The 126,909-nt window shown below is 39.3% G+C and overlaps 2 protein-coding genes and 2 long non-coding RNA genes across 8 annotated transcripts; 2 read left to right on the top strand and 2 right to left on the bottom strand.

Annotated features, from left to right (window-relative positions):
• Nucleotides 1-6,342: 6,342 nt before the first annotated feature.
• On the top strand, nucleotides 6,343-23,177 carry LOC122445081. Its single transcript, XR_006270441.1, has 3 exons — nucleotides 6,343-6,422; nucleotides 21,490-21,585; nucleotides 22,907-23,177. It is a non-coding gene; the product is annotated as an uncharacterized LOC122445081 (long non-coding RNA).
• On the top strand, nucleotides 6,933-9,876 carry LOC122445083. The gene is made up of 3 exons (XR_006270442.1): nucleotides 6,933-7,072; nucleotides 7,640-7,643; nucleotides 9,867-9,876. It is a non-coding gene; the product is annotated as an uncharacterized LOC122445083 (long non-coding RNA).
• A 1,495-nt stretch (nucleotides 23,178-24,672) lies between the features above and the next one.
• On the bottom strand, nucleotides 24,673-68,595 carry LOC122444786 (phospholipid scramblase 2-like). The gene is made up of 8 exons (XM_043473404.1): nucleotides 68,568-68,595; nucleotides 68,356-68,460; nucleotides 67,621-67,925; nucleotides 65,860-65,902; nucleotides 42,469-42,689; nucleotides 37,113-37,274; nucleotides 27,215-27,376; nucleotides 24,673-24,732 (listed from the first exon to the last, which is right to left on the bottom strand). Exons 1-8 carry the CDS (start codon nucleotides 68,593-68,595, stop codon nucleotides 24,673-24,675), a joined length of 1,086 nt encoding a protein of 361 aa, XP_043329339.1.
• Nucleotides 68,596-95,989: 27,394 nt separating this feature from the next.
• On the bottom strand, nucleotides 95,990-120,189 carry LOC122445080 (phospholipid scramblase 2). 5 transcript variants are annotated; one of them, XM_043474075.1, is made up of 9 exons: nucleotides 119,689-120,189; nucleotides 114,397-114,436; nucleotides 111,675-111,716; nucleotides 108,168-108,370; nucleotides 106,787-106,829; nucleotides 104,174-104,394; nucleotides 102,040-102,201; nucleotides 99,359-99,520; nucleotides 95,990-96,948 (listed from the first exon to the last, which is right to left on the bottom strand). In XM_043474075.1, the coding sequence occupies exons 2-9, from the start codon at nucleotides 114,407-114,409 to the stop codon at nucleotides 96,919-96,921; spliced, it is 876 nt and encodes a 291-aa protein (XP_043330010.1). In that variant the 5' UTR covers nucleotides 114,410-114,436; nucleotides 119,689-120,189; the 3' UTR covers nucleotides 95,990-96,918. The 5 variants fall into 5 exon arrangements, with proteins under 5 accessions (XP_043330010.1, XP_043330008.1, XP_043330009.1 ...); XM_043474073.1 differs by having other exon boundaries at nucleotides 114,397-114,422; XM_043474074.1 differs by having other exon boundaries at nucleotides 114,397-114,422; nucleotides 119,787-120,189.
• Between the last annotated feature and the right edge of the window lie 6,720 nt (nucleotides 120,190-126,909).

Genomic DNA, 126,909 nt, shown 5'->3' with positions numbered 1-126,909 from the left:
TATTGTTTACAATAAAATTTTAAACAAATCACTGAATTGGAAAAAAAAATCTACAATTTCTGGAGTGCAAATCTATATATTTGAGATTGGAAAAAAATTTTAATTTAAAATACACTTCTTAGTATTTAGTTATTTGAGCCCAGGAAATTTAGTGCCAGTCAGAAATAAAGAATATGCTAAAAAGAAGGAATTTATATACTACTGCTGTGCATCATGGGGCTTCCCAGGTGGTGCTAGTGGTAAAGAACACCTGCAGTGCAGGAGACTTCAGAGATGTAGTTTTGACCCCTGAGTCGGGAAGATCCCCTGGAGGAGGAAATGGCAACCCACTCCAGTATTCCTGCTGGAGAATCCCATGGGCAGAGAAGCCTGGTGGGCTATGGTTCAAAGGGTCACAAACAGTCGGATGTGACTGAAGCAACTTAGCGTGTGTTGCACTCTATGCATCATATCAGGTACAGGTGGAGGTTCTTAAGCAATGGAAAGTTCCCAAGTCCCTGCCAAATGAGTACCAACTATGAATATAGGAGTATTTATCTTTCACGAGATCAGAGACGATTCCTTTCTTTCATGGAAATTGAAGGAAGGGAAACTAAACAGACTCTAATAGAGCTCATCTGCTCAAATTTCTCTTTTCCTTTCTACTTGGTCTCATCAATATGTGAACCATGAACTTCCAGATGTTCAAGCTGGATTTAGAAAAGGCAGAGGAACCAGAGATCAAATTGCAAACATCTGCAAATTGCTGGATCATCGAAAAAGCAAGATAGTTTCAGAAAAACATCTATTTCTGCTTTATTGACTATGCCAAAGCCTTTGACTGTGTGGATCACAATAAACTGTGGAAAATTCTGAAAGAGATGGGAATACCAGACCACCTGACCTGTCTCTTGAGAAATCTGTGTGCAGGTCAGGAAGCAACAGTTAGAACTGGACATGGAACAAGAGGCTGGTTCCAAATAGGAAATGGAGTACATCAAGGCTGTATATTGTCACTCTACTTATTTAACTTATATGCAGAGTACATCATGAGAAACACTGGGCTGGAGGAAGCACAAGCTGGAATCAAGATTACTGGGAGAAAAATCAATAACCTCAGATATGCAGATGACACCACCCTTATGGCAGAAAGTGAAGAAGAACTAAAGAGCCTCTTGCTGAAAATGAAAGAAGAGAGTGAAATGTTGGCTTAAAGCTCAACATTCAGAAAACTAAGATCACAGCATCCGGCCCCATCACTTCATGGCAAATAGATGGGGAAACAGTGGAAACAGTGGCTGACTTTATTTTTCTGGGCTCCAAAATCACTGCAGATGGTGATTGCAGCCATGAAATTAAAAGACGGTTACTCCTTGGAAGGAAAGTTATGACCAACCTAGACAGCGTATTAAAAAGCAGAGACATTACTTTGCCAACAAAGGTCCATGTAGTCAAGGCTATGGTTTTTCCAGTGGTCATGTATGGATGTTAGAGTTGGACTATAAAGAAAGCTGAGCACTGAAGAATTGATGCTTTTGAACTGTCATGTTGGAGAAGACTCTTGAGAGTCCCTCGGACTGCAAGGAGATCCAATCAGTCCATCCTAAAGGAGATCATTCCTGGGTGTTCATTGGAAGGACTGATGTTGAAGCTGAAACTCCAATACTTTGGCCACCTGATGGGAAGAGCTGACTCATTTGAAAAGACCCTGATGCTGGGAAAGATTGAGGGCAGGAGGAGAAGGGGACAAGAGAGGATGAGATGGCTGGATGGTATCACCGACTCAATGGACATGGGTTTGGGTGGACTCCGGGAGCTGGTGATGGACAGGGAGGCCTGGCGTGCTGTGGTTCATGGGGTCACAAAGAGTCGGACATGACTGAGCAACTAAACTGAACTGTACTGGTCTCATTATTTTCATTCTTAAACTATGGATTTGTGAGAATAAGTACCTGTTTGCAAAACTACTGTGGAATAAAATCTGAGTCCTCACATTCTGTAGATTTTAGAATTTTCACAATTTCATAATATCCCAAGCATGAAAAATGTTATGTCAGAAGTTCGGGTGCAGAAGTGAAGTGACAGCTGAATCCATATGTGTACCAGGTAGAATAATGCACTTGTGGACTAAACATATCCCTCATGTTCATCCCTGTCCAGTCTCTTTTGCTGTTTTAAGGTTCTTAAGGTTCTCAAATCCAATGGGTATATCATAAGACATAATATCACTTAGTTTTGGAAATGACTGGGCTGTGTGTCCTGGATGAATTAATTATGTTAATTAATTTAATATGGTAACTTCTAAATAATGCCTTCCACTACTCCTAGTATGAAACAAATCATCGAAAAACTTCCAAGAAAATCATATTAATCCTGTACTAAAATAAAAACCTCCAAGAATCATATTATATACTGTGTCAGTGGAATCATAATTACTTCAGGACAAATACAGAACTTCAAATTATAATTGAATTATTATATGTAACAATGTTAATTTAGCAATTAACATTATTAAATGAGAACTGAGGAAATTAAGGCATATATACATATATATCTTATGAGACACCACTGCTGCTCTAACATTTGATAATCATAAACCTCAACCATCAGACAGAAGGAGAAATAGTGTAGAAGACATCCACACTTCATATCACAGTAAAACCTTTTAGACCCATCTTTTAGGGTCCTGAAATTTCTATCTTATTGCATCAAAAATATTGAAGTATAATCTGCAAACCAAAGGCAAAAATCCCTAACTTTAAAATTTTTAAAGTTTCTATAACTACTATGCCTATAAAAATAGACATAAACTACATTTGGATTACTTATCTAAATTTACTTAATTGACTAAAACCAAGTCAGTTAAAATTTTTCTGAGTACCAAGATGGGAATATGTCATTAATCATTTTAACAAAACATTACTGCTCTAAGCACAACCCAAGAATTCTATATCCTTAACTTCCTACTAATAAGTGAAAATGAGGTACTGGACTAGGGGGATTAGGAGGAGGGGAGGAATTAGACAGAGCTAGTGGAGAACCAAACACTTGCTGAGGTAAGTCACAAATCAAGCATTTTTCATGTTGCTCAGCTTATGTTTGTAGGCAAAATTTATGCAGCTAAACCTTAAATTTATGTAGGTAAAATTTAAGGTTAACATCCAGGACAAAAGCATTTCATTGACTGAACTGTGGCTCTGGTTAAGGACAAACAGGGAAAACGCAGATGGCTTCAAACCAAGATGCTGGTGAAGATATGAGTACACCAGCACGCATACCAAGACAGTGGATAGAAGTGGGTGGCTGAGGCCGTTATCAATGCAAGGAAACTGATAAGAGGCAGTTTATCGATAAAATACCACTGCCATATTTTGGATTCAAGAGAACAGAACAATTATGCTTAGAACCACATTAGCATAAGATTTCAGAGTCAACCTTGAGCAAACTATAGATGTTACATTAACTGGGAGTAAGTGAGCAATACAGTTGCTCTAGTATTGCAACTAGTATTCTACGAAACTAGCAAACCAGAGACCAAAGACACACACACTAATCTTTGTGTCAGTTAGCCTACTTTGGTTGCTTTATTTACGCCTAGAAAACCTTTTCTGACAACTCAGAGCTCCCTCACACATTTGTGTTTTTTCCTAAATTCAGAGAGATTAATAGTCAGTGTTATACAGCTCACTAACTGCATGATATGAATAGTTCATGATCCATGTCCTTTGCACTCATGTCCTTGATTCACTGAAAAATATTCTCCTAAACTGATAAATTCAATGAAATTTGTTAAAAGACCATTCTCCTCTCTTTTTAACTTTTTCTTTTGTATTGGGGTATAGCCGATTAACAATTTTAGGTCAGCCATACATATAATGTATCCATTACCCCCTTGTGGCTCAGCTAGTAAAGAATCTGCCTACAGTGCCAGAGGCCTGGATTTGATCCCTGGGCTGGGAAGATCCCCTGGAGAAGGGGAAGGCTACCTGCTCCAGTATTCTGGCCTGCAGAATTCCATGGACTCTATAGTCCATGGGGTCGCAAAGAGTCAGACACGACTGAGCGACTTTCACTCACTCACTCATTACCCCCAAAACTCTCCTCCCATCCAGTCTGCTACAGGGCACTGAGCAGAGTTCCAAACCAGTAGATCCTTGTTGGTTACCGACTTGAAATATAGGAGTGAGTTTGTGTTAAAAGACTATTCTAATGTATCTTTCGTATGTAACAATTAAAATATGGAATTTCAATTATTCTTGCAGCTTATGTTTTTACTAGGTCAGGAAAGACCTTTTTAAAGCAATTATTAAAAACAAAATTTTAAAAATTAAAGGCACATTTGTTAGTACTGATAACTAAAGTGCTTTGGCTTTAAATTTAGCACTATTCAAGTTAGTGCTACAGAGTATTTGTGTATATATAAACACACACACGTGTGTATATATACATACACACACATATGTATTACATTCCTATAAATATATATTTGTTTAATATAAAGCTTGTTGGGTTTTTTCCCCAAGAAATACTGAATCAAGACATACAGCATACAAGGCCCTATATGAGGCACTATACCAAAATAGAGGAGATAGATAATTAACAAAGTTAAATATAATATCACAAGTACTCTTAGTGCTATTAATAAAAATAGTGGTGCTATAAGAAAGAATTATAGAAGCATTAGTTTGGATGGTGGTGATGGTGGCACTGGGTTTGTTAAGACACACAGATCTGAGAGCCAAAGGCAGTTTAAAGTCAACCAGGCTAGGGAGGTGTGTGCTTGGGTGGAGAGAGGCATTGAGGCAGGGGGAACTGTATGGGTAGCAGTCCTGTGTCTGGAGGAGGGACCTTGGCTCACTCAAAGTTATGAAGACCTGTAGGTCACAGAGCAAAGAAGAGAGATTATTCAACAAAAGGATGGAGAAGTGGACAGGGACGTTTTTACAGGTTTCGTCTAAACTCTCAAAGGCCAAAGCATTGCCTGTCTTGTCAGATTATTGTTGTTGCTTAGTCACTGAGCTATGCCCTGCTCTTTTGGGACTCCATGGACTATATAGACTTCTAGGCTCCTCTGTCCATGGGATTTCCCAGGCAAGAATACTGCAGTGGGTTGCCATTTTCTTCTCTAGAGATCATCTCCTGCATTGGCAGACAGATTCTTTACCACTGAGCCACCAGGGAAGCCTCATGTCAGGACAGGACACTTAATTGGTGCTCCTTGATTCAACAATGTATATAGTATTATTTCCCTCCTTTCAATCAGAAAAAACAGCTCCTTTACCAATGTGAAGGCTACTAATCCATGACTCAGCTGTTTTATATGCCACTTCTATCCAGTTGCCGAAACTCACTCATTTCCCATTTCATTTATTTTTCATTTCCTTGTGTTTGTTCAATAGTCAAAGCCCTAGAATTATAATGCTCACCAGGCTGGTAGTAAGAGAAAATTCCAGAAAGATGAAGAGAACCCTGAATCACCTGACAATTCCCACTAAGCAAGTGACACTTGTGCTAACCAAGTATTTCAAATTGCTAAATTAGGAGAATCAGTTATTGCCTTTGGGAAAGTGGCCATGTCAGAATTTTCAGGAGTAACTACCTAAACAACTCCACGCGGAGTCAGTGACCTTAGAGAAGCAAGAACTTGGTCAAATGTCAAAAGTAATAAATCTAACGTTTACTGAGTGATTCTGCAGCGCCACACTCTAGCAATGTTCACACGGACACACGTCAGACCCTAACTCTTGAAACTTTTGATCATTACCCAATTTCAGAGAGGAGCCAAGGAAGGAACATACAGGGAGAAACTGCCTGGGAGTCCACAGATATTAAGTAGTAGAGGCAGGTTCAACTCAGGCAGGTGGACGCTTGAGCTAATGATTTTCGTTTCTATGTGATAAACCACCCATCTTCACAATTCTTCTGGTGTTCCAGGGTGCCTAACATAGTTTTGACTCTAGCCACACTCATTAATGCTTACCTTTGAACGACAGCTAGCAGGCTCTATTAATCGTCTCTTCTAAGACCCCCAAATACTGGCAGATACCCGAGCCCAGGTTCTGTCCGTGATCCAGCCCTGCTCCGTCTGCGAAGAGAGGTACTACGTGATGCCCAAGCCTCCAAGGCGGTTTCAGGCAGGAAAACCTTGGAAAGGTCCTGGGAATGGCCGGGATACCACTGGGCCAGGTGGCCCGCCTTCTTGAGCCCCTGCTGTGGTTCCGGGGTAGCGTTTGGAGGGCGCTGCGCCCCTGCCCCAGCCCGCGAGGCCAACACGAAGCCCCGCCTCTTGCCCCGCCCCCACCGGCCAGCCTGCTCTTGCGCATGCGTCCTGCCTGGGCCGTGGTTCCGGTTCCAGGGGGTCGGAGCACGGGGCCGAGGTCGCGGGTTTGGTGGTTCTCCTCGTCTGCGGACGGAGTCGCTGCAGGAGGGTGTGAGACGTGGAGGTGAGACCACTGTTCTGGTGAGGCTAGCGGCGCAGGGAGCGTGCCTGCTCCCTTTCTTGACCCCAGCGAGGCTCTAAAAACGTTGGTTCTGAGGCTCAGGGCCTCAAAGAACTGGAACATGAACTCCAGCTGAAACGTGGAAAATGAGTAACAGGAGAGTGGCCGCCTCCTGGGTGGGCTCCCGGTGCCTCCTGAGGGGGGGCTTCCTTAATTATGGCCTTGACTTCCACCCATTAGAATCCTGTTGCTTCAGAACGAGGAACGGGGGTGTTCAGAGTAAAACTAGGGACTGATTAAGCGCACTTTTCCTGGTGATCTCTTTCTTGGTCACGCTCTCTCCCTTCTCTTCTTTTATTGGTGAGGTGAAGCTATTTTTTCTAATTTATAATTTCTTTTTAAATTCAAGTACAGTTGATTTATATTATTGTTTTGATTTCAAGTGTACACCATAGTGATTCAGTTATTTTAGAGATTATACTTCATTAGAGATTATTATAGGATACTGAGTTAGTTTCCTTATGTGTGTATAAGTCGCTTCAGCCCTAGCGGACTCTTTGTGACCCTATGGGTTGTAGCCCACCAGGCTCCTTTGTCCATGGGATTCTCCAGATAAGGATACTGGAGTGGGTTGCCATTCCCTTCTCCAGGGGGTCTTTCTGACCCAGGGATCACACCCGCCTCTCTGAAGTCTCCCGTGTTGCCAGGCGGGCTCTTTGCCGCCAGAGCCACCTGGGAAGCCTGCTCTATAGTACATCCTGTTGCCTATCTATCTTACGTGTAATAAATTTGTATCTGTTAATTGCGTAGTCCTGATTTGTTACAGTCCTTCTCCCTCTGCCGTTTGGTAATGGCCAGTTTGTTTTCTATGCCAGTGAGTTTGTTTTTGTTTTGTATATATCGTACATTCATTTGTATTTTTTTTTTGAGTCCACTTGTGATATTGTATAGTACTTGTTTTCCTCTGTATGACATTTCAGTAAGCATAAAATATTCTCTAGGTAAATCCACATTGTTGCAAACGGCAGTATTTCATTCTTTTTATGGCTGAATAGTATTCTCTTGTATATACAGACCACTTTTTCTTACTCTAGTCATATGGATGGATGCTTGTGTTGTTTTTATTTCTTTGGCTACTGTAAATAGTGCTATTGTGAACATTGGGGCGCTTGTATCTCTTCAAATTAGTGTTTCCTTTTTCCCCTAAATATGCCCAGGAGTGGAGTTGCTGGATCAAATGGTAACTTTATTTTTACATTTTAAGTAAGCTCCATACTCTCTTCATAGTGGCGGTGCCACTTTAGGTGTTCACTAGTGGTGTGGCAGGGTTCCTTCTCAGCACCCTCACCAACATTTGTTCTGGGTATTCTGGCAGGTGTGAGCTGAAACCTCATTGTGGTTTCGCTGTGTATTTCTCTAACAATTGGTGATGTCAAGCATCTTCTCATGTGCCTGTTGGCCATATGTATGTTTTCTTTGGAAAAATGTTTCTTCAAGTCTTGCTCCCCTCTCCCCCCTTTTTTTGATATAATTTGTTTTTTGAATAGAGTTGTATGAGCAGTATATTTTAAATATTAACCACCTTGTCAATTATATCATTTGCAAATATTTTCTCCCATTCTGTAAGTTGGCTTTTTGTGGTGTTGATGGTTTCCTTTGCTGGGTCAAGCTTTTTCAACCTAAGCTTAATTTGCTTTTTTCTATTTGCTTTAGGAGACTAACAGAATGTCACTAGGGTTTATGTCAAAGAGTATTTTGCTTCTGTTCTCTTTTAGGAGTTTTATGGTGTCATGTCTTACATGTAGGTCTTTAAAATAGTTTATTTTTGTGTATGTTTTTGTATATGGTATGAGAGAACATTCGACTTTCATTGTTTTATATTTAGCTGTCATATTTTCCCAGCATTGTTGAAGAGACTGTGTTTTCTCCATTGTATACTTTTGCCTCCTTTGTCATAGATTAATTGACCATAGATGTGTGAGTTTATTTCTGGGAATCTCTATTTTGTTCCATTGATCTATGGGTTTTTGTGCCAAAACTATGCTGCTTTGATTACTGTAGCTTTCTAGTATAGTTTGAGGTCTGGGTGAGTGATACCTTCAGTTGTATTCTTTTTTTCTCAGGTTTGCTTTGGCAATTCAGGATCTTTTGTTGTTTCTGTGAATTTTAGTGTTGTTTGTTCTAGTTCTGTGTCCCTTTAGTGCCTGGAATGCTAATGATCTGTTTAATTATTTTTTTTCAATTTTTCTCTTGCCCTTTCAGTTGGGAGTAGTTCCTCTTTCTTTTCATTTTACTTATTATTATTATTATTTATTTATTTATTTTTTGCTATCTCTTGTCTTGAAGGGGTGATTTTATGTGGGAGCAATCCTGTGTAAACTGAGTGTGTCTTTCCTCAAGGTGTGTTGGCAAATATCACCTTGCTAGGAGGTATGGTCTAAAGCCATACCTTCTTTTCTTCTTTATGGCTGGCACTCACCAGTCAGGGATGAAGTCTGCTCCCCAATTGCTGGAGCAGGCACCCTGAGGCCTGCGTTCAAGATGGCTCTGTTCACTTTGAATATTGTTTTGCCCCAGAGGAGAGGAGTGCTAGAGAGATTCATGCACTTATGGAAGTCCAATAGGTTGCCTGTGTAGGTGTCAACAGCTCTGCTCAGACAAAGCCTAGTGATCATGTCCCTTCCCCTCTTGTTGCCTCAGATATGATGCAAGGTTGTGGCTGGAGTGGATATGGCTGGAGCATTCTCTGGGCTCAGGATAGGGGTTAGGACATTGTAGCTGTAGGAACTGAAGTGGCTGTGCTGACATCAGGGATCTGGGCTACTTTTGAGGTGCTGATCGAGCTAACACCAACACTGGTACTTCGCACCCCTAGATCACACCTCAGTCCATCTCTGTGTCCCTCAGTTCAGTTCAGTTCAGTCACTCAGTCATGTCTGACTCTTTGTGACCCCCTGGACTGCAGCTTGCCAGGCCTCCCTGTCCATCATCAATTCCCAGGGTGTACTCAAACTCATGACCATTGAGTCAGTGATGCCGTCCAACTGTCTCATCCTCTGTTGTCCCCTTCTCCTCCCGACTTCAATCTTTCCCAGCATCAGGGTCTTTTCCAATGAGTCAGCTCTTCACATCGGGTGGCCAGGTATTAGAGTTTCAGCTTTAGCATCGGTCCTTCGAATGAATATTCAGGACTGATTTCCTTTAGGATGGACTGGTTGGATCTCCTTGCAGTCCAAGGGACTCTCAAGAGAGTCTTCTCCAACACCACAGTTCAAAAGCATCAATTCTTCAGTGCTCAGCTTTCTTTATAGCCCAGCTCTCACATCCCATGATTACCAGAAAAACCATAGCTTTGACTATATGGACCTTTGTGGGCAAAATAATGTCTCCATTTTTCAATATGCTGTCTAGGCTTATCTGTGTCCCTAGATCAGGTTTTTTCCCAAGACTTGTCTCTGGAGGGCCAAGCTGTGGTATGGGATGAGTGGAACTGGGTGTACACCCTGTTTGGATTGGAAAGTGGGGAAAGGTGGCAGCTACCAGTACAGAGCTTTCTCTTCCCTGTTTGTTGGTAGGCCAGCACCCACACACTCTTTGTGAGTGGAGTCTGAAATTCGCCAACTTTTCTATCCCTCCCACCAGATTCTCTCATCAGCCAAAGGCACTGGTTTCCCCTGTGTATGGCCCCAGGATGGGATGCCCAGTCTGTGGCTCAAGCCATTCATTGCTTAGAGAAAGGGTCTGCCCATGTGGAGCTTTTCTCCTTTCATAGCTCCCCCAGGGGCAGAGGTCCTGACCCTGTGCCTTTTTTGTGTCCTGCCAGATGATGTTGAAATCTTTCTTGCAGCTTTGGTTGTATAGGAGTTCTTTTTCCTGTTTCCAGTTAGTTTTCCATGAGAATTTTTCCACATGTAGATTTATTTTTGATGTGTTTTGGGGAGGGAGGTGAGTTCCACATCCTTCTACTCTGCCATCTTTATCTGATCCCACTGCCTCCTCCTTTATGTCAAATGATATTTTTAATTAGTTGAAGTGTCAAAGTGACCAGGTGTGTAGAATGTTTAATTTTCTGCCCCAGAGCTGGCACATAACCATGGAATAAATATATTTTTCTTAACTTGAATGGAAATGCCTTCATTGATACTTAACTTTTTTTTTTTGTTTACAAAAGTAACACATGATCTTCTGAATAATAAAGCCAGACATGAAGAAAAAAGGGAAACCCTGTTCTCTCCACCTCCTGTTTTTGTTTTCATTACACTGTCAACAGTGGTTAACAGGCATTCTAAGATTTAACTAAGAGAGGTAGATGGGAGGAGAGAAGAAGGGCCTTGGAAGGGATGGGAATAGAGAGAAAAACTGAGAAAATGAGATGAAAAGGAGAAAAAGCAAGGCACTTTGGCCTGAATCCCACCTCATCCACTTACCATATCTATGACATTGTGAAAGTTACCTGCTCATCTCTGTGCCACATTTTTAATGTGTAAAATGAGGATGATAATAGCATCTACTCCATAACATTTTTATGAGAATTAAGAAAAATTAATATGTAAAGGATTTAAATGGATGCCTGTCATACAGTAAGAACTCAATAAATGTTGTCTGTGTAAGATGTATATTACAAAAATGAACATACACACAGGTTTGTTTGTTTTTTTTTAACGCAAATAGGATTATTTTATACAAACTGTTCTCTGGCAGTGCATCTTAGAAATCTCCAGGCCTTTGATGCAGAACTGTATCAGTACTCTAATTATGTAGGCATACTTCATTTTTAATTTTTCACAATTATCAATTATTTTTATAATTTTATTAAGTGATGACTATGCTGTAGTCATTATTCTTGCACCTGTCTTCTGGTGCAGACTACAGAAGACTGTATTATTCCACATACATACCTTGTTATATTGGGCTTTGCAGGTACTGTGCTTTTTACAAATTAAAACTTTGTGGCAACCCTGTGTTGTCAGATGATGGTTAACATTTTGGAGGGGATAAATTATTTTTAAATTAAGGTATATGTGTGTGTATATGGTTTTTAGACATAATGCTTTTGCACATTTAATAGACTACAGTATAGTGTAAGCATAACTTATATGAACTGAGAAACCAAAAAACTTCATGTTATTCACCTTCTTGTGACATTTGCTTTATTGCAGTGAACTGTAACCAAACTCACAGTATCTCTGAGGTCTACCTCTGAAGAAGTGTATAAGAATAAAAAGATCCAATTTATCTCCACAGAACCCCAGGGAGATGAGGACTTAGTGATAGCAAATAAAGAGGAGGACAAAATTGAAGATTAGAATATAAAATGAAGTATGCACAGTAGTCAGAAGGCTATCCACCCACCCTCATTCACCACCTCCATGGAAAGGATGTGGCAGTGTTGTGGACTACACTAAGCAAGAGATGGAAGATTTCTTCCATGTAAAACTGAACAGAGAAGTCTTGGGATTCATTGGGGAAGGAGAGGTTAAAAAGTGACATTTAAATTGGAAGCTCCTGGATCTCTACAGTTTTCCCCTCCCTTCTGCAGAGATGGACTGAGGTGTGGTCTAGGGGTGGGCAGTACCACTGTTGGTGCTAGCTCGGTCAGCACCTCAAAAGCAGCCCAAATCTCTGATGTCAGCACAGCCACTTCAACAGTCAGGAAACTAAACCCCAAGAGAAGCTTCTGCAAATACTGGAGACCTTGGCATCTACCTTGACTACTGCATAATAATCTTAAGAACTGAATGTGTGTCCCCCAAATTTCATATGTTGAAGCCCTGCTCCCCTAATGTGACAGTATTTAGAGATGGGCCTTTGAAAGACACTAAGGCTTAGATGAGATCATGAGGGTGGGGCCCCATAATGGGCTTAGGATCCTTTTAAGAAGAAGAGAGACAAGAGCTCATTCTCTGTCCTGTGAGGGAGAAAGCTGCTGTCTGCAAGCCAGGAAGAGGGCCCTTCCCAGGAATAAAATCTGTTGACACCCTGATCTTGGACTTCTCAGCTTCTAGAACTGTTGGAAAATTTTTTCTATTATTAAAGCCTCCCAATCTATGGAATTCTGTTACAGCAGACAAGCTGAGTAAAACTGATGTTAAGAACAAAGCTAAACTGCAGGATCCATCAAGAAGGTAAATATGAGATTGCTGCAGATGTAATTGCAGCTTTTGCATTGTTGAAATTTTCCATTTGATATTAGAATACATTCTTAAATGTAGTTATACCTCATTTTAATATGCATTTCTCACTTTATGGTTTTATTTGCTAATGATTTGTTACTTGCTGTGACTTTTATATTTATTTTATACTATAGAAATGATGTTAGACCAAAAGCAAATTCGAGCAGCAGAGACAACTGACAACATCAGCAACATATTAGGCCCAGGTACTGCTAATGAATGAACAGGGCAGCGGTTGCTCACGAGGTTTTGCAGCAGAGATGAGAGCCTTGAAGATGAGGAATGTAGTGCTGGCCATCAGAAGTCAACAGTGACCAGCTGGGAGCAGTCACTGAAGCTGATCCCCTTACAAGTATGCAAGAAGTTGCCAAATAACTCAGTGTCGACCATTCTACAGTCATTGGGCATTTGAAGCAAATTGAAAAGGTGAAAAAGCTCGATAAGTGGGTGCCTCATGAGCTGACTGCAAATCAAAAAAGTCTTCACTTTGATGTGTCATCTTTTCTTATTCTACGCGACAACAACAAACATTTGATTGGATTGCGACATTCGACAATAAGTGGATTTTCTACAACTGGTGACAACTATTTCAGTGGTTGTACCAAGAAGACGCTCCAAAGCATTTCCCAAAGCCAAACTTGCACTCAAAAAAGTTCATGGTCACTGTCTGATGGTCTGCTGCCCATCTTATCCACTTCAGCTTTCTGAATCCCAGTGAAACCATTACATCTGAGAAGTATGCTCAGCAAATTGATGAGATGCACAGAAAACTGCAGTGTCTGCAGCCAATATTGGTCAACAGAAAGGACCCAATTTTCTCCACAACAATGCCCAACTACACATCAGACAACCAATGCTTCAAAAATTGAATGAATTGGGCTACGAAGTTTTGCCTCATCTGCTATGAGATCTGATCTCTTGCCAGCAAACTACCAAGAGTTCATCAAATCCTGAAGCACAGATTTTTATGCTACAGGAATAAACCAACTTGTTTCTCATTGGCAAAAATGTGTTGATTGTAATGGTTCCTATTTTGATTAAGAAAGATGGGTTTGAGCCTTTGTTACAATAAGCCTAGTTAAAATGCATGGTCTGAAACTGTAATTATGTTTGCACCAACGTAATAATAACTTTTCTAGCAGTATCTAGACAAGTGTTTGATCAGCTAACTAGGGGATGGAAAACTGGGGGAGAAATCTTTGTAATTCTATTTAATCTAGCGTCTATTCTGATGGCATCGGTCTTATGCCATCCCAGTTATACGTTTGATTGTCACTCCTGAATATGATATTGACAGCAGTGAAATATGTCAGGTCTCTGGCGATCAGCCCTGTTGGTATATTCAGTACTTCTCATTGAGGTAGCACCAGTTATTCCCCTGGCATGAGTGATGGAGTCCAACCTTGCATTCACAGTCATTTTATCATGTTGACCAGTCCTGATTCCCTGTTGGTCCTCTACCAGAAGTTCTGCAAGGCTCAATCCCTGTCTTGGATGCTAGCCTCTCAAAGATCATTCAAGTTAAACTTTGCCACTTGTTGTGTCTCTAAAAAATGCTTACTTTAAGTTTTGAGATTTGGAGAAATGCCAGTGCTTTTTTCCAGGGCTTAACCTTGGCATCATAGATAATAAATAGATCCACATCTGCAGTAACTTCAAGTGACCCCAAAAGTTCTCAGTATGGTGTGTTATGGAGAGTCCTATTTTGAATTAGAGTCTGTGAAAATTTAGAATCCATTCTTTAGAGAAGAATTGAGGCCTTGAATAACCATAGTAGTTGGCTCAGTGAATTGGGATATGGAAAGATCTCTCAAAATGAGAATGCTGTCTATTAACATAATGTATTGAGCCATTCTTTGCAAAATATTTTGAGGACTCTCCTACAAATTGTCTGCAAGTCTTCAAAGAAGATATGGACCATTTTATTTAAAAAAGAATGAGCTGTGACACAGAGAATATATATTTAGGAGACAAGCTTCAGTCATTCCCTCCCATCCACCCTCCCCTGCTTCTAGGGAAAATAAGCAAAAACACCATCCGGGTTAGTTTTCTGTGGACCCCCGTATCTTGATGTCTCAGTGAGTCGGATGCTGGTGGTAAGCATTCCTTCTCTTTCACATGCCCAAGACAAACCTGAGTTCCTCTCCTAATAGGATGTTCAGATTTGCATTTCTTCTTAATTCCCATTTTCTCCATGCACCCCTCCCCCCTCATTCTCTTTCTTCTCTAGTTTCCACCTCTGAATTTTTTGTGTTTAAAATTCTGAGAGAATATCTCATTTGATATTTCATACCTTAGTTTATTTAAACTTTGACCAATCTATTTTTACCTTGTGTCATCCCCAAATGTCCTTTTTTACAAAACTTTCCATGTTTTATAGATGTGTTTTTAGTCTGAGGTTTTGTATGGGGTGGGAGCAATTCTTCAGTTTTCTCTTCTACCAATAATTTCTGTTTTTTGAATGTTTAGCTTGTCTTCTGTTGAATTTTGTCTGTTTGCCTGAGGCCTTGCTTAAGTGTTGGGTAATTCCTAGATAGCATATATATATATGGTCAGAAGCAGTAAGATAGCAGATTTTAGCAGCAAACTTTGTTGATGAGTTTGCTTCACTGTATGGTTAGTGAGTAGAAAGCTGCATTTTTTTTTTTTTTTTTCTTCCACATACTCCAAAATCTGGAGGTTTTTTGTTGTATTTTCTTTGACTATCCAGTTCCTCCAAAGAGCAATTTTCTGACCATCTCACTGTGGTCAGTGAGTGTCACTGTGAAAGTATTGTCATTTTGTATATCTCAGATGAAAGAACATAATTAGAAAGCTCAATGTATTTATAATATAGAGGAAGAATAAGAGAGAGGCTGAGAGAGAAAGACAGAAGAAAATGAAAAGTGGACTTGAACAACTGGTTAGGAGAGGGCCACAGATTTACCTTGTTCATTAAAAAAGGAGGTAACCATTGTGACCAAGGTTAGACTCAAGGACAGACAGGTCCACCTAGTCCAGACGGAATGTACTTATGCATCTCAGGGTACTAACCTCTTTCTTCAGGCAGGAGTTAAAAGTGCTAATAACTAACTTCCATGCAGTGTCTAATTGCTGAAATCACAGCCAAGAGAGCTTCCCAGAAACACATCCTCAGTCATGTAGTACTTTATCTTGTGTTAGCACAATTGACCAAAATCCTATCCTTCCCTAGGACAGACATCTACAGTACAAACCTTTGCCAGTCATTTACCAGATCCAGGGTTATTTACCAGGTTCCACATATTATTTACCAGTTATATACCAGGTCCAGGAGAGTTCTGACAAAATATGGTCCACTGGAGACGGGAATGGCAAACCACTTCAGTAGTCTTGGAATAAGAACCCCATGAACAGTATGAAAAGGCAAAAAGATAGGACAGTGAAAGATGAACCACCCAGGTTGATAGGTGCCTAATATGCTACTGGAGATCAGTGGAGAAATAACTCCAGAAAGAATGAAGAGACAGAGCCAAAGCAAAAACAACACCCAGTTGTCAATGTGACTGGTTATGAAAGTAAAGTCTGATGCTGTAAAGAGCAATATTGCATAGGAACCTGGAATGTTAAGTCCATGAATCAAGGCAAATTGGAAGTGGTCAAACAGAAGATGGCAAGAGTGAACATCAGCATTCTAGGAATCAGTGAACAAAAATGGACTAGAATGAGTGAATTTAACTGAGATGAACATTGTATCTACTACTGTGGCAAGAATCCCTTCAAAGAAATGGAGTAGCCATCATAGTCAACAAAGAGTTCGAAATGCAGTACTTGGATGCAATCTCAAAAATGACAGAATGATCTCTGTTCCTTTCCAAGGTAAACCATTCAATATCACAGTAATCCAACTCTATGCCTAGGCCAGTAACGCTGAAGAAGTTGAAGTTGTATGGTTCTATGAAGACCTACAAGACCATTTAGAACTAACACCCCAAAAAGATGGCCTTTTCATTATAGGTGATTGGAATGCAAAAGTATGAAGGGAAGAAACACCTGGAGTAACAGGCAGATTTGGCATTGGAGTACAAAATGAAGATGGTCAAAGGCTAACAGTTTTGCCAAGAGAGGGCGCTGATCAGAGCAAACACCCTGTTCCAACAACACGGGACTCTACACATGAACATCACCAGATGGCCAATACCAAGATCAGATTGATTATATTCTTTGCAGCCAAAGATGGAGAAGCTCTATACAGTCAGAAAAAACAAGACTTGGAGCAGACTCTGGCTCAGATCATGAACACCTTATTGCCAAATTCAGACTTAAATTGAAGAAAGAGAAAACAGCTAGACTACTGAGGTATGACCTAGATCAAATCCCTTATGATTATACAATGGAAGTTACAAATAGATTCAAGGGATTAGATTTGATAGAGTGCCTGCAGAACTATGAACAGAGATTCGGGATGTGGTACAGAAGGGAGGGATCAAGACCATTCCAAAGAAAAAGAAATGCAAAATGAAATGCAAAAAGAAACGCCAAAATGCAAAATGGTTGTCTGAGGAGGTCTTGCATATGGCTGAGAAAAGAAGAGAAGCTAATGCAAAGGAGAAAAGGAATGATATTCCCATTTGAATGCAAAGTTCCAAAGAATAGCAAGGAGAGATAAGAAAGCCTACCTCAGTGGTCAGTGCAAAGAAATAGAGGAAAACTATAGAATGGGAAAGACTAGAGATCTCTTCAAGAAAATTAGAGATACCAAGGGAACATTTCATGCAAAGATGGGCTCAATAAAGGACAGAAATTGTAGGGACCTAACAGAAGCAGAAGATATTAAGCAAAGGTGACAAGAATACACAGAACTATGCAAAAAAGATCTTAATGACCCAGATAACCATGGTGGGGTGATTACTCACCTAGAGCCAGATATCCTGGAATGTGAAGTCAAGTGGGCCTTAGGAAGCATCACTACAAACAAGGTAGTGGAGGTGATGGAATTCCAGTTGAGCTATTTCAAATCCTAAAAGATGATGCTGTCAAAGTGCCACACTCATTATGCCAGTAAATTTGGAAAACAGTGGCTACAGGACTGGAAAAGGTCAGTTTTCATTCCAATCCCAAAGAAGGGCAATGCCAAAGAATGCTCAAACTACCGCACAATTTTCTTCATCTCACATGCTAGTAAAGTAGTGCTCAAAATTCTCCAAGCCAGGCTTTAATAGTATGTGAACTGTGAACTTCCAGATGTTCAAGTTGGATTTAGAAAAGGCAGAGGAACCAGAGATCAAATTGCCAACATCTGCTGGATAATCAAAAAAGCAAGAGAATTCCAGAAAAATATCTACTTCTACTTTATTGACTATGCTAAAGCCTTTGACTGTGTGGATCACAAGACAATGTGGAAAATTCTTCAGAGATGGGAATACCAGACCACCTGACCTGTCTCCTTAGAAATCTATATGCAGGTCAAGAAGCACTAGTTAGAACTGGACATGAAACAACCAACTGGTTCTGCATTGGGAAAGGAGTACATCAAGGCTGTATATTGTCACCCTGCTTATTTAACTTATCTGCAGAGTACATCATGCAAAATGCCAGGCTGGATGAAGCACAACTGGAATCAAGATTGCCAGGAGAAATATCAATAACCTCACATATGCATATGACATCACCCTTATGGCAGAAAGTGAAGAAGAACTAAAGAGCCTCTTGATGAAAGTGAAAGAGGAGAGTGAAAAAGTTGGCTGAGAAGTCAACATTGAGAAAACTAAGACCATGGCATCTGGTCCCATCACTTCATGGCAAATAGATGGGGAAACAATGGAAACAGTGAGAGACTTTATTTTTTAGGGCTGCAAAATCACTACAGATGGTGACTGCAACCATGAAATTAAAAGATAGTTGCTCCTTGGAAAAAAAGCTATGGCCGACCTAGACAGCATATTAAAAAGCAGAGACATTACTTTGCGAACAAAGGTTCATCTAGTCAAGGTATGGTTTTTCCAGTAGTCATGAATGGATGTGAAAGTTGTACTATAAAGAAAGCTGAGCACCGAAGAATTGATGCTTGAACTGTGGTTTTGGAAAAGACTCTTTGAGAGTCCCTTGGACTGCAAGGAGATCCAACCAGTCCATCCTAAGGGAGATCAGTCCTGAGTGTTCATTGGAGGGACTGATGCTGAAGCTGAAACTCCAATATTTTGACCACCTGAGGGGAAGAGCTGACCTACTGGAAAACACCATGATGCTGGGAATATTGAAGGTGGGAGGAGAAGGGGACAACAGAGGATGAGATGGTTGGATGGCATCACCAACTCGATGGACAGTAATTTGAGTAAACTCCAGGAGTTGGTGATGGACAGGGAGGCCTGGCGTGCTGTGGTCCATGCGGTCGTGAAGAGTCAGACATGACTAAGTGGCTGAACTGACTGACAGACCCCATACATATATGCGTATACACTCATACACATAATGTTTTGATGTATGTATATTTATAAATATATTCAGTGAATGAATTGGTCAGTGGGTCATGACAACGTTTCTTAACATGACAAACTTCTTAAAATCCACTGATTATTCGTGTACAACTATTAGGAGGTGTAAGCATTAACTGATTCAGTGTTGGCTCAGTTGTAAACTCTGCAAACTGGCTGTGTGCTAGCTCTTCCATTCTGCACACTTTTCTCATCTGCTCTCTCATCTCTCAAGTGGAAAATATATTATAAAAATATTAGAGTTCAATTAGTTATATAGTCTTAGTACTTATCTAATATATACCTAATGTTCAGTATCTGTTAAGAATTGTCATTGTTTATCTACAAGACGTAGATAATATGCTTTGATTTATTGCTAATTTACTTTTTTTCTCTTTTTAATATTTTGATTAAGTCATACTTTTAGAATACATTCTGACAGATTCAATGAGATGTTTATATTAGTGGGAAGAATTACAGTTAAGCAGACAAACTTGGAGGTTAATTTATCACCTTGTAAAGATGAATACAATGCACTAACTAGCCCCATTTCTTATATATTATTTAAATTATACTATCTGCAATCTCTGCTTGTGGTTGAAAATATCATATTTACAATGGGAAAATGCTTTGTATTTCCACTAGTTAAAAATCCAAAAGATTTGGGAAACTTGTGGTGTCAGCTTGCTCTTTGATACTAATAATATATTTCTGTTCATTTACTGCCTGTACCCTCTGGCGTTTCTTAATTTATTTATTGATTTCATTAACCCTGGCCACTGTAAAAAAAAAAGAAAAACCATGAACACTGTTTATATTTTGCTGTTACTGTGGCTTTAAATTTAATTGCTAGGAAATAAACTAACTTTAATCAAGCAAGGCTAACAGGCTAAAAGTTTTCTAAATTGCCTCTCTGTATTAAAATAAGTCTTGAAGGATTAACTTGAGATAAAGCATACATAACTCCTAATGGGTACAACTCTGTTAAATCATAGCATCAGAGTTTATTCATAAGTACTCAGAATCAGATGAGGATTATAAGATGCATCCACTATTATATAGCCCCGATAAGCATATCTGTTAGATTTATTCCATTTATATTAATAGTAGATAAATATAATGAGAAGTTTGGCATATATATTCTGAATTAGAGTTTAAGATTGACTTTTCATTCAGCAAATATTTATCAGGCTTCTTCTATGATATCAGGTATTTTGCTTTGCACTAGGGAAGAAAAATTGAAAAAGACATGTCTCTCTGAAAGTAGTTCAGTCTAGTAGCAGGGACACCCAAGTTGTATGTATATAAGTATATAATGGATATGAAATGTACATTATTGTTATTTTAAACTGTATTTTAAACCAGTCGCTCAGTCGTGTACAACTCTTTGTGACCCATGGACTCCAGCACGCCACCCTTCCCTGTCCATCACCAGCTCCTGGAGCTTACTCAAACTCACGTCCATCGAGTCAGTGATGCCATCCAACCATCTCATCCTCTGTCGTCGCCTTTTCCTCCTGCCTTCAATCTTTCCCAGCATCAGGGTCTTTTCAATGGGTCAGTTCTTCTCAAAGTACAAAGTAAAAAGGCCAAAGTAAAAAGTTAATACAGGGGCTTCTCAGGTGGCGCTAGTGGTAAGGAACCCACCTGCAAATGCAGGAGACTTAAGAGACATGGGTTTGATCCTTGGATCAGGAAGATCCCTGGAGGAGAGCATGGCAACCCACTCCAGTATTCTTGCCTGGAGAATCCCACGGACAGAGGAGTCTGGTGGGCTACAGTCTGTGGGGTCTCAAAGAGTCAGACACGACTGAAGCAGCTTGGCACACAAAGCTAATAATACAATGTTATTTGTCAATTATATCTTAGTAAAACCTGGAAAATTATTACTTGACTATGTGCTAGTCTAGACAACATGTCAAGATCCCTGTGATGCTGCATCTTACTACATTCTATCCGGCAATGCTCAATTGCACTTTGTCCGATTACTGAGGATGATCACTTCCATCATTTGATTATGGTGGTAGCTGCTAGGGGCTGCTGTGAATGTTATTTATTCTTTCTCCCTCTAAAAGTAAATAGGTTTCGTGTGACAGTGTATTGAAACTGTGTATATCTTTTTCTTCCTCAAACTTTTCATGTTTATTTTATCTCTAGGGATACATAGTGTTCTATTTTATCTAATGGTAATAATCTCTTTTAAAATATTTTGATGTCCCTTAATTTTGCTGGTTTGAGCCCTTTCAGTTTTATTCTTTCGACACACCACCCTCCTTCTGAGCACCTCATTTCTATTCCATAAGTTGTTCAAGGCTTATCTTACACTTTTTCCTGCTTTAATTCTGGGATCAACCCTTTCTCAGAGACCCCAGTTTGGGTAGAGAGCAGTATTAAGAAGCCAACATCTAGAAATTGCTGAGTAGAATAATGACCTGAGATGTGATGCTTTTCCTTTGTTCTCTGCAGGGTGAGACCACTGGCAGTGGGAGCCCTTGTTCTGAGTGAGTCCATGACCTCCCATCTCTAAGTCACCTCCACCTGAGGGACAGAATCTCTGACAGGGTAAGGGCTCCATTCAAGAGCAGGCATGGGAAATAGGGCTTAAGAGCACAATACCTTTATAGGATTTCTTTTTGGTCCACACACTTTGATCATTTAAATGCTTATGATTAATAGTACTGAATTTATTGAACCTTTTTAATAAGAAAAAATGAACTAGACTGTGGAAATATCATGGAATCTAGGTCACTGAAATCATTTTATTAAACCTAAAAATGCCTGTAATATAGTTTTGTTAATAAATAATTATAATAGGAGGGCTTCCCACAAGGCACAGTGGTAAAGAATCTGCCTGCCAATTCAGGAGACGTAAGAGATGTGGGTTTGATCTCTGGGTCGGGAAGATCTTCTCGAGAAGGAAATGGCAACCCAATCCAGTATTCTTGACTGGAAAATCCCACAACAGAGGAGCCTGGTGGGCTACAATTCATGGGATCTCAAAGAATCAGACACAATGGAGCACATGCACACACATAGACACACAATTATAATTGTTATAAAAATTATTATAAAATTATAATTATTATTTAACAACATAAACAGGTATTTTCATGAATTTTTCTAGTATATGGTAAATTCACTCACCTGAAAGAATAATCTATCCTAATTGCAAATAAGATTTATTACTTTTTTTTTTATTACTCTCTTGGCTCCATCTGAATTTTCTCTCTGGATTTTCTGCTGTGCATAAATGTAAGTTGATAGATATGTTCCTCAGGAATCCCCCCTTTTCTCTGTACTTTGTGTTTTCTGACTTCTAGAAGAATTTCTAAAATATTTTACTTTATTATGTTATATCCTTCTACATTATGAAATCTACTCTTCTACTGTCTCCGTCATACTTTAAAATGTGGTCATTGTATTTTTACAAGTTGATTAACATTTTGCCACATTAATATATTTCTTTTTCTCTGCCTGTCCAGAAATGAATATGCAACAGTCCCTTAAATCTCATTGAGATTATAAATTAAAACATTTGTGGCAATTCCTGGTATTTTTCTTACTTAAGTTTCTAATTTTTTATGTTTGATCATTTTTCTTTTTGTAAATATTTAAAGAGAAAGTATTTGTCTAATATTTGAATGTTAAGTTCTGCAGATAGTGTATAAGTTTCTGCTCAAATCTTCCCTATACAATTGAAGAAGGAACTCTTCAGATTGATCAGATGCTGTTTTACTTTGCTTAATCAGATATCCTAGGTCTTATGCAAATAAGTGGGAGACGGGGAAGCTGAGAAGGAAAACAGAAGCAACATGTAGATGTACAGAGATCATGTCTGTGTGTAACTTTAACCTCTTTTTGGGTTGACTCTGGTACCTAACAGCTTGGAAAGCCCTCCTTCTCTGACGGGCATAGCTCATGTCCCCAGGATCCAGCTGTAAAGTGCCTCAGGGTGCCTGGCATGCTGTCTGTACCAACTGTAAACTGAACGTGAGTGCCTCAGTGACACCTCATCAACGGAATGTGGCATCCGGTAAATGACTTAGACTAATGAAAGGTGGTCTAGTCATGACTTTTCCCGCAGCTCCTCTGCCATCGCAAAGGTCTCAATATTAGGAGCTAGGGACTGATGCTGATGCTGAGACTCCAATAGTTTCGTCACCTGATGCAAAGAACTGACTCACTGGAAAAGACCCCGATGCTGGGAAAGATTGAAGGCAGGAGGGGAAGGGGACAGCGGAGGATGAGATGGTTGGATGGCATCACTGACTCGATAGACATGAATTTAAGCAAGCTGCAGGAGTTGGGGATGGAGAGGGAAGCTTGGCGTGCTGCAATCCATGGGGTCACAAAGAGTCAGACATGACTGAATGACTGAACTGAACTGAGGGATGTTGGAGGTCTCCTGAGGATGATCTCATTTCTTATCCTAATCTCTTATTTCTTAATCAGCACACTTTTCCTTTCTATTAGGTAAATTGTGGGTTGGACCTCTCCTCTCTCTGGATTCAATTTTCTCTACAAAACAGGATATAAAAATTCTTCTAACTTTCTGACATATAGAAATCCTAGTTTCCAGTACTGGTATCTGTTTTATTAATGGTATCATATGCTTTTGCTCCTTTTAAAGGAGCAAAAGGGAATGAGTGGTAAATGTACAGGGCTCAGAGTACCACCTGAATAAAGTGTTTACAATTTGTTTAAAAATATCAATATGAAAAAAAAATAAATAAAATTAAAAAATAAAAATATCAATATGCAAATAAATATATAAAGAATTTTCTATCAGTTATTTTGACTATTGGTATAAATAATAATATACCATTATAGAAGTTTATGTTCTGTGAAGGAATATGTATGTCATTTAACACCTAAAGTGATCTCAGAATTACTATGTTCAATGGATGATAGAATATATGAGGTAATAATTACATATTAATAATTATGCCAAAAATTGTAATAATACCCTAGTTCTAGTGAATGAGATTTTTTTTTTTAATGTATCTGTGTTTGGGAAAGAGTCATATCTTTCTTTGTACTGAAAACTGTTAAAAATTGGTAATTTATATTCCAGTTGATGTCTTATTTATAGTAGCAAGTTAGATTATAGGTGAAGTTTATATAAAGTGAATAAAACTGCTATAAAACAAATTTTACTTTTCCTTAATAATATGCATATTAAGTATTATTTAAACATAATTATAAAGGAAATTTAGTACATATTAATGTTAACTTTTGAATATACAGTATTTGCAGAGTAACATTAGTTGTTGCATATAAAAAACTAGATTTAATTACAAATATTTCATATTATAATTGTCTTTAATTTTTGCTATAAAATGGAAAAAACAGACTATAATTCAAAGCAGTTTTTCATAAAAAGATTCATGTCTAAAGGTAAAATGTCCAAAATAGTTTCTTTCAAATATATGATGAATGTTTAAAGAAAATGTGTAAAACCATAAGTCAGTGAACAGAAAATAAACTATATAGTTTTGACATAAAAGCACATACCTGGACCACAGGATTCACAGAGGATTTCAGACATGGTATAATACTTTAAAGGTAAAAAACACTGAGTTTTCATTTTCATGGTCCCACTGAGTATAGATACCAAATTTTCTTTTATGAGAGACTTTTGTGAGCTTGCTAAAAAGGTGTTAGTGCCAAAAACTTAGCGCATCCCTTTCTTTCATAAAACATGAAGTCCTAAATTTAAAAAATGCAGAGAAGAATATTCAGAAGCAAAACATGTATAATTCTCTGGTACAGAAATTCTATGGGATCTGATAAAACACTAATATAGCTGTTAAACAAGAAAAATTAACTATAAACAATAAATCAGGTGAAGTCTATGGCTGCATAAGTGTACCTCCAGCTTTCTATTTTAATATCAGTTACGCCCTATAATTCATTCATCTGTTGATACCTGCATGAATTTAATTACTCTTTGGTAATTTCTCTATGTGGCTTCCTGGGTGGCATGGTGGTAAGGAATCTGCCTACAAATGTAGGAGACTCAGGTTTGATCCCTAGGTTGGGAAGATCTCCCGGAGAAGGAGATCGCACCCCACCCCATTGTTCTTGCCTGGAAAATCCCATGGGCAGAGGAGCCTGGGAGGCTAGAGTCCACAGAATCACAAAAAGTTGAACATGACTGAGCATGCACATGCAATTTCTCTACATTTCACTTTTTATAGTCTCCGTTAAATCTTCTTTCAGTTTTTCTTCCCCAATTTTTTGTAGTTCTTCTCTTGCAGTATAACTTGTGATGAGCGTTGCATATATAATTTTTAGATTTTTTTTCCCATAAAAATGATGGCCATCTAAAGAGTCAGAATGCACCTTAGAAGTTTTTGTGTCAGTTTCATGATTTGTCTTCCAAATTTAATTACTATGTTTTCCAGGTTGTTCAAGTCCATCAGTGTCTATGTAGAACTCCCTTCCCTATAACTTTAGCCAAATCCTATGAAATTTATTTCTCTCACATCTATTATTTTTCTTTGTTCCTTTAACAGAAATAATTTAATACTTGTTGCAAGTCACTAGTAATTATACTATTGTAATTTTACCCCTCAAATTCATTGTTCACATAGACAACAGGATTTATATTTCTAAAATTTGGATTTATAGCTATTTTATTTATGCCTATTTCAGTTCAGTTTAGTTCAGTCGCTCAGTCGTGTCTGACTCTTTGCGACCCCATGAACCGCAACCCAGCACACTAGGTCTCCCTGTCCATCACCAACTCCCGGAGTCCACCCAAACCCATGTCCATCGAGTCGGTGATGCCATCCAACCATCTCATCCTCTGTTGTCCCCTTCTCCTCCTGCCTTCAATCTTTCCGAGCATCAGGGTCTTTTCCAGTGAGTCAGCTCTTTGCATCAGGTGGACAAAGTATTGGAGTTTCAGCTTCAACATCAGTCCTTCCAGTGAACACCCAGGACTGATCTCCTTTAAGATGGACTGGTTAGATCTCCTTGCAGTCCAAGGGACTCTCAAGAGTCTTCTCCAACACCATAGTTCAAAAGCATCAATTCTTCGGCACTCAGCTTTCTTTATAGTCCAACTCTCATATCCATACATGACCACTGAAAAAACCATAGCCTTGACTAGACGGACTTTTGTTGGCAAAGTAATGTCTCTGCTTTTTAATATGCTGTCTAGGTTGGTCATAACTTTCCTTCCAAGGAGTAAGCGACTTTTAATTTCATGGCTGCAGTCACCATCTGCAGTGATTTTGGAGCCCAGAAAAATAAAGTCAGCCTATTTAAATAATAGCCTATTATGCCTATTTAAAACCAGTCAATTAACAAAACCATTTTCAATGAATTACCAATCTGTAGAAAGTGTTGCTTAATCCTTAAAAGTCTTTTAGAGGCAGGTTAGCTCACATCTTAATCATACCACTGGATTTCCCTGGTGGTGGTGTTCAGTCGATTAGTCATGTCTGTCTCTTTGCAACCCCATGGACTGCAGCTTGCCATGTTTCCCTGTCCTTCACCATCTCCCGGAGCTTGTTCAAACTCATGTCCATTGAGTCATTAAGGGTAAAAATTATTACTCTGTCTCAGATATCTTTAATTTTGACTGGATATAGAATCATACAAAACTTCTGATTCTGAAATTCTGATTTAATTGAACTCAGGGTATGATTTGGTACTTGGAGTTTCGGAAATTTTTCTAGGTGATTTAATGTGAAGACAAGTTCAGAGTCATTGCTCTATCCCATGTATTTCCTCTCAATTTGCACTTTTATCTAATTGCTTAATTGACAATATACTCTTGTTGCAGATTACAATTTACACTAGATTATTTAATAGTGAGTCAAGAGGAATTTGCCCTATTTCACTGAATTTATGCCATTTTAAGCCCTTATTTAAAGTATTCCTCAAAGCATGAATTTTAATTTTTTTTTTTTAATACAAACCCCAAAGACCAGGGCCTCTCCTTAATACATAAAGCCCATATATTGACATATGAAATTGAGTTGACTTTCCAGAGAAAGCTAGTCACCTATGAATCCACAGTATCAGGATAAAATGAAATATCAGAGCAAGGATAAAATGTCACCCCTTTGAATAAAATCTGTGAGTTTAAGATCACTTTTAAAATGTGAAATTTAGTAAGTAATTTCAGAATGATACTAGAAAAATCACCTATACTGAAGTTCAGCAAGAATAAACTTACTATGAGGAAACATGCGCCAAGTATCACAGCTTTCATTTTCACATCAATGTCTGAAGAGAACTGAATGTCAAAGTTACTGTAGCTTGTGAATATTTCTCTCACAATTCCAGTAAACTGCTTAGAAATCTTGCCAACCACATTTTTTCCATCAAGAGCTTTAATCTAGATTGGAAGAAAAGAAGAAAGTCTTAAAGAATTCTAGAAAATAAAAATAAAACTACCTGTAAACTTGGAATATAACAAATACTGTATTAACCTTATGGGACATAACAAACTTTAAAAATTATATCACTTATTAGATGCATATAGATTCATATATATATATATATATACACACACACACAGATAATTGAGAAAACTGTTTCTTTGCTATAAAGAACTTATATGAAAGTAGCTTTGCTAAAATATTTTAATATTTTTTATTTTACATTAAGACAGACAGTAATAAATGAGTTGGAATTGATCCCAAATAAAAGTTAAACAAGAAAAGATACAGCCATAAAGTGAGTGAAATGTTTCTTTGATGAAATTTCTAGAAGCCATCAGGAAGGTCGTACATGAAATTCCATCTGAATTGAGTTTTAAGACAGAGACAAAGAGTTGACTTAGGCTAAGTCTTTAAACATGATGCGAGGCCCCATTATCGCCCACTGTCAGTAGGAAAATGTGAAATGCCAAGAGCCTGCAAAAGAGGACTGGGAATTTTGATTGAAGTAAAGTAACCAATAAGTAACTTGATGGGATCATGAATGCCTTATTGCAAAATTCAGAATCAAATGGAAGGAAATAGGGGAAACCACTAGACCATTCAGATATGACCTAAATCAAAACCCTTATGATAATACAGTGGAAGTGACAAATAGATTCAAGGGATTAGATATGACAGAGTGCCAAAAGATCTATGGACAGAGATTTGTGACATTGTAGGGAAGGTGGTTATTAAGACCATCCCCAAGAAAAAGAAATGCAAAAAGGCAAGATGATCTATGGACAGAGATTTGTGACGTTGTAAAGGAGGTGGTGATCAAGACCATCCCCAAGAAAAAGAAATGCAAAAAGGCAAGATGGTTGTCTGAGGAAGCCTTACAAATAGCTGAGAAAAGAAGAGAAATGAAAGGCAAAGAAGAAAAGGAAAGATATAGTCATCTGAAGGCAAAGTTCAAAGAATAGCAAGGAGAGATAAGAAAGCCTACCTCAGTGATCAGTGCAAAGAAAGAGAGGAAAACTATAGAATGGGAAAGACTAGAGATCTCTTCAAGAAAATTAGAGATACCAAGGGAACATTTCATGCAAAGAAAGGCTCAATAAAGGACAGAAATGGTAGGGACCTAACAGAAGCAGAAGATATTAAGAAAAGGTGACAAGAATACACAGAAGAACTATGCAAAAAAGATCTTAATGACCCAGATAACCATGATGGGGTGATTACTCACCTAGAGCCAGATATCCTGGAATGTGAAGTCAAGTGGGCCTTAGGAAGCATCACTACAAACAAAGGTAGTGGAGGTGATGGAATTCCAGTTGAGCTATTTCAAATCCTAAAAGATGATGCTGTGAAAGTGCTACACTCAATATGCCAGCAGATTTGGAAAACTCAGCAGTGGCCACAAGACTAGAAAAGGTCAGTTTTCATTCCAATCCCAAAGAAGGGCAATGCCAAAGAATGTTCAGGCTACGGCACTATTGCACTCCTCTCACACGCTAGCAAAAATAATACTCAAAATTCTCCAAGCCAGTACATGAACCCAGAACTTCCAGATGTTCAAGCTGGATATAGAAAGGCAGAGGATACAGAGATCAAATTGACAGCATTTGTCAGATCATAGAAAAATCAAGAGAATTCCAGAAAAACTTCTATTTTGCCTTATTGACAATGCCAAAGACTTTGAGTGTGTGGATCACAACAAACTGTGGGAAATTCTTCAAGAGATGGGAATACCAGACCATGTTTCCTGTCTCCGGCGAAATCTGTATATAGCTAAGAAGCAACAGTTAGAACCGGACATGGAACAATGGACTGGTTCCAAATTGGGAAAGGAGTACATCAAGGCTGTAAATTGTCACCCTGCTTATTTAATTTATATGCTGAGTACATTATGTGAAATGCTGGGCTGGATGAAGCACAAGCTGAAATCAAGATTGCCAGAAGAAATATCAATAACCTCAGATATGCTGATGACACCACCCTTATGGCAGAAAGCGAAGAGGAATTAAAGAGCCTCTTGATGAAAGTGAAAGAGGAGAGTGAAAAAACTGGCTTAAAACTCAGCATTCAGAAAACGAAGATCATGTCAGCTGGTCCCATCTCTTCATGGCAAATAGATGTGGAAACAGTGACAGATTTTATTTTGGGGGGCTCCAGAATCACTGCAGATGGTGACTGCAGCCATGAAATTAAAAGACAATTGCTCCTAGGAAGAAAAGCTTTGGCCAACCTAGACAGCATATTAAAAAGCAGAGACATTACTTTGACAACAAAGGTCCGTCTAGTCAAACATAGTTTTTCCAGTAGTCATGTATGGATGTGAGAGTTGGACCACAAAGAAAGCTGAGCACCAAAGAGTTGATGCTTTTGCACTGTAGTTTTGGAGAAGACTCCTGAGAGTCACTTGCACTACAAGGAAATCCCACCAGTCAATCCTAAAGGAAATCAGTCCTGAATATTCATTGGAAAGACTGATACTGAAGCTGAAGCTCCAGTACTTTAGCCACCTGATGTGAAGAACTGCTTCATTGGAAAAGACCCTGATGCTGGGAAAGATTAAAGGCAGGGGGAGAAAGGGAGGACAGAGGGTGAGATTGGTTGGATGGCTTCAATGACTCGATGGACATGAATTCTGAGCAAGCTGCTAGAGTTGGTGATGGACAAGGAGGCCTGAGGTGCTGCAGTCCATGGGGTCCCAAAAAGTAGGACTTGACTGAGCGACTGAACTGAACTGAACTGTGTTGCTCCCGCTCAAAGCTTGGAATAAGTCTGGACAACAGGAGGGGATGGGGGACAACAAAAGCGGAAGTGTATGAAACAAAGAAGCTCAATAAAAATTTTTTACTTTTACAGTTCGAGGAAAGCCAAGGGCCATGGTAGAGAATTGAACAGCTTGTTGCCACAGAAATGCACCTCACCAAGAGGGCATATAGTACACTTGCCAGGGTATATATAGGAAGAGCTGTGTCAAACCAGGAAGAGAAATGTCCTTTTCAAATATGCACAAGCTACCGTGTGTGCTGGCGTAACCTTTGAAGCTCTAACTCAGGCTGGGACCAGTTCCATAACATGGGACCACTGAAGTGTTTTATTTGGATATGGTTGGTTAAGTTCTCTAAAAATCTGTATTAAACTTCTAATATGAACACTGTGATAACATGAAGTTGTCGTTTAGTTGCTAAGTCGTGTCTGACTCCTTTGACCCCATGAACCCTGCCAGGCTCCTCTCTTCCGTGGGATTTCCCAGGCAAGGATATTGGAGTGGGTTGCCATGCCCTCCTCCAGGAGATCTTCTTGACACAGGGATCAAACCTGCATTTTCTGCTTTGCAGGCAGATTCTTTACTGCTGAGCAACTGAGGAATTCTGATAGCCTGAATTACTGTTCGTCAAATAGTCATTTCAGTGCCTTCCCTCTGTAAACCCAGTATGCTTCCGTGCACATTGAAATTAGGACTTGACCATGTTCCTTGTTTAACCAATGGAGGGTTAATGGATGTGACACCAGCGAAGACCTCAGACATGGCTGAATGGTTTGATCTTGGTCCTGCTCTCCAGTGATCAGCCACTAGAAAAGCATGATCCAGGCAGCTGGTATTGCAGCAGCTCTAGAATGAACATATTTGGAACAGACCTGAAGCCAACTTACAGCCAAAATTAGGGCCATCTGTCTGAGCCTAGGTATATACCCCAGACCCTTAGCCATGAGAATAAATGCCTATTTTTAAGTCAGTTAACTTTAAGGGTTATATGTTACATAACATTATTGTGACAAAACATTAACACAAATTTCTTGCACACCTTCATTTCTTAATCTGCTAGTAGCTGTCATTTAAGCATATGTATCTTGTAAAGAAATCTTTGTTTAAAATTTATTTTTGAAATATTTGAAAATTTTGAAAACACAGAAAATAACTTACCTGCCACCAAAATCTTACTATTAGATATTAACATTTCCCCTTCTTGATTCCTGTAGCAGGAAATTTTAAACTCTACCAAGATTCATGTAAAAAATAAAAATACAATATTTTTGAATGAAAAACATCAGAAATATGAATAATGACCTCCAGCTGGAAAGTTATTAGGACCAGACAACTTTTAGCTAAATTCTAGATAAACTTCTAAGAAGAGAAAATTTTTATCATAAAGTTATTTCAACCCTGAAGTTATTCTTTAGTATTTGTGACATAAGAAGAAATACATATTTAGTTGGTTTTTTTTTTTTTTTTGTCCCTGGTTCCTGACATGGAGCTCTAGAACCCTTGTAATTTTCTGATTGATAGGGATTATAGGAGAGTCTTTTGTCATAATATGTGTTCTTTGTCCCAAGTTCTTGGCATACATTTGCTAAAACTTTTGGAATCTTCTGAGGAATAAAAGTTTTCTAGGCTAACGAGATGATTGGTGGCTGTGGGCCCTGAAAAGTGAAAGTGCAAGTTGCTTAGTCATGTCCGACTCTTTGTGATCCCATGGACTATACAGTCCACGGAATTCTCCAGGCCAGAATACTGGAGTGGGTAGTCATTCCCTTCTCCAAAGGATCTTCCCAATCCAGGGTTTGAACCCATTCTTTACCAGCTGAGCCACCAGGGCAGTCCAAGAATACTGGAGTGAGTAGCCTATCCCTTCTGCAGCAGACCTTTCAGACCCAGGAATTGAACAAGGGTCACCTGCATTGCAGGCAGATTCTTTACCAGCTGAGCTGGGGTTTGGTCACCAGAAAGTCCAAGCAATAATTAGAAATTTGGCACCCTGAACTCCTGCCTTGACCTTTGGGGAGGAGACAGGAGCGAGAGATTGATTTATCCATCAGTGACCAGTGATCCTATAAATCATGCTTCTGTAGTGAAGCCTTCATAAATGCTCAGTAAACAGTTGAGTACTGGAGACCTTCCAGGCTGGGGAACACACCCCCGGGCTGGGAGGCTGGCACAGCGCAGCTCCATGGGGGTGAAAGCGCCTGTGCGGAGGACCCTCCAGACTGGAGACCTTCCAGGCTGGGGACGACACCCCTGTGCGGGGGACCCCTCCAGACCGTGCCCGTGTACTACTTCATCCTCCTGCTCATCTGTGTCTCACAATATCCTTTATAAAAACCGTTAAGCATGAGTAAAATATGTTCCTAGTGCTGTGATTATCCTACCAAAATATTGAACCTGAGGAGGGAATTGTGGGTATCCCTGATTGATGGCTAGTAGGTCAGAAGTACAGTAGGTTTGAGACTTGTAAATAGCATCTGAGGTCATTGTGGGATCTACATCAACTCCAGTTAGCTAGTGTCAGAATTGAATTAAGTTGCACACCTAACTGGGGTCCAGAGAATAGGATAACTATTTCATGTGAGAGAAAAAAGCACATACATTTGGTATCAGATATATGGATAAAAAATCGAATTATGGTATATTATATTTGAATTAAATTTATAAATCCATAAATTTAATACCAGTATTTGATAAATATATTCTAAAAAGAAAATTGTAAATCACTTATTAATATAATGTAAATATAAATAAAAATCCAAATAGAACATTAGCACATAAACCTAGCAAACAATGCACTGTAATAAAGTGTAAAATACTTTAAAAATTATAAATTATAAGCAAATGATCACATCAATGATTGTGAAAGATATTTTATTACTTACTAATACAATGTATAACATTTAGTACAGTCATGGCATACAAAGTCTTTACAATTTAATGCTCATAACAACCTTGCAAAGTATGTGCTATGTTAAGCAACATAGGGATAGTAAAATGGTATGAAAGATCATAGCAATATATTTCTAAAGTATAATATTTTTCACTGTTTCAACTGAAGTAATCAAATTGATAGTTATTGTTTTACTGTAATCATCATTGGAATTTTTGACCCGTAGGAAGGCTGGAAAAAAAATGAGCCAATTGCTATAGAAGCATTAGAAGAGCTACCATAATGTCATTTGAAATGTGATGTTATACCTAAGAAAGTTAAATAAATAAAGCAGAAACACCTATGTTTAATATTATAATATAGTCATACGACTGGATAAAAAATAAAAATAAATAGCTTTTCTCACAATTAATAATAGCACTTATTTTTAACAGTGATAATGGTATAAATTACAAATAAACTTAATAAAACACAAAGTTTCTATATGAAGAAACCTATATATTCTTATGAAAAATATAAAACAAGATATGAGTGAATACTTCTTGGATGGAGCAGGTTTAGCATCATAAATATGTTAATTTAAAAAATGATAAACAGATTTTAAAAAATCCTGATTAGATTCTAACTTATGAAAAATTAAATGACTTTAATATTCATGTGAAGGAAAATACTAGATATTAGCAAGAAAATACTATCAAAGAAGAATATTGAGTGATCATTTTGGTATGACTTGAAAGAGGACATATTATGTCACCATAATTATATCATAAGGCACTACTGTAAAATCAGATTGTCAGGTCAGTACAACAGAGGAGTGAATCTAGAAATAGATTTTATTATATGTAGGAATTTAATGTTTGGTAAATTAATGTTTAATGTTTGCATGATATTTTAATTCAGCAAGGAAATAATAGTTTCCTTAATAACGTCTGATGACATGCTGTCTGGCCATTGAAACAAAATAAAGCTTGGGATTCTCCTGGTGGTCCAGTGGCTAAGACCACACTCTCAATGCAGGGGCACAGGTTGATCCCTGGTCAGGAAATATGCCACAACTAAGAGTTCGCATGCCACAACTGAAGATTCTGCATGTTGTAGATAAAGCCCTGGCACAGCCAAATAAGTAAATAAGAATTAAAACTGCAGGAAAATAAAGTTTGCTCCTATATGGTACTAATAGATATAAAATTTCTATATGGGCTTCCCGGGTGGCGCTAGTGGTAAAGAATCCACCCGCCAATGCAGGAGAGGTAAGACACGCGGGGTTGATCCCTGGGTTGGGAAGATCTCCTGGACGAGAGCATGGCAATCCATCCAGTGCTCCTGCCCGGAGAATTCCATAGCGTCACAAAGAGCTGGACACAACCGAGTAACTAAGTACAACACACACACACACACACACACACACGGTACAACACTCCTTGAAAACTATTTATAATCAGCAGACAAATCGAGAAACCTGTATGCAGGTCAGGAAGCAACAGTTAGAACTGGACATGGAACAACAGACTGGTTCCAAATCAGGGAAGAAGTATGTCGAGGCTGTATATTGTCACCCTGCTTATTTAACTTATATGCAGAGTACATCATGAGAAATGTTGGGCTGGTGGAAGCACAAGCTGGAATCAAGATTGCCGGGAGAAATATCAATAACCTCAGATATGCAGATGACACGACGCTTAAGGCAGAAAGTGAAGGAGAACTAAAGAGCCTCTTGATGAAAGTGAAAGAGGAGAGTGAAAAAGTTGGCTTAAAGCTCAACATTCAGAAAACTAAGATCATGGCATCCGGTCCCATCACTTCATGGCAAACAGATGGGGAAACAGTGGAAACAGTGTCAGACTTTATTTTTCTGGGCTCCAAAATCACTGCAGATGGTGACTGCAGCCATGAAATTAAAAGACGCTTACTCCTTGGAAGGAAAGCTGTGACCAACCTAGACAGCATATTAAAAAGCAGAGACATCACTTTGTCAACAGAAGTCCGTCTAGTCAAGGCTATGGTTTTTCCAGTGGTCATGTATGGATGTGAGAGTTGGACTATAAAGAAAGCTGAGCACAGAAGAATTGATGCTTTTGAACTGTGGTATTGGATAAGACTCTTGAGAGTCCCTTGGACTGCAAGGAGATCCAACCAGTCCATCCTAAAGGAGATCAGTCCTGGGTGTTCATTGGAAGGACTGATGCTGAAGCTGAAACTCCCATACTTTGGCCACCTGATGGGAAGAGCTGACTCATTTGAAAAGACCCTGATGCTGGGAAAGATTGAGGGCAGGAGGAGAAGGGGACGACAGAGGATGAGATGGTTGGATGGCATCACCGACTCGATGGACGTGAGTTTGAGTAAACTCCAGGAGTTGGTGATGGACAGGGAGGCCTGGCATGCTGCAGTTCATGGGGTCGCAAAGAGTCGGACACGACTGAGCGACTGAACTGAACTGAGCTGATACAGAAATTATTTTTATAAACTGACAAAAAATAAACCATTCAATAGACAAACAGACATTAATAAACAAAGCAATAAGAGCAAATGCAAGTAGCCAGTAAACCTAGAGTAAAATGCTCAAAATCCCTAATGATCAGGGATTGTTGTTCAGTCACTAAGTCATGTCCAGCTCTTTGCAATCCCATAGACTACTGCACGCCAGGTTTCCCTATCCTTCACTGTCTCTCAGTTTCCTCAAATAAGGCCCTGAATAGGTGATGCCATCCTAATCCTCTGTCGTCCCCTTTTCCTCTTGCACTCAATCTTTCCCAGCATCAAGGTCTTTTCCAATGGGTCAGCTCTTTGCATTAGGTGGCCAAAGTATTCGAGCTTCAGCATCAGTTCTTCTAATGAATCTTCAGGGTTGATTTCCTTTAGGATTGACCAACTTAATGGACATGAGTTTGAGCAAACTCTGAGAGATAGTGAAGGACAGGGAAGCATCTTGGTGTGCTATAGTCCGTAGGGTCGCAAAAAGTCAGACACAACTTAGTGACTGAACAACAATGACCGATATGTGCACACACGCGAGTGTGTGTGTGTTTGCATGAACATAATGCCTTTAAAAGAGCTTTACAAAATCTCTTTATGTTATGTGTGTTTTCTTAGAATTATCCATCTGTTAGTAGACTCTGATGTCTCTTAGGGGAATGATTCATCTTCATATAGTCAGAGTCTAACAGACGAATTAAAAGCTATGTGACTAGGGAAGCCAGCCAGATAATGTAAAAGAAAGATACTGGATAGTGGGAAATCTTAGGAAGTCAGGGGACAGCGATGGAATTCCCATATCTTATCATAAGGAGGCAACCCTGCTTGGTGTTAGGAGAATTTTGCCCCTTCTATGGAAATGAGTGATTTCAGCTTATGATCAGTTTCAGATTTTACGATTTTCCAAGAAAATCATGACATTAGGTTATAAAATATCTCAACCTTCTGCAACTAAATACTTTGGACTATGGGACTAGGCCTCATCTGTTTGGAAAATTTGCTGTGATGAAATTCTTCTATGTGGTAAATACATGGGTATATTATGGTTTATAGAGATCAGTTTAATACAAAGAAAGATAAAGGAGAGACTATAAAAAGCATAATTGGGTAGTATAACTTACATTATCTTTGTTCTGATACTCTTTGCATAATTGGGCTTTTTACAGGAACCCAGAGATTTTAGAGCTTCTGAAGAGGACTTAGGGCATTGGCAGCCTGTGTTTCAGACTGAGAAAGGAACATTTTTTATTGAAATCAGATTTTGAAGACAACATTAGCATTTTCACTTGTATGGATAATACATAGTACCTCCATTAGAAAACACCCTGTTTAAGTGTTAGATATTTTGCTTATATTTATTTGACTATAAGTTTCTTCTCTTTTTTCACATTTAGAATCATGATGTTTAATAAGAGCAAAATCCCCCTTTCTAGCCCAAGTTAAATATATAAGCACATTACCTTCCTCTTGAGATCAGTATACAAATATTTATTAATATGTTTGTAATATCTTACAAAATTATGATATTCTTATGAGCCAATGTTACAAAATTTATCACATCTGTTACCTCAAAATCAGTATCTCCACAACAGCTGCACATACAACATGGACCAATAATTTTTAGTACATCCTTTCTATCCTCATTTTGAATTCTAAACTTTGGCAGAAATGGATGCCTTATCTGAGTAACATATCCTATTGGTACACCAGGAGGAGCATCGATTTCTATCTGAAAAAGTAAAAGAATAAATGTAATATGTCATTATCATCATCATCACTATCATCAGATGTCTAATAAGAGCTCTCTCATCAGTACAGTCTTTATTTCCAAGTCTACTGAGGTGTGATTAACCACTGAATTGTAATACATCTAAGGCACACTGTGTGATGATGATATACATGTAAACTGTGAACTGACCGCCACTCTCAGTTAACACCGCCGTCACCTCACACAGCCACTTGTTTTGGTGTCAGTAATGGGGTTTACTCCTTGCAGATTTCAAGTACACAGTATACAGTTGACCCTTGAACAAAGCAGGAGTTAGGGGCACTGACTCCCCTGACCCTCACCTCAACCTCCCCACCCCTATCCTGCACAGTCAAACATCTGCCTTTGCAGGCTGGCCGTCCATATCCAAGGTTCTTCATCTAAGGATTCAACCAGTCACAGGTTAGGTAGTGCTGCAGCATGTGCTTATTCAAAGAGATCCATCTGAGGAGCCTGGCGGGCTGCAGTCCATGGGGCCGCTGAGAGTCGGACCCGACTGAGCGACTTCACTTTCACTTTTCACTTCCATGCACTAGAGAAGGAAATGGCAACCCACTCCAGTGTTCTTGCCTGGAGAGTCCCGGGGACGGGGGAGCCTGGTGGGCTGCCGTCTGTGGGGTCGCACAGAGTCGGACACGACTGAAGCGACTCAGCAGCAGCGGCAGCATGTGTAAATGGCCCAGTGAAGTTCAAACCCTGGTTGTTCAAAGGTCAGCTCTAATACTGTTAACTATAGTCATCATGATACACATCAGAGGTCTACAGCTTATTTATCTTATAACTGGAAACTTGTACTGATGACCAAAATCTCCCCATTTCCCTCACCCCCGAGTTCCTTGCAACCACCATTTTAATCTATTTATAGGAGTTAATTTTTTTTTCACATTTAAGTGATAACCACACTGTATTTGTGTTTCTCTGTCTGATTTGTTTCATGTAGTATAACACCATCCAGATATATACATATTATCACAAAGGCAGGATTTTTTCCCCCATTTTTGGCTGAATAATATTCAATTGTGTGTATATGTACAGATGTGTATATAAATGTGACCTCTCTATATAGATATAGATCTATATATATGTGATCTAGATCTATATCACATATAGATCTATATGTGATCTGTTTACATACATACACACACACACACACACACATACTTAATCCATTCATCTGTCAATAAACACTTAGGTTGTCTCCATGTCTTTACTGTTATGAATAATGCTGTAATTAACATGGAATGCAGGTATCTTTGAAAACCTGATTTAATATCTGTTGGATATATACACAAAAGTAGTATTAGTAGATCTTAGAATTGTCCTTTTTTCAGTTATCTGAGGAAACTCCATACTGTTTTCTATAGAATTGTCCTTTTTTCAGTTATCTGAGGAAACTCCATACTGTTTTCTATAACGGCAATTTGCGTTGCTAACAAGAGCACACAAAGTTTCCCTTTTCTTCTCATCCTTACCAATTTGTATTTCTTGTCTTTTAAAAAAGAGCTGTTCAAACAAGTGTGATGTGGTTTTGATTTGCATTTCTGATGATTAATTATGTGAGCACCTTTTCATATATGGGTTGGCCATTTGTATGTCTTTGTTGACAAAATATCTAGGTCCTTTGCTCACTTTGTAAGGGCAAGATACTGTTTTATAAACACTTAATTCACACTATATTCTTAGAAGGTTGGTTCTATTATTCCTATTTATAGAGATAACTTAAGGAATAGGGAGGTTAATTAACTTATATCTGATTCCCCAGCTGCAAAGTGGAAGAGATAAGATACCAACTTGGGGAGGTTGCATACACAGTCTTCACTGTGAAGCACTGCTCTGCTGGTCTTACATATTTTAAAATATCTGTACCTACAAAAAATGTCTAAAGTATCCAGAACTCTTTCTTTAAACGCATTTAAAAACAGTAGTTTAGATATATGGACAGAGCCCTGATCACTGGGGCAGTTTTCAAAGATAAGGGGCAATAGTGCTAGGATGGAAAGAAAACGAGGCCTAGAGTCTTCATTGTGCTGTACAGTTGGGCCACTATGAGAGTATCCCAGTATGCTCATCGTAACTAAGGGCTTCCTAGGGATGTTTTAGATCAATAATATATTGTATGTTAATGAGCTCTATAGATTGTAGAGCATATTCCATCAAATTCTGGTTTCCTCAGATACTCTTATTATAGATATTATACTTAATAAATGTATGTGGAATGTCATTCCTAAATGACATGGAAAAAAAATAATACAGTATGGACTTCGGTTATCTTTTCAAAATAAGTACAATATTAGACATAAATCTCTGTGTGCCCGTGTCTCTGTCTGCTCTGCTCTCATGGATCACCGAGTGGCCCAGGCAGTGCTAACCTCAGACCAGTGGAGACATAAGCAAAGGGCGACTTCCTATAAGCACTCTGTGACCTGGCACCTCCCCGAGATCCTTGTTATCTGTCAGAGGGCTGTCAAATACTATGAAAACAAAAACAAAAACAAAAACACTTTGTCTTTGCGGATTGAAGGTGCTCAAACTTCCATAGCCCTATTACACGGACTCAAAGGTATAGTGTTGTTCAGTTGCTAAGTCCATATTCCATCAAATAAGTCCATCAAAGTCCAACTCTTTGCAACACCATAAACTGCAGCATGCCAGGCTTCCCTGCCTTTCACTGTCCCCCAGATTTGCTCAAACTCATGCCCACTGAGTTGCTGATGCCCTCCAACCTTCTGATTTTCTATCACCACCTTCTCCCCCTACCCTCAATGTTTCCCAACATCAGGGTCTTTTCTAATGAGTTGGCTCTTTGCATCAGATGGCCAAAGTATTGGAGCTTCAACTTCAGCATCTTTCCTTCCAATGAATAGTCAGGGTTGATTTCCTTTAGGATTAACTGGTTTGATCTTGCTGTTCAAGGAACTCTCAAGAGTCTGCACCAACACCACAGTTCAAAAGCATCAGTTCTTAGGCGCTCAGCTTTCTTTATGGTCCAACTCTGACATCTGTACATTACTACTGGAAAAACCATAGCTTTGTACAGATGTATGTCAGCAAAGTGATGTCTCTGCTTTTTAATACACTGTCTATGTTTGTAATAGCTTTTCTTCCAAGGAACAAGTGTCTTTTAATTTCATGGCTGCAGTCACCATCTGCAGTGATTTTGGAGCTCAAAAAATAAAGTCTGTCACTGTTTCCACATTTTCCCCATCTATTTGCCATGAAGTGATAGGACTAGATGCCATGGTCTTCATTTTTTGAATGTTGAGTTTTAAGCCAGCTTTTTCACTCTCCTCTTTCACTTTCATCAAGAGGCTCTTTAGTTCTTCTTCACTTTCTGCCATATGGGCGGTATTACCTACCTATCTAAGGTTGCTGATATTTCTCCCAGCACTATTGATTCCAGCCTGTGCTTCTTCCAGCCCAGCATTTCTCATGGTGTACTCTGCACGTAAGTTAAATAAGCAGGGTGACAATATACAGCCTTGGCGTACTCCTTTCCCAATTTGGAAGCAGTCTGTTGTTCCATGTGCAGTTCTAACTGTTGCTTCTTGTCTTGCATAGAGATGTCTCAGGAAATGGGTAAGGTAGTGTGGTATTCCCATCTCTTTAAGAGTTTTCCAGTTAGTTGTGATCAACACAGGGAAAGGCTTTAGCATAGTCAGTGAAGCAGAAATACATATTATTTTGGAATCCCTTTGCTTTTTCTATAATCCAGTGGATGTTAGCAATTTAATCTCTGGTTCTTCCGCCTTTTCTAAATCTAGCTTATACATCTGAAAGTTCTTGGTTCACAAAGTGCAGAAGACTCCCTTGAAGGAGTTTGAGCATTACCTTGCTAGCATGTGAAATGAGTGCAATTGTATGGTAGTTTGAACATTCTTTGGCATTGCCTTTTTTGAGACTGAAATGAAAACTGACCTTTTCCAGTCCTGTGGCCACTGCTGAGTTTTCCAAATTTGCTGGCATATTGAGTGCAGCACTTTAACAGCATCATCTTTTAGGATTTAAAATAACTCCACTGGAATTCCATCACCTCCTGGTGCTTTGTTCATAGTAATGCTTATTAAGAGCCACTTGACTTCATACTACAGGCTCCAGGTGAATGACCACACCACTGTGGTTATCTGGGTCATTAAGATTTTTTTTTTGTATAATTTTTCTGTATTCTTGCCAACTTTTCTTAATATCTTCTGCTTCTGTTAGGTCCTTGCTGTTTTTGTCTTTTATTGTGCCCGTCTTTGCATGAAATTTTCTCTTGGTAGTTCCAGTTTTCTTGAGGAAATCTCTCGTCTTTCCCATTCTATTGTTTTCCTCTATTTCTTTGCATTGTTCACTTAGGAAGTCTTTTTTGATCTCTCCTTGCTATTCTCTGGAACTCTGTATTTAGTTGGGCATATCTTTCCCTTTCTCTTTTGCCTTTCGCTTCTTTTCTTTTCTCAGCCATTTGTAAGGCCTCCTTGGACAACCACTTTGCCTCTTTGCGTTTCTCTTTCTTGGGGATGGTTTTGGTTATTTCCTCCTTTACAATGTTATGAACCTCTGTCAATAGTTCTTCATGCGCTCTGTCTGCCATATCTAATCCCTTGAATTTATTTATCATCTCCACTGTATAATCATAAGGAATTTGATTGCTGTCACACCCAAACGATATGGTGGTTTTCCCAAATGTATTACTTTTCCTCAAATGGAGAACTGAAAAACACAGGAATTGAAATATCTCAGAAGCTAGCTGTCTGTAGCGTGGGGAATTTTGAGATGAACACATCTGTTCTTTTCCTCACTCTTCTTTTCACTTGCCTCTGGAGTGGCATTTGAAGATACTCTCTGTGGAACCCTCTTCTGGGTTTGGTCAGGCCCTCATGGTCACTTCAGCTGAGGGACTTAAAGACGCCCTACCTTCTCAGCTCTCCCTGAAGATCAGAAAGTCTAGTCCCTGAGATCTCTGATCTCACCCCCAGGGGGCACACTGCTCTGGAATATGGGGCTAATTGCTCAGTCTTTTCCACCTGCCTTCTTTCCTACAATTCACTCTCAAGCATAAACCAGTAGCTGGTGGACCACTTTTCCTTTAAATCTCATTTGATTCTATAGGTTCACTGAAAGGGTGAAAATTTTTGCTGACCTATTTTACAAAGTACTCTGTTAATTGCTTACTGACCTCCTGAAGGCAGCAGGGGATACAACAGCAGTTAAGTCTTAGTGGTCTCTCCAGAGTTATGACTTCGCGGCCTAGAAGATCAAGAATCCTCATGGTAAAAGGCCTAGAGGCCCCACAGGAGTATCGGGTACAGCAATCCGTATCCTCTACTGCAAAGTAAATCTTCTGTCCGAGGCTGTTCTTGATTTCATATTTGTTATTTGTCTTAATATGTACAATGACTGAAAACATAGAGGAAAAAACCATAATCATCATCATGTTAAAAATACAGACTAGACTAAAATATTTTTAGATATTACATTAGATGATATTTCATATTACATAGGGCAAGGTGTTTAGAGATGAACTAGCTTTAGAAAAAAGGGAAAGAGAGAAGGAGCAGTTTTAAGGTACTGGTAAATTAAGCAATCCGTGTGAGACACAGAGGATAAAACAGTATCCTCTGCTGCAGATGTATTCTCTATCAAAGACTGTTCTTAGTTTTATGTTTGTTATTGGTTTCGTTACTTATTATGACTAAAACCATGGAACAGGAAACCATAATCACCACTGCTAAAAGAATTTTAAATCTAAATATTTTAGACTTACATTTTTTAGACACTACTTTAGATTATATTTCTTGAATAGTGAGAAGGAAAAGGAAAAGTGTTCGGAGACGATCTAGGCAGAGGGAAAAAAAAGACAAAGAAAACTAGAAGGAAATGGTATTAAGATACTGAGAAATTCAGTATCTATGTAAGAGTATCTATGAGTATCTATGTGAGACACGGAAGAGAAAACAGCTCACATCTTCCTAATCCCATGGACCACGTCAGAAAGGGAGACTTTGCTGTGAGGGATGGTCACAGTCATGCTGAGTGTATGCAGAAAATGTCTACTTGTCCATGTATTCAACTAGAGAGGGGAATATAGGATGGTTGTTACATTTATGTGCCTTACAATATTATATTAAGTAAATGGGCTTAAGATTTTGTTTTATGAACGAGGCATCACTTGTCTTTCTGCACTGTGTGAGGAATGTATGAGAGGGCTTCCTCTCAATGAGCACATGTGAAAAGGGAGAAAGTGAAAATGGAAGGGGAGGTCGAACCCGCCCTGGTACCCTTGTTTATTTCAGCAGTCGTTGTTCAGAAGGGGGAGGTGGGATTAAACAAGGGGAAGAAGTGCTTGGCAACCAAGACTACAAGTCACAGGACATCTAGACCACTGGCCTCCTAAGTGCACCGTGTACCTTAGTGGGGGCTAATGTCTCTATGGGGGAAACAGAGGTGTTCTGAATACTGACACCCATGTGGTGTCTTCCCAAAGGGCTTCCCCTTTGAACCACACTTTGGAAACTCCCCTTGCTTAAAGGCAGGAAGGAGCAATGAATGGTCCCACTTGCCCACAGCCCTCATTAAGCTGGCTCAGAGGACGGTGAAGCCACCAAGCAGTGGCTGAAAGTGGTTAAATGATATGGACGGGGACCAAAGCCACTCTCTTGTATTGTCGTGGGTAGACCATTAGTCAGAGATGTCCTTCACAAACTTTATCACTTTGCCTTCTCTTAGGTGTCTTTGCTTTAATTCAGACAGGATTTTACCTTTAAAAGAACCATCTTGACGCTGCTATCTCCCATTCAACGTCTGATGAGAAAAATTTTAATTAATTCAAGAGATGACATCTGTTACCTAAGTGTTTCATTAAGCAGCTTAATCTCAAAATTCTTCAAAAATCTCAAATATCATCTTTTTTATCTTTAAAATGAGTTCCAAGGGCTTATAGAAACCTTAAATTTTCTTCTGGTTACTTACAAAATGACAACAAGACAAAGAATCTATAGTTGTGTCTTTATTAAGTTTTGAAATATGGAAAGGAATAAGTGCTGGTCATAGCCTCGTATGCTAAAAATAAACTGAGTAATCATCATCACTTTATACTACTTTTAAGGTTATAATGTAAACTTCCATTTAGAGACAAAAAGAAAAGAAGAAAATTAAAGACATTCCTTTTAAAAAAACTGAAGAGTTATCAAGCAATAAATTTCTTAATTTATATTTAATGATAAAGACATACAAATATTTCACAAATATGTATAACTTTTTTATACATAAATTATAAATGGAGTCCTGTATAATATATGTATCTGTCTGAGGGTTTTATAATCTCAATAATGTATGCTTTAAAATATCGTATTTTTAAAAAATCAGAATACAAATGATTAAACATCAAAGCGTTCCTTTTGAGAGAAAACTTCATTTCAAGAATCTCAACAAAACCAAGAGCATTATAAATATCCAATACTATGCATTTTCAATAATGCTTATTGAAAATGATACTCTTAAATTTTTATTGAGATGCTATTAATGTATAACATTGTATTTATTAGTTTTCTATATACATCATGATTATTCATGCATCTACATATAGTGTGGATTCTCTGGTAGCTCAGATGGTAAAGAGTTTGCCGGCACTGCAGGAGACCTGGGATCAATCCCTGGGGTCGGGCAGATCCCCTGAAAATGGAAATGGCAGTATTCTTGCCTGGAAAATCCCATGGATGGAGGAGCATGGCGGGCTACAGTCCATAGGTGGCAGAGTCGGACACGACTGAGCGACTTCCCTTTTACTTTCTACATAAAGTGTAATGATTACTACAGTAAGTTAACATGATCATTTAAGATACTCTCTTAGCAACTTTCAAATATATAATACGTTGTTGCTAACTATAGTCACCATCCTGTAAATCGTATCCCCAGGACTTCTTTTACTTAAAACTGGAAGTTTGCCCTGTTCACCACCTTTACTCATTTCACCAAACCCACTGCACCCACTCTGGCAACCACCAATCTGCTCTTGGTATCTATAAGCTCATTTACTTTTTTTAAATTCCACATATATTGAGATAAGATATTATTTGTCTTCTTTTTCTAACATTTCATTTAGCATAATGTTCTTAAGATTCATCATGTTATAGATAGCAGGATTTCCTTCTTTTTCTGACTGAATAACATGCCATTGTGTGTGTGTGTGACTGTACCACATTTTCTTTATCTGTCAGTGGACACGTGTGTTAGGGAAATAAAATAGAAGTAGTCTTGTTCAGGGTTCAGAGGCAAAAGAGCACCGCAGGCCTCTGACCTTGCTTCTGACCTTCCTGGATACTGTCTTGACTACTGCCCTGGGTGTCAGCCACACCTGCTGTGAGTTCTCAGAAGAGAAACACTGTAATAGATAGATAGTGAGGGGATCTTGGAGTTTGTTAAATCCCTGGAGGAGGTCAGGCCAATCACTGCCTCAACTTAACAACATTCCAAGATTTGTAGAACAAAGCAAGCAGCGTTATAAAAATTAACATTATACCAGAGCAGCAGTTTTGCTCTTAGACTTACAATGATATCCATTTGTGGCCTGGGGATCATAGATGGGGGCCCAGAGACAGCAATCCAAAGTCTCATCCACAGAGCACCGCCTGGGACCTTTTCCCAACTGAAACTGCAGACTGCTGTCACACAGGACACCCAGCGGTGTTTGAGTCTGGATGTTGGCAAATTCAATTAGGTAATATAACCCAGCCAATGGGTTAATGTACAAAAACATACTTCTCATTCATGGTGGGACTTTTTCTTTACTACATCCCCTACTGCTTAGAAATGGTTTTCTGTACTGTTTAATCTCTTGTTCCTTTGATTATCTTGTTTATTTTAACCATTTGGAATTGTTATTTGATTTATAGAATTTAAAAGACTGTGTTATTTTGTCCTGTTCCTATGCTCTTCATTCTAAACAACCCTGAGGCCAACTGTTAGGAAAATAAAATAGAAGTAGTCTTGTTCAGACTTCAGAGGCAAAAGAGCACTGCAGGCCTCCGACCTTGCTTCTGACCTTCCTAGACTCTGTCCTGACTACTGCAGTGGGTGTCAGCCACACCTGCTGTGGTTTCTGGGAAGAAAACAGGATAGATAGATAGATAGGGAGGGGATCTTGGAATTTGATATGTCCCTGGCGGAGGTCTGGTCAACCACTCCCCGGACTTAGCAACACTCCAAGATTTGCCCAAGGGTTGTGAGTGGGGCCGTATTGACAGCAGTCCAGAGTCTCAGCCTCAGAGGGGACATGCTGCCTGCGGCCTTTTCCCAGTGGGGTTCTGGGCCGCTCTCACACAGGACTTGCCACTGCTGTTTAAGTCTGGATGTTGGCAAATCCAGTTTGATGACATATGTACTACTGCTCTCCTCGGGTGTTTCTTTTTCTTTTTTGCCTTTTAATGTTATTATATTAAAAGTAGACTGTATAGTTCTCTAATAAATATTTGTATTGTTTATTTGTATATAGAGAAGGTGTAAGTCACTCAATCGTGTCCGCCTCTTTGCACCTGCACGGACAGGACAGTCCATGGGATTCTGCAGGCCAGCGTACTGGCGTGGGTAGCACTTCCCTTCCTAGTGGATCTTCCCAACCCAGGGATCAAACCCAGCTCCCCTGCAATGCAGGCAGATTCTTTACCAGCCGAGCCACCAGGGAAGTTGTGTATAATGAGTGGCTTACTTTTTTTTAACAAATCCTTTGAACCTGAGACAAAAGTGGAAACTTTCAGCGAAACAACATAGTTACCAAGTCTTGGCTGTGGTAAATGTGCTGCAGTGAACACGGGGATGGAGATATCTTTTTGTTTCCTTTGGTTAAATACCAAGGAAAGGAAAATGGAACTGATCATGTGGTAGTTGTATTTAGTTTTTTGAGAAATCTCCATAGTGTATCCTATAGCAGCTGCCCCGGTTTATATTCCCATCAACAGAATGTAAGTGTTCCCTTTCATAAAAAGATAGTGAAGTCGCTCAGTTGTATCCGACTCTTTGCGACCCCATGGCCTGTAGCCTACCAGGCTTCTCTGTCCATGGGATTCTCCAGGCAAGAATACTGGAGTGGGTTGCCATTTCCTTCTTCAGGGGATCTTCCCAACCCAGGGATTGAACCTGGGTCTCCCACATTGCAGGCAGACGCTTTACCCTGTGAGCCAGCAGGGGTTCAATATCCTCAAAAAACACTTATCTCCTCTCTTTTTGATAGCAACCATTCTAACAGGTTTGTGGTGGTGTCTCACTGAAGTTTTGATTTGCATTTCCTCCATAATTAGTACTATTAGGTGCTTTTTCATGTCACTATTAGTCATTTGTGTGTCTTCTTTGAAAGATATCTATCAGATCCTCATTTAAATAATTTTAAAACAATTTCCCTTTCTACTAAGTTGTATGAGATCTTTATATATTTCAGTTTTTAGCCTCTTATCAGAAATGATTTACAATTTTTTCCCATGCCATATGTTGCCTTTTCATTTTGTTCATTGTTTCCTGTGCTGTAAGTAATCTTTTTAATTTAGCCTTTTCTTGTTTATCTTAGTTTTTGTTACCTGTGCATTTGTAATACATTACCCAAGAAAACATTACTGTGAAGCATATTCCCTATGTTTTCTTCCAGGACTTTTATGTCTTACTTGTAAGACCTATTTTGAGTTGATTTTTGTGGATGGTACAAGACAGTGGTCCAATTTCATTCTTTTGCATGTGGCAATCTAGTTTTCCCAGCACCTGTATTGAAGAGACTGTCTTTCCCCATCGTATGCTGCTTCTTTATCATAAATTGAAGGAGCTCTCGTGTGCAGGGTGTTTCCGGGCTCTCTATCCTGTTCTCTTGGTCTGTGTGTCTGTTTTTATACTAACACAACACTGTTGACTATTATAGCTTTGTAATGTGGTTTGAAATCCAAAACCATATTACATATGGTATAGTACTTGCAGTCCATTCTTCCTTCTCAACATTCCTTTGATTTTTTTTTTTTTTTTTTTGTCTTTTGTGGTTCTGTACAAATTTTAGGATTGTTTTTTCTCTTTTGATGAAAATTGCTATTGGAATATTGATTGGATTTTCATTGAATCTGTAGATTATTTTGGTTAGTAAGAGCATTTGAACAATATTAATTTCTTCAAATCTGTGAGAATATCTTTCCATTTATTTGTATATTCTGTTTCTTTCACCAATATTTTACAGTTTTCAGTGTACCGGTCTTTCACTTCCTTAGTTAAATTTATTCCTAGATATTTGATTCCTTTTGATACAATTGTAAATGGGATTGTTTTCTTAATTTATTTCTTAAGATATTTCATTATTTGATTTGTGTATAGAAATGCAACTGATTTTGTATATTGTTTACATACTGAATTTGTTTATTAGGTCCAGTGGTTTATTAGATCAGCCTTTCAGGTTTTCCATGATATCATGTCACCTGAAATAAGAGTTTTACTTCTTTGTGATTTGTATACATTTTATTTCCTTCTATCGCCTAATTGCTCTCTCTTGGACTTCAGTTGAATAGCAGTGGCTAGAGTGGGCATTATTTGATTTTTCTTGACCTTAGATGAAAAGTTTTTTAGATTTTCAGTGTTGAATGTTATGTTAACTGTGAGCTTGCTGTATGTAGTCTTTATTACGTTGAGGTACACTGCTTCTATAGCCAGTCTTCTCAGAGTTTTGTTTTTTTTTTTTATCATGAATGTATGTTAAATTTTGTCAAATGCTTTTTTTGACAAATGGGAATGATCTTCCTATTCAGAAGATCATGTGATTATAATCACTCATTTTATTAAGTAGTATATGACATGGCTTGATTTGTAAATGTTGAACATCCTTGTATATTGGAATGAATTCTACTAGAACACATGTTATTGTTGTTGTTGTCCAGTTGCTAAGTTGTGTCCAATTCTGTGACTCCGTGAATTCCAGCAAGCCAGGCTCCTCTGTCCTCCACTGTCTCCCAGAGTTTGCTTAAATTTATGTCCATTGAGTTGGTTTGATGCTATCTAACCATATCATCCTGTGCCACACCCTTCTCCTTTTGCCTTCCTCTTTCCCGGCACTGGGGTCTTTTCCAATGAGTTGGCTCTTAGCATCAGGTGACCAAAATATTGGAGCTTCAGCATCAATCCTTCCAATGAAAATTCAGGGTGTTTTTCTTTTAGGATTGACTGGTTTGATCTCCTTGCAGCTCAATGGACTCTCAAGAGTCTTCTCCAGCACAACAATTCAAAAGCATCCATTCTTCAGAGCTCAGCCTTCTTTATGGTCCAACTCTCTTATCCATACATGACTACTGGGAAAACCATAGCTTTGATTATATGGACTGTTAACAAAGTGGTGTCTCTGCTTTTTAATACACCTTCTAGGTTCACAGGTTTGATCCATGGGTCAGGAAGATACCCTGGAGTAGAAAATGGCAACCAACACCAGTATTCTTGCCTAGAAAAGTCCATGGACAGAGTAACCTAGCAGGCTAAAGTCCATGGGGTTGCAAAGAGTTTGACATGACTGGGTGACTAAGGGCTAGGTTTGTCATATATTTCCTTCCAAGGAGCAAGTCTTTAATTTCATGGCTACAGTCACCATCCATAGTGATTTTGGAGCCCATGAAAATAAAATCTGTCACTGCTTCCACTTTTTCCCCTTCTGCTTGCCAAAAAGTAATGGGACCAGATGCCATGATCTTAACTTTTTTTTTTTTAATTGGAGGATAATTGCTTTACAATATTGTGTTGGTCTCTGCCATACATCAACATGAATCAGCCACAGGTATCCACATGTCTCCGCCATCTATGAGGTCGGACAGAGTAGGACACGACTGAAGCGACTTAGCAGCAGCAGCAGCCTCCCTCTTGAATCTCCTTCCCACCTCCCACCCTATCCCATCCCTCTAGGTTATCACAGAGCACCTGATTTGAGCTCCCTGCTTCATACAACAAGTTTCCACCGGCTGTTTTACATACGGTGATACACATGTTTACATGCTGCTCTCTCAATCTGTCTCACATTCGCCTTCCCCTACTGTGGCCATGAGTCTGTTCTCTATGTCTGAGTCTCCATAGCTGCCCTACAGATAGGTTCATCAATACTATCTTTCTAGATTCCATATAAATTAGTTAATATATGATACTTGTTTTTCTCTTTCTGACTTCTCTCAGTATAACAGGCTCTAGGTTCATCCACTCATTATGACTGACTCAAATATGTCCTCTGTTATGGCTGAGTAATATTTCACTCTATATATGTACCACAATTTTATCCATTCATCTGTCAATGGACATCTAGTTTGCTTCCATGTCCTAGCTATTGTTAATAGTTCTGCAACAAACATTGATGTATATGCATCTCTTTCAATTATGGTTTTCCCATGGTATATTCCCAGTAATGGGATTGTTATGTTGTAAGGTAGTTCTATTCCTAGTTATTTTAAGGAATATCCATACTATTCCCATAGTGGTTGTGTCCATTTACATCCCCACAAACAATCTAGGAGGGCCCTCTTTACCCCATGCCCTCTGCAGCATTTATTATTTGTAGATTTTTGTTTGATGACGATCATTCTGAACAGTATGAGATGAAACATTATCATAGTTTTAATTTGCATTTCTCTAATAATTACTGATGTTGAGCATCTTTTCATGTGCTTTTTTGGCCCTCTGTATGTCTTCTTTGGGGAAATGTCTGTTTAACCTCCCATTTTTATTGGGTTGTTTTCTTGATATTGAGTTGCATGAGTTGTTTATATATTTGGAGATTAATCCTTTGTCAATTGCTTCATTTAAAATTATTTTCTCCCATTCTGAAGGTTGTCTTTTTGTTTTGGTTATGATTTCCTTTGCTGTGCAAAAGCTTTTAAGTTTATTTAGGTCCCATTTGTATATTTTTAATTTTTATTACTTTAGGAGGTGGATCAAAAAAGATCTTACTGTGATTTCTGTCAGAGTGTTCTGTCTATATTTTGCTCTAGGAGTTTTATAGTGTCCAGACTTACATTTAGATCTTTAATCTATCTTGAGTTTAATTTTGTGTATGGTATTATGGAGTGTTCTTCTCTCATTATTTTATATATAGCTGTCCAGTTTTCCCAGCACCACTTATTGAAGAGACGGTCTCTCCTGCGTCGTATACTCCTGCCTCCTTTCTCATAGACGAGGTGGATTAGGTGATCAAGGGCACGCGGTTCATCACTGGGCTTGTTGTGCTCCTCCTCTGACCAGCGTTGCTGTTTTGTGCCAGTACCATGCTGTGCTGGTTTCTATAGCGTTCTAGTACAGACCAAAGTTGGGAGCCCGAGTCCTCCAACTCTGTGTTTCTTCCTCAAGGCTGCTTTGGCTATTCTAGGTTTTTTTGTTTTCATACAAATTGTAATATTTTTCACTGGAATTTTTTTTAAGTGCTGTTGGTAACTTGACTTGGATTGCACTGAATCTATAGTCATTTTCACAACACTGAGTCTTCCAGTCTATGAACATGGTATATATTTCCATCTGTTTGTTTCATATTTAATTTCTTCATTAGTATCTTACAGTTTTCTGAAAAAGAGAGTGAAAGTGTTAGTTGCTCAGGGGTATCCAACTCTTTGTAACCCCATGGACTGTAGTCCATCAGACTCCTCTGTCCCTGGGATTCTCCAGGCAAGAATGTTGCAGTGGGTAATCGTTTCCTTCTCCAGATGGTTTTCTGAGTACAGGTGGTTTGCCTCATTGCCATCCTTGTTGTTCAGTCACTGATTCATGTCCAGCTCTTTCTGACCCTAGGGATTGCAGTATCCTAGAATTCCCTTTTCTTCAACATCTCCTGGAGCTTGTTCAAACTCATGTCTTTGAGGCAGTGATGCCATCCAATCCAACCATCTTGTTTTCTGTTGTCCCCTTCTCCTCCTGCCTTCGGTCTTTCCCAGCATCAGGGTCTTTTCCAATGAGTCAGTTCTTCTCATTGGGTGTCAAATTATTGGAGCTTCAGTTTAAGTATCAGTCCTTCCCAATGAATATTTAGGATTGATTTTGTTTAAGATTGACTGGTTTGATCTTGAAGTCCAAGGGGATCTCAAGAGTCTTCTCCAGCACTACAGTTTAAAATAGTCCTTTGGTGCTCGGCCTTCTTTATAGTCCAAATCTAACATCCATACATGACTATTGGAAAAACCATAACTATGACTATACAGGCTTTGTCAGCAAAGTAATGTCTCTGCTTTTTAATATGCTGTCTAGGTTTGCCATAGTTTTTCTTCCAAGGAGCTTTTCTTTTAATTTAATGGCTGCAGTCACCATCTGCAGTGATTTTGGAGCCAAAGAAAATAAAATCTATCACTGTTTCCATTGTTTCCCCATCTATTTTCCATAAAATGATGGGACTGGATGCCATGATTTTTGCTTTTTGAAGTTTGAGTTTATGCCAACTTTTTCACTCTCCTCTTGTAATTTCATCAAGAGGGCTCTTTAGTTCCTCTTCGCTTTCTGTCATAAGGATGGTGTCATCTGCATATCTGAGTTTCTTGATATTTCTCCCTGCAGTCTTGATTCCAGCTTGTGCTTCATCTAGCCTGACATTTTGCATGCTGCACTCTGCATATAATTTAAATAAGCAGGGTAACAATATACAGCCTTGACGTACTCCTTTCTCAATTTTGAACCAGTCCATTGTTCAATGTCCACTTTTATCTGTTGCTTCTTGACCTGATACAATTTCTCAGGAGGCAGGCAAAGTGGTCTGGTATTCCCGTCTCTTGAAGAATTTTCCAAAGTTTGTTGTGATCCACACAGTCAAAGGCTTTGGTGTAGTCAATAAAGCAGAAATAGATGTTTTCTGGAATTCTCTTGCTTTTTCTATCTGTGATCCAATGGATGTTGACAATTTGATCTCTGGTTCTTCTGCCTCTTCTAAATCCAGCTTGAATATCTGGAAGTTCTTGGTTCACATACTGTTGAAGCCTGGCTTGGAGACTTTTGAGCATTACTTTGCTAGTATGTGAGATGAGTGCAATTGTACAGTAGTTTGAACATTCTTTGGCATTGCCCTTCTTAGGGATTGGAATGAAAACTGACCTTTCCAGTCCTGTGGCCACTGCTGAATTCTCCAAATTTGCTGGCATATTGAGTGAAGCACTTTCACAGCATCATCTTTTAGCATTTGAAATAGCTCAACTGGAATTCCATCACCTCCACTAGCTTTGTTTGTAATGATGCTTCCTAAGACCCACTTGACTACACATTCCAGGATGTCTGGCTCTAGGTGAGTGATCACCCCATCGTGGTTATCTGGGTCATGAAGATCTTTTTTGTATAGTTCTGTGTATTCTTGCCACCTCTTCTTAATATCTTCTGCTTCTGTTAGGTCCATACCATTTCTGTCTTTTATTATGCCCATCTTTGCATGAAATGTTCCCTTGGTATCTCTAATTTTCTTGAAGAGATATCTAGTCTTTCCCATTCTATTGTTTTCCTCTTTATTTGCATTATTCACTTAGAAAGACTTTCTTGTCTCTCCTTGCTCTTTTTTGGAACTCTGCATTCAGACAGGTTTATCTTTCCTTTTCTCCTCTGTCTTTCACTTCCCTTCTTTTCTTAGCTATTTGTATGGCCTCCTCAGACAACCATTTTGCCTTTTTGCATTTTTTTTCCCCTTGAGGATGGTTTTGATCACTGCCTTTGGTACAAAGTCATGAACCTCTGTCCATAGTTCTTTAGGTACTCTATCAGATCTACTCCCTTGAATCTCTTCGTCACTTTCACTGTATAATCGTTAGGGATTTTATTTACATCAAACCTGAGGGTCTAGTGGTTTTCCCTACTTTCTTCAATTTAAGTCTGAATTTTGCAATAAAGAGTTCATGATCTGAGCCACAGTCAGTTACTGGTCTTGATTTTTCTGACTGTATAGAGCTTCTCCATCTTTGGCTATAAAGAATATAATCAGTCTGATTTTGATATTGTGCATCTGGTGATGTCCGAGTGTAGAGTTGTCTATTGTGTTGTTGGAAGAGAGGGTTTGCTATGACCAGTGCATTCTCTTGGCAAAATTCTGTTACTTTGCCCTGCTTCATTTTGTTCTCCAAGACAACACTTGCCTGTTTTTCCAAGTATCTCTTGACTTCCTTCTTTTTCATTCCAGTCCCCTATGATGAAAAGGTCATCTTTTTTGGTGTTAGTTCTAGAAGATCTTGTAGGTCTTCATAGAACCATTCAACTTCAGCTTCTCAGCATTAGTAGTTGGAGCATAGAGTTGGATTAGTATGATATCGAACTGTTTGCCTTGGAAACGAACAGAGATCTTTCTCTTGTTTTTGAGAATGCAGCCAAGTACTGCATTTCAGAGTCTTTTGTTGACTATATGGGCTACTCCATTTCTTCTAAGGGATTCTTGCCCACAGTCGTAGATATAATGGTTATCTGAACTTAATTCATCCATTCCCATCCATTTTAGCTCACTGATTCTGAAATATTGATGATCACTCTTGCCATCTCCTGTTTGACCACTTCCAATTTACCTTGATTCATGGACCATTAAGGTTCCTATGCAATATTGTTTCATTCCAGGTTCCTATGCAATATTATTCTTACAGCATTGGACTTTATTTTTACCACCAGACACATCCACAATTGGGCATTGTTTCCACTTTTGCTCAGTCTCTTCATTCTTTCTGGAGCTATTTCTCCACTCTTTTCCAGTAGCATATTCGGCACATACTAACCTGAGGAGTTCCTCTTTCAGCGTCATATCTTTTTGTCTTTTCATACTGTTCACGAAGTTCTCTAGGCAAGAATGCTGCAGTGGTTTGCCACTCCCTGTTCCAGTGGACCATGTTTTGTCAGAACTCTCCACCATGACACGTCCCTCTTGGGTTGCCCTATATGGCAAGGCTCGTAGTTTCATTGAGTTAAACAAGGCTGTGATCCATGCCCAGTTTGGTTAGTTTCCTGTGTTTGTGATTTTTATTCTGGCTGGCCTCTGATGGTTAAGGAGAAAGGCTTATGGAAGCTTCCTGAGGGGAGGCACAAGCTGTGAGGCTAACTGGGTCTTGCTCTGATGGGCAGGGCCATAGCCAGTGAAATTTTAATCCAGTTTCTGCTGATGTGTGGGGCTGTGTTCCCTCCTTGTAGTTTGGTCTGAGTCCAGACTATGGTAGGCATAATGGTGGCTATGTCCACTTACTGCAAAACGACTTATGCCAGCTATGGCTCCCAGGACTGTTTTATTCAGCGCCCCTGGCCCTGCAGCAACCCAGTGTCAACCCAGGCCTCCGCTGGAGGCTCCTGGACACTCACCGGCAAGTCTAGCTCAGATTCTCGTGGGGTCACTGCTCCTTCCTCCTGGGTCCTGATGCCACAAGCTTTTGTTTGTGCCCTCCAAGGGTCTGTTTCCCCAGTCCTATGGAAATTCTATAATCAAACCCCACTAGCCTTCAAAGTCAAATTGCCTGAGGGTTGTGTCAGTCCCTTTGCCAGATCCCCAGGTTGGGAAATCTATTGTAGGCCCTAGAAGTTTTGCAACAGAACAGTGCAAGAAGTTCTTCCGTGTAATTGTCCTGCAGTTTGTGGGTTGTTTGCTCAGAGGCTTTGTGGTGGGGCCAATGGTGACCTCCTCCCAGAGGACTTGTGCCCCATGCTGTGCCTCCCAGGTCTGCTGCAGCCGGGGTCACTGTCCCTGCTGCAGGCCGCTGCTGACCTATGATCCACAGGAGACATGCAAGCACTCAAAGGCACGTTGGGCTCAGTCTCCTATGGGGTCCCTGGGTCCTGGTGTGCACAGGGTTTTCTTGTGTGTCCTCCTAACATCGTTGCCTCCTTAGGTTTATTTCCAGGTATTTTAATATTTGTGATGTGATGATAAATGGGGTGGTTTCCTTAATTTCTCTTTCTGATCTTTCATTGATACTGTATAGGAATGAAAGAGATTTCTGTCTTAATTTTTTATGCTGGAACTTTACTAAATTCATTGATGAGCTCCAGTAGTTTCTGGTAGCATCATTAATATTTTCTATGTATCATGTCATGTTCTCTGCAAATAGTAAAAATTTTATTACTTCCCCCCCACCCAATTTGGATTTTTAAATTTCTTTTTCTTCTGTGATTCCTGTGACCAGACCTTCCAAATCTATTTTGAATTAAATTGGTGAGAGTGGACATTCTTGTCTTGTTCTTGATTTTAGAGGAAATGCTTTTAGTTTTTCGCTGTTGAGAATGATGATTGCTGTGGGTTTGTCATAAATTGCCTTTATTATTTTGCGATAAGTTCCCTTTATGCCCACTTTCTGGAGGGTTTCTATCATAGATTGGTGTTGATTTTTGTCAAGAGCTTTTTTGCAACTATTCAGATTATCAGATAGGCTTTTATTCTTCTATTTGTTAATATGGTGTAATATATTGATTGATTTGCTTATATAGAAGAATCCTTCCATCTGTGGAATAAATCTACTTAACCATAGTGCATGCTCCTTTTAATATGTTGTTGGATTCTGTTTGCTAGAATTTCGTCGAGGATTTTTGCATCTGTGTTCATCAGTGATATTGTCCTGTAATTTTCTTTTATGTGGCATTTTTGCCTGGTTTTGGTATCAGGGTGACAGTGGCTTTGTAAAATGAGTTTAGGCATTTTCCTTCTTCTGAAAACTTCTGGAAGAGTTTGAGCAGAATAGGTGTTTGCTCTTCTCTAAACTTTTGGTAGAATTCACCTGTGAAGCCATCTGAACCTGGACTTTTCTTTGTCGGAAGATTTTAAATCACAGTTTCAGTTTTATTACTTGTGATTGATCTGTTTATTTTCTATTTCTTCTTCAGACTTGGAAGGTAGTACCTTTCTAAGCATTTGTCCATTTCTTCTAAGTTGCTCATTTTATTGGCATATAGTTGCTTAGTAATCTCTTATGATCTTTTGTCTTTCTGTGGAGGACTCAAGTCAGTGTAACAAAATCCAATGTCTGTTGTTGCTGAGTTGCTCAGTCATGTCTTGACTCTTTGCAACCCCATGAACTGCAGCATGCCAGGCTTCCCTGTCCTTCACCATCTCTTAGGGTTTGCTCAAACTCATGTCGATTGAGTCAGTGATGCCATCCAACCATCTCATCTTCTGTTGTCCCCTTCTCCTCCTGCCTTCAATCTTTCCCAGTATCAGGGTCTTTTTCAATGAGTCAGTTATTCATATCAGGTGTCCAAAGTATAGGAGTTTCAGCTTCAGCATCAGGCCTTCCAATGAATATTCAGGATTGATTTCCTTTAGGATTGACTGATTTGATCTCCTTGCAGTCCAAGGAAGTCTCAAGAGTCTTCTTCAACACCAAGTTTGAAAGCATCAGTTCTTCCGCATACAGCTTTCTTTATGCTCCAACTCTCACATCCATACATGACTACTAGAAAAACTATAGCTTTGACTATACAGACCTTTGTTGGCCAGATAATATCTGTTGTAACTTCTCCTTTTTCATTTCTAGTTTTATTGATTTGAGTCCTCTTCCTTTTTTCCTTGATGAGTCTGGCTAAAGGTTTATCAATCTTCTTTACCTTCTGAAAGAACCAGCTTTAAGTTTTATTTATCTTTTCTATCATTTTCATCTCTTTTTCAGAAATTTTTGCTCTAATCTTTATGATTTATTTCCTTCTTCCAACTTTGGGTTTTGTTTGTTCTTTCTCTAGTTGCTTTAGGTATAAGGATTGTTTGCTTATTTGAGATTTTTTTGTTTCTTGAGGTAGGACTTTATTGCTATAAACTTCCCTCTTAGAACTGCTTTTGCTGCATCCCATCGGTTTTGGGTTATCTTGATTTTGTTATTAGTTTCTAGGTATTTTTTGATTTCCTCTTTTGATTTCTTTAATGATCCATTAGCTATTTAGTAACATATTATTTGGCCTTCATGTGTTTGTGTTTTTTACAGTTTTCCCTGTAATTTACTTACAGTCTCAGAATATTGTGTTCAAAAAAGATGCTTGGTATGATTTTAATTTTCTTAAATTCATTGAGGCTTGAACTGTGACCAAAAATGTGGTCTGTTTTGGAGGATGTTCTGTGAACACTTGAGAAGAAAGTATATTCTGCTGCTTTTGGACGGAATATCCTATGAAAGTATCAAGTAAGTTTATCTGATCTAATGTGTCATTCAAGGCTTGTGTTTTCTTACTAATTTTCTGTCTGGGTGATCTGGCCATTGGTGTAAGTGAAGTGTTAAAGTCCCCTAATATTACTGTGTTACTATTGATTTCCCTTTTTATGGATGTTAGCATTTTCCTTATATTGATGTTCTCCTATTTTGGGTGCATAAGTATATTTATAAAAAATGTATTTTTATATCTTTTTCTTGGATTGATCCCTTGATTATTATATAGTGTCCTTCCTTGTTTATTGTAGCAGTCTTTATTTTAACGTCTATTTTGTCTCATATAATATTGCCACTCCAGCTTTCTTTTGATTTCCATTTGCATGAAATATCTTTTTCCATCTTTCAGTGTGTATGTGTCTCTGGGTCTCTTGTAAACAGCTTATACTTAGGTCTTATTTTTGTATTCATTCAGTCAGTGTCTTTGGTTGGAGCATTTAATCCATTTATATTTAAATTAATTACAGATATGTATGTTCCTCTTGTTATTTTCTTAATTGTTTTCAGTGTTTTTGTAGCCTTTGTTTCTTCTCTTTTTCTTTTCTTTTTTTTCCTCTTTTCCTGTGTTTCTTGCCTAGAAAATTCCTTTAACATTTTTTGTATAGCTAGTTTGGTGTTGCTGAATTCTCTTGGTTTATGTCTATCAAGCTTTTGATTTCTCTGCTAAATATGAATGAAAGCCTGGCTGGGTAGGGTAATCTTGTTTATATGTTTTTCCTTTTCATAATTTTAAATATATTCTGCTGCTCCTTTCTGGCCTGCAAAATTTCTGCTGAAAAATCAGGTGATAATTTTATGGGGAGTCCCTTTTATATTATTTGTTGCTTTTCCCTTGTTGCTTTGGACATTTTTTGTTTGCATTTACTTTTAGTTCATTCAGTTAACATGTCTCAGTTTGTTGTTCCTTGAGTTTATCCTATGTGGTACACCGGGCCACCCAGCACTTGGTGACTATTTTCTTTCCCATGTTAGGAAAGTTTTCAACTATTATCTCTTCAGATATTTTCTTAGGCTTTCTTTTTCTTCTTCTGAGACTACTATAATTTGAATGGTTGTATGTTTAATGTTGTCCCAAAGGTCTCTGAGACTGTTCTTATATTTTTTTCATTGTTTTTTCTCTATTCTGTTCCACAGCAGAGATTTCCACTATTTGGTTCTCCAGGTCACTAATCTATTCTGCCTCGGTTATTTTGCTATTGATTCCTTCCTGTGTAATTTTCATTTCAGTCATTGTTTTGTTCATCTGTGTTTGTTCTTTAGTTCTTCTAGCTCTCTATTCAACCTTTCTTGTATCTTCTTGATCCATGCCTCTGTTCTTTTTCTGACATCTTAGATTATCTTTACCATCATTAATCTGAATTCTTTTTCAAATAGATTGCTTATCTCCTCTTCACTTAGTTATTCATGTAGATCTTTATATTGCTTTTTTTGGTAACATATTTCTTTGTTGTCTGATTTTGCCAAACTTACTGTGTTTGTGGTTTCCTAGTGGAGGGAGTTAGCTGCACCCTCCTGGGACAATGTGGTGGGTCCTAGCATCCACTGGCATATTTCCTAGTATTTAGATCTATCTGCCTGCTCTTGGGAGAACAGTGTGTATTCTGGCGCCAACTGATGAACTTCCTAATAGCAGAAGCTATCAATATTCTCTCAGAACAGCAAGCCTGGTCCTGTGACCTAATAGGGGATTTTCTAGTAACGAGAGGTTTCCTCACACTCCTGGGATGACTCGCAGTTCCTGGAACCCACTTGAAGCATTTCATAGCAGCAAAAGGCATCCATGGACTCCTGGGATTCTGTGGGTAGGTCCTGGGACAGTGTGGGCAGGTCCTGGAACCTGCTGGCAGAATTCTTAGTGGCTGGACCTGTCCATGTCCTTCCAGGATAGTTGGGGCAGGTTCTGGGTCCCACTGGGGGAGTTTCTGGTGACTGGAGCTGTCTTCACCCTGTGGGTCAGCAGAGGTGGGACCTTGCATCTGTCAGCAGGTCTGCAAGAGGTGTTCAGTGCTGGCCTCTCGAGCCCAGGATGTCAGCAGTGACTTGCGTCCACTCCTTGAGCTCCTGTGGGCAGTGTCCTCTTGCCTGAGAGTGCTCGTAAGGATAGAAGTTCTTATGGTGGTCCTACCCCTTTCCCCTTGCCTTCTCATGGGCCCAGGCTTCTTCCTAGTACGCCCTTGGTTGCCATGGCCTGACCTCTTCAGGCTGTTTCTGCACCTAACCCTGCTCCTCTCCCTGGGACTGAGATTTGAAGTCTGAATGGCTGACCCCTACCCCACCAACAGAGGAATATCTCAGATTGGGGAGTGCAAAGTGATGAAGCTGACCCACTGTGCAGGTTACAGTCCATTTTGCCTTCCACAAATTGGTTGCTGCTCTCCTCTCTCAGACTATGAAACTCTCCCTCTCTCCAATCTAATCGCTCTGCTGGGAGGAGTCTTCCAAGGTACGGGAACCTTTCCTCCTTTACAGGGCACAGGCCCTGTCCTCATTCCTTATTTTTCTTCTTCTCTCTGCCCTACCTGTTTACATGGGGGTTTTCTTGTCTTTGGGGCATCATAGGTCTTCTGTCAGCACTCAGGAGTTGTTCTGTATGAATTGTTCCACTTGTGGATGTATTTTCAATGTTTCAGTGAAGGGAGGTGATCTCTGCTTTTTACTCCTCCACCATCTTGATTCTGACACTCCCCAGATTCCAATATTGTTGTGTTGGTGTATTTGTGAGAGGGGGTGAGGTCTAGATCCTTCTACTCTGCCATCTTGCCTCCTCCCTAGAGACTGTCCTCTAAGGAAAAAAAAAAAAAAATCTAGCCTCAACTCTCCTCATTAAACAAAAGTAAGATATGTAATACAAGTCTAAAAATGGGCAGTGAAATAAGTATAGTTTTCAATTCACATTGAATATGGAAGAAAAAATATGTATAAAATTTTGAAATGAATTCAAACATATTTTTAAAAGTTATCTTTTTAAAAATTAATGTGTTTGGGGGAATGTCAGCTGATTTCTAAAGGAAGTAATGCCAACATTGTACTGAATAAAAGTCATTCAGTATTGCTAGTTTATATAAGAATGGGTGCAGAGTAATTTTCCTTTATTTTGTTCTGTGGTGGCAGGCATCAACCTTTGACTATGCCTAAACATGCTAAAATCTAACATCATCACATTGTGTTACTGTGGTAATGTTTGCTTCTTCCTTGCTGGTATAGTCTGTGAACTTCTGAGAGAGAGGACCACATCATTACCAGTAGAACCACAGGCCAGTATCTGCTGAGAAGCCTCATCCATAAAGCTGGAAGTGGACTTGGCCAGCATCTAGGCAAGCCCGAGGAACAGAGTATGGGTTGAGACGTGTGGGTGAGCTTGTGAGTCTAGATGCCAGCCTGCAGGGCTTCTCCTGATAGAGAGACTCTGGCCTGGGTTCATCCTGGGTAGAGTGACTCTCTCCCTCTGCACCATAGTGCCAAAAGTCAGGTTTATCATTCCCAAGCAGCATATTAGAGGCCCTTTCTCTTAATAAACTAAATTGCTACAGAGAAAATAAGTATACACAATGACATGTGGGGGACACACTCACACCTTAAACCACAAGCAGACTGATGACATCTTTCTGAGAAGCATACATATGAATTCACCGTTAATGTCCGGTGTTAATCACTGTTAAAGCCGTGCAGTCCTGGACTTGGTTTACTGAGAGGTTTTCAAACACAGACTCCATGTCCTTGTTAGTGACCGGTCTTCGTAAATGTGCTACTTCTTTGTGTTCAGTCTTGGCTTGTCAGATGTTTCTTGGAATTTATCTATTTAGGTAGTCCAGTTTGTTGGGATGTACTTGTTCATGGTTGTCTCTTATAATGCTTTTTTATTTCTTTGGTGTCAGTTGTAACATCTTTTCTCTCAGTTTTCATTTGAGTCACCTTTTTTTTTTTTTTTTTGGTATATCAAACTAAATGTTTGCCTATTTTGTGTTTTCAACAAACATTCTCTTAGTTCTATTGTTCTTTCTTATTTTTTTTCCCTCTACTAGTTTTTGGCTTAGTTTGTTCTTTTTCTGATTCTTTGATATATAAAGTCAGGTGTTTATTTGTGATCTTTCTTATCTTTTAACGTTGCATTTATTGACATGAACTGCCCTCTTACTACTGTTTTTCCTGAATCCCATCATTTTGGTATGCTGCATTTCCACTTTCATTTGTCTCAGGATATTTTTGTGAGTTATATTCTGTTTATTCTCTGATCCTTTGGTTGTTCAATTTTCCACACATTTGTGAAATTTCTAGTTTTCTTCTTGTACTTGGTTCCTGCTTTCAGACTATTTTTAAAAAAAAAATGCTTCATATGATTTCAGTTTTCTTAGATGTATTAAGGCTTGTTTTGTGACTTAATATATGATGTATCCTGAAAATGTTCCTTTTGCACTTAAGAAAAATATGTATTCTGCTTCTTTTGGATGGAATGTTCTGTAAATGTCTTTTAAGTCCACCTGGTTAAAAGGTATTGTGTAAGTCCAAAATTTCCTTATTGATTTTTGTCTGGATGGCGTATCTGTTGATTAAAGTGAGGTATTAAAGTCCCCTAGTACCATTTTATGTTTGTCTATTTTTCTCTTCAGGTTTGTTAATATTTGCTTTTATATATACAGATACTTAAAATAGTACACCAATATTTACAAATTTATATCCTCTTGGTGGATTGTAACTATTTAGTGATCTTTTTTGCCTCTTATTTTGGTCCTTGACTGAAAGCTATTTTGTCTGATATGAAAGTGAAAGTGTTAGTCTCCCAGTTGTGTCTAACTCTGCAGTCCCATGGACTGTAACCCACCAGGCTCCTCTGTCGGTAGACTTCTTCAGGCAAGAATACTGGAGTGGATTGCCATTTCCTTCTCCAGGGGATCTTCCCAACACAGGCAGATTTTTTTACTCTTTTAGCCACCAGGGAAACCCTCATATTTTCTCTGATATTAGTATAGCTACTCCAACTTTCTTTGGTTAAAATTTTCTTGGGATACTTTTTCCCTCCCTTGACTTTCACTTGTGTGTATTCTAAAGCTGAAGTGAGTTTCTTGTAACAACATGTAAGTAGGGTTCTATTGGCCTCCCTGGTCTCTGGAGGTAGTGGTAAGTACCTTTATGTATGTTAAATTAGAACCTGCACCCAAAAGTAAAATTTTTAAAAAGTGTTTGTTTTATTTAAGCAAAAAGAATACTTTCACAGAAAAATGGGCTTGTGTCAGTCTGATGCCTATGTGTTGGGCCTTAAGGGATTAGATATGGTGAGTCAAATGAGCCCCTACAAACTGTCTCTGAGCTGTTTGTAGCCTTTTGGATCCCATGGATGTAAGTCCCAGTGGTTTTCCAAGTTATAGGTTTTGGTGGACCCATCTGTCTGACAGGAATCTTAAAAACTGAGGCACCAGCCGTTAGGTCAAACTCTTCATCCCTCGGGGAGAAGCTGAGAGGTGTGAGCTCCCTCTTGGTCTGTGTTCTTATGCTAGGAGAGGGGTTTGTGGCATGGCTGTGTCATAACTCTCCTAACCATTTCAGTATTTTTTAAAATTTATTGTTTTTAATTGGAAGATAATTACTTTACAATATTGTAATGCCTTCTGCCATACATGAGCATGAATCAGCCATAGGTGTACATATGTCCCCTCCCTCTTAAACCTCCCTCCCACCTCCCTTCCCTACCCACCCATCTAGGAAATCACAGAGCAATGGCTCTAGGTTTCCTGCATCACACAGCAAATTCTCACCATATATGCCATATTTTATATATGGTAATGAACATGTTTAATGCTACCCTCTCGTCATCCACCCCTTCCTCCCACACTGTGACCATGTCTGTTCTTTATATCTGCGTCTCCTTGGGTGAGCCTAGAGCCTGTTACACAGGGTGAGGTAAGTCGGTATTTTATTTTATCTTGCTTATTTTTCATTTGCCCGATGTGTCGTCATTCAGCTAGTTTCTGGATTTCCTTCAGAAGGAAGTTTCCTGTGGGTAGCTGCAGATACCCACATAGAGGAGATGACTCTAGGAGGCTGCTCTGACGCGACCTTTACCTGTCCCGCTGCAGGTGGTTTAAACATGCTGCTGCTGCTGCCGCACTTCAGCTGTGTCCAACTCCGCGCGACCCCGTCAGTAGGCGATACCAAATCCTTACTCTGCTATTAAAATTTGGTTTCTAAATCTACTACTGGAAAGGGACTGCCCCCCAGTAAAGATGGATTTATAGATGTATTCTATAACTGACTCCTTACATCTGGAAGGAGGACACTGGCTCATCGTCTACAGAGGTTCTCTCTCTTCTGGCAGCAGTTGGGCGGTATCTCACTAGATCCTGAATTTATTCTTGCACATGGAGAGCACTAGAAGCCTGTAGAATCAAAGGGGTCATTTAGCACAAGCAGGAGTACTCTTCTGGGAAGCCAGGCTACTGGGCCGCTGGTCAGCACGCTCCAGCACTGCAGTGTCCCCTCATCCGAGCTGGTAGTTCACAGTCCATGGAGCAGAGCCCATGGGACACAGGTCTTCTAGGGTTCATCTGAACTCCCAAGAGAGAGTGAACAGGAATACAATTTTCTAAAATATCCACATCCAAATTCAAAAAGTTCCATCTATTTGGAAATGGAGTAAGGTAACTGAGTATGTCTTCCCTGGTGGCTGTGTGGTGAAGAATCTGTCCACAATGCCGGAGACATAGGGTCGATCCCTGGGTCAGGAAGATCCCCTGGAGGAGGAAATGGCAACCCACTCCAGCATTCTTGCCTGGTAAGCCCCATGGACAGAGGAGCCTGGAGGGCTGCAGTCCATGGGGTTGCAAAAGAGTCAGACACGACTTAGTGACTAAACAACAGCTGTTAGTACGTGATAATAAGTTAACATGAACTACTGCCAGTAGCTCTGTGCCAACGTCAAGGTTGTCATAAACTGGGGAGAAAATAGGTGAAGTTATAGAAGTCAGGTGAAGTCATGTCTGACTCTTTGTGACCCCATAGACTGTAGCCCACCAGGCCCCTCTGTCCATGGGGATTCTCCAGGTGAGAACACTAGAGTGGGTTTCCATGCCCTCCTCCGGGGGCTCTTTCCAACCTAAGGATAGAAGCCAGGGCTCCTGCATTGCAAGTGGATTCTTTACTGGCTGAGCCAACCAGGAAGCACAGATAAAGTGACAGATTCCCTGAAATGATGTTTAGAGAGGGGAGGGAGCAAAAGTATATTTTGGTTGTTTTCCTTCTAAGTTAGAGTCTTTATCATGACAGATGTCCAGATGAATAGTATTTTGCCAGTTGACTCCCACTAATTTCAAGAGATGAGTTGCTGTATCCAATTCATTGCAACAAAGAGAGACTTTTGTAAATAACCAGTTTAATGGTCCAACATCACTAAAAGTGTTGTATTTGTGGTTGATGACATGCCTTAATCTGCATAAATATCTCCTCTTTCTAGAAATATAATCAATACAAGGAATACATACCTTCTGTAAGTTCAATTTGCTGATGAATCAGGATTTGATTTACCTATTATAGTAAACAAAAATTTAAACTGTAAGCATATGTCAGATGATTTTTAAGCCAACCAAATTATGTTTTTATATTTTTAAAAATGCATATAATTATCAATATTTGTCAATACTGTCAATATTTAATGATAGTTTACATACTTGTTAGTGTAAAACTAAAATGTAATATAAATTATACACATATATATTTATAAGTGACAAGATACCTATTGAATGTGTTCAGTACTAATGTGGGCAGATTCAAGTGAAATAAAATGACTTAAACTAAAAAAAGGGGGCTTCCCTCATAGCTTAGTTGGTAAAGAATCTGCCTGCAATGCAGGAGATCTAGGTTCGATTCCTGGGTTGGGAAGATACCCTGGAGAAGGAAATGGCAATCCACTCCAGTATTCTTGCTTGGAAAATTCCATGGACAGAGGAGCCTGGCTGGCTACAGTCCATGGGGTCACAAGAGTTGAGCAGAACTTATTTACTAAACCACCACACTAAAAAAAAAAAAAAAAAAAAAAAAAACCCTTAAAAATGAGAACACTGATCTTTCTAGAAGAGCTTTAGGAAATATTAAGACCATTTTATCCATATAAAGAGATTTTCTTTACTATAAATCTCAATTTTCTTTTTTAGTGTAAATGAGATCATCATTTCTAGTAGGTGATAACCTCTACATATTTTGTGAGTCCTTGATTTTAAAAAATCTATTTCTTGCAGAATATATGAACTAATAAAATTCTTATATTATGCTCAAATACATTTTGGTATATAAAATTAGTTCAGAGAGTGTAAGAGACACAACTCATTTTTTGAAAAATGTTTGAATGACACAGGAATATTTAGGTTTATATAGTTTGGGCACACAGAACTTCCTATTCTACTTTACCTGTGAGATTTCTAACATCAAACAAATGTAAAACCTTATTTTGCTGAGATAAGTTATCAAACATTATAATCTATTACTTTTCCCCACTTTATGGTTGCATTTATAAAATTGGCTCTTCAAAAGAATAAAAACAACATAAAATGTAATTTTATTAATTACAATATAAAGGTAAGTCATACAAAAATTGTTGAATTGAACACTAAAGTTTGTTTTATATTTGTTTTTAACTGCTAAGAAATTATTTAGTGTTGGGATTAAAGGGCATAGAATCCAAAACCAAGGTTCCAGCCGTATAAAACCATTTCTACTTCCTGTGCATTTTGATGCTGAGCAAATTATTTAACTTTCTCTAGGCCTCAGTTTCCTCTTTGAGAAAATGGTGACAATTCTAGCACCTGTATATCATAGGCTTCCCAGGTTACCCAAGTGGTAAAGAATCCACCTGCCAAAACAGGAGACCCAGGAGATATGGGTTCGATCCCTGGGTTGGGAAGATCCCCTGGAAGAGGAAATGGCAACCCACTACCATAGAGCTTCTACAGACTAAATGCGTTATTATATGTAGTACATTTAGGAACAAAGCCTGGGAAATAGTGTTTAGTAAAGGCTTGCTGTTGACTCTTAATTACAGATTATATTCAAGATCATAGAAAAATACAATTTCCTAAGACATTGGTATTTTGCTTTATTAGTAAACCTTGCTTAGAAGAATTAGTTTGTTAGCAAGAAATAGCATTTTACCATTTCAGACTTTTGTGAATTAGTTATTTGCTAATGTCATTAAGTAAACTGGGAGCACAATTTTACTTGTTAAGAGTCTTTTATGTATTTGAAATTACCTGACTTAAATATTGTAACCCTGGTGGACAGTCTGGTGAAGGTATTAGTTTTATAATATATAGTGGCTTTGCAGGTATATTTGGCTGAAGAGACACTTGCTGGTATTGGACCGGAATGTCAACTAGGCCAGATCCTGTTTTTCCAGCTTGGACGACTAGATAGTCAATCTGTGTTTCAGAGTATGCAGGCTGAGGACTGGGATATTCAGCCTGGGTTTCAGGATTGCTGTCCTGGACATGATTTTCAGCCTGGGTTTCACTGTTGCCGGCCTTCAGGGTGGGAGAGCCAGAATGTTCCGGAGTTGCTGAAATATAAACAAGTGTAATTATTTGTAACTGCACAGAAAAGTTGAGATTTCAATTCTTTTAGTTATCTACAAACTAAAAATTTTTACTCAGAAATCCTGTTTCTATGAAGCTTACGGTTTGTGTTTTTATAGTTCAACAATTTTTCAGTAAAATATCTGTTGTTTCATATCCATTTCTATTTGTGGGTTTTGGCCTGTATATAGAGTTGTTCCACATCCTTACACTTACTCTTGAGAATTCGTATGAAAATATGGTTGAAACCTAAGGAAGTGAAAACAGATCAACAACGTAACATACATATTCTGGAATGCCTTCACGGAAATGAGATGTGGCATTGGGTAGAAGGCCCAAAATAGAGGTGTTAAGCCAGCATTTCTAGAACCAAATCACTGTACAGAAAAGGACCGTTCTGGAGCTCTGACAAACGGAAGTTCTTACACGTGTAGAACCGGCAGTGGTTTTGCCCCTCCAAGGAACGCTTGTCAAGGTCTAGAGATGTTTTTATCGCTTCAGCTGCAGAAGAGAGTGATCCTGGGATGGTTGATAGAGGCCAGGAATGCTGTTAAATATCCTAAAGTGGTCAGAACAGCATGCTGAAATAAAGAATTATCCATTCCCAAACATTATAATGTTCTTACTGAGAATCTGGTATACAGGTGAAGGCATGTCGTTCCATCTAGTATACTGTCCAAATACTTCCCTGGGTTAACCATTTGCCTGGGGCTTTAATCCATGGTTTATCCCTTTCCTAAAACCCTTTCATCAAAAAAAAAAAGTTGACTGATCCTGAAGTTACAAATTAAATTTAAAAATTTCATACCTTAGCTCTCTGGAAAATATGATTTGAGAACAAAAGGAGGTAAAAAGTATCAGAGACAAAATTATCTTAAATATTTAATAAACACAGTATGGGAAGAATTTAGTAAGCATTTATTCTTATAATCCATGAAAATTTGTAAGCAGTGAAACTTTATAAGCTTATATGTACTTTCCAAAAGCAATTCCATAAAAATGTAATATAATTTGAAAAGACTGTGTCCCAAAATATTTTAATTGCAAAGGCTACGCAAAACTTAATACTAAGAATAGGCCATTTATAAATATGTTTAAGTGGAACACTGATGACAAAACATTGTAAAGAGTAAGACTTAAAAGACTTTTTCAGAGGGAGACCGATGGTAGAGTAGAAGGACATGCAGCTTACTTCCCAACATAAGCGTATTAACACATGGATGTGTGGAAGAGTCCTCCTGGAGAACTAACTGGGAACTGGCAGAACAACTCCTGCAACCGGGGATGTATCAGAGATACACATGCAATCGGGTGTAATGTGAAGACAAGTGATTGGGTCAGTACCTGTGCCCCTGGGACGAGACTCAGAGAAAAAAGGAGACCACAGGGGCAGACACTTGTCCTGGGAAGTGAGCAGGCTGAACAGAGACTGGATGTCCTAGTCCTGGGGTCCTGTGTGGGGGAGGCATGCCTCTGTGGCTGCTGGGAAAAATGCTTTCTATCTAAAAAGGGTAGAGAATCTCAGACTCCATCCATGAGGGGTGATAGGTCGCCCCCAGGAAGGGTGAAGAGGGGTCTGCCCTAGTGATTGCCACCTCACCACACTCTCCAAGCAAGTGGATGCCAACCACAGCCCTACTCAGACCGCACTGCGCCACACCACAGCTCTGCTTTAGCGCTAGGGTGGCCAGGACCAGGCTGGACGCTTGACCTCGGGACAGAGACTGCCTGGGTGCCCAGAGGATGGCTCAGGTGGGATGTCAGTGGCCATTGTGGGTGCTTACTCAAGTGGCCCCGGAAGCAGCCCAGACTCTGAAGGCAGCTGCAGTTCCCGTGGCCTTTGTGTTGTGTGTCTCAGCCTCAGCTGAGGAGACGGTGCAGCCCAGCCCACTCCACGCGGCGGCGCAGCTCTAGATCCGAGTCGGGGAAGGACACAGCCAGGGGAAAACCACTGCTGGCCGTATCTGAGCAGAGCCACAGGGGCCTAAATAAGCAGAGCACTGGACCTCCGTAAGCACTGAGTTCCACTTGCTTCCCCCATCCCCACCTTTAGGGCCAAGAGCCTGGTGTGTGGAAAAGGAAAAACACGCACTTAAAGAGAACAGAGCCAGCTGGAAGCTCGACCTGCAGGACTTCCGCTCCAGCAGCACGGGAGCAGACCCCACTGCTGAAAAGGATGGTGATGGTCCTGAGCAGAGAGGACGCTCTGCCTCCGCCTGCTCCAGCTCTAGCTCCTCCATCCCCGGTCACACCCCCTGCCAAGGTGACAGGTGTCAGCACACACTGAGGAGGCGTGATCGATGTTCATCACAGCCAGCCCTCACATCTGTAGAGGGATGCTTTTATAAAAGAACACCCTTTCAAGACGACAGCAGGTAATTGTTTCACCTAAATTAATAGAGGCAGAGAAAGTTAAGAAACCTGAAAAGGCAGAGTAACTATTCTCAATTGAAAGAGCAGGAGATACCTCTGAAAAATAAATAAAACAGAAGTACATAATTTACCAGATAAAAATCCAGAACATTGGTAATAAAATATTGATTAAGTTAAGGGAGAGAATTGATCTAAATACAGATCATCTTAACTAGAATTTAGAAAGTATAAAAAAAAAAAACCAATCATACTAAACAATCCAGTATATGAAATTAAAAAAACAAAACAAAACAAGCACCCTAGATTCAATGAGTAGCAGACTAAATGAAACAGAAGAATGCATACATGATCTGGAAAACAGAATAATGGAATGCATATATAATCTGGAAGACAGCATAACAGACAGAAAGAAAAAAAAATGAAAGCAACATACAAAATGGCTGGGGTAACATTAATGTGCCAACATTTGCATTACAGGCGTTGCAGAAGGAGAAGAGAGAAACAGGTGCAAAAATGTATTTGAAGAAATTATAGCTGAAACTTCCCAAATCTAAAGAGGGAAACAGATATCCGGGTATAGGAAGCAAAGAGGGTCCCTAACAAGATGACCCACACGAAGACATATCAAATTAAAATGTCAAAAATTAAATATAAAAAAGGAATTCTAAAGACAGCAAGAGAAAAACAAAGAGTTATATACAAGGAAATCACCATTATATTAGTGACACTATAAAAAAAGAAAATGACAGGTCAATAAATTTTCAATACAAAGGCAAAATCCTGAACAAAATATTAGCAAACCATAATATATGAATAGGATCATGCCCCATGATCAGTCAGTCAGTCAGTTCAGCTGCTCAGTCGTGTCCAACTCTTTGCGACCCCAGAGACTGCAGCATGCCACGCCAGACTTCCCTGTCTATCACCAACTCCTGGAGCTTGCTCAAACTCATGTCCATCGAGTTGGTGATGCCATCCAACCATCTCACCCTCTATCATCCCCTTCTCCTTCTGCCTTCAATCTTTCTCAGCATCTGGGTCTTTTCAAATGAGTCAGTTCTTTGCATCAGGTGGCCAAAGTATTGGAGTTTCACCTTCAACCTCAGTCCTTCCAGTGAATATTCAGGACTGATTTCCTTTAGGATTGACTGCTTGGACCTCCTTGCAGTCCAAGGGACTCTTAAGAGTCTTCTCCAACAAACACCACAGTTCAAAAGCATCAATTCTCCTGTGCTCAGCTTTCTTTATAGCCCAACTCTCACATTCACACAACTACTGGAAAAACCATAGCTTTGACTGTATGGACCTTTGTTGGCAAAGTGATGTCTCTGTTTTTTAATACACTGTCTTGGTTTGTCATAACTTTCCTTCCAAGGAGTAAGTGTTTTTTAATTTCCTGGCTGTAGTCACAATCACAGTGATTTTGGAGCCCAAGAAAATGATATCTGTCACTGTTTCATTTTTTCCCCTTCTATTTGCCATGAAGTGATGGGACTGTGTGCCATGATTTTAATTTTTTTTGAATGTTGAGTTTTCAGCCAGCTTTTTCACTCTCCTCTCCTCCACTAGAATTTCTTAAGCTTCTCTAAAATATCTTTTTATTTTGTGAAGGGAAAACAGGTGGTATTGGATATTTGTCTACATCTTCTCTATAGTACAGATACTAAACTACACACTGAATTCTGAAAGATAACACAAAACAAATTGTATCATTTCCAGAACTTAATAAAACTTTATGACAGATAACCTCTTAACAACAAAATTAACATTATAGCATGGGACATAAACAAAGCAAATGACTTACTTTGGCTGTCCATGATCTAAAGAGATCTGAAAAAGAAGACCTTGTATTAATACATTGTCTACAAATTTGAAAGTCAAATGTGACTGTTGAAACAAAACACTCTGTACCTATATAGTCATACACTTGGAATTTTCCCCTTTATTCATCTACTCTAGCTATATCTGGCCATTTAAACCCTTTGGGCTTGATCCCTTCCTCACTGCTGTGTTTTTGGGTAGAACTTTAGAAGTGGTTGGTCAGCCCAGGATGGTGGATAGTTTCTAAAATCCTGAGTGTCCAATGAGGCAGAAAGCTAGGAAGTAAAGCTATGAGCTTAAGAGCCCTCATGATAACAAAGTTAAAAATCAGAGTCTTCACAATGTACACAGCCTGAGGGGGAGCATGTGATCCAGCATCCAGCCTCAGGGCTCAGCTCCAGGAATGAGAAGAAGAAAAGTTAGCTATCAAGTCAACAACAATCAAGTCACACAACTGCAAATACCTCTGGAAATTCCAGATCCTGAAGACCTGTTCTGCCCAGCTTGAACAGCAAATTTGAGACGACTTTGACCCCATGTTATATATCAGTACATACTTTTCCAAAAACGTATGTCAAGGTTTATACAAGCTGTAACCCTGTGATAATCCAACTGAAACTTGGAAACAACAAACTTCCCTTTTCTAGTGCCTTGATCACATTCTAGTTTTTCTTTTTTTTTCTGGTACAATCCAGTCACTATTTCTGCTATCTCTCCACTTTAAATCCCAACTCCTATATGCCTATATGTTAATTGTAAATTACATGAACTGTAAATTACAAAAACTCTGCTATCTGACTGGTTTATTTTGAACTAGCCTGAATATGATTCAGTCCTTCCCCTTCCCAAACTTTCTCCAGTCTTTCCTGCCCTTTACTAAAGCTTCCTACTGTATCATTGTAAATGTTAAATAAAATCAAGTAATTTCTCCAATAAGTGTCTGATATCCAAATTATATAAAGAAATCATGTAACCCAATATTAAAGAAAAACAATCTGATTAAATAATGAGCAGAGGACCTGGAAACTATTTCTCCAAAGAAGACATGCAAATGGCCAAAGACACATGAAAAGGTACTCAATATCATTAAACATCAAGAAAATGCAAATCAAACCCACAAAATATCTCACCTTTTTAGAGTGGCTATTATCAATCAACAATACAAGAGATAACAAGTGATAGGATGTGAAGAAAAGAGAATCTTCATACACTGTTGGTGGAAATATAAATTAGTGTAGTCACTGTTGAAAACAGTATGGAGGTTCCTCAAAAATAAAAATAAGAAATAGAACTACCATAGGATCTAGCAATTCCAGTTCAGGATACTTACCTAAAGTTAACAAAAACACAAATTCATAAAAGACATATACACTACTATATTCACCACAGCATTATTTACAATAACCAAGATATGGAAGCAACCTAAATGTTCATCAATAGATGAAGATGTATATATACACCCTACCACCATCATCATTTAAAATGGTGCCTCAATCTCTTTCTTATAGAATCATCATTTTTAAGTAGAGCACTTAGAGTAATTATAATATGATACTTAATTTTGTAATACACACACACATGAGGAATATTACTTAGCCATAAATATGAAATCTTGCCATTTGTGACAAAACAACATGGATCCACTTAAAGGTTTTTATGCTAAATAAATTAAGTCAGAGAAAGACAAATACCCTGTGATCTAACTTATATGTTTATATGTTGGGTCTTTAAAAAAAGTAAATGAACAAATAAACAAAATAGAAAAAGACTTTCAGACACAGAGGACAATCTGCTGGTTGCCAGAGGGTATGGAGCATGAAGCCGGCGAAATGGATGAAGGGAACTGAGAAGTATAAACGTCCAGGTGTAAAACACAGAAGTAGCTGAGGTATACAGCATAAAGAATACAGCCAATAACACAGTAGTGATTTTGTATAGTTACATTGGTTACCAGACTTCTTATAGTGACCATTTTGTAATGTATTTGACTGTCAACTTCACTATGCTATACACTAGAAACTAGCATAATATTTTTTGTCAAGTATATTTCAATTAAAAGGCAGTCAATTAATCCCTAATTTCCTTAACTAAAATCTGGTGTTTCCAAGATGATCCTCCTCTTCATTTAAAAATCATAAGCATGCAATGCTCCATACCAAGCAGTAGAGCAAAAATGGAGAAATGGACAATTAGACAAAATTAAGTACCTTATTATAATCGCTCTAAGTGCTCTAATTAAAAATGATGGTCTATAAGAAAGAGAGATTGAGGCCCTGTTTTAGATGATGATGGTGGTAGGGTTTTCATAGAAGTCTGATCTGAAAGCCGAAGGAAGTCTAAATTCAACCAGGCCAAGGAGGTATTGGCCAGGGGCGGGGTGGGGGATGGGATGAGATGAGGTGAGGCATTAGAGGCCGGGGGACCATATCAGTGGCAGTCTTGAGGCCTGAGAGAGGGGGCTTGGCTCATTCAAGGGGATGAAGATCTGCGGGTCACAGAGCAAAGAAGAGATCACTAGACAAGAGGATGGAGAGATGGACAGGGAAGCTCTTACAGGTATCCTGCCTCTAAGTTCTCTAAGAACAAGACACTTAATTGGTGCCTATTGAGTCAACAGTGCATACATTATTATTTCACCCTTTCAGAAAGAAAAGCTTCTTTACCCATGTGAAGGCTGCTAATCTGTAACTCAACTGTTTTATGTGCCGCTTCTATCCAGTTGGAAAAGTCCGCTCATTTCCTGTTTATTTTTCATTTCCTTGTGTTTGTTCAGTAGTTAACGCCCTATAGTCGTCATGCTTTCCAGGATGGTATTAAGAGAAAGTTCTGTTGTCAGGAAAGTTCCAGGAAGAACAAGGGGACCGACCCTGAATCTCCTGACACTTCACTTAGCAAGTGAGGCCAGGACTTGATAGAATAGATTTCTAAGTAAACCAGATGGGAACCAGACAGTGAGCCTGGAGAAGAAGGGACTTTGTCAGATATTAAAAGTTACAGATCTAAAAATAAATAAATAAAAGCTACAGATCTAACTTTTGCTGAACCCATTGTGCAATGCCAGACTCTAACAAAGTCACACTAAAACACACCATGCTCTAACTCTTGTAACTTGACCATTATCCAGTTTCAGAGATGCTAGAGGAAGGGATGGAGCGAGTAACTGCCTGGGAGTCCACAGATGCTAAGCAGTAGAGGCAGGTTCAAGTCAGGCAGGTGGACGCCCGAGCTACTGATTTTAGCCTCTATGCGATAAATCACTTGTCTTCGCAATTTTCTGGTGTTCCTGAGTGCCTAGCATCGTTTTGGCCCTAGTCACAGCCCCAGTCATACTTACTGTTCAACAACAGCTAGCAGTCTCTATTAACCATCCCTTCTAATATGGCCAAATGCTGGCAGATACCCCTGAGTCGAGGTTCTGGCCATGATCCAGTGCTCCTCTGCGCTATAAAGAGATGGATTAGGCGAAATTCAGCCTAAAACTTGGTTTCGGGCAGGAGACCATTTGGCATAGAAAGGTCTAGGAATAGGACTAGGTCAGCTAGGCCGCTTGCCAAGCCCTCCACTCTGCTTCTGCAGTCGTTCCCCGAGGCCGATGGGACCCCGGTCTGACCCTGTGAAACCCAGCTCCGCCTCTTGCTTTCCGCCATCCCCCGCCAGCCACAGCGCTGCTGCGCGTGGGCCACCTTGCCTCCGCAGCGGTCCTGGGCAGTACGGATACAGTGAGCTGAGTGAGTCCGGGTCCTGGGCACCCGAGGTGGTTCTCCTGCCCTGCAGCCCACGTTGATGCCGGAGGGCATGAGACTTGGAGATGAGACCGCTGCCCTTGTGAGACTCAAGCAGCAAAGACGTTGCCGCTCCCTTTCTTGCCTTTGGAGAGGCTCCAAAAACGTTGGTTCTGAGGTTCAGGTTCGCGAGGAGCGAGGACGTGGCCACCAGCTGGAACTTGGAAGTCGTTAACAGGGGAGTAACCCGCTCAAGGGAACGTCCTTGGCTCTGGCCTTGACCTCCATCTGTTAGGTTCCTGTTGCTTTTAAGCCAGGATCCTGGCGGCGGTAAAGAGGATAAACGAGGATGGGATCAGTCTCCTTTTCTTCATGGTCTCTTTTCTCTATAGCGTATGCTCTCTGCCTCTTTCTCTACCAAATGATGTTTTAAAACAGTTGAAGAGTCAAAGCTACTAGGTGTGTGGACTGTTGGATTTTCTGGCACACAAACCATTCATAAATACATACTGGTTAAATTGAACTGCAGTGTTTTCACTGATTTTTTTTTTTTTCTTTAACAATTTTTATGTACAAAAGTAACACAATCTTCCAAGCAATAGGCTGAAATTTTACATTCTCCATGCTCTGTTTTACTTCTTATTCCACTGTGAACTATACTTAACAGACATTTGAAAATTTAACTAAGAAAGGCAGGTGGGAAGAGAGAAGGGTGTTGGAGGGAAGGGGCATAGAGAGAGAAACTGAGAAGATGGAAAATGAAGGGAGGAGATCAAGGCACTTTGGTTTGAACCCCTTCTTATTCACTTACTGTCTCTGTGACATTGGGAAAGTTACATGATCATCTCTGCGCTTAATTTTTAATGTGTAAAATAAAGGTAGTAATGGTACCCATAGGATTTTTATTAAGATTAAGAAAGATAAATACATAAAGGGTTTAGAATGGTGCCTGCCATAGAGTAAGCACTCAGTAAATGCAATGCATGCAAATATATGTATACATATGTATACATATCTACATGGCACTTTTGATTATTTTTTTAAATAAACAAAATTATTTTTATATAGCCTGTTCCCTGATGATTTATCTTGGAAATCTCCAGGCCTTTGATACAGAGTTGAATCATTGATCTAATAATCTAGGTGTCCTTTATTTTCAGTTTTTCACAATTACAGATTTTGTTGTTGTCATCTTTGTACATATCTTTCTATACAAGTTACAGAAAAATATCCTGTTCTTCTACCAGTCAAGTATGAGAATGCTTGTTTATTTAAATTGCTCCAGTTCTGTAATTTCAATTGTTTGCTTCTCTGATTGGCAGTTTTTACTATTTTTCTTGTTTTTGTTTGTAATTGTTAATAGAGCTGAGTAATTTTTAACATGATTACTGGTCATTGATCATTTTATTATGTGATTTATCTGACATTAATGCCTGTTTTTCTGGGGTGTTACTATTTTTTCCTTGCTGATTTATTGGTGTTCTTTTTTAATATTGTAAAGTTGAATCCCTCACCTATTAAGTAAGATACAGTTCTTTCACCCAGTAGGTCTCTGGTTTATAAATTATTTAAACTTTCTTTCCTATTTTGCAAGTTTTTGTTTCTAATTATTTTATTTTATTTTTTTGACTTCTGGGTTCTGTGCCTTGATTTTAAAAAACCGATTGTGCCCCAGGATATTTATTATGGCTTCCTCCTTCACACCTATTTATTTCCTAATTTTTAAGGGGTGGGAATTCTAGTTTTAGTTTTTAATTATTATTTGTAATTGTAATATAAGAACATGCTAGGAATAGTTTCAATTTTTTGAAATGTTTTGAGACTTGTATTTTAGCCCTTTGGTACACACCCAATTTTTGTACTTTATAATTATTTGAAAAATAGTGTCAGTCTTCAATTGTGGGTGTACAGTGCTCTGTTTTATAATTGACTTAATTTGTTAATTGTATAGTGATTTTATTTTGTTCTATCATTAATTCAGAGGGATTTTAAAATATCAACTACAATTATGAATTTCTTTGTTTCTCATTGCTTTGATTTTTTTTTTCCCCATTCATTCTGAAGTTATCTGATTAGGAAAAACCTGAATGTTGTATATTCCTGATGAATTGAACATTCATCATTATGAAGTATTTCTCTTTCCTTTTAGTATTTTTTCCTTTATATCTAGTTTGTGTGAAATTAATGTTTAATTCATAAATATATTCACATATATATGTATATATATATATACTCACACATAGATAAATATAGATATATTCTCTTATCTGGAAACACGTCAAGAGGGTCAAGTTTCCTCTGTGCTCTTCCCTTCCCCATGTTTGGGGCTTCATGCTTCATGCTCTTAGATTTTACAAGGTGATAACATTTTGTGAACACATTTTAGTGGGGATCTTCTCTTACCTTTTTCTTCTTGATGGGTTCTGAAATTTATCTTTGATCTTAACATCAGTTTTATTCAGCTTGTCTGCTGTAACAGAATTCCATAGACTGGGTGGCTTTAACAACAGATGTTTTTTTTTTTTTCCCCCTATCGTTTTAGAAGCTGGGAAGTCCGTGATCAGAGTGTCAGCAGATTTGGTTCCTAGTAAGGGACTGCTTCCTGCTTGCGGACAGCAGCCTTCTCACCATTTCCTCACAGGACAGAGAGAACTAGCTCTTGTCTCTCTTCCTCTTAAAAGTTTTCTAAGTCCTTCATGCAGCGCCCTCCTCATGACCTCACCTAAACCTAAGTATCTCCCAAAGGCTCCATCTTCAAATACTATCACATTGATGGGGGGACTTCAACATGTGAAACTTGGGGGACATGAACACTTGGTTCACAGCATTTTTATGCAGTAGTCAAGGTAGATGCCAAGGTCTCCAGTGTGTGCCGAAGCTTCTCCTGGGATTTAGCTTCCTGACTGCTGACCTTCTGCTGCAGATAGGGTAGGAAAAATGTAGAGATCCAGTAGTTTCCAATTTAAATGTTATTTTTTAACCTCTCCTTACCCAATGAATCCCAAGACTTCTCTGTTTAGTTATACACAGAAGAAATCTTCCATCTCTTGTTTAGTGTAATACAGACCATTGCCACATTTTCTCCATAAAGGCAGTGAATGAGGGTGGATGAACAGGCTTCTGAATGTAACCTCTTGTGCATTCTTCATTTTAATTTCTAATTTTCAGCTTTATCCTTCTCTTTATTTGGCATCCCTGAGCCAAATACCATCATGAGTTTCCTTGGGGTTCTATGGAATTAAAATGGATGTCTTCATTCTTACTTCCTTCTTTATTACTTTAAGTTGTGGTTTCCTCTGTTTTCCAACATCATTTACCACATATGTTTCTATTTTCCATTCTCTCCCTATTGTATATTCTCATGTTTTTATTGTCCTTGGAGTTATTGTAGCTTTTGAGTTTTTTGTCTGTTTAACTATTTTATTATGGTCTCTGAAGAAAAGTACCATCTTAATTCAAAAACATCTTGGTATGGTATAATCTGTTGTTGCCTACCCAAAACTCAGTGTGATCATACTGAGGCCTGGTTCTAGAACCCTCCAGGATACCATAATCCACTGATGCTCAAGTACCTTATATAAAGCTATGTGGTATTTGCATATAATCTACACATATCCCATTTATACTTTAAATAATCTCTAGATTATAATAGTATATGTCTTCCCTGGTGGCTCAATTGGTAAAGAATCCGCCTGCAATGTGGGAGACCTGGGTTCAATCCCTGGGTTGGGAAGATCCCCTGGAGAAGGGAAAGGCTACCCGTTCCAGTACTCTGGCCTGGAGAACTCTTATACTTTAAATAATCTCTAGATCATAATATTATACCTAGTACAATGTAAGTGCTATGTAAACTGTTGTAAATATAATGTAAATGCTATGCAAGTAGTTGTTGTTCCACAGCAAATTCTAATTTACTTTCAGAAACTTTCTGGAAATATTTTTAGAGTATATTTTATCAGAGGTTTGTAGAATCTATGGATGCTAGGGGAGCATCTGTATATACTTTAGCATGTTTAACTATGGTCCCCAGATTTTAGAGTGTATCCGAATGATCTGGAAGTCTTTTGAAACTCATTTTCAGGGCCCCATCTAGAGTTTCTGATTCAGTGTGTCTTGGATGGGGCCTGATAATTTGCTTTTCTAACAAGCTCCCATGTAATGCTGATGATGCTGTACTATGGACCTCACTTTAGAAGCGTGGGTAAAGCAATGTTGTTTTGGTCAGGTATTGAAGAGCAATATGTTTATGAAACAAGGATCCCAACCCTAAAGATGAATTTTTATTAGTATACAACAATTGTAGACAACAGCGTTCTTTTATACTGTAATTGGTGTGCCTATGGGCATGTTGCCCAGACTTGGCTTAAGGGAAAATCTTCTTGAGGACTTTGAGGGGAGTGCTTCCTGCCTGCTTTCATGTATGATGCATAGATCTTGTATATGTGTCCTCCTTTGCGTGTGCAGTGATATGTAGAGCTGTGACAGCATCTTAAGACACTGTGAAAAGTCTTGTGGATGGTAGGACTGAATTGTGGAAAGAGCCCAAGAACTTGATGACGCTGATGAACTACACCACTCACCCTGACATCTGGTTCCCCAGGACTTGTTACGTGAAGGCTGGCGTGTGATTATGAACCCTTAGAGGCAATTTATTTTTGTTCTTCACCTGATTTCATAGTCAATATGAAATTTATTTTTGTTCTCCTGTGTGAATGATGGGGTTTGATTCTTCTTAAAATTTTGTACTATGGTTGTAATTCTCCTGATTTGGACTCTTTGTTTAAGTTATGTAGGTTCTCTTTAGTCAAAAGCATTGTATCATGAAGATCTTAAACACATTCCTTCTAAATTCTCTGTCTTGCTCTTATGTCTTTGTTTTTCATTTTTTATCTTGGCCAGCTGCTATAGTTAGTAGCTCCAAGAGTCCCTTGGTCCTGAGGTAGAACTGGCGTAATAGGGCTTCACGAGAAGCAACAGGAAAAATCCTGACAGCTGAGTGCATCAGGTTTACCTGAAGTAGGGCCCAGTTTTCTGTTTTGGTGAAATTGGCTTAGTAGGGTATTTTAATTTTCAGTTAGATTACTAACACTAATTCTTTAATCATCAATGTTGGGCTATAAGTCTAGGAGTGATACTGGTAGCATTAGCAAACTTAAAGCTTTTATAGCATAGCACAGGCTTTTTATTCTTGTTGTTATTTCATGACATAAAAAGCAAATGGAAATGTTACCTTCTGGTGCACTAGGGCTCTGCTTGCCAGCATTATTTGGGACCCAGGTTAATGGAAGCACTAGCATGCTTAATATGTGATTTCCGAAGTTTTCTGGGCTTTAACAATGAGTCTGCAGAGAGGAGAAGGGAGAAGAGAGTTGCATATGGAAGGGTTTTATGGGCCAGGCCTAGAATTGACACACACATCATTGCTCTTCACAATCTGTTGGTCAAATATAAATTGCATGGTAACTAGCATCATTTGTGTTCCTTCTTCCATGGTATAGAAATTTTGAGAAATTGATGTCTAGCTTAGAACTACAGTATCTTGTGTCTAGATGAAACATGTAAGTGCATTTCTGGCAACCGATGTGAGATGCATCAAATATATAACCTCCAGGCCAGGGTTCTTACGAAGTAGAAAAAGGACTTCCCTGGTGGTCTAGTTATTAAGAATATGCCTGCCAATGCAGGGGACACGGGATTGATCCTGGTGCAGGAAGATTTCACTTGCCGCAGGACAGCTAAACTTGTGTGCCATAACCACTGAGCCTGCCCATGAACCCCAACTGCTGAAGCCCTCGGGCCCTAGAGTGGGTGCTCTGCAACAAGAGAGTCCCTCACAATGAGACGTCCACAACTAGAGAAAGCCTGAACACAGCAACAAAGACCCAGCACAGCCAAAAATAAGTAAATAAATAATGACAGTAAAGAAGACGAGCCTTCACCATGCTATCTCCCCACCGTCGGCTTAATGCAGAAGGTGACGAGACGTAGAGAAAGAGAAAGCAAAACCAAAGGTTATTGTGGTCCTGAAGCCATGCCAATAAAAGCCACCCACTGATCAGAAACCCCATCCTGATAGTTTGTAGTAGAAACATAACAACGCTGTTAGGAGAAGCCTTTGAACTTTTCTTACTGTGGCCACGCTTTTGAGCACAGTCAGTGCTGGAAAAGTCAGGCAGGTGGTGTCTATAAACGGTCAGACACTGTCCTGGAGAGGGTGGGCTTTATTTTGAAGGATAGGTTGAAGAATGATACACTTAGTGTGAGAACGACTCTGCTTTAGAAAAACTGAATCAGTGACAGGGTGAAGGATGATTTGTAAAATAGCAGCTGAGAGATCATGTAGTGACAATTCCAGACATGAAATCATGTCATCCTAAAAATATAGATATTGTTTAGTAAAATCAGAAGAAGGGGAGGGGTTTCAGAGATGGACAGGGAGGAAGTAGAGGGGAGAAACGGGAATAGAAGCAAAGTGATGTTTGGTGAGTAAAAAGGTTTGGGAGAGAGAAAGGGAAGAGGATTGTTTTAAGAAGGTTTTCATCTGAGCAGCTATGTGGTTGGTGTTGGTTTAGTTGCTAAGTTATGTCCGACTCTTGTGACCCCGTGGACTGTGGCCTGCCAGGCTCCTCTGTCCATGGCATTCTCCAGGCAAGAATACTGGAGTGGGTTGCCATTTCCTTCTCCAGATAACAGAGTCACAGGGGATCTTCCCAATCCAGGGTTCAAAAACATTACAGGGTCTCCCACATTGTAGGTGGATTCCTCACCTTCTGAGCCGCCAGGGACGCAGTTGTGTGAGTGGTCACATGCAAATATAAGGAGGGATCAAGGATGAGACTTAGGGTAAATAACAGTTAGATCAATGAATTTGAGATGCTCAGTTCAGTTCAGTCACTCAATCACGTCTGATTCTTTGTGATCCCGTGGTCTGCGGCACGCCAGGTTTCTCTGTGTATCACCAACTCCTGGTGCTTATTCAAACTCATTTCCATTGAGTCGGTGATGTCATGCAACCATCTCAGCCTCTGTCCTGCAACCCCATGGACAGCAGCCCACCAGGCTCCTCTGTCCAAGCTATGCTCTAGGCAAGAACACTGGAGTGGGTTGCCATTGCCTTCTCCGGACCAACCTTAGGAGGGCAGGAACCACAAGGAAGAAAGAATTCAACCTTGAAGCCTGGGAAAAGGAGACATCAAACACAATAAGTTAAAAAAAAAATAATGAAAAGACAGAGAAATACTATACAAAGGAAGGAACAAATTAGAAACACAGAAGTCCAAATAGGTGAAGAGGAAATAGGCAAACTACCTGAAAAAGAATTCAGAATAGCTATAGTAACGATGATCAAAAAACCTTGAAAACAAAATGGAGAAAATGGAGAATCAGTTAACAAAGACCAAGAAGAATTAAAGAATAAACATACAAACAGTATAATTACTGAAATTAAAAATACTCTAGAAGGAAAAAAAAATACAAGGAGTCAATAGCAGAATATCTAAAGCAGAAGAATGAATCAGTGAGCTGGAAGATAAAATGGTGGAAACAACTTCTGAAGAGCAGAATAAAGTAAAAATAATGAAAAGAACTGAGGATAGTCCCAGAGACCTCTGGGACAATATCAAATGCACCAACATTCGAATTATAGGGGTCCCAGAAGAAGAAGAGAAAAAGAAAGGGTATGAGAAAATTTTTGAAGACATAATAGTTGAAAATTTCCCCAGCATGGAAAAGGAAATAGTCAGTCAAATCCAAGAGACACAAAGAGTCCCATACAGGATAAACCCAAGGAGAAACTCACTGAGACCCATACTAATCACACTAACAAAGACTAAGCACAAAGAAAGAATATAAAAAGCAGCAAGGGAGAAGGAACAAGTGACATACAAGGGGAACCCCGTACGCTTAACAGCTGATCTCTCAGCAGAAACTCTGCAGACCAGAAGGGAAAGGCAGGATGTATTTAAAGCACTGAAAGGGAAAAGTCTACAACCAAGATTGCTGTACCCGGCAAGGATCTCATTCAAAACTGATGGAGAAATAAAAAGCTTTTCAGACAAGCAAAAGTTGAGAGAATTCAGTACCACCAAACCAGCTTTACAACAGATGTTAAAGGGACTTATACAGTCAGGAAATACAAGAGAAGAAAAAAGGTCTACCAAAGCAACCCCAAACAATTAAGAAAGTGGCAAATAGGAACATATGTATCAATAATTACTTTAAATGTAAATGGATTAAATGCTCCAACTAAAAGTCACAGACTGGCCAAATGGATACAAAAACAAGACCTATATATACTCTGTCTACAAGAAACCCATTTCTGACCTCAAGACACATATACTGAAAGTGAGAGGATGGAAAAATATATTCCATGCAAATGGGAAGCAAAAGAAAGCTAGAGTAGCAATCCTCATATCAGACAAAAGAATAAAGAAAATTACAAGAAATAAGGAAGGACACTACATAATGATCAAGGGATCAATCCAAGAGGAAGACATAACAATTGTAAATATCTATGCACCCAACATAGGAGCACCTCAGTATATAAGACAAACACTAACAGACAGAAAAGGAGAAATTGTCAGTAGCATAATAATAGTAAGAGACTTTAACACACCACTCACACCAATTGTCAGATCATCACAACAGAAAATTAATAAGGAAACACAAGTCTTAAATGATACATTAGATGAGATGGATCTCATTGATATTTTCAGGACATTCCATCCAATGCAGAAGAACACACCTTCTCCTCAAGTACACATGGAACATTCTACAGGAGGGACCACATCTTGGATCACAAATCAAACCTCAGTATATTTAAGAAAACTGAAATCATATGAAGCATACCACAGCTCTATGAGACTAGATATCAATTACAAGAAAAAAACTGTAAGAAACACAAACACATGGAGATTAACCACACATTTCTAAATAACCAACAGGTTACTGAAGACATCAAAAGGGAAATCAAAAAATTTCTAGAAATAAATGACAATGAAAACATGACAACACAAAACCTATGGGATGCAGCAAAAGCAGTTCTAAGAGGGAAGCTTATAGCACTACAATCCTACCTCAAGAAACAAGAAAAAGCAATGAATAGACAGTCTAACTTTACACCTAAAACAACTCAAAAATAAGAACAAAAAACCCCCAAAATTAGTAGAGGGAAAGAAATCATAAAGATCCAAGCAGAAATAACTGAAAAAGAAATGAAAGAAGCAATAATAAAGATTAATCAAACTAAAAGCTGGTTCTTTGAGAAGATAAACAAAGTTGAGAAACCTTTATTTAGCCAGACTCATCAAGAAAAAAAGAGATAAAAATCAAGTCAACAAAATTAGAAATGAAAAAGGAGAGGTTACCACAGACAATGTAGAAATACAAAGGATTATAAGGGACTATTATTAACAACTATTTGGCAATAGAATGGATAACCCAGAAGAAATGGACAGATCCTTAGAAAAGTTCAATCTTCCAAGACTGAATCAGGAAGAAATAGAAATTATGAATGACCCATTTACAAGCACTGAAATTGAAACTGTGATTGGAAATGTCCCCAAAAACAAAAGTCCAGGACCTGATGGCATCACAGGAGAATTCTATCAAACATTTAGAGAAGAGCTAATGCCTATCCTTCTTTAAAAAAAAAAAAAAAAAAAAACTTTGTAAGTTGAAGACCCGATACATACATGAGTACAGACTCGTGCACATCTATATATCTATAGATGGGTGTATATCTATTCCATTTATATGGAGAAAGTCAGTTTTCATTGCAATCTCAAAGAAAGGCAATGCCAAAGAATGTTCAAACTACCAGACATTTGCACTCATTTCACATGCTAGCAAAGTAATGCTCAAGATCCTTCAAACTAGGCTTCAACAGCACATGAACCAAGAACTTCCAGAGGTACAAGCTGGATTTAGAAAAGGCAGAGAAACCAGAGATCAAATTGCCAACATCTGTTGGATCATAGAAAAAGCAAGAGAATTCCAGAAAAAACATCTTCTTCTGCTTCGTTGACTACACTAAAGACTTTGACTATGTGGATCACAGCAAACTGTGGAAAATTCTTAGAGATGGGAACAGCAGACCACCTTAACTGCCTCCCGAGAAACTTTTATGCAGGTCAAGAAGGAACAGTTAAAACCAGACATGACAACGACTGGTTCCAAATTGGGAAAAGAGTATGTCAAGGCTATATATTGTCACCTTCTTATTTAACTGCTCTGCAGAGTACATCATATGAAGGGTTGAACTAGATGACTCACAAGCTGGAATCAAGATTACTGAGAGAAATATCAACAATCTCATATATGCAGATGATACCACTTTAATGGCAGAAAGCAAAAAGGAACTAAAGAGCCTCTTGACAAAAATAACGAAGGAGAATGAAAAAGCTGGCTTAAAAGTCAACATTCAAAAAATGAAGGCTATGGTATTCAGTCCCATCGCTTCATGACAAATAGATGGGGAAAACTTGGAAACAGTGTCAGATTTCATTTTCTGAGGCTCCAAAATCACTGTGAATGGTGACTGCAGCCACGAAATTAAAAGATGCTTGCTCCTTGGAAGAAAAACTGTGACACACCTAGAGAATGTATTAAAAAGCAGAGACATAACTTTGCTGACTAAGGTCTTTATAATCAAAGCTGTGGTTTTTCCAATAGTCATATATTATATTATGTGACTATATACATATATATATGCAGGTGAGAGTTGGACCATAAAGAAGACTGAGCACCAAAGAATCGATGCTTTTGAACTGTGGTGCTGGAGAAGACTCTTGAGAGTCCTTTGGACTGCAAGGATATCAAACCAGTCAGTCCTGAACAAAACCAACCTTGGAATATTCATTGGAAAGAATGGGGCTGAGCTGAAACTCCAGTACTTTAGCCACCTGATGCAAAGAACTGACTCATTGGAAAAGACCCTGATCGTGGGAAAGATTGAAGGCAGGAGGAGAAAGGGACAACAGAGGGTGAGATGGTTGGATAGCATCGCTGACTTGATGGACATGAGTTTGAGCAAACTCAGGGAGATAGTGAAGGACAGGGAAGCATGGTGTGCTGCAATTCATGGGGTTGCAGAGTCGGACATGACTTAGTGACTTAACAACTATATATATCTCCACTATTACATAATCCAATAATAAGTCTGTCTGTGGGATCTGTTCCATTTATATTGTAGGGAGTGAATATAATGAAAATTTGGTGCATATTTCTGAGTCAGAAGCTGAGATTGACTTTCATTCAGTAGCTATTTATCCGACTTCTTTTATCTCATCAGGAACTGTGCTTTGCACTAGGGAATAAAAATTGAAAGGGACTCTGTTCTTTGAAAGTAGTGCAGAATCTAGTGACTGGGACACACAAGTAGTATGTCTATGATGACTGTGCATGCATGCTAAGTCACATCAGTTGTGTCCAACTCTTTGAGACCCTATGGACTGTAGCCTACCAGGCTTCCCTGTCCTACCCTATCTCCCTGAGTTTGCTCAAACTCATGTCCATGGACCCACTCCAGTGTTCTTACCTGGAGAATCCCAGGGACACGGGAGCCTGGTGGGCTACCGTCTATGGGGTCGCACAGAGTCGGAAATGACTGAAGTGACTTAGCAGCAGCAGCAGCAGCAGCATGTCCATGGGATTCTCCAAGCAAGAATACTGGAGTGGGTTGCTGTTTCCTTCTCCAGAGAATCTTTCCCACTCAGGAATCAAACCCGGGTCCTGCATTGCAGGCAGATTCTTTACCGACTGAGCTACCTAAGTGGAATTAATAACTTTAATGTGTAAATACTGAGCCTATGATATAAACTATTTCCTTATGAAAAATTAGGGCTGAACTTCTTAGTGCTGAATCAAGTCCTAGTGTCTCTCAGGTCATCCTTTGTAACTATAGAATGAGTAATATGGAAAAAGAACATGTTCTTTCATAGTTCTTAGTAACTACAATACATACACACACATGCACCCACATACAAATGATGCACAATAGTACATAACCAGTCTTCTCCATAACTTTGTTGATTTTCCTAGGTAGAAACAAAACACTGGCAGATGCTCTAGTTGGCTATCTCCTATCAGTGATCAGAGCACACCACGCTCACTGGGGACATTATGCCTTCAATGGTATGTTCTCCAATTAATACCTTTGCTTACCCTCTATTTTTGCCTTTTCATACTGTTCATGGGGTTCTCAAGGCAAGAATACCGAATTAGTTTGCCATTCCCTTCTCCAGTGGACCATTTTGTCAGAGCTCTTCACTATGACCCAACTGTTTTGGGTGGCTCTACACTCATGGCTCATGGTTTCATTGAACTAGACAAGGCTGTGGTCCATGAGATCAGTTTGACTAGTTTTCTAAGATTGTGGTTTTCATTCTGTCTGCCCTCTGATGGATAAGGATAAGAGTCTTATGGAAGCTTCCTGATGGGAGAGACTGACTGAGGGGGAAACTGGGTCTTGTTCTGATGGGCGGGGCCATGCTCAGTAAATCTTTAATCCAATTTTCTGTTGATGGTTGGAGCTGTGTTCCCTCCCTATTGTTTGACCTGAGGCCAAACTATGGTGGAGGTAATGAAGATAGTGGCGACCTCCTTCAAAAGGTCCCACGCAGGCACTGCTGAACTCAGCTCCCCTGACCCTGCACCAGGCCACCACTGACCAATGCCTCCGCAGACCCACGCCTCTGCTGGAGACTCCTGGGCACTCACTGGCAAGTCTGGGTCAAGATTACTTGGGGGAATACCTTGACTAAATATTTCCCCTGGTGCTGGGAAAGATTGAAGGTGGGAGAAGGGGATGACAGAGGATGAGATGGCTGGATGGTATCACTGACTCGATGGACATGAGTTTGATTATGCTCTGGGAGTTGGTGATGGACAGGGAAGCCTGGTGTGCTGCAGTCCATGGGGTCACAAAGAGTCACACATGACTGAGTGACTGAACTGACTATCCTCTATTTAAAAAAAAAAAAGGTGTATTTTAGAGTCGTGAGGTGGACACTTTGTCAATGCCTAACTTTTTTTCTCCTAAACCCATACTCTTATTGTTCTTTATGGCTCAGTGGTAAAGAATCCGCCTGCAACACAAGGGGCCGCAGGAGATGTGGGTCGGGAAGATCCCCTGGAGGAGGGCGTGGCGACCCACTCCAGTATTCTTGCCTGGAGAACCCATGGACAGAGGAGCCTGGCGGGCCACAGTCCATGGGGTCATAAAGAGTCAGACACGATTGAAGTGACTTAACACTGAAGCGACTTAGCACACATGTAAGAATAAAGATATTCCACTTCTGTAGTTCAGCACCCACGTTTTCTCTTGAGGCTATATAGTCATTCTTCATAGAGCATAGTTTTCCCTCTCTTCTTCCTTTAATCCTATTTCTCAGAGGTCCTGTTTTGCCAGTGTTGTAAAGAGTCCGGATTCTATTATTGTAGTATTTGTATGAGTATCACTCTCATTATGGATACTGTATTTATGTCGGCTCATCTGTAAAAACTCCAGCTATTCTGGAGGTTTCTTGGGTCTTTCATGAAATGAACGCCTGTTTCCCTTTTACATGAAATGTTAATTGCCAGGGTCCAGCCCCGGCGGAGTCCAGGGGTTTCCTTCGGATGAGCGGCATCGGCGAAGAAAAGGAAGCGCGAGTCAAGTGCTGGTTGAGTGCAGAATCAAGACTACTTCATTTTTTTTACATCAGTGCTTATATACCCTAAAACCAATAATCCTTTAAAGAGGTTTAAGGAGGGGGTGATGATAAGATTGTACCAGGTGCATAATCACGGGTTACATCATAAATGACTTTCCAGAAGAGTCAATACCTACACATAACTTTTATTTTTTTTCCATTTATTTTTATTAGTTGGAGGCTAATTACAGTATTGCAGTGGGTTTTGTCATTCACTGACATGAATCAGCCATGGATTTACGTGTGTTCCCCATCCCGATCCCCCCTCCCGCCTCCCTCCCCACCCCATCCCTCTGGGTCTTCCTGGTGCTTTTACATTAATATCCTTGGTGATACTGTGACTTCTTCAATCCCAAACTCTCTTTCCTAGATCTATGTGATATATGCTCATATTGCCTTCTTGCCTATCTGGAAGTAAAACAAATGATCAAACTCCTCCTTAGCAAGGCTTTATAGCATGATGGATAGTAGGGCAGACTCTGAAGAAGATATACCTCATGCATCGAACCTGGGCTGGTGATCTGTTTCACCCTAGATAATATACATGTTTTGATGCTGTTCTCTCGAAACATCCCACCCTCGCCTTCTCCCACAGAGTCCAAAAGTCTGTTATGTACATCTGTGTCTCTTTTTCTGTTTTGCATATAGGGTTATCGTTACCATTTTTCTAAATTCCATGTATATGCGTTAGTATGCTGTATTGGTCTTTATCTTTCTGGCTTACTTCACTCTGTATAATGGGCTCCAGTTTCATCCATCTCATTAGAACTGATTCAAATGAATTCTTTTTAATGGCTGAGTAATATTCCATGGTGTATATGTACCACAGCTTCCTTATCCATTCGTCTGCTGATGGGCATCTAGGTTGCTTCCATGTCCTGGCTATTATAAACAGTACTGCGATGAACATCGGGGTACACGTGTCTCTTTCAGATCTGGTTTCCTCAGTGTGTATGCCCAGAAGTGGGATTGCTGGGTCATATGGCAGTTCTATTTCCAGTTTTTTAAGGAATCTCTACAGTGTTCTCCATAGCGGCTGTACTAGTTTGCATTCCCACCAACAGTGTAAGAGGGTTCCCTTTTCTCCACACCCTCTCCAGCACTTATTGCTTGTAGACTTTTGGATAGCAGCCATCCTGACTGGCATGTAATGGTACCTCATCGTGGTTTTGATTTGCATTTCTCTGATAATGAGTGATGTTGAGCATCTTTTCATGTGTTTGTTAGCCATCTGTATGTCTTCTTTGGAGAAATGTCTGTTTAGTTCTTTGGTCCATTTTTTGATTGGGTCATTTATTTTTCTGGAATTGAGCTGCAAGAGTTGCTTGTATATTTTTGAGATTAATCCTTTGTCTGTTGCTTCATTTGCTATTATTTTCTCCCAATTTGAGGGCTGTCTTTTCACCTTGCTTATAGTTTCCTTTGTTGTGCAAAAGCTTTTAAGTTTCATTAGGTCCCATTTGTTTAGTTTTGCTTTTATTTCCAATATTCTGGGAGGTGGGTCATAGAGGATCCTGCTGTGATTTATGTCAGAGAGTGTTTTGCCCATGTTCTCCTCTAGGAGTTTTATAGTTTCTGGTCTTACATTTAGATCTTTAATCCATTTTGAGTTTATTTTTGTGTATGGTGTTAGAAAGTGTCCTAGTTTCATTCTTTTACAAGTGGTTGACCAGTTTTCCCAGTATCACTTGTTAAAGAGGTTGTCTTTTTTCCATTGTACATTCTTGCCTCCTTTGTGGAAGATGAGGTGTCCACAGGTTCGTGGGTTTATCTCTGGGCTTTCTATTCTGTTCCATTGATCTATAGTTCTGTCTCTGTGCCAGTACCATACTGTCTTGATGACTGTGGCTTTGTAGTAGAGTCTGAAGTCAGACAGGTTGATTCCTCCAGTTCTGTTCTTCTTTCTCAAGATTACTTTGGCTATTGGAGGTTTTTGTATTTCCATACAAATTGCCTACACATAACTTTTAAACAATTCAGTGGATGTTTGAGACAGCAAGGTCACAAGAAATAAAAAAGGGCTTTGTGCAGCAGCTAGTCAACTTGGAAAAGCTATCTACAAACCTTATCTTGGGAAGCTCAACCCTGGGCAGACTTTGTGGCTTCATAGGTAGCACGATATCTGCCTTTTGACCTCTCCCCCCTACATCAGCAAAGGTAAAATTTACATTACTTTTATTTTGTTATCCATCTAAATCCCTATACTTATTCTGTTATTTACTCTTATCTCTGTATCTGCTTCTAGTAAGCCCCCAGGCACATTATGGACAGGGGGCAGGGAGGTATGACAGCAAGCTCTGGTATGTAATCCTAAGGGTCAGAGGTCTCAAGAATTCCCTCCTGATCACACCCTAAGGAATCTTCTCCAATCTCATAATGGACTCTTTATCTACTTTTGCTTATGGGATAGATAGGCCTGTTGCTAGCAGATTTGGTTTTGTACTAGAAGGGTTTTTGTGCAATCATGAGCATTCCAGATTCTAAACTGGCAATCATAATTCCAACAGAGCCAGAAGAGTCAGGATGTTCTGTGTAATATTTTCCTTACCTCTGGCCTGTTTATTGGGACCCATGTTCCCCCAGGGACTGTGTTGCTGCCATGCAAAGGTTTCAAGGAGGGATTTTAGGTAAGAGTCAGACTAGTTTTTAGGGAACATAGAAGAACGCCAAGCATCAGAAGATGAAAGGACAAAGACCTGGGAGTGGATGGTGGGGCGGTCCTGAGAAACCCCCGGAGGTCCGGACGCCTTTGCATGTGGAGCGGTCCCCGAGGTCCGGACGCCTTTGCATGCCAGCTCCTTGGACCCAGACCTTGTCACGGGCGAGGTTTCTCTCGCTTGCTCCCGACAGTTAATGCATTCTCAGTTTTGAAATTTTGATGATTTTTAGTCATCTGAGATGTTACACATTATCTGTTTAAAATTTTCATTTGCTCCACAACATGAAAAGAAATAATTGTTGACATTAACTATATGCAATGGACAGCCTTTCTGTCATTTTGGACGATAGATAAGAAAATGATTTCGAGGCAGAGCTTACCCAGAAAGAGCACACACTCTAGTAAAGAAGATGAATCACAAACAGAAGATAGATAGATATAGGGTAAAATGTGCTCGTATTCATAATAAAATTACCATTCTATTTTAAGGCATGAAAAGGAGAAATACAGCCTAAATGCAAGCTAGAGAAGAATTGGATTGTAGCAACAATTTTGGCATTAAAAAATTAAAGGGCCACTTCCACCTTCCCTAGTAGCTCAGCTGGTAAACAATCTGCGTGCAATACAGGAGACACCAGTTTGATTCCTGGGTCAGGAAGATCCACTGGAGAAGGGATAGGCTATCCACTTGGTATTCTTGGGCTTTCCTCATGGCACAGACAATAAAGAATCCACCTGCAATGAGAGAGACCTGGGATCCCTGGCCTGGAAGATCCCCTGTAGAAGGGAATGGTTACCCACTCCAGTTTTCTGGCCTGGAGAATCCCATGGACAGAGGAGCTTGGCAGGCTACGGTCCATGTTGTCGCAAAGAGTCTGACACAACTGAGAGATTTTCACTTTCATTTTCTGACTTCTGGTTCTGCCTGAAGGTGCTTGAAAGTTGCCCTTCTGTCCTGAAAAATAAAAAACTGAACTGACTGAAAAGTTAACTCTAGGATCTAGCAACAGAAGTGAGGTCACAAGGCCAACTGCTGCCCCAAGACTGAAGAGACAGGTGAACACCGGGAGTCAGGGCTTATTGGAGCTAAGGCCACAGGAACCAGGGCCATAGAAGGAGGATGTATTGGTGCACAGACACTCATGTGGGCAAGTCAGGGAGTTAAAAACTCCACAAGAACCTTACCATTGGTGGGTGTGGGGAGGATGGGACACAATTTTGTGACAGGTTCCCTCAGGAGCTCAATCAGGTTCTCACAGTAAATTAAAACAATTATATCCCCTTGTGCTTCCTACACGGGGAGGGGGAAAGGTTCATTTTGAAAGACACCAGAGCACTCTGTTCTTAACAAGGTCTGCCCTCAGGAAAAAGTTAACCATGACCTAAATGATCTGATGGGAAGGAAATACCGAACTCCATTCAGCTCTTGTTTTTCATGTGATAGACAGGAAATACCCAACTCCAGTTCACTGATAGCTTTCCTGATGCATCAAAGAAGGGAGAAAAAAATACTGAAAAAAATACTTGTGAAGTTTCCAGTCCACAGGGGAAAGCTCAGTAAAAGACTGAGATGATTAATAATCATCGGAGTACAGAACACTTTCCATTCTCCCACGTCACCATCACAGTACAAAAAACCCTGTTTACAATGTTCCTTTTATCTTGCATACCGTGCCCAGCTATCAGGAAAAATTACAATGCATAGCAAAAGTCAAAAAACACATTTGAAGAGACAGGCATCAGAAATAGATATGGAAGGGGTGTTGGAATTACCAGACTAGGAATTTAAAACCACCACGATTAAAATGCTAAGGTCTCTAATAGATAAAGTAGACAGTAAGGTAACAAAGTGATGGAAACTTAAGAAGGAACCAGCAGGAAACTCTGTAGATCAAAAATATTGCGACAGAAATGAAGAATGTCTTTGATGAGCTTATTAGTAGGCTAGACACAGCTGAAGAAAGAATCTGACGATGTCAATAGGAAGCGCCAAAACCGGAAAGCAGGTAGATCAAAGACTGAAAAAAAAAAAAAAATCAGAATTCAGGGACTGTGGGAAAAATACAAAAGTGTAACATACATGTAATATGAATACCAGAAGAAAGACAAAGAGATGAAAAAACAGAAGAAATATTTAAAACAATAATAACTGAGAATTTTCTCATATTGTCAGACACCTACCCACAGGTTCAGAGAGCTTAGCAAACATGAGGCAGGAAAAAATATGAGGAGGAAAAAAAAAACCCCCACCCTAGCATATTATTTTTAAACTACATAAAATCAAAGATTAAAAAAGATTGTGAAACAGGAAAAAACACCATACCTGTAGAAAAACAACGATCAGAATAATATCTGACTTCTGTTCGGAAACCATGCAAGCAAGAAGAGTGGAATGAAATATTTAGTGAGAGAAAAAACCAATGACCTGAAATTTTGTGTATGATGAAATTATTCTTCAACAGTTACAAATAGGTCATTTTCATTAATTTTTCTTGTATATGATAAATCCATTTACCTAGAGACAGCAGTCTGTTTTGATTGGAAATAAAGTATTCTCTTCGCTCCATTTAATTTCTGCTTCTGGAATTTATGTTGCGTGTGACTTGATGTGGATTTATGTGTTCCTCAGGAATTACCTTTTCTCTCTGTACTTTGTGCTTATCTGACTTCTGGGATTATTCTTTAAAATATCTTTTATTGTATCATGTTATCTTTCTAACGAATGCAATCTATTGTTCCAGTGTCTCCATCATACTTTAAAGGGTGGTTATCATACTTTTCAATTTTATGAAAACTTTTCCTCATCAGAGTGTTCCTTTTTCTCTTCTGTCTGTTCCAGAAATAAATATGCAACATTCCTTCAAATCTCATTGAGATTACCAATGAAGACATTTGTTGCAAGTCCTAGTGTTTTTCATAAATTTGCAGCTTTCCATGTATGATGAGTCTTCTCTTTGTAAATATTTAATGAAAGCGTATTCTTCTAGTATTTAGTTTCTGCTCAGATCTTCTTTGTGTAGTTGAAGAAGGAAGGAACTGTTCAGATAAGTTGCAGTTTTACTTTGCTTACCCAGAGATCTTGAGTTCTGTCTGAAGGAGGAGGAGGAGTAGGGGAGATTGGGAGGAGGAAGGGGAAAGTGAAAACAAGATGTAGCTCTCACAGGGGTAATGTTAGTCCTTGCAGCCTCATTCTGGGTTGACTGTGGCACCACAGCTAGCTTGGAAAGCCCCCCTTCTCTAACTGGCATAACTAATGCCACTAGAGCCCAGCTGTGCACATGCCCCCCTGTATCTGGCACGCTGTCTGTACAAACTATAAACTGAGTGTTAGTGCCTGTTATGCCTCATCACTGGGTGTGACAACTGGTGAATTATTTAGGCTCATGAAAGGTGGTCTCGCATGACTGCTCCCCCAGCTCCTCTGCCATCTTTAGGGGCTAGTCGTGCTGGAGTTCTGCTGTGGATAAGAGAACCGCTCCCCTAAGCTCTTTATTTCCTAAACACATTTTTCCTTTCCATGAGGTAAATGGTGGGTTGGACATCTCCTCTCACTTGATTCAGTTTTTCCTACAAAACAGTGTATAAAAATTGTACTAACTTTCTAACAGGAAGAAAACTCAGTTTCCAGCACAGGTATATACATATTTTACCAAAGATTATCTTATGGTTTAGCGCTTTAAAGATTTGAAAGGGAAAGTGAGGTAAATGTGTAAAGTTCAGAATATCATGTGAATTGACTGTTCACAGTTTGTTTAAAAAAAAAAATCAAACATTCAAAGAAATATATCAGCAATGTTTTAATTATTTAATTGTTGGCAAAAATAATCTAATAGACCATTATAAACATTTATATATGTTTATATAAAAGGACAGAATATATATGTTCTATTTAATTAACATTTGAGTGATCTGAAAACTACTATATTCCATGAATGACAGAATATAGAACAGAAGCTAATTATTCCATATATATATAATTACTTCAAAATATTATAGTATCCCAGTTTTAGAGTGAATCTTTAAGTATGTCCTTCTTTGGTACACAATCATTCTTTTATTCATGAAAAATCATCAAAATTTGGTAATTTATAGTCTTGTCAATATAAAAATGTTAATAGTTGCAGATTATAGAAGTTAAATGTAGTGTGATTTTCTGAACAAAAAAATACATTTGACAATATGAATATTGAGTATTATTTGAGCATAACTGTAAAAATAAACACTGAAAATTATGTTCATTTTGAACTTTTTTGAATATACCATTTTTGCAAAATAACAGTTGTTACATAGGAAATAACTAGATTTAATAAAACAATGTATGTTTATATTTGTATTACTTTAAAAAGGCTTTAATTAATTTTTCTGTACAGATTGAAAACAAAGCAGGGACTCTAGTTCAAAGCAATTCATCACAGGAAGTTATGTTTAAATGTAAAAATTTCTACAGCCTTCCTCCAAAATGCACAATGAAGAAGAAAATGTATAAAAACACTTATAAGTAAGTGATATATAAAATAAACTATTTAATTTGAAAAGTAAAATCATATGCCTGAAGCTTTAGGTATCCTAGAATAATTTACACATGCTGTAATAAGTCATTTACATAAAGAAAAAAATCCACACAATTTTCTTTTACATAGTCCCAATCAAGATATGGACTTCAGATTTTCTGAGACTTTCATGAATGTACTATCACACTCCTGCTCTCTGTTCACTTAATCATTTCAAAGAACATGAAGTCCTAGAGAAAAACAAAATACAGAAATGAGTTTTCAGCACCAAGCAGAGATCAGCTCTCAGATGCATAAATGCTAAGGGATCTGAAGAAATAAAATAACATACTTGCTAAACAAGAAAAATCAACTGTAATAAGTAGATCTAGGAAAAAGTGATAGCTTCAACTTTCCAGTTTGAAGGCAATTAAATCCTACAATTCTGTTCATTTATGGATACCTGCATGAACTTAAGTAATTCTCAGGTAATTTCTGCAAGTTTCACTATTCTTCATGCTTCTTAGAATGTTCTTCTTTCAATCTTTCTGCCTCAACTTTTTGAACTCCTTCTTTAGTAATATAACTTGTGTTGTGACTGCACATGGAGTTCCATGTACAATTTTTAGATTGTTTCAGGAGAATGACAGCCATCTTAGACTTAGAATAATATCTTAGAATTCTGGGGCCCAGTTTCATGACTTCTCTTCCAAGCCTGTCTCTCTCTGTTCCTCAGTTCGTCTTACTCCATCAGTTTCTAACCAAATCTTCATCCCTATGACTTCTAGATTGTATGGATTTTAGCTCTCTCACATCTGTCATTTTCCTTTATCCCTTTATAAAGAAATAACTGAATCTTTATAACCATTCACTTGCAGTTGCACTAATACAGTTGGTCATCAGGATTTATCATTCTAAAATTTGGATTTATAATTATTTTTATTTATACATAGCTTAAAACTAACCAGTTAACTAAACAATTTTTAGTATCTTCCCAAGGTCTATAAGAAGTTGCCCAATCTACCCTATATTCAGTTCCTAATAACCCCACTCCAGTATTCTGGACTGGAGAATTCCATGGACTGTATAGTCCATGGGGTCACAAAGAGCTGGACATGACTGAGGGACTTTCACTTCATAACCCCACCACCACCCTCCAATCCGGTATCTCATCTAACCAGACATCACTCTCTCTGCCCTATATACATCATATCTTTGGTTATGGTGTGTAAACCTTTGGTTAAACAGTTCCCCAAGATTAAGATTACAGTTTTCTTCTCATGTGAAATAAACATTTGTTGAAAGCACAATTTTTAAACAGAATTGTGGTTATCTTTAAAATTTTATATAGAAAATCTTGTCTATCCCAATTTAGATAGAATAGCATAATAAAGTCCCAGTGACTACTCATCCAGCTTAGTTCACTGATTAATCCATCCCTTATGTCCCCCTGGCTTCACTGCCCTTATTTAAAAGCAAATCTGTGATAAATAACCATTTTGTACTGAAATACTTCAGTATATACCCTTAAAAAATACGGACTGTTTTGTTTTTGCATAACCATAATAACAACATCGTTTTAAAAACCTTACTAATTATCAAATAGCCAGTGTTCACATGTGCATGAAGGTCTTGTAAATGTCTTTTTATATTGGTTTGTTTAAATCAGTATCCAAACACAGTCTACAAACTATATTGAGCTGATGTTTCTCTTTTCCTTTTCATCTTCTGATATTCGTTTGTTGAAGTAACTGAATCCTTTTCTGTATGTTCTCTCACTTTCTAGTGTTTTGTTTTGTTTTTTTTTTCTGATTGCTTCTGCATGTCAGTGTTTAAGATATTAATTTAGTGGCTCCAAACCTCACTTGCATTGCAATCATATGACAGCTTGAACACTTGATGGCTTGGTTCCATCTCCAGATTTAGTTTACTGGATCTGGGTCCAGTCCTGACGGAGGGCGTGAAAAAGCTACCCAGGTGTTCCTACTGTGCAGCTAAGGTGGAAAACCACTGCTCTGTTCCCCAGAGACCTTGACACTGGCCACATACGGAGTCATCTGGGGGGCTACACAAATGTTTAATGGTGTGCTTCTGACTTAGTTAAAGTGGGGTATGGCTTACTACTAAAAACTTCCTAATTTAATGTGAAGACAAGTTCAGAATCGATGCTGCATTCCATATATTTCCTCTCAACTGATAGCTCCATCCAAGACTTGATCAAATGTATATTCTTACTGCAGTTTGTATTTCTGTATTAGACGGTTTAATAGTGAATAAGGAAGGAATTTCCTTGTTTCACTGAGACATATTTCATTTAAACACACTAGAAGATCCAAACTCTTCTCCAAAGTACCAATGTGGGGTTTTTTGTTACTGGTGGTGGTGGTGGCTGTTTTTTTTAACCACTAAAACCAGAACTTCTCCTTAACATGTGAGATCCTTCTGTTACCGTGTGAAACTACAGACTCTCCAGAGAGAAGCTAGTCACCTGTGAACCAAGAGTAGCAGAAGAAAATGGAATTTCAGAGCTAAGATTAAACAGGACCACTTTCGATAAAACCTACAAATTTAAGGTCATTTAAATATATAAAACTTAAAAAATTATTTCAGAATAAAACTAGAGAAGCCATCTGTGCCCTAGATCAGCAGGAGTAAACTTACAATGAGGAAACACGCGCCAAGCATCACTGCCTTCATTTTCACATCAAGGTCTAACGGGAACTGGATGCCAAAGTTATCGGCGTCTGTAAATAACTCTCGAACAAGGCCAGTCCAGTGCTTGGAAATCTTGCCAACCACATACTTATCATCAAGAGATTTAACCTAAATTGGAAAGAAAAAAAAAAGGACAAAAACTTCTAGCAAACTAACAAAGCTACTTTCCAAGTAGAAGTAAAATGAAACCAATATTAAAATTATATGCCATTCATAACTGTGAACATTGTATCACTCAGTAGATGAAGGTAGATTCCTATGTTTATTTACAGAGTCATTTTAAAAACTTTATTTGCTACAGAGAACTAATATGAAAGTAGTTTAGCTGAAATAGTTAACATTTTCTATTCTCCATTACGATATACAGTAATATATTAGTTGAATCTATCCAAAATAAAATTCAAGCAGGAAAAGATACAACTATGAAATTATTCTTTGAATGAAATTTCTAAAGCCATCTGGTGGGGGGAGCAGGTAATAAATGAAACTCTAATCTGACTTCAGCTTTAAGATTAGCACAGAAAGTTGACACAGGTCGAGTGTTTAAAGGTGACGGAAGGACTCAGGAAAACATAAAAGGCCGAGAGGCTGGAACAGAGGACTGGCAGTTTTCAGTGAAGTAAAGTAACCAATAAGTAATTTGATGGGATGCCCCAGGTCAAAGCTCGGGGTAAGACTGGCCAACAGAGTGGGACTGAACAATAAAAGAGGAAGGATGTATGAAACAAAAGAACTCCAAAACAAAGTTTTTCTAATTGTATGTTTCTATCTGAATTAAAGCCCAGGCCCATGGTAAAGAACGGAACAGCTTATAGCCCATGGAATGCCCCTCACAACGTGGGCATCTGGGGGCTGGACGTAGCCCACACTTGCCAGGGTATTTATAGGCAGGGCTGTATCCGAGCAGGCAGGGAAGCGTGCTTTTCAGATGTGCACGAGGCACCACGCATGCTGGCAACATTGAAGCCCTCTCTTAGGCTGAAACCAGCCACTAAATATGGGAGATGAAAACCATTGACTCATTTTATTTGGATTTGAAGCCCTCTCTTAGGCTGAAACCAGCCACTAAATATGAGAGATTAAAAACATTGACTCATTTTATTTGGATGTAGATAGTTAAGCTCTTTAAAAACATGAAATAAACTCCTACTATGAATGCTGTGATTCAAACTGCTGGGTTACTGTTCATCAAACAGTCATTTCAGTGTCCTCCCTCTGAAATTGGTATACTTCCCTGCTCACTGAAATTAAGACGCGGCCACGTTCCTTGTTTAACCAATGGAGGCTTAATGGATGTGACACCAGCAGAGATCTTAGACAGCAGAGACCGTGGCCTTGGTCCTGCTCTCCAGTGATCGGCCACTAAAAAAGCATGATCCAGGCAGCTGCTGTTCATGCAACTCCAGAGCGGACACACCTGGGGCAGACCTGAGACCAACTTACGGCCTAAGTCAGGCCCATCTGTCTAAGCCTAGGTATGTCCTCCAGACGCAGCTGACCTTGAGATCCATAAGCATGAGGATAAATTCCTGTTTTCTTAAGCCACTGGGTTTTAGGGGCTGTTCGTTGCGCTACAAAAATTCCCTAGTGCACACTCGCATGCTTCATCTGCTAACAGCTGTCCTCTAAACATCTATACCTTACATTTTATTTTTAGTTTAATTTTTGAAAAATTTTAAATGAAATATACAGAAGATAATTTATCAGCCACCACAATCCTACTACTAAACTTACAAGATATTAAGATTTCCTTTTTTTCTTTTTGATTCCTATAGAAAGGAATTTAAAAATTCACCAAAAATTTATGTAAGAAGTAGAATATATAAATTTTTAATGGAAAGGAACAGAAAAGCATATACGGATGTACAACTGGAAAGTCAATAGGACTAGATGATTTTTAACTAAATTCTAAAAAAAAAATTTAAAAACAAAAACCTATATAATAAAATGATTTCAATTTCTAGAAATAATAAACATATTATATTACTATTACATTGATTAACTTATAAATTTAATACAAATAACTGATAAACTATTCTAAAAGGAAATCTACAGGTTCATTATAAGGGGGCCAGCCCTACTCAGTTTTAGAATTTGTCCCTTCTGTAGAAATTGTCCAGTTTAACAGATTTTATGCTTATACAAGATAGTTGTGGTATTAAGATTAAGTTTTATAGTTGTTCGACTTTTAAGCATTTGCATCCAATTAATTTGGGCTGTAAGTCTGGGCCCCATTTGTCGAAAAATTGCTGAAATGAAGTTTCTTGAGGTAGTAAATACACAGATAAATTGTGATTTCTAATTACTTTAATACAAGGATAAAGGACAGATCATAGAGAAGCATGGTAGGGTAGTACCTCATATATTATTGTTGTTAAAATTCTCTTTGCGTAGTTGGGCTTTTTGTAGGAACTCAAAGATGCCAGAGATTCTGAAGAGGGCTTAGAGCACTGATAGCCTGTGTTTCAGACTAAGGAAAGACCATATGCTTTGGAAACCAGACGTTAATGACTAGGTTAATGTTCCACTCAAAAGGGATAATATACAGTGCCTCTACACAGAAACCACCATGTTTAAAGTTTATTAACTAGGAAAGCAAAACCTATAAACATTATCACATGTCTTACCTCAAAATGAACATCTGCACAACAGCTGCAGGCAACACATGGACCAGAAATTCTTAGCACATCCTCTCGCCTCTCATTTTGAACTGTAAACTTTGGCAGGCAAGGGTGCCAGGTCTGAGTAACGTAACCTACTGGGACACCAGGAGGAGCCTGGATTTCTATCTACAAAAGCAAAAGAATATATAAATTGTTTGTCAGACACTGCTCTAAGCACCAGTTAACTCACTCTATGTCCTTACCAGGTCGCTACTATTACCCCTATTTACAGAGTCAGTAAGGGGGGAACAGAGAGGTAAATTAACTTGCATCAGACCCCCCAGCGGCGGAGTGGAAGAGAGAAGACGCCAGCTCGGGGAGCCACATGCCCCACACCCACTCTGGAGTGCTGCTCTATCCGTCTCGTGTATTTTTAAATTTCCATACTTATGAAAAATGTCTAAATTATTAAGAGCTATTTTTTAAACTCCTTTAAAAATAGGGGTTTAGATGTATGGACAGAGTCCTGATCACTGGAGCAATCTTCAAATAAGGTCAGTAGTGCTAAGACAGAAACAAGATGGGGCCTGGAATCTTGAAGCTGAACCTCAACTCCGCAACCTTGAGAGCATCTCGGCATGTTCATGTGTAACTGAGGACTTCCTAGATCTGTTTATTACGGCCAATCATATGCTAACCTGCTCTATAAATTGTAAAGCATATTCTATCAAACTCTGTTTTACCTCAGCTATTCTTGAATATTATTATATCTAAACTAATTGACTTGGAAAACAAAATAATTCAGCGTGAACAACTTCAGTTATCCTTTCAAAAATCAGTGCAGTGTTAGACATCAAATACCCATGTGCTTGTAGTTCTGTCTGCCCGGCTCTCACAGCGACCTGTGTGGACGACTGAGCAGCCCGGCAGCACTGGTCTCAGGCCAGTGGAGGTACAGGCGAAGGTCAGCTTCCTCTAACACTCTGCGCCCGGGGTCCCCCCGAGACCCATGCTCTCTGTCAGAGGGCTGTCAAGTGCTACGGAAGAGACACCTGGCCTTTACGGGCCTGAAGGTGCTCACAACTCGCCCTGTCCTGTAGTAGGAATTACAGGAACTCAAATATACTACTTTTTCAAATGGAGAACTGAAAGACACAGGAACTGAGATTTCCCAGAGGGAGCCTCTACTAGGGCCGCTCCCCGCGTGTGCATTCGCGCTCAGGCACGTCTGACTGCGTGTCCCTAGGCTGCAGCCCACCAGGTTCCTCTGTCCATGGGGTAGCTCAGGCAAGAACACTGGAGCGGGTGGCCATTGCCTACTCCAGGGCGTCTTCCCAGCCCAGGGGCTGAACCTGCATCTCTTGGGTCTCTTGCACTGGTGGGCAGGTTCTTTAGTTGTGTCAGACTCTTCGTGACTCTATGGGCTGTAGCCCACTGGGTTCCTCTCCCCATGGGATTCTCCAGGCAAGAATACTGGAGTGGGTCGCCATGCCCTCCTTCAGGGTATCTTCCCAACCCAGGGATGGAAGCCAGGCCACGCACATCTACCTGCACTGGCAGGAGGGTTCTTTACTGCTGGAGTTACCTGGGAAGCCCTGCTTAGCTCCCTGCAGGTTGGCTAAAATTATGTGATGAACATGTGTGTCCTCTTCCTCACTCTTCTGACCACTTGCCTCTGGGATGGCATTTGAGGATATTCTCTATGGAACCCTCCTCTGGCTTTGGCCAGGCCCTCGTGGTCATTTCAGGTGAGGGACGTGACCCGGGGCTCTCCTCTGGCTTTGGCCAGGCCCTCGTGGTCATTTCAGGTGAGGGACGTGACCCGGGGCTCTCCTCTGGCTTTGGCCAGGCCCTCGTAGTCATTTCAGGTGAGGGACGTGACCCAGGTGCCCTAATTCTCAGCTCTCCCTGAAGATCAAGAAGTCTGGTCTCTGAGCTCTGATCCCAGCCCGGAGGGCACACTGCTCAGGGAGGTGCGGCTGACGGCTTGCTCTTCTCCACCTGCCGCCTTCCTACAAGTTACTCTCGAGCATAAACTATAGCTGGTGAACCACACCTTTAAATCTCACTTTATTACATAAGTTCACCGGTAAGGTGAAAACCCCTACAGGACCGCTTTGCAGAGTATTTGTGAGTGTTGCCGTGATCGCTCGCCCACCTCTTGCAGGCAGCAGGGGCAGCAGCAGCAGGAACACCGCAGTGGTCTCTCCAGAGTGATGACTTCTCGGCCCAGGTTATCAAGGATCCTCATGGTGAAAGGCCTAGAAGGCCCCCAGCAATTTCGAGTACAGCAATCAGTATCCTCTGATGCAAAGTAGACCCTCTGTCCGAGGCTGTTCTTAATTTCATATTTGTTTCTAGTTTCAAAACCTGTGAGGACTAAAAACATAAAAGAGGGACTCATTATGACTACAGTATTAAAACAATAATCAGTCTATCCTAAGATGCTATAGTGTCTAGCCATACCGTTTTTAGATGGCACTTCATTTAACACAGGAGGAAGAAAAGGAAAGGTGTTTAGGAATGATCTAAATATAGAAAAAAGGAGACAGGAATGGAGGAGAGGGTATTAGAGCACAGAGAAATGTGGAGTTTCTATGAGACACAAGGGGTTCCCAGGTGGCACAGAGGTAAAGTGCCAACGAATGCAGGAAAGGCAAGAGATGGGGGTTCAATCCCTGGGTCAGGAAGATCACCTGGAGTAGGAAATGGCACCCTACTGCAGTATTCTTGCTGGGAAAATCCCATGGACAGAGGAACCGGCGGGCTCCCGTCCCTGGGGTCGCAAAGAGTGGGACACAAGCGAGCAACTTCACGCCCGTGCACACGCCCGTGCACACGCCCGCCCACAGCCCTCGCTGGCTGAGTCACAGGGCACCAGCGGTCATCCCGTACGGAGCAGTCAAAACCAGAGGCAAAAATCAGCCCCTCATGTTGGTGTGGATGGATCTAGATGAAGATGTTCTTCACAAGTTCCATCACCATGACCTCCCTTACGTGTCTTTGCCATGCCTTAGACAGACCCTGACTCTGCCTTTAAAAGAGCCACCCTTTACTTCAGTATCCACCTGTCAAATATTTTATGTAAAAAAGTTAAAGTAATCATGAAATGGGATCTATTACCTAAGTGTTTCTTAAGTAGATTAATCTCTAACTTCTTCACCTTGTTTATCTGTAAAGTGAGGTAAGTGAGCTTACACAATCTGTTTCTTTCTAGTTTCTTAAAAAATGAAAACAAATAAAAGAATTCTACTGTTTTGTCTTTATTGTCTCTTAAGTTTTGAACTGGGACATGTACTAGTGTCCTGTCATGTCTCAGGTGCTAAAAAATGAACTGAGTAATCTTTTCTCTATACTACTTATAATGTTAAAATATAAACTTGCAATTTAAGACAAAAAATAAGAAAATTAGATATCCTTTTTTAAAAAACTGAAGAATTTATAATTATTAAATTTGAAATTTATATTTCATGACTAATGCATATATATTTTTTCAAATATATATAAAACTTATAAATCTGAAAACTATAAATGGAGTGCTATATAATGTACAGTGTCTGATTTTTTGGTTTTTATAATATCAAAAATAAACCCTACAATGAATCATTAAAAAAACTGAAAATTCAAATTATCATACTCTTTTCCAGAGAAAATATAGTATAAACAAACTAAAAAAATGAAAACATTATGAGACTCCCGGGTGGTCCAGTGGTTAAGACTACGCTTCCACTTCAGGAGGTGTGGGTTCAATCCCTGGTCAGGGAACTGAGATCTCAGGACCAAAAAAAAAAAGAGAACATTAAATTTCTAACAGTGAACATCACAAGTGATTTAAGTGAAATAAGCAACAATTATATATTCTAACCAAATATTAACCATATTACTATAGTAGTACAATTCACTTTATTATTCCTATCAGTGGTAAAGAACTTTGCAGAGATGTGAAGAAAGATTTAATAGATATATTCTAAAATCTATTAGCGTTTTCACTGAATTGTCTGTAAGGAAAATACATCGGTGCGTGAATTTACCCAGGTTCTCTTTCCCTGGCAGCAGTCCTGAAACATCTACTGGCTTTCTTAAGTTTCCTTTGCCCCTGAGGAGCTCTGGGCCAAAGGAAACAACTGTAGGAATCAGGCCCCACTCATAGGAGCAGCAGGACACTCTAGGAAGTCAGGCGTGGCTGACTGGTCAGCACCCTTCAGTGTGGAGGCCCTGTGCCAAGGTGATAATTCATAGCCCGTGGAACAAAGGTTTTATAGTGCTCATCTGAACTCCCAAGAAAAACCATGGACAATAATGAGGTTTTCCAAAACATCCCCATCCCTCCAAAGTCAGAGTTCATCTACTTTGGAAGTGTAGTAACTGAACTACTGCATGTGGCTCTTTGACAATCTCAAGCTCATCACAAACTGGGGGAAAAAAAGTTGAAAAGATAGAGGTTAGGGTGGGTTAGAGATAGAATCACTGAAGTGATTTCTAGAGAGAAGATTGAACAAAAGTAAGTTTTGATTGGTTTCCTCCCAAGTCATGGTCTGTATCATGAGGACAGATGTCCAGCTTAATGGTATTTTACCACTTGACTATTAATTTCAAAAAAATGAACTGCTGATGATCCTTATCAGGATTATCATTATCACAGATAATGGTTTTTAAAACCAGGTTTAATTTCAACATCACTGAAAGTGTTATATCTGTGTTTGATGATATGCTTTTATCTACATAAATGTCCTCTCTTCCTAGAAATATGATAAATACAATGAATATATACCTTCCAGAAGTTCCATTTGCTGATGAATCAATAGCTGATCTATCTATTATAGGAAAAAAAAAAAAAAAAAGAGCTGTAACCATGTTATTAAGCCAAACAAAATAACATCAGTGTTTGTATATTTTAAAAGAATGTATATAATCAGTTATCAACATTTATCAATACTATCAATAGTTAATAACTGTTTATTTCACATCTAGGTATAAAATTAAAGTTAGTATATTTTTAAAAACTACTGAAATGTGTTTATTTTTAATGTGGACAAATTCAGGGCAAACAAAATTGACTTACACTGGAATCCCTATAAAATTAGAAAAAAATGTTCCTTCCAGAAAGGGCCTAAGAAATATTAAGACCTTTTCATCCATTTAAAGAGCTTTTTTCTACAAATAAAAACACTTTTCTTTTAAAGTGTGCTTGATATCATTTGTGGTAGGTGATGATTCCCCAAATATATTGTAAGGGCTTAATTTTTCTTTAAAAAAATATACTTAGGGTATTTCTTTTTTTTTTTTTTACTTAGGGTATTTCTTAGGGAATTTAGGAACTACCAAAATTCTTATAGTATATGCTGCCCAAGTGCATTATGGGAAATTAGTGCAGAATGCAAGAGAGACAGCTCATTTACTGAAAACTAACTTACCAAATTTCTAATGGCAAGCAAATACTAAACCTCACATTGCTGAGGTAAGCCGTTATGCTGTACATTAAAACCCAGGAATGTTTTTTCCTTATTGGTAGCATTAATAAAATTGGGTCTTCCAAAACACAAGAGCAACATAAAAATGTAATTTTCTAATTATTATAAAAGATAGGTCATATTATACACAGGTTATTAACTCCTTTCTTAGTACCACTTGTGGAAAATGAACACTAAATTGAGTTTGATGTTTCTTTCCAACTCCTGGAAAATTATTCAGTGTTGGGCACAGTTTTCAGAGCCAAGGTCCCGGAAATAAAAACTTGTTCCTACTTCCTGTGCATTTTGATGTTGAGCAAATTATGTAACTTCTCTGGACCTAAGTTTCTTCTTCTGTAAAATGGTGATAATTATAATATTTACATATCACATAATTTTTTAAAAAGAATTAAATGAGTTAATACATATATTATACTTAGGGATAAAGCATGGAAAAATAGTGCTTACTAAAGGTTTGATATTGGCTGTTACTGCAGATTATATTCAAGATCATAGAACACACAATTTCCTAAAACATTTGCATTTTGCTGTAAAAGTAGACCTGACCTAGAAGAATTAGAGTAATTTGATAGTAAAGTTGTTTACTGTTTCACACTTTTGTGAATTAGTCAATTGTTATTCTCATTAAGTAAACTGGGAGCACAGTTTTGTTTTTAATGAGTGTTTTAGGTATTGAATTACCTGAGTTAAATACTCCAGTCCTGGTGGGCAGTTTAATGGAGGCAGTGGTGCTGGCATCCATGATACCTGGGTGGGCTCACCTGGGTGACTAGTCACTGGCTGGTGTTGGACAGGGAAGCCAGCTGGGCCAGGACTTGCATAACCAGCTGGTGGCACTGGATAGCCAGCCTGGGGGCCAGGACAGCCAATATATCCCGGAGGTCCTGAAATACGAACATGGGAAATAATTCGTAACTGCACAGAAAAATGCAAACCAAGTCTTTTAGGATCACCCCGGTTGTCTACAAACTACAATTCCTACTCAGAAATCCTGTAGAAACAGGATTCTAAGATAATGTTAAATCTTAAGATATTTAAGATTCTTAGGATTCTAAGATATTTTTATCTGTCAGTGATTTTTCATTGAGATATCTGTGATTTCATGTCCACTCCTATTTTGAGGGTTTTAGGCTCTGTGTACAGAGTTGCCACACAGACTTACCCTCATCATTCAAAACTCAGATGAAAATATGCCTGAAAACCAAGGAAGTAAAAGAAGGTCAACAAACAATCTAGAGTCAGGTACATAAAACTTCTGAAATGGCTTCTTGAAAAAGGGGGATGGCATTGAGTAGAAAGCCCAGAACAGAGGCTCTGAGTCAGCATTTCTGTAGCCAGGCCACCTTGTGAAAAAAATGGTTCTAGAATTCTAACAAGTGGCGTCTCCTACACGTGTAGATTTGACAGCAGTTTTGTCCCTTTCTTGCATACTCGACATCTGGAGACCCTTCTGGCTGTCACAGTTGGAGGGCAGAATTAGCATCAGGTGGGTAGAAGCCAAGGGTGTTGCTAAATAGCCTAAAAGAACAAGAACAGTGCCTGAAAAAAAAAGAACTATCCTTCCGAAAATATCATGGTGCCTTTGTTGAGAAACCCTCATAAAGAGGTAAAGGCGTGTCATTGCTTCCACTAGTTCAGATACCCACCCTGGGTTAACAATTTGCCTGAAGTTTGAACCCATGGTGTATTCCATTCCTAAAACTCTCCACATAGGGGAAAAAAAAAAGTTTATTATGATACTTATGTTCCAAATTTAAATTTCACAATTTAGCAAGTCTCTGGAAAATACAACTTGAGAATCAAGGAAGGTAAAAACTTCTAGCAAGCAAAATTGTCTCAAGTATTTATTAAGCACAGTAGAGGAAGAAATTCAATAGGTATTTATTCTATTCCACATGAATTTGTGATTACAAATATGAAGCTTTGTAACTTTATAACTTAAATGAATAGTCTACAGAGTAACTGTTCCATAGGAATGTAATGTAACTTCAAAGAAATTACTGTGTCCTACAATATTTTAATAGTTGTTTGTTGTTTTCAGTTGCTAAATCCTGTCGGACTTTTTTGCAACCCCATGGACTTAGCCAACCAAACTCCTCTGTCCATGGGATTTCCCAGGCAAGAATACTTAGTGGATTGCTATTTCCTTCTCCAGGGGACCTTCTCAACCCAGAGACTGAACCCATATCATCTGCATTGTCAGGTGGGTTCTTTACAATTGAGTCAGCCACCAGGGAAGCCTCACCCATTAGGTACTGTCTGTAACATTAACATATCTATTTTTAAACAGCACTGACTATAGTGCAAAGATCAAACCACAGGAAGCCAGTGAGGGAGAGATGTGAATTAACTGGTTACATTATTAGCATCATTAAATCCTCACAGGATTCTTTGAGAGAATAGTTATTTTCCAAATCAATGGATTAAACAGACATATGGAATTACCTGAAATAATATTTCATTTACTTGAAGCCCAACTGATTTAATATATTACAAATATAATAGCAAATACTTGTCATTTATTAATTGTAAAGCATTGTGCTGGGTGTTTTACACATAGTCTCATTTAATTTTCAGACCACCTGAATTAGAAAATATTATGCCCATTTTATACATAAGAACTGAGGCTTGGAGGTACAGCAACTGGCTTAAAACCACTACACAATGATTAAATACAAAAGCCAGAACTTGAAGCCTGATCCTGTCTCTCTATGCGATCCAGTCTCTCTCTGACTGTTTTTGCACTTGCATAATGGGGATAATGAATAGTATTTACCCTGTTAATATTTCCTGAGAACTAAACGAGTTATTCCACAATCCATCACTGTTGTTAGCATCATTATCATAAAAGACCTGTGCTACATGAGCCTTAGACTTGAGAAATAAAGTTGAGCTATTTTTCTCACAAGCTCTCCAGTCTGGTTATAACCTAATTATGTACCATCTACTGTTATTTAGTCATGGGTGGATTAAAATATCCCCCAAGTGCTAATAATTCTCTAAACACCAACCATATAAAAATTTCAAGTAGCAGTTCTCAGCCCTGGCTGCACGTTAGAATCACCTGGAAATTAAAAAATTACTAATCCCAGGGTCCCACAACCATAGCCCCTGCTTCAGTTTTCCTGGGATGGTGCCCTGGTACTAGTGTTTTCGACAGTTAACAAGTAGTACTTAAGCTGAGGCACCTCTGAGAGCGATCATCTTAGAACCTCGGCAGTCTTTCTATGTCACATTTTTTTTAAACACAAACATCGGGAGGAGATCAGGCTTCACTGAAAGGCTCCTGGCTAGACAGCTAAACCAGTCACTCAGTTCCAAGCAGATGTGTTTGCTCAGAGTAGAATACAAAATGTGTAAACCCTTGTGGCCAAACAGGATCCCTTTTGATCCTAAGTCCTGGTCTCTCAAAAGTAGATGCCTACTTGCAAATGAACTCTGCCATCTGGTAAAGTTCTGGAAATGCTGATGACTGTTTGTCTAAATGAAAATCTCTGAAGTCTTCTAGACAGTGGTTCAAAAAAAAAATATATTCCTTGGTGTATGTAGTGATATGACTCAGTTATTTTCTTAGAAAGGCAAGGCACAGTTGAGTATGTACATAAAAGTAAAGCTTTCACATTTCCGTATGTTTCAAAATGAAAGTGAGAATTATCCCAGGTAGCTATGTTTCTGATGAGTGAAGCTTCCATGCTTAAGCAGTTATCTCTTTTTCATGACAATCACTGAACACAATTAACCCCAGACAATAAATAACTCAAAAATACCCAGAGACAAATCTCCTAAATATGATTGAATGACCATAATTTTCAGAACAAATTGAGAATCAATAAAATCTGTTACTGAATATGTATATTTTGGTTTTCAATTTACGTGAAAACTTATATTTCATATGCTGTCAACTCACTACTGTTTTTACTATCCTGTATATAAAAAAATATTTTAATGATCCTTATGATAACATATAATCAAAGAAAAAAATCAAGTACTACACTGTCAATTTCATTATTGCCCCTTTAATAAAAGACACTACTAAAATACACACAGAGATAGGCACACACATACAGACACACACACGCACATCCTTTGGGGAATGTCCATACTGGTAAATTTTGTTTTGTTTTTTTTATTCTTTAAGCAAACGTTTACCTGGGAATGCTGCTGATGGATATTCAAGGGGATACCCACCTGTTAAATTTGTTCCTGGGTGTGGAGCATTCATTTGCACATCTGTAATTCAACAAAAGGTAAACATACCTTCTTAAAAATATATATACATATCAGAAAAATGCATAGTTCTTAGATAATTTCATTTACATGCTCTCGTGTTGTATTGAAACAGTGTGGATTCTTCACTTAACAAAAGTTGTGCCGGTTATCAAAGGTAATTTGCAGTCAAATCTTGGTTCAAACAAATTCTCTTTGAATAAAATAGCAGCTAAGTTACTGGGACTGAATTTCTATTTCTCAAAAAAGTTTGATGAGTGTTGTCTTCCATATTTTGATTTCGTTATGAGGAAAAAATAGATTGTTTTAAAACCACACATAGACTGTGGAGAAACAGATACATGAAACTAGTTGGATGTGGGTTTGGTAATGGAAGGATTATAGGTGACTTTAAAGCTATCTATAATTGTTGCTATAAGAATTATGTTTTAAATATTCAAAATTATACGTGTACTTCAGTATTTAAATATCCTTTTAATGCTTACTCTGGAACTACCCCCATTAAGTTTATACCATAGGGAATTCCCAGCATTTGACTGATTCTGACTGACAAAAATCATAACTGAGTTAACTACAATAAACAAACATATTACGTCTTGCTATCCGCTAATCAGTGTGCTTTGAACAGTCTCAGTGTGTGCACACGTTTCTCAGCTCCCATCTCCTCCTGTTTGCATCTGTCTAATGGTCCCTCAGCGACCGCCGTGGCCAGGAGAGGAGTGTTTCCTAGCATGTCCTCTGTCACCCCGCAGTCAGGTTCAGGGGCCACACTGGCTCTGCCTTTATGGAATTTATGATCTAGCAGACACTCCGTTTATGCAACGTTCTCCTTTCTTTCCTATGGCTTATTAATTGTAAATTCAAAATAGTTTAGTTTTGAATAATGGGGACATAGCATGAATGTAGAAGAAAAAGTTGACCAGACTTTCAATCTGACACATTTCCTGTATGTTTCTCTATCATGTGTCTTGAAAGACCACTCAGGTCATGTAATTTCACAGGAAGACTGGGTTATGCCCCACTCCTACCCCCTTTTTTTCCCATTATTGGCTTCATAATAACTTCAGCTGAATGGAGTCGATGCATACTGTGCAAATTCAGGCAACAGAGAATCCTCTACTTGAGTTAGGGCTTTTCCCCATACGGACCACAGCATACCCCAAATCATCACACATCGCTGCAATATCACAAGTCATTCTGTCCTAGCCGTCTTTTCTTTTTTTGCCCTGGCTTCAGGTAGGTGGGCCAGCTCCAGTTCTCCAGCTCCCCAGGCTCTGCCCACAGCCCCTCACAGGGCAAGATTCAACAGACCTTGAGGAAACACACTGCAAGTGTGACTTAGAGACCCATCCTTAAATGGCATGTCGCATTTTGTCACTTCTTACCAGGTACTGCTGTTTGAACAACAGTAAGTACACACACAAATCAAGGAGCTGACAGATTCAAGAAATTAGGTGGCTATAATCTCTGGGGTTTCAGTATCAGAGCAACAATCCCAGTTTCAGGAATTCCAGGGGGAAGTTATACAAAGAAAAACAATAAGTGAATGGGCAAGTGTTCAAGTGGATCAAACAGCAAATGACTTATGGATGCATTTCTGCATTTGTGCAGTGCAACTCAGAATAACTTAAAAAAATCATAGGACTTTCATATTGTCAACAAGTTATTTTATTGTTATTTCTCTATATCAGTGTGTGTGTGTGTATATATATGCACACACACACATATACATTCTACTTATGTACACATATACACACAAATTCATATATTTGTATATATGAAACTGAAGTTAAAAGGTAATTATGACCATGACCCAATCAATTTTTTAAGTGATTTGAAGAATCTTAAAGCTTACAGCAAAGAAAATAGCTTAATATTATATGAATTTACATTTTGAAAGCTTTTAGTATTGTTAATTAATATAGCATATATTAAGAAAAATCATGAAACATTGTGAAAGAAAGTCAAGGTTTCTGGCCCTAAAGAAGACCTGATATATGAAGCAAGGCTGGCATTGTGGTAGAGACAAATATCTCTTCGGTTATCTAAGTAAAGATAGAGAAAAGAGATCTTTCTGAAGACAGGATTTTTTTTTCCCATTTGATTTTTTTCTCTTCAGAAACTTAGATTTTTTTAAAAGACAAAGTCTTTTATTACATGTTTGGCCAGTATTCATCTTACTTAGAATTTTCTTGAGGAAAAAAAAGCCAGAAAATAAACATTTATTTAAACCTTTTCAAATGTGCATTTTATGAGATATATATTGGGGATGTATCTGAGCATTTTATTACAATGTCCTGGCATATTAAATCCATTGTTTATTAAATAATATGACTTGAATAGTCTTTTTTTATATATAAAATGTACAAAGAAAAGGGAAACCTGATTCAGATGAAGTGTAATATTACATGTTTTCCAGTAAGCCTAAATTTCATTATTTTAAGCCCAAGATTTCATAGGTTTATCTAAGGCTTTTTTATTTTTAAAGGGAAAGTTAGTGGTAGTGGATATTTGTGTACATCTTCTCTATAGTCAAAACACTGCCCCAGACTGCGGGTTCTGGAACATAAACAACACAAACCAAATTCTGTTCTTTCAGAAACTGAATAAAACATTTTGACAAATAACACATTAACAAGAGATTTAATATTATAGGAGTTAAATAAACACTTAGATTACTTACTTTGTTTGTCCATGATTTAACCAGTTCTGAAAAAGAAGACCTGATATAAATATATAGGTCAAATATATGTAAAAGGATACCCAGAAACTATATACACACAAGATACTCCTCTACTCATCTAACCATTGAGAATCTGGTCATTTGAACCCTTCAGTCTTGACTCTCTTTCCCACTGCTGTGTTTCTGAGTAGGATTTTAGAAATTGTGGGTCAGTCCAGGATGGTGAAGGATTTCTAAAAATCTTGGGAGGAGACGGTTCAAAGAGGAAGGAAGACAGAAAAGAAACACGTGAGCCCAAGGCCCTCCAGCTAAAAACGTGAGCCTTCCAACCTACACAACCTACAGGGGGCACGCAGCCCAGGACCGAGCCCCAGTCTAGGCGCCAGCTGTGGTCCAGCATGAAAAGGAGAAAGTTCAGCTACCAGGTCACACTACTGCAGATATCTCCGGAATTCCCAGGCCCTGAGGATAGTTTCTGCCCAGTTTGAACAGCAAATTTGAGAAGGCCTGACCTCCTGTTTGTATATCAGTAAATGATTTTTAGCCTAAAAACATACACTCAGAGGTTGGAGAAGCTGTTTTTGTCTTCTAGTGACTTGATCCCATCCTAGTCCTTCCCACTATTACCTAGTCACTACTTTTTCCATCTCTCCACCTTAAATCCCAGCCCCTGTATGCATATTAATTATAATTAACACATTAAGCCAAAACTTGCTACTTGACTGTTTTATCTGGACCTGCACTAATGTGAATCAGCTCAGCCCTTTCCAGGCCTTCTCCCGTCTCTGCTGCCCCTTTAATAACTCCAACTACCGTGTTACCCTAGATGAGGAGTAAAAGTCAACTGATCCTTCCATATCCTTAACTAAAATCTGGTGTTCCCGAGAAGAAACCACACCCTTCCTCTCCTCTTCCAAATTACTGATTTGTCATTGCCTGCCATAAGCATAAATTTTAATAATACAGCAAAGCTCTTAAATATATTCCAATTATAGTCACCTCTTAATTATATATATTCAAGAAGTTCAGTAATGGGTTTTCTTGACCTTGGAATAAATTAAAAAAATATGTTTCTTGTTGCAGTGTTGACTTTCTGGATTCTCTTAGAACAATAATAACCACTGTTAGCATTAACTAGTCAGAAACCAAGTACTATGGACCTCCTCAGGCCAAAAGAACAAAAAAATTAACATCTTATGTTTTTCTGCAGTTATTCTAGAACAGTGAACAATAAACTGAAAAACAAATGTAACAAACATATGCCAAAAGTTTTCAAAAACCATATTAGTGTTTTATGTTCTATCACATGAAGAACTAAAAAAGAAGACTAAATTCTTATATACAATAAGCCATGCTTAATTTTGTCAACACTCATTTCTGTGATCAAAGAGTGCATATTAAAATTCATACTCATTATCTTCAAGTGTACTAAGTTCCTTAACATACGTAAAAATTTAAAACCTAATAAATTCTGGAGTAGAAATGGGTTCAGTTCAGTTCAGTTCAGTCACTCAGTCATGTCTGACTCTTTGCGACCCCATGAATCGCAGCACGCCAGGCCTCCCTGTCCATCACCAACTCCCGGAGTTTACTCAAACTCATGTCCATCAAGTTGGTGATGCCATCCAGCCATCTCAACACACTAGACTAAACAGCTCAAGTTTTTACCTTACACTGTTTCTCACAGGATCACTTTATAAATATGATTAGTTTTTTAAAAATGTTATATGACTCTTTAATCAACTAAGTAATTTTACGGAAGTACTGGTTCAGTCATTCTTCCCTTTCCTAAAAGGCCAGAAGGAAACTCAGTTCAAGGAAAAATCCCAAATAATACCTGGAGATATTATTTTTAGAATTAAATAATTTATTTTTATGAGAAAATCACTGAATTAGTAAAAAAAAAAAAATCATTGTTTCTGGAGGGCAAGTCTATCATTTGAAATGGAAAAAATTGTTTTAATTTACAATGTATTTCTTATCATTTTGTTGTTTGATCCTGGGAAATCCAGTGTCAGTTAGAAACAAAGAATGTGCTAAAAACGAATGCTGTGCATCACATTAGAAATAGGTGGAGGCTCTTAAATAACAGAGAAATAAGTTCCCAAATCCTTGCCAAATGAGTACTAACTATGAACATAAGGGTGTTTACCTTTCATGAAGCCAGAGATAATTCCCTCCTTACACAGAAATCCAAGGAAGGGAAACTTAAATAGACTCAGAGCTAATTTGCTCATATTTACATTTTCCCTTCCTACCAGGTCACATTACTTTTGAGTCTTAACCTATAGCTTTGTGAGGATGAGTATCTGTTGGTAAAATGACAACAGAACAAAATCCGGGTCCTCAATTTCCTATAGGTTTTAGAATTTTCACAATTTCATAATATCTCAAGCAGGAAAAATGGCATGTCATAAGCTCTGGTACAAAATGTGAAGTAACAGTGGAACCGTTACATGTGCCAGGTAGAACAACATATTTGTGGGCTAAAGACATCCACCATGTTCATCCCTGTCTGGTCTCCTTTGCTGCTTTAAGGATCTTTTGGTTTTTTCAAACTTAATGTTTGAGACTGTTTAATGATATTAAACATTGATTAGTTTACTAGATTTATTAGATTACTTAGTTGATTAGTTGTTAATGACATTACAAGATATAACGTCACTCAGGTTTGGAAATGACTGGGCTGTGTGTCCTGGATGAATTAATTAGCTAATTAATTCAATATAACTTTTAAATAATGTCTTCCATTAACTTTTAAATAATGCTCCTAGTAAGAAATAAATCACAGAAAGGCTTCCAAGAAAATCATATTTATCTTGTAGTGATAAAAAAAGATCTCTAATGAAATCATATTATATACTGCACCACTGGAATCAGCTTCAGGACAAAGACAGAACTTCAAATTATAATTGGATTACTACACACTCCTAATCTGCTAAATGAGAGCATCTGAGGAAATTAAAGCATCATACACGATACACATATAAGCATATCTCTGTCAGATTTATTCTATCAGACCTATTCAATTGGTGCTCTGGGATATTAATCATAAACCTCTTCTACCAGGAAGAAGGAGAAATAGTGCAGCTCATACACAGTTATGTTCCCACAATTCATATTCCAGGAAACCCTTTGACCCATCTCTTGGGGTTCTGAAGGTTCTATCTTTGTGTCAAGAAATACTAAAGTACAACCTGCAATTCAAAGGGGAAATGTCCCTAATTTTTGAAAGATTCTAAAACTACTATGCCTATAAAGTAGGCATTAACTAGATTTGGATTACTTATCCAAATCCACTTCTTAGTTGCCTAAAACCAAGCCAGTTAACATTCTTCTCCAAGTCCCAGGATGGGAATATGTGTTATTATTTTAGGAAAACATTACTGCTCTAAGCACAGTCCCAGAATTCTATATCCTTAACTTCCTATGAATAAGTGAAAATGAGGTACTAGACTAGGGGGGGCGCAGTGTAAAATCAACCAGGCTAGAGAGAGAGGTGTGTGTGTGTGTGTGTGTGTGTGTGTGTGTGTGTGTGTGTGTGTGTGTGTGTGTGTGTGTGTGTGTGTGTGTGTGTGTGTGTGTGTGTGTGTGTGTGTAGTGTAAAATCAACCAGGCTAGAGAGAGAGGTGTGTGTGTGTGTGTGTGTGTGTGTGTGTGTGTGTGTGTGTGTGTGTGTGTGTGTGTGGGCGCAGTGTAAAATCAACCAGGCTAGAGAGAGGTGTGTGTGTGTGTGTGTGTGTGTGTGTGTGTGTGTTGGGGGGGCAAGGCATTGAGGCAGGGGGAACTGAATGGGTAGAAGTCCTAAGTGAAAATGAGGTACTAGACTAGGGGGGGGCGCAGTTTAAAATCAACCAGGCTAGAGAGAGAGATGTGTGTGTGTGTGTGTGTGTGTGTGTGTGTGTGTGTGTGTGTGTTGGGGGGGCAAGGCATTGAGGCAGGGGGAACTGAATGGGTAGAAGTCCTGTGGCTGGAGTAAGGGAGCTTGGTTCATTCAAGCTTATGAAGATCTGTGGGTGAGGAGAGATCATTAGACAAGAGGATGGACAGGTGGGCAGGGAGCAGTTCTTATAGGTTTTCTGTCTCTCTAAACTCTCAAAAGCCAGCACATGGACTGTCAGGACGAGATACTTAACTGGTGCTTGTTGATTCAACAGGGTGATCAGTATTATTTCACTCCCTTCAGTCAGAAAGAACAGTTGTGAAGGTTGGCAAACCTGTGACTCAGCCAGCTTACCTGATACTTCTATCCAACTGCAGAAACCTACTCATTTCCCTTTCCATTTATTTTCCATTTCTTTGTGCTTATTCAGCATTCAAAGCCCTACAATCCTCACACTTGGCCTGGTGCTATTAAGAGAAAGTTCTGTTGTCAAGAAAGTTCCAGGAAGAACAAGGGTACTCTGAATCGCCTGATACTTCCCACCAAGCAAGTGACACCTACATTAACCATGCATCTCAGATTGTTAAACTAGGAGAAATACTTCCTGCCTGTTCCTGGAACAGGGAAGTGGCTGTGCCAGGACTTGCTGGAATAGCCGTCTAAATAAACCACATGGGAACCAGACAGTGAGCCTGGAGAAGCAGGGGCTTGGTCAGATATTAAAAGTGATAAATCTAACGTTACTGAGCATATTCTGCAGTGCCAAAGTTATACATCATACTCTACTCTTGTAACGTTTGATCGTCACCCAATTTCAGATATGAGCCAAGAAAGGAATGTGTAGGAGGAAAGTGCCCAGGAGTCCACAGATACCAAGTAGTACAGACACGTTTAAGTCGGGCAGGTGGATTCCTACTTTACCTTCTACGTGATAAACCACCTGTCTTGGCAATTCTTCCTGTGTTTCAGGGTGCCTAGCACAGTTTTGGCTCCAGCCACAATCCTAATTAATACTTTCTGTTCAAAGACAGCTAGCAGGCTCTATTAATCGTTCCTCTGATTTCCCTCAAATGCTGGCAGATAACCCTTGAGTCCGTGTTCTGGTCATGATTCAGCGCGGCTCCCGGTCGTTAAGAGATGGACTAAGCTAATTCGAACCTACAAGGCGGTTTCAGGCAGGAAACACCTTGACCTTGGAAAGATTCTGAGACTGGCGGGGATGGGACTGGGACGGGCGGCCCCGGGTTCAGTCCCCGCTCAGCTTCGGCGGTCGCTTTCCTAGGCCGCTGGGGCCCCGGCCCCCACCCGTTACCCCCAATCTCAGCGCAAACGCAACCCGCCGGCCCTCGCGCCCCTCGCCCCAGAGCCCCTCCGCCCAGCCTGCGCGCCCGCGCCCGCTGCCCGCCCACCTGTCGGCACCGCTGTCCGGCGCTGCCTGCGGGGAGAGGAGCTCGGGGAACTCGGGCGCGGGGCTGGTGCTCTGCTTCCGACGCTCGGCGCTCCTTACCCGCAACCTTGGCTGGAGAGAGGCCCAGGCTCCCGAGAGACGTCGGCGACGAAACCCGTGGTTTCTGGTTTCGTTTCTTAACTCCTGGGTAACAAAGCGGTTCCCGCCCTCTTCCGCCCTGGGCGCTTCCTCGTCTCTGCACGAGACCTGGGGCTCGACCGCCGCCGGGGGCGGCGACGGAGGCTGTCGGCTCCTTTCCGTGTCCCCAGAGAGGCTCCAAAACCTTGGGTCCTGAGGCTCAGGGCCGCGAGGAACTGGGAGGCCGAAATCAGCTGGAAACGTAGAAAGTCGTTAACCGGCAGTGGCCGCCTCGGGGGGCTCCGGGGGCGGAGTTCAGCGGAGTCTCCTTTACCGTCGCCTTGGCCGACCTCTGTCCCCGAGAGTCCCGCGGCTTTCCAGCGGGGAAGCAGAGGGCAGCAAAGAGCACACACGGCCACGAGCCGCGTTCTCTCTTTAAACACGCCTTTTTCTGCTTCGCTCTCTGCTCTCTCTGCTCCTCTCCTCTCTCTCTTTCCACTAAATGACGCTTAACTCCTTTGAAGAGCCCCATCAACCAGGTCCTTGAGAATGTTTGCTGCTTACAGCGCTCCTACTAGCAAACAGGCACACGAAGACAATATTTGTTAAAATGAAAGATTCATTGTTGTTTTCAATTCACACTTTTATTTACCAAAGTGACACATGACCTTCTAAACTATTAAATATGGAGAAGTGAGACGTGCCTTGCCTTTTAGCTCTCTGATTGCTAATTATCTACTGCAGAAGGAGTAGGAAAACTGTGGAGATCCAGTCCGTTGCATTACAATGTTATTTTTCAACCTTCCCTCTTCTATGAATATTGTTCTTGAATCTCTAGACGTTCTGTTTTCTTTTAACAGAAGAAATCTCCATCTTGCTTGCTGCTGCTGCTAAGTCGCTTCAGGCGTGTCCGACTCTGTGCGACCCCACAGACTGCAGCCCACCAGGCTCCTCCGTCCACAGGATTCTCTAGGCAAGAATGCTGGAGTGGCTTGCCATTTCCGTCTCCATCATCTTGCTTAGGGTTGGCTTATACCATTGCCACATTCTCTCCATGGCAGTAGAGAATGAGGGTTGGTGCTTAGGCCTCTGAATATGGACTTCCAAGCATTTCTCCTTTTGATCTATAATTTCAGCTTTCTTCACACTTTTGTTTGAAACCAGGAAGTCTTCAGTCTCTAGGACAGTCTCTCTGGGATTCTGTGGTGCTAAGTTGGATCTCTTTCTTCTAACACCCCTCTTTACACACTATAACTTCCTGTTATAAAATAGTTACATCTGCCTCTTCCCATTTTCTCAAACATGTTAAGATTTTATTCCCCTCTATACATTTTATGGATATAAGAGTTGGACTGTGAAGAAAGCTGAGTGCTGAAAAATTGATGCTTTTGAACTGTGCTGTTGGGGAAGACTCTTGAGAGTCCCTTGGACTGCAAGGAGATCCAACCAGTCCATCCTAAAGCAGATCAGTCCTGGGTGTTCATTGGAAGGACTGATGCTGAAGCTGACACTCAATACTTTGGCCACCTCATGTGAAGAGTTGACTCACTGGAAAAGACCCTGATGCTGGGACAGACTGGGGTCAGGAGGAGAAGGGGACAACAGAGGATGAGATGGCTGGATTGCATCACCAACTCGATGGACATGAGTTTGAGTAAACTCTGGGAGTTGGTGATGGACACGGAGGCCTGGTGTGCTGCGATTCATGAGGTCCCAAAGAGTCGGACACGACTGAGCGACTGAACTGAACTGAACTGAAATTTCTAATCCATTCTTTAGACATAGGGATGATGCAAAGTATTGTGTTAAGAAACTAATAATAAATTTATTTTTGATTGTGTAGATGAGAAATTCAAACAATTCAGGATAGATGCTAATACATTTTTTAAGCTTGTAATTTAATGAAAGCTTTTAAAATGGAAGTAAATATCCAGCATTGATTTTATTTCTTTTTATTCATTTCATAAGGATAAATTTCCAGGTGGATTTTGAGGTCAAAGTGCTTGATCATTTTAATTCTCCTTGTGTATCAGGCAAAAATGCTTTCCAAAATAATTGTACCAAATTTGCTTCAGCATGTAAGAGACATGGGTTCTATCCCTGGATCAGGAAGATCCCCTGTAGGAGTGCATGGCAACCCTTCCAGTATTCTTGCCTGGAGAATCCCGTGGACAGAAGAGCCTGGCAGACTATGGTCCATAGGGTCGCAAAGAGTTGGACACGACTGAGGTGACTTAACACGCATGCAAGCATTTATTTATACTTCTACTTATAGAATGAATTATATGACAAATTAGATTTTTAAAAATGAAAACTGATATGCATGGTGTTATTGGTTTAAGGTAGATGGCTAAAATATTATTCTAATCATACAAAATAGTTTTGATAAGTCTATTCTCATATGTAATTTTTAAAATAATAAATTCAATTAAAACTCTTTCTTACAAACATATATACAAACCTTACTTTGGTATGCATAATATTAAAATATAAATCAATGATGAGAGCATAAGTATTTTAAAAAGGAAAGTCAAACAGTTCCATATAGTTGTCATTTATATAAGAATTTTACCTGTTGTTCAATCACTAAGTTGTGTCCCTCTCTTTTCAACCCTATGGACTGCAGCACACCAGGTGTCCATGTCCCTCACAATCTCCGGGACTTTGCCTAAGTTCACATCCATTGAATCAGTGATGCCATGCAACCATCTCATCCTCTGTTGCCCCCCTCTCCTCCTGTCCTCAATCTTTCCCAGTATCAAGGTGTTTCCAGTGAGCTAGCTCTTTGCATCAGTGGCCAAAGGATAGGAGCTTCAGCATCAGCATCAGTCCTTCCAATGAATATTCAGGGTTGATTTCCTTTAGGATTGACTGCTTTGGTCTTCTTGCAGTCCAAGGGACTCACAAGAGTCTTCACCAACACCACAGTTCAAAAGCATCAATTCTTTGGTGCTTAATTTTCTTTATGGTCCAGCTCTCACATCCATACATGACTACTGGAAAAATCATAGCTTTGACAATATGGACTTTTATATGAGAATATTACTTAAAATAGGATAAAGCTAGCAACTGCCCAACAGTTTGCACGCTTGTTTGTACTTTCTTAGCTGTGTTCAAAACTCATGTAATGATAGGGTGAAAAATAAGATAATTTATTATGACTTAGGAGATGATCATGTTCAGAGTTCAAAATAGCAAAGAGCCAAGTCCAAGCAGTGATTCTAGGGCAATACATTATAAATCTAGGGCTTTCTTGACACTTTTATATTTAGATACGCTTAGAATTTTTGTTTTTAATATATTAGATCCTTTAAGTCAATTGATTTTTGAAGATGAGGGAACAAATGTACTAAAAGGTCAATTTGGCAAAGTAACATATAGAATTAGCATATAGAATAGTGCATATAGAATTAGTAACATATAGAATAGAATATGTATAAATAGCAAACTAATTGTATAGATTAATGTTCAGTGTTTCTAAAAAAATATCAAATTGCAAAATAATAATAATACTTAGGATTTTGATAAGATAATACAAATAAAATATGTAAAAGTTACTAATAACCTACCACACATTAATGAACACTATAACGTAATGTATTTCTTTCTAGTATGTCCATGTGTATTTGTAATTTTAATAAAATTAGACTCAGTTGACATAATTTAGTATCCTGCTTCCATTTAGTATACAGAAATTATTTCATTCAAAATTTATTTGAGGGCTGCATAATACTTCATATGATAATTGTGTCATGATATATTTTATTTATTCTTTCTATTATGTAAAATGCTGTGAAGGGTCTTATATCAAACATATAAGTGTCTAGAATGTTTTAGGTGTGTTCGACTCCTAGGTATGTAGTGAATTATGTATCAGTACTATTAGCCTTTGACACTAAATACCTGTACAAAATGGGACCGATCTACATGGATTGTGAATATTCAGGTATTTATGCTCTGGAAAGTGTGATGGAAAGTGAAAGTCGCTCAGTCATGTCCGACTCTTTGCGACCCCATGGGCTATACAGTCCCTGGAATTCTCCAGACCAGAATACTGGAGTGGATAGCCTTTCTCTTCTCCAGCGGATCTTCCCAACCCGGGGATCGAACCCAGGTCTTCCACTTTGTAGGCAGATTCTTTACCAGCTGAGCCACAAGAGAAGCCCCAGTTTATGCTTTATTTGATTATAAGTATCCCTATGTTAAGTTTAGCTAATTAGTAACCTTAATAACTTTCATGGCAGTACTGAGACAAGTGTTGGGCTTGATCAGCCACCCAGGGCCAGCTGGAGGGGAAATCTTTAGAATTCTTCTATTCCCAGCCTCCTTTCTGATTACACTGGCCTCATGCCATACCAGTTACACTTTTGATTGTCATTCCTGAGTGTAATCTGATGCTAACAGCAGTGAGAGGTGTCGTAATCTTGGTGGCAAGCCCCGTTCCTCTTCTCATTGATCTTGGTTGAGGAAGCACCATCTATTCCTCTGCCATGGCTGGTTATCATAATGGGGTCCATGAGTAGCCATGGCCAGTTCATCTTGTGAACCACCCTCGATCCCCTCCTTCCCCAGAGCACCCTCCCGGCAGTTCTGCAAGATTAACTCCCTCATCGAGAGACCAAATTCTCAGAGACCAATCAAATTAAACTGTATCATCTGTTGTGCCTATAAAAAGATACTTTAAGCTTTGAGATTTGGAAGAAAGCTGCTTGTTTATTTGGTGGTACCCTGGGGCTACCCTACCCATTGCAGCACTCTTGCCTGGAGAATCCCATGGCAGAGGAGCCTGGTGGGCTGCAGTCCATGGGGTTTCAAAGGGTTGGACACGACTGAAGCAGCTGAGCGTGGAAGCTTGGACTCAGAAACTTTAAAAATATACAAATCTGCCTGAGCTTCAGATATCAAGATGTTTCAATACGGTATATTATGGAGAGACCTGTTTGGGATTCAGTTCAGTTCAGTTCAGTTCAATCACTCAGTCGTGTCCAACTCTTTGTGACCCCATAGACTGCAGCGCACCAGGCTTCCCTGTCCATCACCAACTCCCGGAGCTTGCTCAAACTCATGTGCATCGAGTCAGTGATGCCATCCAACCATCTCATCCTCTGTCATCCCCTTCTCCTCCTGCCTTCAATCCTTCACAGCACCAGCTGTTTTGGATTAGAGTTTGAAAATTCACAATCCATTCTTTAGAGAAGTTTTGAGGCCTAGAATAACCATAGAGTTGGATCGATTAATTTGGGATACAGAGTGGCCTCTCAAAATAAGAGCATTATCTCCATTTGTAATTAAAACTGAGCCAAACTTAGCAAATCATACTTTCAGTACTCTCTCAAAAAATTGTCTGTATTTCATAGAAGAGATGGTTAGCACTCATGAGCTGTGAAACTGAACATAGAGATTCAGTAGGCATGCTTTAGTTTTCCCTTTCCCTTTATCCTTCCTCCATTCTTGGAAAATCAATAACAGCCCCCTAAGTTAGTTTCCTCCGGACTAGAGAGGCCTTGGTGTTTAGTGAGTCCAACATTGGCTGCACGCATAACGTCTCTTTTCAATGGTGTTAAGCACAAATGGAAAAACAGCCTTGAAAATTCCAGAGCAGACAAAGTCAGTTTCGTTTTACAAAGCTTAATTTAGCTTGTTTCCTGATGTTAACTTGACCCGGGTCATTTCTTGCTTTGTTGCTGTTGGTTACTCGCCAAGTCTTATCTGACTCTTTGTGACCCCATGGTTCTGCAGCCCACCAGGCTCCTCTGTTCATGGGATTTCCCAAGCAAGAACACTGGAGTGGGTTGCCATCTCCTCTTCCAGGGGATATTCCCGATCCAAAGATCAAACTGCCGTCTCCTGCATCTCCTACATTGCAGACGAATTCTTTACCACCGAACCACCAGGGAAGCCCCAGTGTACTCTGCATGTGAGTTAAAAGCAGGGTGACGATATACCACTTTGTACTCGTCTCTCAATTCTGAACCACTCGTTTGTTCCCCGTCTGGTTCTGTTGCTTTTTGAGCCGCATACATGTTTCTCAGGAGTCAGGGAAGGTGGCCTTAAGAAGAAGGTATTCCCATCTCTTTAAGACTTTTCCACAGTTTGTTTTGAACCACACAATTAAAGGCTTTAGCATAGTCAGGGAAGCAGAAGTAGATCTTTTTGGAATTGCCTTGCTTTCTCCATGATCCAACAAATGTTGGCAATTTGACCTCTGATTCCTCTACCTCTTTGAAACCCAGCTTGTACACCTGGAAGTTCTAGGTTCATGTACTGCTGAAGTCTAACTTGAAGGATTTTGAGCATAACTTTGCTAGCATATGAAATGAGTGCAACTGTGCAGTAGTTTGAACACTTTGGCATTGCCCTTCTCTGGGATTGAAATGAACACTGACATTTTCCAGTCATGCGGCCACTGCTGAGTTTCCCAAATTTGCTGATATATTGAGTGTAGCACTTTAACAGAATCATCATTTAGGATTATAAATAACTCAGCTGGAATTCTGTCACCTCCACTAGCTTTGTTGGTAGTAATGCTTCCTAAGGCCCACCTAACTTCATACTCCAGGATGTCTGGCTCTAGATGAGTGACCACATCATCATGGTTGTATAGGTCATTAAGTTTCTTGTTTATGTGTCTTGATATCATAAGCAAAATATAAAGTGTTTCCCAAAATTGATATGAGGTAGCCACTAACCTATTCTGTATTCCTTAAGAAAATTCTAAGATTGTAACCAATCACTGTGAACAAAAAATAGTCATTGCCTTTAATCATTTACCCAGTATCAGTTCAGTCACTCAGTTGTGTCCGACTCTTTGTGACCCCATGAACCGCAGCACGCCAGGCCTCCCTGTCCATCACCAAGTCCCGGAGTCCACCCAAACCCATGTCCATTGAGTCAGTGATGCCATCCAGCATCACCTCATCATCATCTCATCCTCTGTCATCCCCTTCTCCTCCTGCCCCCAATCCCTCCCAGCATCAGGGTCTTTTCCAATGAGTCAGCTCCTCGCATCAGGTGGCCAAAGTATTGGAGTTTCAGCTTCAGCATCAGTCCTTTCAATGAAAACCCAGGACTGATCTCCTTTAGGATGGACTGGTTGGATCTCTTG

Source organism: Cervus canadensis, chromosome 7, assembly GCF_019320065.1.
Source record: "Cervus canadensis isolate Bull #8, Minnesota chromosome 7, ASM1932006v1, whole genome shotgun sequence".
NCBI lineage: Eukaryota > Metazoa > Chordata > Mammalia > Artiodactyla > Cervidae > Cervus > Cervus canadensis.
The sequence above is the reverse complement of the archived record's forward strand: the minus strand, read 5'-3'. Positions and strand labels throughout refer to the sequence as shown.

What these genes read in the sequence shown, in the direction of transcription:
- LOC122445080 (XM_043474075.1), bottom strand. An exon ending in GACTGGAGTATTTAACTCAG is followed by an intron (nt 106,830 to 108,167) that starts GTAATTCAATAC and finishes TTCCTATAATAG; the next exon opens with ATAGATCAGCTATTGATTCA. An exon ending in GTGCAGATGTTCATTTTGAG is followed by an intron (nt 99,521 to 102,039) that starts GTAAGACATGTG and finishes TTTCCAATTTAG; the next exon opens with GTTAAATCTCTTGATGATAA.
- LOC122444786 (XM_043473404.1), bottom strand. Translation starts at nt 68,595, where the DNA reads ATGCCTTCACCTGTATACCAGATTCTCA. An exon ending in CTACACGTGTAAGAACTTCC is followed by an intron (nt 67,926 to 68,355) that starts GTTTGTCAGAGC and finishes TTTATATTTCAG; the next exon opens with CAACTCCGGAACATTCTGGC. An exon ending in TCCCCTGCTGCCTTCAGGAG is followed by an intron (nt 37,275 to 42,468) that starts GTCAGTAAGCAA and finishes TTACTTTTTCAG; the next exon opens with ATAGAAATCGATGCTCCTCC.